This window comes from Schistocerca americana, chromosome 9 (genome assembly GCF_021461395.2).
Source record: "Schistocerca americana isolate TAMUIC-IGC-003095 chromosome 9, iqSchAmer2.1, whole genome shotgun sequence".
NCBI classification, from domain to species: Eukaryota; Metazoa; Arthropoda; class Insecta; order Orthoptera; family Acrididae; genus Schistocerca; species Schistocerca americana.
In genome coordinates, this window is record NC_060127.1 from 62,740,130 (window position 1) to 62,884,308 (window position 144,179).

The following is a 144,179-nucleotide window of genomic DNA, read 5'->3' on the forward strand; positions in this document are numbered from 1 at the left end:
ACAGCTCATCCCTGCCCGCTAAAGAGATTCAATGAAGTAGTTAGGCAATACCATTTTGTTTTTAAGGTCAGACACCATGAACTGAAAAACCTAAGTTAATACAAAAAGTGGACAGAATAAAGAAGATTATCCATCCACTCGTCCACACAGAATGATGCTATATGTCACTGTGCATGCACAGATGTTGTTCTCACACAGCCCCCTCCTCCCCTCCCCCACCACAGGTACAGTGGAGCTCCAGGAATGTAGGGGTATTTATATTTCACCTGACGCCCAACTCTCATGTGTATTGAAGGCATTGCTTGGACAGTGGCAGTACCACTTCCTTTTACAGTATCAAGACAGGATCCTCCTTGTCCAGCAGTGTGGAAGGTGATACTTGGTGTTTGGCGTGTACGTCCTCTTTGTTTGGTTTCACCCACTTGGCTCTTTCCATTTTGATCTATATGCATGGTATGTTCATACTGGGAGGACGCTCTGTAGGGTCCAGAATATGAGGGCAGCAGCAACGACTTGATAGCGTCCATCCATAGCATCTTATGTGTACATGACCGTAGACCACTGTGCGTAATCATGGTTACCACCTAATGTCTCAAGACAGCACATGGGCGAAGTCTGGCCATGTGCTCGATCACCGTTTTTGCACTACATACGGGGATTCGGTCTTTCGTGCCCCGGTTTCATCAGCGAAGAATTCTGAGGGCATTCGTAAGTGTTTACCTTAAATCAGTTCTGCTGTGGATGCTCCTAAATCCGCTTTTAATGCTGTACAAACGCCCCACAAAACCAGTGGCAAAGCTCACGATCAAGATCACGCATGACACATTAATGCGGCTTTTAAAGTCCTATTCCAGCGTTTCACCATTCTATTGTTTGTTGGGTGCGACGCCATGGTATGATGATGGTGGAAACTGCAGAGGTTGGCCAATTCTTAGAACAATGTTGATTCGAATTAACGCCCCTGGTCTGTAGTGACATATGAAGAGCAACCGAAACGTGCAATCCACGACGAAAGAAAAAGAGGTGTCACCATTTCTGTGGAAATATCCGATAATGGATTCGCCTCCGCCCGTGTTGTGAAGCAGTCCACTGCAGTGAGGAGGTAGCGGTATCCTTCTGATGGCAACAGACGTCCCGCAATGTCCAGGTGCACGTGTGCAAAATGTCGCAACGTAAGTTGGAGGTCTCCTATCGGTTTGTACACATGTCGTCCAACCTTGTCCCTCTGATGATCTAAGTACGTTTTTGTCTAACTATGGTAGTCCTTATTTATATTGGGCCACAAGAACCTGCCTGTCGTCAGTTTGACGCAGGGGGTTTATTCCCAGGTGAGCCAGCCCGTGGATGCTGTCAAATAACTGCCATCACAATCTCTCATGTGCAAAAGGTCTCTGTTTTCCTTATGATATGTCGCACAAAACTCAGAAACGTTCACCGCAGACGTAACCCAGATGTACTATTGCAACGGAATTCAGGGAGTTGTTGGTCGGTCTGTTAAGAAGCACCTAACTCCTTGTAGTCAATAACCTGAGAGAGCAGAACCAGATGGGAAAGAAAATCCGCCACATTGTTCTCAGCTCCTGTTATACGCTGCCGGTCTGTCATGAATTGGATGATGAATTCAAGTTATCCAAACTGTCACGGTAAGCAGCCGTCCTTGTTCCTACTGAAGGTAAATGCCATTACTTGTGGTCTGTGAATATTGTGAATGGTCTGTCTTCCACTTGTGGCCAGAAGTGTCTGGCATTTTCCTAAATTGCCAGCAATTCGCTATCGGAAGCGCTCCATTTAATTTGTGATGACATAAGCTTAGAAGCCCAGGGGCTCCCAGTGGCCTTTGACTTGCTGATGTAGAGCTATGCCAATGGTTTGCTGGCTAGCATAGACAACTATTGTCAGTCGCGCCTGATAATCTGGGTGTACCAACATTATTGGCAGATGTAGACACACCTTGATCTTATTGCATGCCATCAGCATCTCTGGTGTCCAATGCAAAGGTTGCTTGTCCACTGCTGACTTGTGCTTACGTCAAAGCTACCTGGATGGCCGCCACATTAAGCGGATGTTGCCTATAGAAATTAACTGTTCCAAGGAACTGGCAGAATTGTTGATAATCGACGGGCGAGCCAACTCTTCGTTAATGGTTGCTGTCACTGAGTAGCCCAAGAATGGCACCTGACATTGCGAAGTAAACACTTTGATTTATTGACTGAAATACCGTATACATTAATGTGTTGGAAAACAGCCTTTAGATGTCGTTCGCGCAATTTCTCAGACACCTAAACGACCAGGATGTCGCTGAGGTCTGTGCAGTGGTACAGTAAACCTCTAAGTACTTGCGTAGGCTTCTGCGGCCAGACTCGGTCGACATAAAAGTTTTCTGGGTTTGGTACCGCGTCATAATGTGAACGTTGGTTTTTCTCTAGCAGCAGTAGTTTTTACATTATGACGCGGTACCAAACCCAGAAAACCTTTATGTCGACTCTCAGTACTGCCAAGTTTGTGCCACATTTTTCAAACGAAATGGCATGCAGATGTGTTCGAATAGGCCAAATGATATCTTGACAGCCATCTTTGGAGCAGGTGCAGCTGGTATCTGGTAATATGCTTACTGGCAATCAATGACACTAAAAATGATTGCGCCTGCCAGTGCTGGCATAAAATTCCTAAAAACGGGTATCTGATAAAAATCACGAATGGTACTGATATTGAGTACCCAGTAGTCTCCACATGGTTTCCAGGTCCCATTTTTCTTCTTTACTACATGTAATAGTGATTGGTCTATGGACGACTCCAGAGTGCAATAGTTCTTCAAATTCTGCCTTTGCCACAGTGAAACGATCAGGAGCTAACTGGCACAGATGCTGAGGTGCTGATTGACCGGGCATAGCCCTGATGTAATTGTCCAAATTGTGCTTAACTGTCTGTAAACATGGTATGGATTCGCCGTTTGCTAAGTGTGGCTTCACCCCCTGTATGTCATCGAATGTAGGCAGAGAACCTAGTCCTAGGGTACTTTTAGTGCACTGGGTGCCCTGGCGGATGGTCGACAAACCAATAGCTACTTCCACTACATAATGGTTCAAATGGCTCTGAGCACTATAGGACTGAACATCTGAGGTCATCAGTCCCCTAGAACTTAGAACTACTTAAACCTAACTAACCTAAGGACATAACACACATCCATGCCCAAGGCAGGATTCGAACCTGCGCCCATAGCAGTCACGCGGTTCCAGGCTGAAGCGCCTAGAACCGCTCGGCCACAGCGGCCGGCTCAACTGTATAATGAAATACGAAATCCGCACCCAATTTTGCATCTGAGAACAGCAATCACGGAAGTCCATGATAAACGTTCTTGGAAACCGAGGTCTACATGTATCTGGCATTTTTCATGAGTCATTATTGAAGTCTGATTTGCGACTGTGAGATTTGATTGGGTTGGAGGAAGCTTCACATCGCAACTTCCAACAGGCAGTGCACTGACATCCAAACCTGAGTGTATTAGATAAGCATGGCCGGATATAACGTCTGCGGCAAAAAGTCGACGGGACAGCGAGGGTAAAGAAGAAAAATTACAGACCTCTAGTTGCTCGTCATGCCTCTCATCTGGCAGTGGTAGCTGGTGATACTCGAACTCGAGATACTCCGCACCAATCGCCGGCTTCTGTCGCCTTCTTGGGTGGGTGCAGGGTGATGTGCATCACATCGCCTTATTTCTGAAGCGATGGTGGAAAAAGCAGTTATGCTCCTTGGGCGCCTTTCCGTCTTCCCTGCTCTTCCTGTATGTATCTGCATTGCCTCTGCGCAACGTTGATGTCTGCTGTGGCCGCAAGCAGTCAAAGAGATTCAGGCTCATTCAGTTGTTGAGCAACGTTCGGTTATTGAAGTCGTCATGTCGCTACTGGGGGTACGTACTGCTGAAACGTCACAGATAATTTATGCCCTGCATCTAACGAGGCATAGACCTTGTCGGCTACTGAGAGCTGTGATGAAATATTGCATGCTTTTGAAAGCACCATAGCTGTTATAACTACCTCTGAGAACTGTGCACCCCGTAGACGTTGCAAGGTCGATCTGACAAGTCGGTGTCATCGACTAAGATTAGCAGGTGCTGCTGTAATTCCGAGGGTGACTCCGCTGTGTAGTGGTAGGTGGATATGTTGTTCCACCAGCCAGTCAAAGAGTCACAGTTTAAAATGCGTATACTTCTGGATGTTGGGAGGGCGACGGAGTATTACATCTGAGCTGATCGTTACTGTTTTATTGTCGAGCACACTAACGGCGATCATAAATTTGGTATCTTCGTTTACAATGCCGTGGTGCTGGTAGGTCAGATCGAGCGTTGCAAGCCATAATTCAGGTATATCAACAATGAACTGCGGTGGGCGCGTTTTCATTTTGCTATCCACCAAAGGGTCGTTCCTTGATTCAACAGAAAAGCTTAACGCAACGTTTTCCTGGTTTTCAATGTCGCACCGTAAATCTTCGAAGTGTTTCAACAAAGTGTCGCGCCGATCCTTAGTACCCTGTTTCTTGCACGAATGCGCCGACTCTGCTGCGGATGATTCTGGACGTTGCTGCATTTTTTCGTTTACTACGGAATTCAATATACTGGATCACCACTGTAGACAGCTACAGCTTATCTCTGCACGCTAAAGAGATTCAACGAAGTAGTTAGGCAATAACTTTTTATGTTTAAGTTCAAACACGATGGACTGAAAAATCTACGTGAATATAAAGAATAGTAATAAAAATCAAAGAGTAAAGATTGTCCATGTGCTCATCGCCACAGAATAATAACGCACTTCACTGTGCATTCACAGAGGTCCTTCTTGGGGCTCCCACACCTACACTGACATAAATAAAAACATAAATGCATGAAACAATTTGCATTATACAATCTTTTTTTAAATAGTGAAAGAATCAGCTCTACTGGAGTATAATAATATGTTTTGAAATTATTAGGTGGTCAAGAAGAAAGAATACAATGGATGTGCTAAAAAGGTTGTATGCATTACCTATTAAATTCAGTGTAGTGTATTTTTTTTCTATTTGTTTTCTGTGTCAAATAAATTTCAGTATTCCCAGAATGAAATTTTCACTCTGTAGCAGAGTGTGCACTGATATGAAACTTCCTGGCAGATTAAAACTTTCTGCCAGACCGAGACTCGAGTTCCAGAACACAGTTTGAAAAGTCTGGATAACACTTTTTCGATTGTTTCGCTTTTCAACAGTTTACCATTAGAAGTTTCTCAACTAGATCTATTGGAAATTTTGCTTTAGCCATTAATAATCTCGATCATTGCTAGTTTCTTAATTCTAATACTATTTTCCAACAGTTCATATCATTCACTATTTGGTGCTGTGCTAAGTGATCTGCTGTTGTGTTGACATTCCATCTAATGGGAACGCACCTCCACATCACGGTTACATAGCTTTCTATTCCGTCCTGTCTACGTTCAGTGCAGTGTGAATCGATCTATATTAATGCATTTCTGACAAAATTGTATTCTTCACAATAGAGTTAATTAATACCTACCATATTCTTGCAAGATTGTTTGAAGTAGAATCAGTATGAAAGATAGGCATAACAGATAATTCCATTCTTCTGCCAAACCCACAATGCACGTCAATATGCATGAAAAATTCTGAGAAAACCTCTACTCGGTAATCCATGTTTCCCCTTGTCAGTGTCATCTTTGAAGGATAGCTTAATGATCCAACACTCGATTGCAGTAATCACAGTTTTGTAATTGGAGGGTATCAGAAGATATTCTGTTAAACAATACAGAATACTTCTTCTGCAAACGAGACTTAGAAGCCTGTTCACGAGAGAAATATATTACATTAGATAGCAACAAATAAACTTGACCTCTCTGAGGTACCAGTGACCTTTAGGCAGTTGTAGCGACAATGACTATCAAAACACAAAGAGCAACTGAACTAAGTAGAAAGATTTTTACGTTTCCAGTGAAATATGTCTCAAGTTTAAAAAGATAGTTCATGAAAGATATGTATCTAGCGGAATGCTTTGTGATGGGAAAAACTCACCTTGGTGTAGTTTTTCTGCGAAAAAACAAACTACTACACAAGAGCTGCAAAACAAAATGAATGGCTATAGATAGAGAGACGCTGAAATGCATCGAGTTCAGCTATCAAAGCGACAATGCAGCAAGTTTTGAACAACGACTATAGCAGAATGTTATTAAAAGATCTCTCACAAACTGTAGGAAATTCTGGTTATATGTAAAGGCTGTCGATGGCACCAAAGGTAGTATTCAAAGAGCCATGAATGTCAGAAGAAGTAAAACTGATGGTAGCAAAGCAAAAACAGAAATAAGAATGACTACAATGTGCAGCAGTAACCAACGACAATACGGTATTGGTTTGCTATTTTGAGAAAGAACAGTCACTGTTTTCGAATTTACACAGTCATCATCAAGTGGCTTGTATATTTTTATTAAAATAGGTGGTACACGGATTTATAGGTGATTTGCCATCAACTGACCACCTGAAACATTTGTTTTCGCTGTCTGCCACCAAAAAATAATATTCACATTGTTCTTGATGTTTTTAAACTCATTCTTAGTGATAATTATTGATGCACATTCACGGGCAACAAGACAAATAATAGAGATGCACCACTTGCTCTGTCTGACCAATATTAGATAAAAATAAATACAAAATGCTTAATTTGGTTTCCAAATATTCCTTCACAAAAGAGAATCAAATAATACCGCTACAGTTTAATTCTCACATCACTTCAAATATAAGTAATACACATATTAATGTCAACAGTTTGGAGAGACAGCTAAACTCGCTGAAATTGGACAGAATAAGATGACGAGATCAGATCCTTATCGGATTCCACAAAGTTTGCAGCTATGCTAGCCTCTAAAACCACAGTACACTATAGATACCACAAACAAAGACTGTAATTACTAGTGAGAAGAAAGCAAAAGAAGGATAACAAAAGTAATCCACGAAATTACCGTCCAGTATTCCTTATACTATTGGAGAAGCTTAGAAAATCTTCTGATCTCAAAAGCAATAAGATATCTCAAATGGAATTACTTCCGCAATGTCGACCAACATGGAGTATGTAAACATTGCTCATGTAAAACTCGACTCGCGCTTTTGATGCACGACATCGCTGTAATCATGAATCAAAACATTACACAAATGCATCATCTCTTGCCTTCGAAAAAGGTTTTGGCTCAGAACAACATCCTGTGGGATATCAAATGAAATTTGTTATTAGATTGAGGATTTCTTGCTAGGGAGGGCATAGCACATTATTTTGGGTGTAGTAACTTCAGGTGTGCCTAGGGAAACGTGTTAGGAGCCTGGATGTTCATGTTATATATTAATAATCCGGTGGGCAATATTAGCAGTTACCTCAGATAGTGGAAGATCGTGCAGTTATCCATAACGAAGTATTATTTACAAAAGTGACTTAAATCTTCAGACATGTCTTGATAAGATTTCATAGAGGTGCAGTTATTGACAATTTGACACTGTCCAATAATGTAAACTTGTGCACTTCACAAAACACAGCCTATTGGGGGAGGTGCAGTAAATTATTAATTGTTTTGTGTTCATTTATTTAAATGTTTAGTCTAGCTATCTCTGTTACGGTTTATTGAGGCATGTGCAATTCAAATTGAGAAACAGTAATACAAAGGGACAACTTTTATTGTGTCTCAATTACAAAGCAAAGTGTATTGAATGGCAGACACACCACAAAAAAACAAAAGGGGGCTAAGCCCAAGGAACATCAAAAGAAATATGACTGTGATACCACCAGTATGATAGGCAGGGAGACTTTAAAAGCGAAAATAATGTTTCAGTTTTAACACTCCCAATGTTTGAGCATCTTAAAATCTATTTCTGATAATGTTGAAGTTTGTGCACAACATTACAAGCCTCTCTTTGCTCAATGGCTTACTGAAAACCCGTACTGCTTTTCCCTCAGATACTTGGTAATGATTGCTCCATCTTCAGCCGCGCTGTTTAGCGCCCGAAAACCTCAAACCACACACACACACACTCCATCTTCATATTTTCTGTTATGAAATGATATCCGATAACAGTATGTTCCGATATTTTAAGATATTCGGGATTTTTTACGAGTTTTATCTTGCCTTCACTATTTCTATACAGTATACCAAAGTTTTTCATGACTTGCATGTATTTGAAAATGCGTATGACGGTTTGGTCGTGACTATCATTGCAATTGTTCAAGTATTTGCTCTCTGTATTCACTGCGAAAGCCAGGTCTAGTCAACTAGCTGTCACAAGAAACAAAAGTGAACCAGCTGCATCCCTGAACGGAAATTTCGCTATAACTGACACATACTCCTCCGTTGAGCGCAATTTCATATTTGAATCCGCTGGAATGGATAAAGGATTCGAAGTTTTCATATCAAAACGATATAGGATTTGCGTCGTATTCGCTTTTCGGTACACAAACAACTTTTTTTCTTGTCTGTTTCACTCAGTTTCCATTCGACAAAAGATTTTCACTTAGGAAACAGTTATCACAAGCGTTTTCGTCATTCGTCTACAATGTTCTTGAGAGATTGTTTGCTTTTCCAACCAATAGTCCATCATCTGCAAACAAAGTCAAGATGACCAGATCATTTCCAACTTCCCCAGTGACAATACATTGATTTGCGTCTCTCTCTTTGAAACTTAACTTCTTCGAGAACTTACAAAACGGTTTATTCCAACGACAGGAAGCCAACCTTTTTAAGCTTCCATTTATATTCGTTCTTATCTAGCATCACAGCTTGCAGCATCAAATATAAATTTTCTTGTTTAGTGTCCTATATAAAAACGCTGTTTTTACGTCGAATTGTAACATTTAAAAATCTTTTCGGCCTAAATCGCATCCAAAATAATAAAATTCGCAATCTGTTTGACATTATGCGATCTAATCTGTCGAAACCTTTCGCCATACAAACACCAACACAACATAATTTTTTCCTGATTTTGTGGATGTACAGCATATACTCAATTCTATGGTCTTCACAATGCTCATTTACGAATTTCTTTATTTTAATTGATCTGAATCCCTTTGATGGACAATTAACGTTATCTCCAAGTGAAATTGCAACCTTTTGCATTTGTGAATTTCACTGAACTATTCCCGCAGAATATTTGCCATAAGGCTTCACCCTCGGTAATCCAGATATCACTGACATCAGCATTCAGCTTACTCTCACAAATCGCTTTATCATTTTCGGTTGGCCCCCCATTGTTAACAATGAGCGCATGTACTACATTACCGTTCTTTTGCTCACTACTTTGCTTCATCTCAAAACGACAATTTCTTGACACATGGTCTTCCTTCTGTAGGTACAGCAAGAAAATTTTCCTTTTGAATTTGCCTGATTCAGGTTCTTCTTCGTGCCCATATAATCTTTCTTCCAGTGTTGACATAAAATCACTGGCAGAAAGTTGGATGACTTCTCCATGTCGTTCAGTGGTTTTATTCGTGTTCATTCAGTACTAACAGAAGTTTTTCATGAGTGAGACCTTGGTTCACTTCGGATACTTGTTCCTGAAGCATACCCAAGTCCTCCCACATTTCGTGTCCAGTAGTGCATGTTATCAAAATTTCGAGTAATGTATACTCAAACACAGTCGAAATGCAAATGAGCATTTTCATTTCCCCAAAGTTTTCCAGCAGGTGCCGTCAAATCACTGGGTATTTCTCTCTGGCCGTCCATAGGTGTTGAACAAAGCCCAAATTGAAATTTCCATAGATGGGAATCAGATCCGCCGAATTTCACTATGATTCTCGTGTTTCCTTCATTTGACACGGTACAGGAAACGACACACTAGCCGACTCAGATCACATAGCGAACATAAGATGTAATAAACTGTGCAGAGATTTTGCGACTATACTGGGCTCATAACCTTTTAACAGTCATTTAATTCAAATTCAGACACGGGAATAGAAAGGAACTACTTTCACACTGAAGAGCCAAGGAAACTGGTGCACCTATCTAATATCGCGTAGGGCCCCCACAACTATGCAGAAGTGCCGCATCACGACGTCGCATGGACTCAACAAATGTCTGAAGTAGTGCTGGAGGGGACTGACACCATGAATCCTGCACGGCTGTCCATAAATTCGTAACAGTACAAGGACTGGAGATCTATTCTGAACAGCAAGTTGCAAGGCAACCCAGATGTGCTTAACAATATCTGGGGAGTCTGGTGGCCAGCAGACGTGTTTAAACTCAGAAGAGTGTAGCAATTGTGGATGTGTGTCTTGTCGCATTGTCCTGCTGGAATTGCCCCTGTCAGATGCAAGTGATCAGACAGGATGTTTACATACATGTCGCCTGTCTGAGACGTATTAGCGGTCCCATATCACTCCAGCTGCACACGCCCCACAGCATTACAAAGTGTCCATCAGCATAAACAGTCCCCTGCTGCCTTGCGGGGTCTATGGATTCATAAGGTTGTCTCCATACCCGTACACGTCCATCCGCTCGATACAATTTGAAACGAGACTATCCTAACCAGGCAACATGTTTCTAGTCATCAACAGTCCAATGTCGGTGCTGATGTGCCCAGGCGAGGCATAAAGATTCATGTCATCCAGTCAACAAGAGTACACGAGTTTGCCTTCTGCTCCAAAACCCCATATTGAAGATGTTTTGTTGAATAGTTCATATGCTGACACTTGCTGATGGCCCAGCATTGAACTCTGCAGCAATTTGTGGAAGGTTTGGACTTCCGTCACATTGAATGACTCTTTTCAGTTGTAGTTAGTCCCATTCTTGCAGGATGTTTTTCCAGCCACAGCGATGTCAGATATTTGGTGTTTTACTGGATTCCTGATGTATGCAGTACACTCGTGAAATAGTTGCTACCTCGGACATTCTGGATCCCATCGCTCGTTCGCCGACTATAACACTACGTTCAAACTCACTTAAATCTTGATCATCTGCCATTGTAGCAGCAGTAATCAATCCAACAGCTACGCCAGACAGTTGTTGTCTCATATAGGCGTTGACGACCGCAGCGCCATATTCTGCCTCTCTACATATTTCTGTATTTGAATACGCATGTCTATATCAGTTTCTGTGGCGCTTCACTATATTACATTGTAATGAGTCCTTCGTCAGGCAGCAGTGAGCAAATATGAAAATGATAAAGTTAGGTGAGTCTGCTGAATAGTATGAAGTGCATGAACTAAAGGCTTGCAATCGAATGAGAACATAACATAAGCTATAGCATGATGTACTGCATGGGGATTCAATAACTGAAAATATTAATTACCTCATTGGGTATTAATGTGAATTTCTGTAAGAAAAGGAAAATGCAATCACTGTTGCTTAGTGATTGGTGATTGTATCAGGTTGCGGGTGCTGATGGTTGTATCATTATTCGATAAGCTAATTGATCATGCAAAGTATAACTTAAATTTCTACCATAAATAGTAGTACCAAAACTGAACTGGACTTCATATTTAAAGATTGTAAGTAGGCTGTTTATGTTTTCTTATTGGCAACGTTACATAGCGCTCTGTATGAAAATCACTGGCTGTGCTGTGTGCAGTCGGTGGCTAGTTTACATTGTTGTCTGCCATTGTAGTGTTGGGCAGCTGGATGTGAACAGCGCATAGTGCTGCGCAGTTGGAGGTGAGCCGCCAGCAGTGGTGGATGTGGGGAGAGAAATGGCGGAGTTTTGAAATTTGTAAGACTGAATGTCATGAACTGCTATATGTATTATGACTATTAAGGTAAATATATTGTTTGTTCTCTATTAAAATCTTTCATTTGCTAACTATGCCTATCAGTAGTTAGTGCCTTCCATAGTTTGAATCTTTTATTTAGCTGGCAATAGTGGTGCTCGCTGTATTGCAGTAGTTCGAGTAACGAAGATTTTTGTGAGGTAAGTGATTTGTGAAAGGTATAGGTTAATGTTAGTCAGGGCCATTCTTTTATAGGGATTATTGGAAGTCAGATTGCGTTGCGCTAAAAAATATTGTGTGGCAGTTTAAGCAAAGTCATGTACAATTGTTCAAAGGGGACGTTTCAAGATGCAATTTCTGTTTGGAGTATAATACTCTTTCTTGACACACCATCTCTAAACCAGGAAATACACCACCCAAAAACATATATGAGGGTTCCATAGGTGACCACATTAACGGTAGACCCTTTTGATAAATGCGAAAAGTTATTATTGAGATCTATATAAAGTACAAGATTTGCCAGTTACTCGTACCAACGTTTATTTGGAGAGGATGGACAAATGAGAGTGAGTGACAGGGTGGAGCTTCTTCCCTCAACAAACTTCTACTGTTTGACAACTGATAGTTTTCTTTGTATATCGATATCTTGCCTTTTTACTATTATTGAATCGTCTATTCTCTGTTAATTTCACACATGGATGAGTGTACATTTTATAATGACAGCGTGAATAAATAAAATGGAATCCACAGGAATTTACTTCTTACACTTGAATGTCTTAACACAAAGCAAAGTGTATTGAATGACAGACACACAACGAATAAGCAGAAGGAGCATGAAAAGAAATCCAATTGTGGTGTCATGAGAAAGGGCATAGGAAGAAATGGTGGAACGCTATACCTAGTATACACTCATGCCAGAATTTATTGAACAGCATACTGATTCTGAAGCAGGGTTGAAATGGAAAATACAGCTCATGTGCATGATTAAATAGCTGATTAGATTAGATTAGATTAGATTAATACTAGTTCCATGGATCATGAATACGATATTTCGTAATGATGTGGAACGAGTCGAATTTTCCAATACATGACATAATTAGGTTAATTTGACAACATACTTAAGTTAATATAACAACTTTTTTTTCCTTAATTTATTTCTAAAAATTCCTTGTAGTAAAAGCACCAGTTCTCACTTGGAATAACCCAAAACAACATGTATATTATCATTAATCCGTTGAAGAATGAATAATAGTAAATATTCATAAAATGTTTGATGACATTAAAACACCATTGCCCTCAAATGTCTGAAATCTGTTAGTGGTGACATGCGATTTATATTCCACAGAATGGAATGCATATAAAATTGTCCTAGATTCCTCACTTTATTACATTTATCAAAATTATTTAGTTCTGGCTCGATGTAACTGCTTAAAAGAAAAGTTCAACACTACTGCGATAGTTAAAGATTGCACCACAGAATTACTCAAAATGTCCACACAGTACAGCACACCTCAAAGAAATTGTGAAACCTGCCAGAATATTTTAAAAGCACTTGTTCAACATGTCACTACTTGCCCAAAAATATTCTAAGTCTGTAACTTTTTCACTTCCCGGAAGTCAGAAAATGGAGAGGCATGGACTCGATCTTGCTTCACTGCTGACTAAAACTCTGCTGCTCTGCCCACCACAACTCATATAACTTTATATTATACAAATGAGGTGGACCACATACAAAACGTTTCTTGCTTTTTAGGCTTGCACAGACCTTGTAATGGTCAAGCATTTGCATGATGAAGCACACACTACCCAATCCGATCATAGCTAACTCACTGAATTTCTGCTTAAAAAGAGATCACTTGCTTTCCCCTTAAGACAAAGCGTATCTGCCTATAAATATAAAACAATGTCCACAGGAAATGAAAATAACTCAAAAAGTATTATTCCAAAACGAAAATCATTATGAAACAAAGTCCCTTCTTGGCATGTTTAGATATCCTGAACATAGACCTGCAATAAAAACAAAAGTCATTGTGAAAAACATTTTCAATAATCACAAAATATTTTATAAATGGTGGGGTCATTAGTAACTGGTCATTATTTGCCTATAAAAGCCAGACACTTATATCAATGGTCAAATGGACCTTGTAATCCCACAATATCACTACCATATCAGCGAGTCACAATTGGAATCCATGAGCTGTGATCAATACCTGAGTGTATGTGAGATCAAGGAGAGTAATGGTCAAATAGGCCCAGTCGGACTCTACAAAGATGGTAGCTTGCAAGATATTCGTATGATCCATCCTCTAGTATTTCTCAGCTGTGTAGACTAACAGGGAGTATTGAACTTATACAAAGAAGGCAGCACACTTGTTAACAGTTATGTAGAGCACTGGTAACCTCAGTGTTAAGCCCCTATGGGCTCCAAAACACCACCCTCCCCCAATACCCCCTGCCCCCATGCACACAGCTATGTTTGACAAATGGGAGTATGTCCGCTGAATGGGCAGGTGCTTGAAAGTAGATGGCACTATCCAGTGAAAGCCTACTATAAAATTTCCAAAAACTAGTATTAAATGAGGACCTTGAAATACAGTACAGTCATCTACATATCACTCCAACATGACCGCAAGAACAAGATTCGACTAATTACAGCACTCACGAAGGCAATTAACCAGTCACTCTTTGCACGTGCTGTATGTGAATGTAATAGGAAGGTAACCTTATTCATACACTTCACATTGGTTGCAGACTATGGTTGTAGATGTACAGTTTCTCCTACTGATATGATAACTTATCCATGAAATTTAACTTTTTCTTCTTTGATGCACTTCAATTTACTTCCATAATAGCAATAATTATTAGAAATAAAAATATACAAAAATGGACAAATGTGAGTAATGTCTAAGTTGTGGTTTTAACAAATAATGTAAATAAACTTTGTTATGTCAAAATAATTTCACAATCATGGTTTGAAGCTGATGTGTGCATGGTACACTACACTCAGTCCACAGGGATACCTACTTTATGGAGAAGCTTCTAATACAGCGAATAAATAGATAATACCTAAACGAAGCATAACAAAATTATTTCTGTTCTTCTGAATTAATTTTACTTCTGTTGTTCATCTGTGCTAAGCTCGCAATTTCTTGGCAAGGTTTCAATTAATGAAGTGATCTGGCTTCTCTGACTTTAAAACCAAAGTACCAAACAGACAAAATCTATGCCAGATTAGCTTATGTTAAATGTAAGAATGTCTATAAAAAGCCATTGTGGAAGCCCAAAAAGCACACAATCTCAATAGCATCGAGAAATCCACCATTAAGTGTAAAGCTGTATGGCAACTAATAAACAGTGGTGATAAAGATATAAAACAACAAAATTAATATCTCCTCCCCCCCCCCCCCCCCCCGCTCCAAGAATTGAATTTTGAAGCAATTCAGGAAGTAGAAAGTTCAGTTATCATGGTTCATCCAGTGTATCAGGTTTATTTTCACAAAAATGTTTGTATATTCTGAGCAAACACAAATACTCTGCTTGACAAAAAAGTGAAGCACCAAAAAGATGTGGTTGTATATCATAAGCAGGTATGACTAGGTTTGCAGTTCTCTGTGACAGATAGAGCGGCCACAAGAGTGTGTTGGTGTTGTTCATGTTCAAGGTTGTTAACAGGCCTGTAGAGTATATAAGGGCAGTGAATGATGTCAGATGTTGACGATCAGTATGAAGGGCATAGAGACTCTTAGTTCTCATTAAGTTAGCGGTATCAGCATTTTACAGAGTCTGAAAGAGGCCTCAGACGATCTAAGTCACTATCGAATTTCTCTTTAACTGTTTTGGTATACTCTTCATCAGTTTCAAAATCATGTGGACTGGTTCCTAATTTTATTTTCATAATATCTTTTACATAATTTTCAAACAATATGGTGCTTTTGTTTCTAAAATCCCATACTTCGTAGAAATCTAAAATTTTATATCTCATTTCCACAGCCAACTTTATTTCATAAGTAACCCAAGTACCAATAAAACTTCTTTATTCATCATTGTGATTGCATTTGCTTACCTTCTCCTCTGCACATTTGACACAAAGGATCATGCAATATCCAGAGTTCTGGGACATTTAAATATGATAGTGGCTTGATGTTGGACTGTGTAGTAATGCAAGGGCAAGTAATTCTTCATCAATTTTCCAGTGGACCATGTCTGACAACCACAAAGCAGGAGAGGCATATTATGCACCAAGCACATCATAAGCCCTTCTCATCTGTACCTGCCATCTGAGAACAAGTAATGGACTCCCTCCAACATTCTGTGCCATACTGCACTGGGATCGGCGACTAGCTACAGCCAGGTTAGTGAATTAACATTCATTGTGTACGCTATTACCAACACTACAGGAATGTGCCATAAATGGGAAGCATAGATTGCTGATGAATGGCGTCACATCGTCTTCATTGAGCAATTGTGATTTCACACTACCTTGGATGGCGATAATTGGCAAGTAAGGCGACGATCTGGGGAAAGGTCATGTTTTTCCAATGTTTGTGGAGCCACAGTGGTGTTCATCCTAGCAGCATGATGTGGGGAGCCATTGAGTATAATTTCAGGTCATGGCTAGTAGTGAGTAAAGGAATTCTGCCAAAGAAATGGTATGTCACAGACGTCTTGAATCCACATGTGTCACCTCCCATGCGACATCATCGTGATGCTGCTTTTCAACAGGACAATGCTCACCCACACATGGCACATGTCTCTATGAACTGTCTTCGTGACATTGAGATACGCCCAGGGCCGGCAATACTTGGATCTGTCTCTGATAGACTATGTGTAGGACCAGCTTGCATGTAAACTAAACTCTTTAGTTGTTAATATAACCAAGGACATTGTCTGAACCTAAACATGTTCCCTCTGGTTTTCCTTTGAAGCTTTTTGTAGAATTTCTATGTGAAGTTGAAGAATGTGGGGACATTCTGAAAAATGTCAGTGTATTAGCAGCTATATGAACCCATTTGAACAGATGTATTGGATTTTACATCTGTTATACGCTTTATAATCAATATTATCTTAATAATGTTTGGTATAAAATATTTTTCACTTATTGATGACTCTGGGATGGAAATTTCATGCACACTATATTGCATGATTGAAACTAAACTATTTCAGTAAACATTCGTAAAAATTATCATCATATTAATGTATTTTCACTTGCAATAATTCCATTTTTTGTATTTTTTTCGAGATGTTGTAATCCACCGACTCTGACGAAGGACATGAGGTTTTGCTTGGTTGTCAAGCGAATACCCATACAAAATAGGACAAGCAGGGGGTGTCGAATGGATACAAAAAAAGGGCAGCACAAATGGTCACAGGTTTTCTTGAACTGTGGGAGAGGGTCACGAAGATGCTGAAAGAGCTGAGTGCTAGGTATTTGAAGACAGATGCGAACTATCACAGGAAAATCCACTTACAGGTTTGTAGAACCACCTTTGAGTGGTAAATATAGGAATGTATTACAACCCCTACATTTGGTTCATTTAGGGGTCGCGAAGACAAGATTAGACAAATTACAGAGCGCAATGAGACATCTAAGCTGTCATTGTTCCTGCGCTCTGTAAGTTGATGGAACGGGGAAAAGCCCTAATAAGTGGTGCAATAGGTCGTCCTCTGTATCAATCATTTTACAGTGGTTTCCAGATCATAGATGCAGAGCGCTGGAACTGTAAACCTTCTTCCAAATATTCCCAATTGGGATTCCATCTGTCCCACTTCCGGTCTGCTTGGATGTTCGACTGAAAATTACCGCGACTCCGTATTAGGATGGATATCAAACATTCCGATCTGTCCCTAGTAGCGGAATGTGAGAAGTGTGGAAATAGCGTCCACGGCTGGAACTGCACAAGAACTTGTGAAGACGAACACTGAAATTCGTTGTCCGCAACGTGGGTAAGATAGTAGGGCAGCACATTGATCTGAAGATGGCAGTTTTTCATAAAAAGTGAAACATTTTCAGGGATATAGAATCTACTAAATTACTTGCTACTCGTGTTCGTGGGCTACACTTGAAACTAGGTGGCAGTCAGATGATAACAATTTTAAATTTGTGGCTGATTACTCTTTTTGTAAAAAAAAAAAAGTCTCACATGCAGCGATGACATTGCAATTTTTATCGCAGATGCTATTGTTCTTCATTTTACCTTCATACATGGGAAAACTATGGTAAAGAGAGTATGGTTAGGTCATGTCGATGAGAAGTGTGTAACCACATACAGCTGGAACACGTAGCTGCTCATTTGAGGCAACACGCTGTCGTATCTCTTTCTGTAACCAATCACAAAGCAACACACCGGCAACGTGGTCTTTAGTCTTTGGTTGGCGTAATAGAAACGCTCCGCATAATGGTACAGAAGCGTGTGTAAAGCAAAGTGAAATGTGTTTCGATTAATAGTACTTGCGAAAATTAGTTTTAGTGTCTTTCGTCGCAGTGGTTCTTCGTTTGCTTGAGTAATTAAAGATCTAGGTATGTTATGTTCACCATGCGGCTGCAGACCATGCAGATGTCAAGTGTGTCGTCTGTTTAGAATTTAAACGCCTTATGTTTAAGAATTTTGTAGTAAATTAGACTGAAATTGTGCTGTAATTTGTACAACTAATGAGTACTGAATGTGAATCCTAACTGCTTTTCATGTAACTGGTTATTTTGAGAAATTCATTTGAAATGTCATGTTCTTACAACGTCCTACTGTTTGAGTGACAGGTACTAACAGAACCCTTTTCATATTGAACTAAGGCGATTGTTGGGAGTCGTGTATTGTGGTTGTCGTGTTGCGCCCTCCAGAAATGAAGTCTCTATACTGATTGAAATAGATTTTTGAAAGATGAACTATTTTGTTTACAGAAATACTGCTTTCAAATTTTCGTATCGGGAGGGAAACTTATTGTCATAAAATATTTGCAGCTAAAATATTTTTTTATTTTAGAACTGCTGTAAATGTTGAGTACTGTGCTTCCAATAAGACATCAAAAGTCTGAAGGTTCTTTACTAGGAACGGGTAATCGCATATTTAAAATTTCATTACACAATAACAATAAGAACAGAACTGACAGTGTTTCTGTGACAATGGCCAGGGTTACTTTCATGAACAGCAAATTCAGGCTTTTATCCGTATTTGAAAAATTCAGTTTGTCAAGCGTGTCAATAAAACATTTGTATAACTTTAAATTTATGAATGTCATGCAAGTGCTAATCGTCTTGTATTATAGAGGAGTGTTTTTGACAGTTTTGATATGACTGTCAGTGGGAGATATTTATTCTCCTCCAAGTACGTATTCTGCTGTGTTTTTCCAGAATTTTGTGTGTACATGACTGATAACGGAGACTCCCGAAATTTTGAAATATTTCAAATTGTTAAGGCACCATAGGTCGTTATTTAGCCCTCTTAGTAATTTCGAAGTGTGCACTTTAGTTGTACAATGAGTGCACAGCTGCACTATAAGATGTTGCTCCTGCTGATGTAAGATATTAGTGCAGGTGTAATTCATTCAGCCAGTGACAGTGAAGTAATTGTACTTATTTTGTTTAATGCTTTCTTGAATTTAGTTTGTTTAACATAAACTACACAGCTTCTGATTAAACTACTAAGGGAGCTATTGGTATAGGTGCACACTAGAATAAGATGATTATCTGTGCTATTATGTTTAGAGGCAATATGTTAAATGGAATCATTGGCCAGGTATGGATCTGATAGCATGTTGAATGTTTTATTGTAAATTTATACTTTTTCCACATTTTGCAGTTGCAGCATCTTCAGTAAAGTTAATGTGTGATGTGTAAAATTTTTTTATAGTGTTGAAAGCAAAGTTTGCTATGAAGTTTGTGCTCTTATATAAAAGGTCCATTATGGCTGCATAACTGATAACTGCATAGTTGCTTAAAAATATTCTGTTAAATACATTCCTGCTGTTGGGTTGACGGTAACCATCATGAAATGAAAATTCTTGTATTTGTCATTTGCTACAAAAATCTATGCCAGTCATAAAAAAAAAAATGTTTTATACTTGTCGTTAGACCAGAAATGGATGACCAGTCCCACTCACTTCTTAAAGTACACTCTACCTTTGCCAAAAATCTTGGTTTACCATGTAGTGTTTTGCAAGAGGTGGCACCTGCTACATGTCCTCACTAAAATGCCCTTAGAGCTGGTGTGCAACATTTTCGCATGGGTTTCATGAGCCAATCACAACTCCTATTGTAAAGTTTTTGTCTTGAGGTTAAAAGAGCCATACTTCACAGTAATTTTCATGTAAAATATTTCTGTAGGTTTCCTTGGTTCGAGTACTAATTTTATATTGAAGCCTTCAATATCAGTTTTCCAACTTGCAAACAGTCACCTAGACCTTGGGTTATGCTAAAGATCAGTTTGGTGGCACAATCTACATTCTAAAATTTAACATAGGCTTTTCACTGTTCAGTTCTGTTTGTTTGCTTATGTATGACATCACATGCCACAGTACTATTGCATCATGGATCTAAGTTGGCATCCAGTGTCAGTAGTTCCAGTTGACATTTCTGTACTACTCTTCTCAGCTCTTCCACTTAATGTCATTTCTGAACACTGCCATTTTATATTTAATTACCGCTGCTTAAAACGTTTTTGGTGCTATCAGTTCCTTGCGCAGGGTAAGTAATACATTATATTTATTAATGTCTTCTCTTGCAACATAGTTGCATTAATCTACATCATATGGACAAGCCACCTTTTAGTGTGACAGAGCATATATTTTGTACCATACAACATTCTACCTTCCAATTCCTTTTGCATGTAATATGTGGGCAGAATGACTGTCAACAGACCTCTGTGCAACAAAATTTTTTTCTCCAATGTTTGGAAAGAGTTTTGACTCTTATTGGGTTATACAGTCATGTAAACACTAAGCCTGTATGTGACACACAACCATGTACCTATACAATCATTGCCTCAAAAATTTTCAATGTTTTTGTGACACTCTTCAGTTGACTAAACAAATCTGTGACAAATTATCTCTTGGAATTCTTTGTAGGGGCTTTCTTTATGTTAATTTAAATTAAGAACTATGAAACGGTACCCAAGATACTGACTGACACAATATGAAAGTGTGAAGACTGATGTTTCTAACCTATATTTTATTTGCAAAACTTCAGGATGCTAGGATGCTGTGAGTTTTGATCCATTGTTAGAGTTTAAATTTCTGTGAAGCCATATAGACAAGTCTGTGTGACAAAGAAAATGTCTAGTTATTTACAATCACCTCCATTTGCCGTAGTTTGCAGGTGCCTGTAATTCTGAAGTTGGTCAATCGTGAAACCTCTCTTGGGTAAGAGTCAGGGTCAGGATGGAGCCATTATTCACTTGTTTGGCAGAGCAATGTTGCCAACTTTCATTGTCATTTGTGATCGGAAGGTAATGCAGTGTACCAGTAGTGTGTTGCAAGTGCCTTCTGAGAGGGTTCCACAGTGGAGTTGAATTGTTTCAAATCATACTGTAAATATTACCACAGAATCCATAATGTATTCAGAAGTGCAGTGCCAAAACCTCTGAATGTTCAGTGTTCGGTATAACCATTAAAATAATTTCCTAATTCTGCGGACACTACTACTTGGACTCTTAATTATAGTAGCAGGGGTAATTTTGGGATAACTAAAAATAGAACTTTTTCTCATTGCATCACATTCAGTAGCATTGCTAAATCACAATGGAACTAGCTCATTCCAAACTAACGTAGCTCTCATGCTCAGACTGTCACCACGACACGTTTCAAGAAAGTGGGTGGGAGGGGAGTGTGTATGTGGGGGTTGTATGGAAGCTGTGGTGGCATCTATAAGGCAGACTTTTATGATCTAGTGTAAATAATCTGCAATGAACATCAAATGATTCAAATTCTGGTTGTCAGGACAACCTCTTTTCTTATCCATCTTTAAGGATACAGGGTACTTTTCCAGCTCAATGTTATGTAAAAATCAACACCTATTTCTTTCAGGCACTGTTAATTTCTGTATATGTTTTACAGATTTTTTGGTTGATATCTGGTAATGCAGCACACTTTCTAAACAAATTAGAAGTATTTTGAATATTTTTTAACCTGCTTAGGTTTATTAAAAAAATTACAAAGAAATTGATGCAATTTTTTTTCCAAAATGCTTCCTCAAATTGAGGTAACATTTAATCAAATGTTATACATTTGAAGGAGACCAAATTTTTACCAGATATGCATGGCATGGTGGCTGAAGTAACAGACCTATTTAATTCCATCTTTTATGTATATTACAAGGATAAAAAAATATCACATCTTACATTTTAATTTTTATAATTTTTTTTTATAATAAAATGTTATTTTTCTATAATATAGTTGATTCTGCAATAAAGGTTAGGTCTACTACTTGAGTATGGACTATTGCAAGTTATAGAAAAAATTAGAGCAATGCTTTATAATCTTTAGGAAACATTTCTACGTGAATTCTGAAAAATACAACTTGTGGGAAATTGTGAATGAAGATAATACGTGAATTCTGAAAAATGCAACTTGTGGGAAGTTGTGAATGAAGATAAGAGTCTGATTAAACTGTGCCTCAGAACATTCCTGAAGATAGTCTTCATCCTGCAGCATTTCTTAATCGTCAAGCTTCCTCTTGGCATTCCTTTTAGCACTTCTTGCTCCTTTGTAACTTGAAGAGCAAATCTTCCAGCTTCATGCACCTGTTGTCTCACACGCAAGCAATTGATCTTCCATAAGAGAGCCACATTTTATGCCTAAATTTCTCAGAACTTCCAACCTTCCTATCACTCCATCATTGAAACATATCACTCCATCTAGTACGCAGACTTTTAATGTATTTAGTCCTACAAAAACATTCTTGAGTAATCTTTTCCATATGCAATGGTTGAAAATTTCATTTGTATTCTGAGTGCTCTCATGCAGACATTTACTAAGCACAACAGGGTCACTCAGGTCTCTAAAAATTGGTTTTATTTCATTCATAACAGGCTCAGGAAGAGAATGATGAGAGTGATGACCACTTTCTTTTGCTTTTTGGTAACCATACCAAGAATCTGCTCCTTTAGTGCAAAGTCTGTGAACAGGGTTTTCATCTGTGGACAACTTATGAAAGTAGGTGGCCCATACAGCTTTTCTCATTGCTGTAACATCATTCAGAGGTGCAGTTCATCTAATGGCCAGTCCATAATAACTCTGAAGGAGGTCTAATTCAGTTTCTGTCAGTCTGCTTAGGCCAGACAGAGATTTTCCATCAGATAGCAACTTTCCTTTCATTTCTATTTGTAGCTTCCTCAGTCTAGCACCCCATCCTCTTTTGCACATGTCCACAACACTCCAGTTTTGTTAGCAAGGTATCATCATAAACATTGAACTCATTTATTTTATTGAAAGGTACTTCATATATCTAATGTTATAAATGGGCACTGACCTCTGAAATATTTGTAGAGTTCCATCGCACTCCATACATCCACTGTAACAATCATAATTCTTAGAACACTGATGTTCAATATGTCCTTCAGTGTTACCATGGCAGGTGTGTAAGTACTTAGATAATCACTCAACGTCAACAACTTTTCCATTCACCAGAGAAGCAGCACTCACAACACCATTCAAGGAGTGATGTCCTTGACATTGCCATGTCCAATCAAGTGCAACAGCAATGTCCCTGGTTCCACTAATATTTGCAGTCCTTTAATTTACCAGCTGCTCTTCCTTTAATTCTAGGTGACGATGCCTCTATAGTTGACTCAGTTTTACGTTTTATCAGTACAGCTGGGTTTTATCACTCACTCTAGTGTGGGCGCTCTCGCACGATTTCTCAGGGTACACCCACTCCAGCGACTTTTAATTGTGACGCGGATACCAAAATAGTGTCTTTTATGGTAAAAAGTTGTGTTGGTACCTCTCTCAACGCTTTCCAGCTGGAGGTTCTTCGTCTGTAGTTGGGTGGTTGACCTTTTACCTGATCCATCAACCACTGTTGTCTGTTTTACTCTAGTCAACTATTTGCTCTGCTCCTTTTAAGTGTCCTCTATTTTGTGTTATTGCAGTGTTCATTTTAGCTCTGTACCCCTTAGTGTTCCCTCCCTCTGGGTGCAGAAGTTACGCTTTTACTGTATAGGCCTTTTACAAGTATGTCTGTTTGGAACAGGGGGCTGATTACCTTGATGTTTGGCCCCCATCAAACCCCAAAACCAACCAACCGCTAATATTTACAGTTGCTTCTACTGCATGTTTCATAGATGCTTTAGACATAACCATCAAGGCGTGTAAAAGTATTTTTATGTACTTGCCGAACCTACTGGGGGGAGGAGGAGGAAGGAGGAAGGTCCATCAAACCACAAAATGTTTGAGCAGCCTTTTTTCCTTTTCCTGTTGCATACATTGCATACACTAACTTCAAATTCACATCATATGAATTATGGCCAATGTTCGCAGTAATTTACGAGGTAATTTATAGGTCATATTCATTTGAAACCCTATAATGTATATATCAGTGTAATCAGGAAAGACTATAGAATTTAATAGTCATAAAATTTTTTGATTTTTCCACCATTTATAAGTACCCTGTATCCTTAACTATAATTATCCTTCCATTGGCTGCACGAGGTATGTTGTGAGGTTAGAGGGAAAATGTTCCGGTTGGCACACCCTGTCATAGACCTCTGTCCCTAAGTGCTTAAAAAGTAAATATGATTATGAGTGGTCAACTTGGTTTTGTGGTGTCAGGAATAGACTTGTGTAGCCAATCATGTGCCAATGAATTTCAGTGAAGCTGAACAGACAAAAGCAATGGCTTGATGAAAATAATTTTGAATGACAGTGGAATTATTGTCATAAAGACTTCATTTTTGTGTTTATGATGTAAGAGACTTAGAACAGTAATTTCCAAGAATGTTTGCCTGTCAAAGCTGGGGTCCCAAAACAATAGATATTGAATGTGCAATTCTAAATTGATCGTGTCGCTGCAACTGGTGGCACGTGTTATAAGCAGTGTTTACATTGGTCACTACGGCAATGACAAAGAAGAACGTTGGCAGAGATACTTTTAATTATGAAGGAAATTACTTGTCTCATTCATCAACAACATTATCATCATGAAAAAGTCTAATTGATGTGTATGCTACAGGAAGCATTCCCGTTTTGCCATATTGTGGGTACCCGCTGCTTAAGTCGTGCAAAAAGATGGATAAACTGTCATATGCATGAACTTCTCCTTGCAACTGCAAGTTATGGAAATATAGATAGTGAAACAAATAGAGTTGGTCTTATTCTCCTGGATGTTCTGTTAGTTCTGTATGACCCAAAATGGTTATAAATTTCGTTTCTTATTATTTAAATATCAAAATAATTTTATGAAATTTGGTGGCTTTGCCTTAAAATGCAAGGGCAGTAAGTGGTTAAAAAAGTTTTAAAATATTTTAAGTCATCTAGTCATAAACCTTAAGAGTTACATACGTTATGTTCGGGTCAATGTGACCCAACCACGATTATTCTAAAGTCAAATACTTACTGGTTGTCTCATATTTTATAGTAGTAATAATTTTCATTGTTCACACATACTATCAACATTCAAAAATCAACAAAGGTGCTGTGTTTACAAGAATGGACTTGTCATTACGACTTGTCCACTGTTTGAGTTGTTCATTGTTTCTGTTCAGTTTGTGTTCTCTATTGTTTGTGGTCAGTCTGAATTGTGACATCATGGTGATTACATCATTGACTGAAACTGAGTTGGAAAAATTCGCATCTAGATAAACAGTCTAAGGCTCACTTTCAAAGTTTGAAGATCATGTCAATAATGCATATGAAAGAGAGTGTTCTGATGACATTGACGACAGTTCACAGCCTGTTCAAACTAGTGTGCAGACTTCTATTTCTAAAAACGGGAACATAGCATGGAAATTGCAACCACCAGCACAACAAGACTGCCTACCTGCTCCGAACGTCTTCAGTAGTACTCCAGAAGTTACCAGGTATGCAAGCAGCAGAATAAGTGATGCATAAAAAGTTCATTTGAAGTATTATTTTCTACAGCACTTCAGAGTGAAATAATAGAGAAGTCAAATATTGAGGGGCAATGAGTTAATGGTAAACAATGGAAAAGCATTGATGATTCTCTTTTTCACGCATACTTAGGACTTCTATTCCTTGTGGATGTTTATCGCTCACATGAGGAATTTACAAAAAGTTTGTAGGATAAGGGTACTGGGCGGAACATATTTTGAGCAACTATGTCGCTAGAAACATTCTGTAAAAATCACACGTCTTGAGATTTGATAAGAAATCCACTAGAGAGGAAAGACGACCTACCGATCAACTCGCCACAATTCACAGTATCTGGGAGAAGTTGAAAGAAGGCCTTCTTAAACTCTATAATCCAGGGGAAAATTTGACTGTCAACAAACATCTGGTAACATTTAGAGGCCGCTGTTCATTCAAGCAGTACATCCCAAGCAAACTGGAGAAATATAGGATCAAGATATGGACTGTGTTTCACAGCAAATTTTCATATGTACTGAAAGCCCAAATTTATACAGGAAAAGAGTGGAGGAGTTCCAGAAAATTATGGAATGATAGTAGTTTCTGATCTTACCTGTGATTTGCTAGGTTGGAATGTAACGTGACAATTTCTTTGTCATACAATTTGGGCAGCTGCTCCTGAAAAGGAAACTGACAATGTTAAGAATCTTATGTAAAAATTAACCATAGGTTCCACAAAATATGACCAACAGGGAGTGTCTAGCTCTTTCATTTACTTAACAAATGACACTACAGTGCTCAGTCATATTCCTAAGAGAAATAAGAGTGTTGTACTAATGAGCACTCTCCAAAAGTGATTTTAGATTATAATTGAATCAAAGAGGCTGTAGACACTCTTGATCCTCCAATAGGTACACATATATACAAACGAAAAACCAGTAGATGGCCCATGATAGTTTTCTACAGTAGTCTTGATGTTGCTGCTTATAATGCATATTTCTTATGGACTTCGATTGAGCCTAACTGGAATGCAAGAAAATTGACTAGAAGGAGAGTATTTTGAGAGCAACTTGGAAAGTCACTGGTTGCGGAGCACATTACATCAAGGAAGCATTTTCCAAGAATGGAAGATTCTTTGAGAATGGTCAGGAGCTTCCAAGACCCTAAGGGGAGTGGCAGGTTGGGCTAAATCAGGATCAACAAGAAACTCTACTAAATGTGCATGCTGTAAGTTCTGTCCTTCAAGCAATGGCAATGAATCAAATATGTTGTGTAGAAAGTGTAATAAACATGTATTCAAAAGGCACATCACTTCCTTATGTAAACTGCAGTGAGTAAGAAGGAAAGAAAGTAACGTGGGCAGACAGACAGATGGTTGCTGAGAATGGCTTTTTGATGGAAATGTCTGTTGTTCCTGATACATGCTGCATGAATATTAAGATAATACATTTTCTTTAGTGAGGTTCCATATATCATTACCATCACTATGATCATTAACAACATACTGTAATATAACAACAATGTCGATGGCTTGCAACTGTACGAAAAATGTGTGAGTAGAAGTTTTTTCAGCATCTTATTATGTCGGGCCTTATTGGCCCAGACAGTATATTTGTGTGGTAAAAGTGAACAGGACAGCAGAGTTAATAGATATGTTCACTGATTTCCACAGTTTTGATGTTTCGCGTGTGGTCACTGCAATCGTCAGAACACGTGGACTCTACACAATGGTTCATGAACTCGTGGTTGAATCCTTCTGGTCTTAGTGTCTTGTAGGATTGGGACCCATCGTAATCACTTTGCTACTGGGCAGTATAAAGTACTTTTTCAAACCAACTAAAGTTACCTTGTCTCTGACTGAGTGAGGTGGCACAGTGGTTAGCACACTGGACTCTTGATTCAGGAGGATGATAGTTCAAACCCATCTATGGCCATCCTGATTTAGGTTTTCTGTGATTTCCCTAAATCATTTCAAGCAAATGCCAGGATGGTTCCTTTGAAAGGGCATGGCCGATTTCCTTCTCCATCCTTGTGCTCCATCTCTAATGACCTCATTGTCAGTGGAACGTTAAACACTAAACTACTACTACTACTACTACTACTCCTACTCCTCCTCCTCCTCCTCCTCCTCCTCCTCCTCCTCTCTGGAGAACACTCTTACCACAAAGCACTTCTGGGACTCAGGTTGTATACCACTGAATACCCAAATATGTTACATTTCATTTTTTAAAGGTCGTCCTCTCTGGGTTTTCCTTCTTGCTTTGTGTGTCTCATCTGCTTCAACAACTTTATTTGGTCCACCGCTCAGTACACTGTTGTTCGTCACTATTACATAACAGACTTCTAAGAAAAACCAGAAATAGTTGCACATGGTATTGGTAGGTAACTCACTTTCTGATGCTGTTGCTTACAGGGCGTACTCTCTAATCCAGCGAGCTACAAGAACTGTGGTACGGACTGATAATTTTGAATGGTCAAACCATGTATTTTTCCTGATAGTCATTCTTGTATCACAGTTTTGACAGTGAAATTGTAAAGGTATTTCACTATTTCAGCTGTTCTTATGAACTTTTATAGACTTCGCCCCATCGCATACCTACACGCTCTCTCCTTTAGTCATCAGTTAGTTGTCCATATTTCCATCAGAAGTTCAAACTATTCTCTATATTACATAAGCATGGAATTAGATTCTTCTCCTTCAGGCGAGTGGTGGAAGAAACTTCCTAACATCCAAACCTCCAGATGTTAAGACATTCAGATCGGTACCGAACACTGTGTTTTGATACAGTATCAACCGGAACACCGATTTAATTCGTGTTGTGTGCTGTCATTCAGTAGAAGGTGCGTAGATGATTATTAAAAGTAACACTAGAACTACAGAGTATAGCTAAACTGTATCTGTGAGCTATGAATGTGAAGATCCGCTGTGAGTGAATTGGTAGTGTCAGATCGTTGTACTAAAGTTTGAGATTTCGAAACCCACTGGGGGCGGTCTTTTATCAGTTTACATGTGAAAGTGTTATGTGGGAGATCATTTTTCTGACATGTAAAAGAATGTTTTGGAGTTTTTAGCACTGTTCTTTTGGCAGTCTGCTTTAGATTGACTAGTTGAAAGTAAAAAACCTGTAGCGTACATTTGTATAGGTAGGTCTGGTGTTGTGTATACAAATGTATGCTATAGGTTTGCTTCTTCCAACTAATGAATCGAAAGCATACTGCTAAAAGAACAGTGCTAAAAACTCTGAATCATTCTTGTACATGTCGGGGAAAATGTTCTCCCACACAACAATTTCACATGTAAACTGTTAAAAAAAGCCATAATTGAGCTTCGAACTAAAAATCTCTAGTATGATGATCTGGAGCTCTATCAACTCACCTGCCGGTGATAATGACAGATGCAGTTCACAGATACTCTTTTTCCTGCATTCCACAGTTCTGGTGTTACCTTTTAATTACCATTGACACGTGTTCTGCTGGGCAACAGCACAAACTGAATTGGTGTTCTGGTTGGTACTCTATTGGCACACAATGTTTCGCACCAATCTTAGTGTCTGACATCTGGAGGTTTGGGTGTAAGACACCAGACGTCCCAACTCACTGCCGTCGTGAATCATATAGTTTTTCGTGGCAACTCTCAAATAATGTATCATACTTCCCCTCCCTCCCACCACCACCACCACCACCACCACATTCATGTGAGAATTAAGTTTGATATCACATCAGTTCGCAGATTTAACTTGGTGCTATAGCTACATTTTGGCCATTACATTTAGGCCTAAATGATGACTATGCAGTTCCCAGTCAAATGCTTGGCAGAGAGGCTAAAACCGCTTCGGCTATTTCTCTACCCTCTCAAATAACTTGTGGAAAAACTGAGCAACAGATTTTTTTTTTTTTTTTTTTTTTTTTTTTTTTTTTTTTTTTTTTTTTTTTTTTTTTTTTTTTGAGAGATCAAATTCCTATTTTATTAATACAGTCATTTCTCTCTGTGTAGGTGGGAGTTAGCAAAATATTTTAGCATTTGGAGGAGAATGTTGGTGATTGAAATTTCACGAGCATCTCTCACTGCAGTGAAAAATATCTTTGTTTGAATGACTGCCACCCCAACTTGTGTAACATCTCTGTGACTCACTCTCATGTGTTCCACAATAATACAAAATGACTCGCCCTCGATTCAACTTGAGTGCTCTTCGCCAATTGTATCTGGTTAGAATATTGTACTATGCAGAAATCCTCCAGATGACAGTCAAAGACAGTATAAGCAAGCTCATTAGTATATTTGTTACATTTTCTAAATTCTGCCGGTAGTATTTCGTGTCCGGAATGAAATTTTCACTCTGCAGCGGAGTGTGCACTGACATGAAACTTCCTGGTAGGTTAAAACTGTGTGCCAGACCGAGACTCAAGCTCGGGACTTTTGCCTTTCGCGGGCAAGTGCTCTACCATCTGGGCTACCCCAAGCATGACTCACGCCCTGTCCTCACAGCTCCAGTTCAGCCAGTACCTCGTCTCCTACCGTCCAAACTTCACAGAAGCTCTCTTGCAAAACTCCCAGGAAGTTTCATATAGCACACTCCGTTGCTGAGTGAAAGTCTCATTCTGGAAACCTCCCCCAGGCTGTGGCTAAGCCATATTATCTCCACATTATCCTCTCTTCGAGGAGTGCTGGTTCTGCTTGGTTCGCAGGAGAGCTTCTGTGAAGTTTGTAAGGTAGGAGATGTACTGGCAGAACTGGAGCTGTAAGGACGGGATGTGAGTCGTGCTTGGGTAGCTCAGCTGGTAGAGCACTTGCCGCGAAAGGCAAAGGTCCCGAGTTCGAGTTTTGGTCCAGTGTGCAGTTTTAATCTGCCAGGAAGTTTCAGTATTTTGTGTGTTGATGTACTGTTGTTGTTCCCGATATTTAACTTTTTTTTGCGTGTTTATGGTTGCAGGTTTTGTGTGAGTGTGGTTCTTCTCTCTCTCTCTCTCTCTCTCTCTCTCTCTCTCTCTCTCTCTCTCTCTCTCTCTGCGTGTGTTCTGCAGCAGCAGCAGTTGTGGGTCATTACATGGAAATTAAAGGTTTTGTTATATTCGTAACACTTCCTGTCCCTTTGTTTAGTTTCAGATTGACACAGCGCTTGTATTCAGATCTGTTTTTAATTTCATGTTAATGCTTGAAACTAAATGGTGCAAATGTTACATCCTTCATAATCATGGCTCTTAGTGATTGTTCAAAAAATGGTTCAAATGACTCTGAGCACTATGGGACTCAACTGCTGAGGTCATCAGTCCCCTAGAACTTAGAACTACTTAAACCTAACTAACCTAAGGATCACACACACATCCATGCCCGAGCAGGATTCGAACCTGCGACCGCAGCGGTCGCGCGGCAGTGATTGTTGGAGGGAACATTAAAAACATTTAAAAATTGAACTAGACTGCCCATCTGATAACTAATACCTTTCAGTTCCAGTGATGCGGCTGCTGGTGGCCATTTCCGTTGTGCTGTCACTTCTGCACACAGTGCAACATGCAGACGGCATAGCTGTGATGAGTGTGGATTTGGGCTCCGAATGGATGAAGATTGCTATTGTATCGGTAAGTTTCCTGACACTTGTCATGTGCTATTGGTTTCTTTTGTGTAGTTACTCTCCCAAAGTAAGTAAAGTAACCCCCTTTTTACGCTTTTCAGCAGATTAATTTAGAAAAGTGTAAAATTCAGGAAAGGTAGGAAACAAGGCAAGCAAAAATTATTGTATTGCTATTACTGTTGTTCTCTTTATATTGTTCAACATATCTAATTTAAAAAAAAATTTAAATTTTGCTTATTTAAAAATCCGAAATAAATGTTTTTGCTTCTTTCTAAAGGCAATTAGCTCTACTCTTTCGTGAAACTATATGAAAAAGATGTATGTGTTGTACTCAGAGACTTATTAGTGATAATCGTTATAAAATTACAGTAAATAAAACTTGCGACACAATACTGGTTAAAACACTAAAGTTGTCAGTCTTTGTGAACAGAGAATGGGCACACAATCTACAGCTTGTTGCCTTCATGGAGGTATCTCTGTTCGGGACATCCTGAGAGAGAGAGAGAGAGAGAGAGAGAGAGAGAGAGAGAGAGAGGGAGAGCGCGCAAAGAGAGAGAGAGAGGGAGAGCGCGCAAAGAGAGAGAGAGAGAGAGAGGGAGAGCGCGCAAAGAGAGAGAGAGAGGGAGAGAGAGAGAGAGAGAGCGCAAAAATTCCCATCGTGTTAAGAAGCATCCTGAGGAAGAATGTTAACATCTGATATCAGGTCATACCAACCTAGGAGTGCACACATAATACGAAAGTAACAATTCGTGAAAGTTCATTATAGAGATGGCTGTCTTCAAAAGCGGAGTTTATTTGTATAAATGATTGTGAAAATAAATTAAAGGTGTTATAACTCAATGTATTGAGCAGAAGATATAACGCAATAATCAGAAGGAAAATTGTTACTAGAGTCACTATTGTAAGATCATGATTACCATTAAGGCAGTGATGCAGCATACGTTCCTACCCTTCCAAAAACCGTGAACCTGTAATATAGGCAGTCGTGTCCCAACTCACTGACAGTGAAAATCTTGCTTGTCGTACTATTGCTATGTTACATGATCAATATCTTTGTGTATGTGTAGTCTGCATTTTGTGCTTTATGCCAAGGCTGACTTTGAGAAGGAAGACGATACTTTTTGCAGAAACCTGTAGAAAATAAATGTTAAAGGTAATGGTAATAATGTCCAAGAAAACTTAAAATGTGAAAAATGTTGTAACACTGAATTGTTAATGATGGGGAAGCATTGTTTTGGACTAACAAGACTTCTGCTTGGACCAAAAAAAATGAACTTAAATAGCAGGAACATATAAAATATGGGAATGTAAAAACTTGGTTTTACTGTACTTGGAAACTGATCATCTTTTTGTATTTTCACACATTAATGAACGCTACAAAATAAAGGGTGCAACTGTGCTAGTGTCCTTTATTGGTTGCTGCTTCCTCTCGACAGATCCTGTCATACTTGCAAATTTCCTGTTAGAGGGGGCATTCTAAAATTTCTCAGCCCAGTGCAAGACTAACACAAGAATGATCAGAACACTATGATGTGCGAGATGCACAACTAATGCTGTTATGTTGTGCAATAAAACTGCAGCAATAAAACATAAACCAGAGAATAACACCAAAATAAAACACTGTTCCAAAGGAAACACGCCATTTACATCATCAAAACACGTTGTGTGCCCAAGTGTCTGCAGACAGCAAAATGATGAAGACTATGCAGTAGTTCGTAGCTAAAAACTGCTTTCCATGAGTGTGATGTCACAATTGTCTACATTTCTAACAGGTTGTGGGAAATATTGCGAATGGGTTTTGAAAAATGTTAATTTTAAAGTAAGTTTCCTTTTACGCAAGGCGAATTCTATTATGTGTGAGAATGTGTGATGAATTCCTTGAATCATGGAGCATTTACTTTCATTCAAAACTTAACACTGGGGACCAGCCACTTAGAAAAATTGAGGGCCCAGAAGACCAACCATTTATGTCATTAATTAAAATTTTACTGGCACATTTGTGTTTGATATGTCCTAAACAGCAGCACATGCTAAATAGACCCACACTTCATTGTTATTTTCTTATATTTATTTTAGTTCCTTCTTATTTTCTCATATTTATTTTAGTTCCTTCATAGATTACAAACTATGAAATAATGATGGCAAAGGATGTAATTGTCATAAAAAAGTGCTTGATGGAATATTTATTCACCCAGATACACTATATGCACTATGAAATGTTGGGTACAAAGCAGTGAAATTTGATTTTGCTTGGTAGAAATATTCAGCTGCTGCAGTTTAAGCTATGCTCATAGGAATCTGCCTAATGACACCCTTGCAAAAAAGCAAAAAAATTTTGATGAGCAATATTATATGTGAAAGCTTAGCTTTTCTTGTAGCTATACTGCATGTATATTAATTTAAACCATTAACTTTCCCTATGCTACTTACCAGTGGTGCTGCTGCTGGCTGACTTATCACAGGCCCTGTGTTCTGAATGTCTGCTGGCTGGCGAAATCATGTAACATGAGTTATGATTGGCGGACAAAAGCACATTGTAGTCTCGACTTCAGTGCTTCAGAAGCTACAGAGATATATTTGTGGAATTTGTATTTATACGTCCATAATATGTTAATATGCAGTGTACATGTTGCTGCGCATCGAAGATCTTTCCAGAATGCATTACTTTTTTTTGTTGCATCGTTTAGTTTCCTTAAGTGCCGGGTTGTTCCGCATAGCTGTGTAAAACCTTTACCATTCTGAGGATTTGTATGTTCTACAGCTGCAATGGGAAGCATATTGTCACTTAACACGGAAAAAAATGTTGTTTCATTTGAGGAAAAGTGTATTTTTAACCGGGAAATCCAGGAACTTTTTTCTTGTCTGCATATATACCTTGTGGGAGGATTGGAATGGGCTACATTAAGCCTCGTGAGACTAGTTGAGTGGCAACAGACTGGGAAAACTGACAGCGGACGGGAGAGCTATGTGCTGACTGCCCCTCCATACTGCATCCAGTGAAAATGTTAGTGAAGGATGACATGACAGTCAGTATAGAGGGGGCCTGCCAGGTCCTGTGCATGGAGTTTACATTTATGTTATGCCAAGTGGATAATGTGGTCTTTCAACCAATGTGGAGGATGTCAGGAAGCCAATTCACCTGACTTTACAATGGAGAAATTTCACATTATTGGATTCAATTATCATTGATAAAAGGTGTGAAAGATCATAGATGTTGCAAAGGTATCTGTAGGCTGTGCCCATCGCAGTTTACATTCAGTTTTGTGTACAGTATCAGTTTAAGCTGATCTTCACAGAGGTCGGCTTCTACCAGTTTTTCCATTTGTCTGTAAAGAATTCGCGTTAGTATTTTGCAGCTGTGACTTATTAAACTGATAGTTTGGTAATTTTCACATCTGTCAACACTTGCTTTCTTTGGGATTGGAACTATTATATTCTTCTTGAAGTCTGAGGGTATTTTGCCTGTCTCATACATCTTGCTCACCAGATGGTAGTGTGTTGTCAGGACTGGCTCTCCCAAGGCCGTCAGTAGTTCTAATGGAATGTTGTCTACTCCCGGGGCCTTGTTTCGACTCAGGTCTTTCAGTGCTCTGTCAAACTCTTCACGCAGTATCTTATCTCCCATTTCATCTTCATCTACATCCTCTTCCATTTCCATAGTATTGCCTTCAAGTACATCGCTCTTGTATATACACTCTATATACTCCTTCCACCTTTCTGCTTTCCCTTCTTTGCTTAGAACTGGGTTTCCATCTGAGCTCTTGATATTCATACAAGTGGCTCTCTTTTCTCCAAAGGTCTCTTTAATTTTCCTGTAGACAGTAGCTATCCTACCCCTCGTGAGATAAGCCTCTACATCCTTACATTTGTCCTCTAGCCATCCCTGCTTAGCCATTTTGCCCTTCCTGTTGATCTCATATTTGAGACGTTTGTATTCCTTTCTGCCTGCTTCGTTTACTGCATATTTATATTTTATCCTTTCATCAATTAAATTCAATATTTCTCCTGTTACCCAAGGATTTCTACTAGCCCTCGTCTTTTTACCTACTTGATCCTCTGCTGCCTTCACTACTTCATCACTCAGAGCTATCCATTCTTCTTCTACTGTATTTATTTCCCCCATTCCTGTCAATTGTTTCCTTATGCTCTCCCTGAAACTCTGTATGACCTCTGGTTTAATCAGTTTATCCAGGTCCCATCTCCTTAAATTCCCACCTTTTTGCAGTTTCTTTCGTTTTAATCTACAGTTCATAACCAATAGATTGTGGTCAGAGTCCACATCTGCCCCTGGAAATGTCTTACAATTTAAAACCTGGTTCCTAAATCTGTCTTACCATTATATAATCTATCTGAAACCTGTCAGTATCTCCAGACTTCTTCCATGTATACAACCTTCTTTCATGATTCTTGAACCAAGTGTTAGCTATGATTAAGTTGTGCTCTGTGCAAAATTCTACCAGGCAGCTTCCTCTTTCATTTCTTCCCCCCAATCCTACTACTATTCCTTCTCTCCCTTTTCCTACTACTGAATTCCAATCACCCATGACTATTAAATTTTCGTCTCCCTTCACTATCTGAATAAATTATTTTATTTCATCATACATTTCTTCAATCGTCATCTGCAGAGCTAGTTGGCATATAAACTTGTACTACTGTGGTAGGCATGGGCTTCGTGTCTATCTTGGCCCAGTAATGTGTTCACTAATGCTGTTTGTAGTAGCTTACCCGCACTCCTATTTTTTATTCATTATTAAACCTACTCCTGCATTACCCCTATTTGATTTTGTATTTATAATCCTGTATTCGCCTGACCAAAAGTATTGTTCCTCCTGCCACCAAACTTCACTAATTCCCACTATATCTAACGTTAACCTATCCATTTCCGTTTTTAAATTTTCTAATCTACCTGCCCGATTAAGGGATCTGACATTCCATGCTCCGATGCATAGAACGCCAGTTTTCTTTCTCCTGATTATGACGTCCTCTTGAGTAGTCCCCGCCCGGAGATCCAAATGGGGGACTATAATACCTCTGGAATATTTTACCCAAGAGGAGACCATCATCATTTAACCTTAGAGTAAAACTGCATGCCCTCGGGAAAAATTACGGCTGTAGTTTCCCCTTGCTTTCAGCCGTTCGCAGTACCACAACAGCAAGGCCGTTTTGGTTAGTGTTACAGGGCCAGATCCGTCAATCATCCAGACTGTTGCCCCTGCAGCTACTGAAAAGGCTGCTGCCCCTCTTCAGGAACCACATGTTTGTCTGGCCTCTCAACAGATACCCATCAGTTGTGGTTGCACCTACTGCATGACCATCTGTATTGCTGAGGCATGCAAGCCTCCCCACCAACGGCAAGGTCCATGATTCATTGGAGGGGGAGGGGGGTGTTCTGAGTTATAGTTACAGATTTTAAAAATAAACATTTACTAAGGCAGATGTTGCAACAATGATAAGATATTGTTGAAGTTACACTGTACTTTTCAAAAGATGACACTTCCTAGTCCTAACTTTAAAACTCACAGTGATGGATAATTGAAGCTACGTAGTGAATGAAATTAAATTAATTAAAATAATGACTTGTGATCTAAAAAATAATCCTCAACAGATTGTAACTACATTGTGTCGGAAGATATCAAAAGAGAATTTTAGTAGGTTCATACACACCTTTAGTTTATTTTGTAAGGCTCAGAGGCACTGCTGCCGACTTTCTGTTGTTTTCATTCTACAACAGTACAGTGAGTACTGACATGTTTAAATTGGCCAATTGCTACGAAACTGCATACTTTCAAAACATTGTTCGCACTTTGCAGTGGGGTCATTTTGTTTGCACTTTGCAATGGCGTCATTCATTTTAGTAAAATGAACCATGTCAGATTTTTGCAGTGCCATAACAGAATAAAAACTAACAGACTTTTGACAGTAAGTATGCACTGCAGGATTGCAGACCACAACAAACAGTATGGCCAGTGAAACAGGTGAACAGGCCTGATAGACGAAGAGTTGCACAAGTGGCAGAGGACATTACCATAGACTCTAGCAGTCAGTCAGTATTCAGAATTGCTTAAAATTGATTCAATACAAGTGCTTTTCTTTCATATTAACTTCTTCTGGAACATCCCTGCATGTGGGTGAGCCATTGGCTTAAAATGCATGAAATGACACATTTTGTGCAAGTGGTGGAGCTGTTGAAACAAAGGGTGTCATACTGTGAAAGTGCCCTGGGGCGAGTGAAAATAGTTTCATCTGGTAATGACAGTAATGACTACTGTTTTTGTATTGTGGCACTTGGACTACATCTAGAATAGATCCCTCACTGGCTGTAGTTTGGCTTACACGTATCTTTTTCTATTTGGGCTAAATGTGCACATCTTGGATAGAGTTTAAGTTCTTTCCTATGACAGTAATGCACAGTCAGGTTTATCTTGATTTCTTGCATAGAACTGTGTGACCTTCACATGGCACTGTTTGCTTTAACCTCCTCAATATTTATGAATATGGTTTCCAGTTACTACTGTGTTCTCACATTTGAAGTGACTGTGTGGATGAATATTTGTGTTAAATTATGAGACTGAAAGTGAGAAAAATGTTTGTATTGTGTTGTTGGAGAAGCCCTATTTTGATGAGGATGTTAAAAGCTGTGAAGTGTTTGGACTAAATGCATTGACTTTATAATGTTACTGTTGGGGGGGAAAATAAAGAATTTTTATTTCATTCTCACACTGTCACGTTAAACTGATTGGGAAATTAAATAAATTAACTGCTGCCAGACACCATTATTGAGGGTGTATATGTTTTGAATTAAGTTTTGTAATTTTGACTCATAAGAACTGGTACTCTAACAAAGAATTTTGCTTTAGCCCACTACAGCAATAAACATAAATGAGAGACTAACACCAAAATAAAACTTCAGTTGCAAAGAAAATTTGCCATTTAGAACAACAAAACACAGTGCACTCACAAGCATATGCTGACAGCAAAGTGTGCAATAGTCGGGAAAGCTTGAAGAGTCACATGTGCAGTAGTCGTTAGAATGAATGTGCACGCATATTTTGTTCTGACACATGTAAATCCACTGTATGATGGAGGTTTAACCATTCGTTAAACATTATGGATGTAAATAAACAGTGACTGGTAACAATAGTTTCATTCAATTACAGGTCACTTGCAATTCTCACATTTAAAATTAAATAAATTGAGAAATCTAATACTTTTTCATCAGTAATTTGAAATGTTTCAGAATTTGTACTTGCCTTTCTTCCAGCCTGGTGTACCGATGGAAATTGTGCTGAACAAAGAATCGAAGAGGAAAACACCTGCAACTATCGCTTTCCGGGACGGAGAGCGATCGTTTGGTGAGGATGCACTCGTGGTTGGAGTGCGGTTCCCCCAGAACAGTTACAGCTACCTGCTCGACTTGCTGGGGAAGAGTGCGGACAATCCTTTGGTACAACTCTTCCAGAAGAGGTTCCCCTATTACAAAATAGAAGCGGACCCTAACAGGGGCACGGTAGTCTTCAGGCATGACAGGTAATTGTGTGGGAAGTAGTGTTCTGTTTCTGCCTCTGTAAAGAAATACTTATGTAAATTTAACAGATGAAAGAGAATTTGGAAACACTCTACAGGACCACAGTTGTTTCACCCAGTGTAACATAGGGTAACCATTGGAATAGGGGGAAAAATGTATTTGCCTGACAGAATAAAAATTAGGAATAATTTGAGTATTGCAGTTATCTTTAAATTTGCCACACATTGATATGGTTGTACAAATCTGACACCTCCAGTCTGAGTCTACATGTGAATTTGATTAGTTCATGGACAATCCCATGTCAAATTAACACCCAATTTACCTCATCATTTTAGATTTTGCTAAATGTGGTGCGCTCATAGTGGGTGTTGAGACTAAGAAAATTATCAAATTCCAATTTATCTCAAACTATTTTCTGAGGTATGGCTAAGGAAAGCTTTCAAACATTGGCAAAAAAGCATGACCAGATTAGGTTTAAATTGCTCTAGGAGTTGTTCTAATTGAGCTAGAGAATTGGGGAATGGTTGATTTTGCATAGTTTATAATTCTATTTCTGGTGATGTACAACAGATCATGGGTTCTAATTAAGAAATTTTTATCCTAAAATGCCTATTGCAATTTTGATTTAATTTTTTTGTTGAGAATACATAATTTACTATTTTCAAAGTAGTTAGATAGATACTAAGTACTTTTGTAAATAGAAGTATGGGATGATGATGGGTTCCTTGTTTAAAAAATTGTTCATATCTCTTTTTTCACTAGTAGCTCTGCTTTGACCAAACTTACCTTTATCAAACACGCATTTAATTAAAATACACAAGGGCAACTACAAAATCAGTAATATCAAAATATCGTAATCCTAAAGAAAAACCAATCGGCATATTCTATAATTAAATTAAGTTAATCGCTTTCTTTTATTTTAATACAATTTTAACTACTAACCAACACTACTGGCCATTAAATTTGCTACACCATGAGGATGACATGATACAGACGCAAAATTTAACTGACAGGAAGAAGATGCTGTGATAAGCAAATGATTAGCTTTTCAGAGCATTCACACAAGGTTGGTGCTGGTGGTGACCCCTACGACATGCTGACATGAGGAAAGTTTCCAAATGATTTCTCATACACAAACAGCAGTTGACCGGCATTGCCTCGTGAAACGTTGTTGTGATGTCTCATGTAAGGAGGAGAAATGCGTACCATCACGTTTCCGACTTTGATAAAGGTGAGATTGTAGCCTGTCGCGATTGCAGTTTATCGTATCGTGACATTGCTGCTCGCGTTGATAGAGATCCAATGACTGTTAGCAGAACATGGAATCGCTGGGTTCAGGAGGTTAATACGGAACGCCGTGCTGGATCCCAACGGCCTCGCATCAGTAGCAGTCGAGATGACAGGCATCTTATCCGCATGGCTGTAACGGATTGTGCAGCCACGTCTCGATCTTGTCTGCCTCAATACTGGTGCCCCGACTTTCCTCTCGGACTCTACTCATATCTACTCCCACTTGGACCTCTCAATCTGTTCTACCACTCTTGCCCATCGGTTCGAGTGGTATGTCCTTTCTGACACCTATTCGAGTGACCATTTCCCCTGTGTCGTTCGTCTCCTGGATCCCGAACGCATTTTACTAAGAGCCTCAATATCTCCGAAGATATCCTCGATATGCTGTACAAAGAACATGGGCTTGGAGGTGGCGAATGTCCCCCATCGGTCCGAGAACAGACTAAATAGCGGGGGAAGTATTTTGCCCCTAGCCGGCGGGCCTGTCTTTCCTCCCAGGGAGTGGCCAAGGGGGGAAAGGCAGAAGTACCAGAACCAGAGACAGAACACCCCCTGCGGGTCCGGGGGTTAGAATAGGCCCGAGGTCTTCCTGCCTGTCGTAAGAGGCGACTAAAAGGAGTCCATCCCCCTCAAGGGGGTAGTTAGCGCCTGCGTCCGGAGGCGGACGGTCCCACGACCTATATTTGTGGTCTTTTTGGTTTTTCACTTCTCGTTTCTTCCTTCTTTGGTTGGTTCCTTTCTTTGTTCTTCTCCATCTCACTGTCTTCCTTACTCTTTCCCTTGCCTTCTTTCCCTTGCCTTCTTTCCCTTGCCTTCTTCTCCTTGCCTTCTTCTCCTTGCCTTCTTCTCCTTGCCTTCTTCTCCTTGCCTTCTTCTCCTTGCCTTCTTCTCCTTGCCTTCTTCTCCTTGCCTTCTTCTCCTTGCCTTCTTCTCCTTGCCTTCTTCTCCTTGCCTTCTTCTCCTTGCCTTCTTCTCCTTGCCTTCTTCTCCTTGCCTTCTTCTCCTTGCCTTCTTCTCCTTGCCTTCTCTGGTCTCCGCTTCGGCGTTTGAGTCAGTCTGTCCTCCCTCTCTTCCTTTTCCTCTTCTTCCTTCCTCTCTGTGCGCGCCTGAAGGCTGACCCACACGTTCGCACGCGTAGCCGGTGACGGGGTAACGCGTAATTCCCCGCCCTGGGTAGACAAGTAAGGCACGCACGTACCCCCTGGTAAAGGCCAGGCCCAGGGAGGGGTGATTGCCCGAGCTGTGACCTGAGGTGTAAACATTCACCTAAGGCGGGAGTGCTCTCTGAGAGGGTCCCCACAAGGAAGGAGCGCGCCATCGGAGACGCTGGCAATCATGGGGGATTCCTCCGCAATGGATTTCTCTTCTTCTCTCTCGACTTCTGCCCACAAACAGAAACATGACCAGCCCCCAGTGACAAAAGTACTACCGCCTACCCCACAGTTCCTCGTCATTTCTCGATCTGAGGACGGAAAGGATTTTTCCTCTGTCAACCCTTTCGTTATCCAGAAGGGCGTAGATGCCATAGCCGGTACTGTTAAGTCTTGTACAAGGTTGCGTAATGGTACCTTGTTACTAGAAACTGAGAGCACCTTTCAGGCACAGAAACTGCTTCGAGCCACACTCCTGTACACGTTCCCTGTCCGGGTGGAGGCTCACCGAACTTTGAATTGGTCTCGTAGTGTGTTCTATACTAGATCCCTCGACGGATTGACTGACGAGGAGATTCAGTGTTTCCTCGCTGAGCAGGGCGTTACGGCTGTCCATAGGGTCATGAAAAAGGTCAACAATGACCATGTACCGACCCGGACACTTTTCTTGACCTTTGATAGTGTTAAGCTGCCATTGCACATCAAAGCAGGCTACGAGGTTATTTCTGTTCGCCCTATGTCCCGACACCTACGCGCTGCTACCAGTGTCAGCGTTTCAATCACACTCGCCAGTCTTGTTCCAATGCGGCTAAATGTGTCACTTGTGGCAGGGATGCCCATGAGGGTGACTGTCCACCTCCGTCTCCTCGTTGTGTGAACTGTCAGGGTGACCATGCAGCATCCTCCCGCGACTGTCCCGTCTATAAGGAAGAACGCTGTATCCAAGAAATTCGGGTCAAAGAGAAAGTGTCCACGTCGGCTGCTCGCAAGCTATTGGCTAGTAGGAAGCCCACGCTGCTCCCAGCGGGGAAATACAGCACTGTCCTCGCCTCTCCTCGGACTACCAGGGAGGTGGCAACCCAGACATGCGATCTGACCTTCAGCACCACGGTCGTCCGTTCGGCCAGTGCTAAGATCGCGCTGTCGACGTCTCCTCTTCCTCCCATCATCCCACAGACACCAGCCCCTTCATCAGCTTCTGCTAAGACGAAGACCCAGAAGTCAGATGCACGGGCCTTCAAGAAGGAACCGTCCCGTGCAGACTTCCTACGTACCTCGACCTCCCAGCCATCGACCGGTAATTCCACTAAACGACTTTCCAAGAAGGCTCAAAGGAAGCACAGTTCTCCTTCTCCGCCACGGCGCATTTCTTCTCCTGCGCCACCCAGCGGTTGCCGCCCCAGGCCGTCATCCGTTTCGCCTGGCCGCACTGCTGGTAGCCGAACATCTGGCCGTTCACCGGCGGAGGAAGCTCCCCCTCCTGGCCATCTTACCAAGATGGTTGATGAACCTATAGAACCAATGGACGATGACTGTCCGCCTACTGATAGCGGCGGCAGTGCTTGTTCGAAGCCAGGCCGCTTCTTTCATCTTCCTTTTCTTCTTACGATGGCACTTATTCACTGGAATATTCGCAGCATTCGCTCCAACCGAGAGGACTTGAAGTTGCTGCTCTGCTTGCATCGTCCGCTCGTCGTAGCCCTCCAGGAAATGAAGCTACGCCCATGCGATCAAATTGCCTTGGCACACTACACCTCTGTGCGTTTTGACCTACCCCCTGTGGTAGGTATCCCGGCTCATGGAGGGGTTATGTTGCTGGTCCGGGATGATATTTACTACGATCCCATCACGTTGTACACCGGCCTGCAGGCAGTTGCCATCCGCATTACTCTCCCCACTTTTACATTTTCCATTTGTACCATTTACACTCCATCGTAGTCTGCCGTTACCAGGGCAGACGTGATGCAAATTATTGCTCAGCTACCTGCACCATTTTTGTTAACTGGAGACTTCAATGCCCACCATCCCCTTTGGGGCTCTCCAGCATCCTGCCTGAGGGGCTCCCTGTTAGCAGACCTTTTCAACCAGCTCAATCTTGTCTGCCTCAATACTGGCGCCCCTACTTTTCTTTCGGACACATCTCACACCTATTCCCATTTAGACCTCTCTATATGTACTACCCAACTTGCACGCCGGTTTGAGTGGTATGCACTTTCTGATACAAATTCGAGCGACCACTTCCTGTGTGTTATCCATCTCCTGCAGCATACCCCCTCTCCGTGCTCATTAGTTGGACCATCTCCAAAGCAGACTGGGGGCTCTTCTCTTCCAGGGCGACCTTTCAGGATCAAACCTTCACAAGCTGCGATCGTCAGGTTGCACACCTCACGGAAGTCATTCTCACTGCTGCTGAATATTCCATCCCTCACCCTACTTTCTTCTCCACGTCGCGTACCGGTCCCCTGGTGGACCGCAGCATGTATAGACGCTTTACGTGCTCGTCGACGTGCTTTACGCACCTTTAAACGCCACCCTGCAGTGGCGAATTGTATCAATTATAAACGATTACGTGCACAGTGTCGTCGTATTATTAAAGAAAGCAAGAAAGCCAGCTGGGCTGCTTTCACAAGCACCTTCAACAGTTTTACTCCTTCTGTTGTCTGGGGTAGCCTGCGGCGGCTATCTGGCACTAAGGTCCACTCACCAGTTTCTGGCTTGACGGTCGCGAATGACGCCCTTGTGGCCCCTGAGGATGTCTCCAATGCCTTCGGCCGCTTTTTCGCAGAGGTTTCAAGCTCCGCTCATTACCACCGTGCCTTCCTCCCCCACAAACAGGCAGAGGAGAATAGGCCACCTAACTCCCGCTCCTCGAATCGTGAAAGTTATAATCCCCCATTCACCATGCGGCAACTCGAAACCGCACTTGGCCGGTCACGGTCCTCCGCTCCAGGGCCTGATTCTATTCATATTCAGATGCTGAAGAACCTTCCTCCTGCGGGTAAAGGTTTTCTTCTTTGTACTTACAACCGCATCTGGATTGAGGGACATGTTCCCACATGCTGGCGCGAGTCTATTGTTCTATTGTTGTCCCGATCCCTAAGCCGGGGAAGGACAAGCACTTGCCTTCCAGTTATCGACCCATCTCACTTACCAGCTGTGTCTGTAAAGTGATGGAGCGAATGGTTAACTCTCGTTTGGTTTGGCTGCTCGAGTCTCGACACCTACTTACCAATGTACAATGTGGATTTCGTAGTCGTCGCTCTGCTGTTGACCATCTGGTTACCTTGTCGACCTTCATTATGAATAACTTCTTGCGGAAGCGCCCGACCGTGGCTGTGTTCTTTGATTTGGAGAAGGCTTACGACACCTGTTGGAGGGCGGGCATTCTCCGCAACATGCATACATGGGGCCTTCGCGGTCGCCTCCCTCTTTTTATTCGTTCCTTTTTAATGGATAGACAGTTCAGGGTACGTGTGGGTTCTGTCCTGTCACACCTTTCGCCAGGAGAATGGGGTGCCACAGGGCTCAGTTTTCAGCGTCGCTCTCTTCGCCATAGCGATCAATCCAATAATGGATTGCCTCCCAGCAGATGTATCAGGCTCCCTTTTCGTGGACGATTTTACCATCTATTGCAGCGCGCAGCGTACATGTTTCCTGGAGCGCTGTCTTCAGCGTTCTCTTGACCGTCTTTACTCCTGGAGTGTCGCCAATGGCTTCCATTTTTCTGCTGAGAAGACTGTCTGTATTAACTTCTGGCGATACAAAGAGTTTCTCCCACCGTCCTTAAGACTCGGTCCCGTTGCTCTCCCATTCGTGGAGACAACAAAATTTTTAGGTCTTACATTTGACAGGAAACTTAGCTGGTCTCCACATGTCATATTTGGCTGCCCGTTGTACCCGTTCTCTAAATGTCCTCCGTGTTCTCAGTGGTATGTCGTGGGGAGCGGATCGAACCGTCCTACTTCGCCTATATCGGTTGATCGTCCGCTCCAAGCTGGATTATGGGAGCTTCGTATGCTCCTCTGCACGGCCATCCATCTTACGCCGCCTCAACTCCATACAACATCGTGGTTTACGACTTGCGATCGGAGCGTTTTATACTAGTCCCGTCTAGAGTCTTCATGCTGACGCTGGTGAATTGCCACTCACCTACCGGCGCGATATACTGCTTTGTCGGTATGCCTGTCGGCTACTGGCAATGCCCGACCAACCGTCTTATCGTTCCTTTTTTGACGACTCTCTCGACCGTCAATACAGGTTGTATGTCTCTGCCCTGCTACCCCCTGGAGTTCGCTTTTGCCGCCTCCTTTAACACCTTAATTTTTCACTCCCTGCAACCTTTCGAGTGGGCGGGAGCCACACGCCACCTTGGCTCCAGGCTCAGGTTGGCGTTCACCTTGACCTCAGCTCGCTCCCAAAGGAGGTTACCCCCGGTTCGGTCTACCACTCCCGTTTTGTCGAACTTCGCTTGAAATTCATTAATATGACCTTCATTTATGCAGATGGCTCTAAGGCCAATGACGGGGTCGGGTGTTCTTTTATTGTCGGGGCACAAATTTTCAAATACCGGCTCCATGGCCATTGTTCGGTCTTCACAGCTGAGCTCTTTGCCCTCTACCAGGCTGTCCTTTACATCTGCCGCCACCGACATTCTGCTTATGTCATCTGCTCCAATTCCCTGAGCGCCATCCAGAGCCTCCGTGATCCGTACCCGGTTCACCCTTTCGTGCACCGGATCCAATGCTCTCTTCAGCAGCTGGTGGACGTCGGTTCTCCGGTTAGCTTTATGTGGGTTCCTGACCATGTCGGTATCCCTGGGAACGAAGCTGCAGATGCCGCGGCCAAGGCTGCGGTCCTCCAGCCTCGGACAGCTTCTTGTTGTGTCCCTTCGTCAGATTGTAGCAGGGTCATTTGTCGGCGCATTTTATCGCTGTGGCATGCCGATTGGGCTGCACTTACAGACAACAAGCTTCAGGCCTTGAAACCTCTTCCCGCGGCTTGGACGTCGTCTTCACGCCCTTCTCGGCGGGAGGAGGTAGTTTTGGCCCGGTTACGAATTGGACACTGCCGGTTCAGCCATCGCCATCTGCTGACAGCTGCGCTGGCGCCATTCTGCCCATGTGGGCAATTGCTGACGGTCCGCCACATTTTAACATCCTGTCCGGATTTTAACACACTGCGTCTTGATCTTGGCCTGCCATGAACTCTAGATGCTATTTTAGCGGATGACCCACGAGCAGCTGCTCGCGTTCTTCATTTTATCAACTTGACAACCCTCTCTAAGGACATTTGATTATGCTGTTTTTTTAATCGTATGCCTGTCAGTCTGTCTTTTATCGTGTTTTCCGTTTTGTTGCTGTTTTAAACTTGTGACTCGCGGTGCATTCCTAACGTAGTCTGGGTGCTAATGACCGTTGATGTTGTGCGCCCTAAAACCACAAAAAAAGAGAGAGAGAGAGAGAGAGAGAGAGAGAGAGAGAGAGAGAGAGAGAGAGAGAGAGAGAGAGAGCCTTTCCTCTTAGAAGACATGGCTGGAGAGCGACCTGATGCATGTTGACGTTTCATCTGCGAAACATCCGCCCCGATGCCACGCATTCCGACCAGGGGCTCTCCCCACAGGTGCCACCCAGCCTCAGCAAGGGCCACCTGGCACGATGACCGTTGCCGGGAGTCCTGATGCCCCAGGTAGATGGGCATCTACTCCTTGGCTTATGTGGGGAGGGTGCAGCTCAGGTATCGGCAGTACGATCCATGTGTTGTCAGGGGGCTACAATCTAGAGGGTACATGACAACCCCACCACAATGGGCTGGCTACCGCGCTGGATTTCGGGTGCCATGGAAAGTCCATCATGATCGTAGGTGCAGATGGGGACGCACTATGGGCATAATTTGTGCAACCCATCAGGTGTTTAGGCCCAAATTGATGAACAGTGGGTGCAGTTACGACGCCATGACAATGATGAGTGCCAAGGTCTTAGTGCACTGAGGACCGATGATACACCACATAAGGTGTCCTTCCCCAAAAGCCTTGTACTTCTGTGGAATTTTGAAAAATGGAGGTCAAACCTCAATGGGGACCACACATTGAAGTCCGAAATTGTTGAAACTCCTTTTAGTCACCTCTTATGATGGCAGGAATACCTCGGGCCTATTCTTACCCCAGACCCGCAGGGGGTGGCAGCTCTGTGTTGAAGTACCCATGAACTTAACGATGAAAATGGGTTGGAGCCCTATCCTGCTGAAAGATGAACTGAGGGTCCGATTGCATTTGAGGCATCAGCCATTGCTGAAACTTGTCGAAGTAGAAATATCCGGTGACAGTGCTCTCGGCGAAGAAGGGCCCGTACAATTTTCGACGTGACAAGGCACAGAAAACATTTATCTTTGAGGAATCATCCTCAAATTCAATGCATTCGTGTGGGTGCTTTGTACCCCAGATTTGACAATTGTGCCTGTTCACTTTCTCATTAGTGTGAAAAGTGGTTTTGCCGTTATAAGTTAAACGATCAACAATGCCATCCCCATCCCCATCCTCATCCTCATTCAATAGTTGCAACTGCAAACAAAACTCAAAACGCTTGTCTCTATCATCATCATTGAGCTTCTGCACTAGCTCCACTTTGAATCGTTTAATAGATAGCTACTGTCTCATCCACACTGTCAATGGAGCCATTTCAAGTTCACGGGATACATGATGCACTGACTTCTTTGGACTCCTTATGAATGTCTCTCGTAAATGCTCCACATTCACTTAACTCACACTGGGACGTCCGCTTCTCTTTGCCACAAACAAGCATCCCATCTTAACGAATTTGTTGTGCCAATGGTAAATGGCCTTCCTTTTTGTTCTAAACATCCCGGTGAAGAGCTGTAGCACACTTGTTTTTGTCAAACTCCAAGTCACTGAAAGCCTGAAATCAACATGTTTGCGACTGGCGCTGACTATCAGCAACTCGCCAAACAATGCTGTGGCAGTATACATGAAAACCCTGTATTTAATAGTTCTGATCCTAGCATCATGGGCCAAAACTGTTAGATGAATACTTACACTTCTTTCAAACCTTACTTAAATTTATAGTCATAAGACACCGTGCTCAATATTTTTGTTTTCCCAATTAATACACTACTGCCAATTAAAATTGCTACACCAAGAAGAAGTGCAAATGATAAACGGGTATTCATTGGACAGATATATTATACTAGAACTGACATGTGATTACATTTTCACGCAATTTGCGTGCATAGATCCTGAGAAATCAGCACTCAGAACATCCACCTCTGGCCGTAATAATGGCCTTGATAAGCCTGGGCATTGAGTCAAACAGAGCTTGGATGGCTTGTACAGGTACAGCTGCCTATGCAGCTGTACACGATACCACAGTTCATCAAGAGTAGTGACTGGCGTATTGTGACGAGCCAGTTGCTCGGCCACCATTGACCAGACGTTTACAATTGGTGAGAGATCTGGAGAATGTGCTGGCCAGGGCAGCAGTCGAACATTATCTGTATCCAGAAAGACCTGTACAGGACCACCAAAGAAGACGAAGTAAATATCCCTGAAATCCAATCAAGAACAACTGTCAAGAGGGAAAACGTAGAAGTACAGATCTTCGGTGTTGCAAAGCAGCTTAAATCACTTAATAAAGACAAGGTTTCTGGTCCAGGGTGTATACCAGTCAGGTTCCTCTCAGGGTATGCTGATACAGTAGCTCTATATTTAGCAATTATATACAACTGCTCGCTCACAGAAAGATCCGTACTGGAAAATTTCTTAAGTCTCACCAATATCCAAAAAGGGAAGTAGGAGTAACCCGTTGCATTACAGGTCCATATCACTAACGTTGATTTGTAGTAAGCTTTTGGAACATATTCTGTAATTGAATGTTACGAAGAACCTTGAAGAAAATGATTTATTGAAACACTGTCACCACGGATTCAGAAAATATTGTTCTTGTGAAACACAGCTAGCTCTTTATACTCTTGAAGTAATGAGTGCTATTGACAGGGGATATCAAATTGATTCCATATTTTTAGATTTCCAGAAGGCTTTAGACACTGTTCTTCACAAGCATCTTCTAACGAAACTACGTGCCTATGGAATATCGCCTCAGTTGTGCGACTGGATTCGTGGTTCGTGTCAGGAAGGTCACAGTTCGTTGTAATAGTCAGAAAGTCATTGAGTAAAACAGAAGTAATATCCGGCATTCCCCAAGGAAGTGCTACAGGCCCTCTATTGTTCCTGATGTATATTCACGATATAGGAGACAATCTTAGTAACCGTCTTATATTGTTTGCAGATGATGCTGTCATTTACCATCTTGTAAAGTCATCAGATGATCAAAATGACTTGCAAAATGATTTAGATAAGATATCTATATGGTACAAAAAGTGGCAATTTACCCTGAATAAGGAAAAGTGTGAAGTTATTCACACGAGTACTAAAAGAAATCAGCTAAATTTCGATTACGCAATAAGTCACACAAATCTGAAGGCTGTAAATTCAACTAAATACTTAGGGATTACAATTACGAATAACCTAAATTGGAATGATCACATAGACAATATTGTGGGTAGAGCAATCCAAAGACTGCGATTCGTTGGCAGGACACTTAGAAGGTGCAACAGGTCTACTAAAGAGTCTGCTTACACCACACTTGTCCACCCTATTCTGGAGTATTGCTGTGCGGTGTGGGATCCGCATCAGGTGGGACTGACTGATGATATCGAAAAAGTACAACGAAGGGCAGCTAGTTTTGTGTTATCGCAAAATAGGGGAGGTAGTGCCACAGACATGATACGTGAATTGGAGTGGCAATCGTTAAAACAAAGGCATTTTTCGTTGCGATGGGATCTTCTCATGAAATTTCAATCACCTGTTTTCTCTTCTGATTGCGAAAACATTCTTTTGGTACCCACACGTAGGGGTAAATAATCATCACAATAAAATAAGAGAAATCAGGGCTCACACAGAAAAATTTAAGTACTTGTTTTTCCTTGTGTGCCGTTCGAGAGTGGAATGATAGACAGCTTGAAGGTTGTTCATTGAACCCTCTGCCAGGCATTTTATTGTGAATAGCAGAGTAATCACGTAGATGTAGACCCAAGCCTTACTGCATTTTTTGTTAATAGGGTCATGGTTATATTCACTTGACCGGTATATGTTGGGCTCTAATTGTGCCATCTGTGTGTGTAGTGGAGCTATTTTTATTTAAACAAGTGGCTCATTAAGTGGACGCAAACTACAAAGCATGCATTAAAAAAAAAGGGGAAGCAGTTTGTATTTTACAAATACAAAATATGTATATTTTAAGTATTTAAAATAAAAATGCATTTCAAGTGGAGTATAAAAATATATATAAAAACAAAGATGAGGTGACTTACCGAACAAAAGCGCTGGCAGGTCGATAGACACACAAACAAACACAAACATACACACAAAATTCAAGCTTTCGCAACAAACTGTTGCCTCATCAGGAAAGAGGGAAGGAGAGGGGAAGACGAAAGGAAGTGGGTTTTAAGGGAGAGGGTAAGGAGTCATTCCAATCCCGGGAGCGGAAAGACTTACCTTAGGGGGAAAAAAGGACAGGTATACACTCGCACACACGCACATATCCACATAGGATATGTGCGTGTGTGCTTGTGTGCGAGTGTATACCTGTCCTTTTTTCCCCCTAAGGTAAGTCTTTCCGCTCCCGGGATTGGAATGACTCCTTACCCTCTCCCTTAAAACCCACTTCCTTTCGTCTTCCCCTCTCCTTCCCTCTTTCCTGATGAGGCAACAGTTTGTTGCGAAAGCTTGAATTTCATGTGTATGTTTGTGTTTGTTTGTGTGTCTATCGACCTGCCAGCGCTTTTGTTCGGTAAGTCACCTCATCTTTGTTTTTATATATAATTTTTCCCACGTGGAATGTTTCCTTCCATTATATTGGAGTATAAAAATAGATATTTTGCATTTTGTATGTGGATTTCAGATATATGTATTTCGTATCTCCGTTCATTCTTTTTTGATGTTTTACATGTCTGTGTAATTTGTAGGTGTGAAGAATAATATCAAATATATAATTAAATAATAAGTAAATCTAAAAACACAGATGATGTGACTTACCGAACGAAAGTGCTGGCAGGTCGATAGACACACAAACACACACATACACATGAAATTCAAGCTTTCGCAAGAAACTGTTGCCTCAGCAGGAAAGAGGGAAGGAGAGGGAAAGACGAAAGGATGTGGGTTTAAACGGAGAGGGTAAGGAGTCATTCCAATCCTGGGAGCGGAAAGACTTACCTTAGGGGGAAAAAAGGGGTATACACTCGCGCGCTCGCGCGCGCGCGCTCGCGCATATCCATCCGCACATACACAGACACTATGTATGTGCGGATGGATGTGTGTGTGTGTGTGTGTGTGTGTGTGTGTGTGTGTGTGTGTGTGTATACCCCTTTTTTTCCCCCTAAGATAAGTCTTTCCACTCTCGGGATTGGAATGACTCCTTACCCTCTCCCTTTAAACCCACATCCTTTCGTCTTTCCCTCTCCTTCCTTCTTTCCTGATGAGGCAACAGTTTGTTGCGAAAGCTTGAATTTCATGTGTATGTGTGTGTTTGTTTGTGTGTCTATCGACCTGCCACCACTTTCGTTCGGTAAGTCACATCATCTGTGTTTTTAGGTATATTTTTCCCACGTGGAATGTTTCCCTCTATTATATAAACAATAAGTAATCTATACAGCAATCGGGAAACATTTTAAGTTTCCACTTTCTCAGTGATGCGAGTTAAGTGCACATGGTCTTGCACATCTCTCATTTTTGTACCAAATAGGTAAAGGAAGTAACTGAAAATGAGCATCTTTGTCAAAAGTAATACTGAGAACTAGTTTTATTTGTTAGAGGAATCCTAATACAGCGTGCTCCTTGGATAGTTTTTTGATTTATTTAAATCAAAATCAAAACCTGGTTGTTACTGTCATTATACGATGAAATATTTTCATTTAGAATACAAATTCCTGTGCTTCTAAAGATAGAGATGATGAAAACGTTTGGGAGTGGTTTAATACTGATGTCTGTAAACTGGAATTGCAGAATTTCTGTGATGCCGATATAGTACAAACAGTGTGTTCAGTAGAGGAAGAGACTGAAGATGAAACAATGAAGGAACATGTTATCACACGTGCTGAGGCACTGAAACGTGTAGATTTGTTTTTAGAGTATGGGGTCAGAATTCATTTTACTACACTGATGTTTTGGATTTCTGAAAAATGAGATCTGTTGGGAAAAAAAGATTAAAAATTCGAAAAGCAGAAAATGGAAAATAATTTCCTGAAAATTAACTGAAAGAAAGTGAGAAGGAAATAGATTGTGTTTTTAAGTTTAATTTTACAAACAAGTTGTCACTTTCTGGGAAATAAGGCATAAGTTGTGCAGTGGGCTTCGAAATGTGACCTGTGGCTTTTTTTTACATACAGCAGATACCAGAGTCCAGTAAAGAAAAAGATACATTGAAAATTGTATGTGTTTCTCGTCTTACCTGTGCAGTATTGGGTAGCCATTAATCTGAATAATTTGGAGCTCGCTGTAATTTGGTTTACTGTTTTGCTTTTATTCTTAAAGTCAGTTTGCGCAGAACATAATTTTTGGGCAGCGAACTGAAATTACTCATGTGACGTGTCTGCAGCGAGTCGGTGTACAGCGTCGAAGAGCTGCTGGCGCAGATGTTGCAGTCGGCGCGGCAGATGGCGCAGGCATCGGCGGGGCAGCCGGTGAAGGAGGCGGTGCTGACAGTGCCCGGCTTCTTCAACCAGGCAGAGCGCCGGGCGCTGCTGCAGGCAGCTGAGATGGCTGGCCTCAAGGTGCTGCAGCTTATCAATGACTATACCGCTGGTCCGTGCCCCTCTCTACTCTACATGTATCCTACTACTAGTGTGCATGCTACTGTTTGTGAAAATCTGCACTCCTACCAGGCACTCGGGGTGTCTGCCGAGGGAATGTTACGTTCGGAACTCCCCCCTCGTTAACATCTGCTGACAAACGCGAGCCAAAATTTTGAGTTGTGAGTTCACTTGTAGACAACTTTGGTGTAGTATGGGCTGTGAAATGTACCTTCAGAACAAGACAGCCACCGAATGCCTCCACAGTTCGTGAGCAGCTGCCAGACAATGTATGGTTTGTATGTTCCCAGGCTGGCCATCTTTTTTAGCCTTGCTAGTGAACCCAATCTTTTGAGAGCTGTCTGATGTAGTTTGAACTCCTTTGGAAGGGGCAGGGGGGGGGGGGGGGGGGGGAGGTTAGAGGTTGGGTCTTGTTTATAAAGTTTTCCATCCATGTCACCAAGAATAGCTGCAAGGTCTCCCACATCACTACTAACACACCACCACACAGATTAGACCTTAGGCCTGTTCCAGCTGGCGAATGGTTGCCCATGAGGCAATACGAGGCGTGATCTGTGATGGTGGGACATGTGATCTGCATGTTGCCAGCCCCTTGGGTTATTGACCAAGCGAGGTGGCGCAGTGGTTAGACACTGGACTCGCATTCGGGAGGACGACGGTTCAATCCCGCGTCCGGCCATCCTGATTTAGGTTTTCCGTGATTTCCCTAAATCACTCCAGGCAAATGCCGGGATGGTTCCTCTGACAGGGCACGGCAGACTTCCTTCCCTAATCCGATGAGACCGATGACCACGCTGTCTGGTCTCCTTCCCCAACCAACCAACCAACCAACCAACCAACCAACCAACCAACCAACCCACCCACCTTGGGTCATTGTTGGCAGTAGAAGAATCCTGACAGTGACGCTACACTGCAATTCTTACGGAAAAACTAAATTCTCACGGAACTAGATTTTATCTGGAAAAATCAGGGAATTTCATAAAATATCTGGGAATTTTGCATTTTAAACGTAGCATTGAAATGGAATATTATTGAGTATAAAAATCACAAACTTTAAAATACTTAATATGACGAAGTCTGTTAATTACATGAATATTATTCCATATAAATTACCAGTTTAAAAACAGTGTTGAAACTGATGCTTATGGCTGGTGTATAGCTCAACTAAGTGGAAAGAAGTGTCAATCGTTATGGCATGCTCCTCCCCTCCCCCTCCCCCACACATATCACCATTAATTTATCAGGAGCTTCTTGACGCTTCCTCCTGACATCTGGGATTCTCAGGGATATCCGCCTCCTCCCAACTTTGAGTGGCTACCCTGCATCTGTATCGATTGCCTGTGACAGTCAATTGTGACATATCATTCCAGTTTGGATCATTATGAGCATATTGGAGGGAGTCACACCTGACGTTCCACGGAGGGAATGGGCCTTGGGTCTTGTGAGTACGGGATGTGATATGCTGTGATGGAGTCTGTGGATAATGCGGCAGACATGGACTGCTCCAGTCAAAAGTACTTCATATGTCGAACAATATGTGGAAACTTTTGCGGAGAGTGAAGTAGGAACTTTTCTGTAGAATGTTTTTGAAGCTGTGGCAAAGTGGGACACTGCTCACCAAAGTATTGTTAATCTACGCAGACGAGGGAGACCTGCATATAGTGCAGTGCTGCGAGATGTGGAGGCTGCTATATCTTTGTTGTAGCTTTTCAGATACTGACTTTATGTTCGTATTATTTTTCTAGTGTATACGACATTCTAGAGACTAAATTTCGGTAATTAATTGGAACTCCTAAGGTGTTAACATTTTCAGAAACAGTAGCATTTCTTTGTTTTAAAAGTGCTATTAACTTTATAGAAGGCAACTTAGCAACAGTATTAATAAAACATACTTAGTTACTCTGACATAAACATAATGAAAAATAAAATCGAACAATGGAAACTCCAGGTAGGAATATCAACAGTGTAGGAAAAGACAGATTGCTACTTACTGTAAAGAAGACAACACAGGTTGCAGACAGGTGCAGTTAAGACACTCACTTATAGCTTTCAGTTATAGCCTGTGTGTATGTGTGTGTGTGTGTGTGTGTGTGTGTGTGTGTGCATGAGAGAGAGAGAGAGAGAGAGAGAGAGAGAGAGTGAGTGTACATACAGTATTTAAAAGGACAAATTGAGGTAGGAAAAACTGCATTTGCACAAAATGACTTCTACTTCTCAAAATCCGTACAAATATTCACATACTTTTCCATAGGTGAACTAGTTTTTTTATACCTTATGAAAAGAAGTTTTGGTACACATTCCCACAAATACTTTGGCCTCCATGTTACTTCAAATGAAAATCTGAGAGAGCCAAATCTGGAGTGTAGGGAGGATTAGGAAGTACCTCCAACCCCTGTTTTTGAATGGTTCCTTGGGTAAGTTGGGCGATATGAGAGTGAGCATTTTCATGTAGCGATAAGGTGTCTTTTTCTTGTAAATCTGCAGTGTCTTCGTCTCAGTGCTGACTTAATATTATTTGTCAGTATATCTGAGAAGTAGGCAGCATTTATTGTGCACTAATCTTCTAATTAATCACAAGACAACACCTTGGGCATCACAAAAGATGGCCTATATGACTTTTTCCATCTATGTGCGCATTCTAAATTTCTGTTGGACAGTGAGCTGGTGTGCTTGAATTCCATTCTTTGTCTTGTGGACTGTTTCATCATACGTTAGTCTTTTTTAGAAAAAGTTCACTCCCTTTCATAGTGTTCTTTAAAAGTCTGTACACACTCTTGAGTATCGTCGCTGTGTTAACCCTTTCGGGACCCACATAGTAACTGTTTTGTTGTACTTGAGGTTGTTACTGATGAATTAGGAACTGTGCTAACTCTTACTGCAGCTGTTTTTGCTATATGTTTAACTGTAATGTGTCTGTTTTCACAAATAATGTCACCAATGTGGATAACGAGTGAAAGAGTTGATGCGTGTCCGTGGCTCGTGGTCTTGCGGTAGCGTTCTCGCTTCCCACGCATGGGGTCCTGGGTTCGATTCCCGGCGGGGTCAGGGGTTTTCTCTGCCTCGAGATGACTGGGTGTTGTGTGTCTATCATCATCATTTCATCCTCATTCACTCGCAAGTCGCCATAGTGGCGTTAAAGAACTTCTGGAGCGGCGGCCGAACCGCCCCACGAGGGGTCTCCCGACCACCAATGCCATACGCTCATTATTATTATTAGTTGATGCGTCAGCTGCCTGGCCAGGACTCTGCTTGTCAGTGTCTCAGGTTTGATTGTTTTGACTGTTCTGCCCACTTATAAAAATTTCAATGGACCATAAAACTTTCACCTTACAGTAAAAACATTTGGTAAAAGATTTTAGGTGGTTTTTAACTTTCAGAAAGCAAAAAATGGATCACTGAACATTGTTCAACAGACAAGGAAACTTGAAGTGGTGACACTATCATTAAATGCAGTATTGAGGCTATAAACAAAAAAATGTTATCTGTCAGCTGTTCTCAGCTCATCCCAGTGATGCCAACCTAAAGTAATGAAAGTACAAAACTTGTTCATTTCTACATCAGTAGTTCTATTGAAGTATTGAATGTCCTTCATAACACATTCACACGATGTTCTTGTAACCCTAGAGCAAACGCACCTGTGTGTTAAGTGTGCCAATCACAAATATTATCTTTCACTGTTCCATTGTTTTAGAACTGCAGGGCAGCGTCTAGGCCTTCATTATTGCCTCAGTTAACACAGTGATAAGTTGTGCTGTCATATATCAAAGTGATCAACAGTAATATAAAATTGACAGTGATGTAGGTGAGAGGAAATTCACAATTTGTGCTAGAAAATTACCCAGATATCTAGTTAATAGCAGATCCCACAATGAGGCAGTTGTGTAAGAGATAATTAGCAATTGAGTAAGTGGTTGGCTGGAATCTGATGCCGCTAGAGCGGCTCATTACTCCGAGGTAACACTTGCTTACAGCAACAGAGTGATGGTGTAATGAATGTTGCTATTGTTTAATGAAATAGTGACAATGTAAGTTTATTTTATTGTTGTTGAATTAAACTTAGATTAAACTATGATTTTGCTCGTACATACTTAACTTGATAACATAATGATGGGTAATATTTACATGGGTACATAGTATGCCACATGCCCAGTAGTGTTATAAAAATCAGATTGCTTGCTCTAGGGTTAAATGAGCAAGTCTGCACTTCAGCACATCTCATATGTGATGCGTAGTAATGTATCCTACTTCATAAAATATTCCTTCCCAGATTTTCCATTTTGTAAGTATAAACAGTGATGTATGTAGGGGCTGAGGAAGATTTGTCCATTCCCCTGTGAAATAGGACTATTTTTTTCTGTGTGTTCCGATCTGTTTCAGAACTAAGTTTGTTTCGAAGTTATGTTTTTATAGATCTTAGAACCAACGGTTGCTAATGCATTGATGTTGTGAATCTTCGCTCGGTGCAGTAAAGTGATTTTAAAGTCAAGTGGAACAATCTGTTTGCAGTTGCATTGAATTACGGCATATTCAGGCGGAAAGACTTCAACGAGACAGCTCAGTACATAATGTTCTACGACATGGGAGCCAGCAGCACCACAGCAACAGTTGTCAGCTACCAGATAGTCAAGACTAAGGACCGCGGCTTCGTCGAGACTAACCCGCAGCTCGCCGTACTGGGAGTTGGGTGAGACAGAGCTTCTTTTAGTTATTTTAAGTAACACAGTTGTCCATCAAGGTAACTCGCATATTGTAAATTAGTTCTGAAAGGTATTAGAGTTAAATAGTTTGAATAGTTATAACCTTATGCACCTGCCTCGTTAAATATTCTTACGCCGGCCGTGGTGGCCAAGCGGTTAAAGGCGCTACAGTCTGGAACTGCACGGCCGCTACGGTCGCAGGTTCGAATCCTGCCTCGGGCATGGATGTGTGTGATGTCCTTAGGTTAGTTAGGTTTAAGTAGTTCTAAGTTCTAGGGGACTGATGACCTTAGAAGTCAAGTCCCATAGTGCTCAGAGCCAAATATTCTTGCGGACCAGAACATTACGTCCACTGCCACCATGTTGTTGAAGGCAACCCAGTGATGTGGAAGAGTGATATCGTAAGGAACGTACAGTAAACCCCATTTTTACATTCCCACATTTTAAGTTTTCTGCTTTCTAGTTCATTTTTGTGGTCCCAACAGGTATCCTATTCTCTCAGTACAGTGCTTTCCTGCGCCATTAGCGATTCTGTGTGAAAACATTTCTCCTATTTTAAGTTTTCTTTGACATTATCATGACCTTTAACATCGGTTTGCATACAGATTTCTGCGAAAAGTGCACCATACTCCTGCTCAGCCACCCTTTGAACAAAGCAGAAAATGCGTAATATACACAAAGATATTGATCATGCAATGTACCGGTAGTGTGGTAAGCAAGACTTTTATTGTCAGCATTTTGGGTCACAGCCTGCCTTAATGATAATCACAGTTTGACGATATTGACTCTATAGTGCGTTTAAAATTAGTTGCAACTTTTGACAGTTCATTACGGAGCAAGTGGAGGAGAGCATAGTCGCCAGCGTGTGCTGAAAGACTCAGCAGGCGACGATAATGCCAGGCTTGCTTGGCGCATAGCCTGCCAGCTACCCAAGCTGACTGAATTGCAGTCTTTCTCAAATGGTTTTATAGAAGCTAAACGGTAATAAACTCTGAGTCTCGCATGTCTTACAGCTTCATTCGTCAGCTTCACGATGAATTATCTGTTGTTTCGTTAATGGCCGTAGTTACGATATTTCAGCATTAGCTAAACTACTGTAAGAAATTCTCAAAGTTTGCAGTGAAAAATAGGGGTTGCTATGAATTTGCATTTGGTGCGTGTTTGGTCATATGTTGCTCCATGAATTTTAGATAACATATTAAATTACTCTGTAAACCTTGAATGATATTGCTATCTGTCTCCCATGTTGGGAAAATGGAATGTATGTAAAGGGCTTAATCACAAAAGAACTCACCAGTGAGTAAGCCAGAATGAAATATTCGTAAATCCCTCGTATCTAATAAACTGTCAGAGATATCGAAACAAGATATTGGCAAATTATAGCACACAGAGTATGTTGCCATATGATTAATATGCGAAACTTCCATATCTGCCACAATATCCAAGCAGTTACAGATTCATTTAAAAAGAAATGATGAGATTCTGAAGGATCATCAGTAGCCTGTGAAACAAGGATTGCTGTGGGTTTTGCAACAATATAATTTATTTTTATTCTGAGAATGGGCTTTATCATAACTATAGATGTGTGTTGCCCTTAGCTGCTAGCATAATAATATGCTGTTTTAGGATTCTGCCGTAATTTCAACTGCATTAGAATGTTAGTGATATGTATACCTGTAAACTGTGCTGTGTTTAGGCAAAAGAAGCAGCAACAAGAGATGTAACATATTACTCAAAATTTGACACAGTCCTCCTTGAATCTCTCCCCCCTCCACTACATTCCTTGGTATGGTTGACAACTTGAGACCACTCCTGTCATGCAACATTTGCAATGACTTCTTTTGTCAGCATTTCAGCCTCACTGAGTGCAGATTTTCTGTTGTTTTTGCCACATTACTTTTCACCTAGGCCCATATTTCCTCTGTCGGATTTAAATGAGCATGATGTCGAAGGAATCCAGATTAAACCATGCTTTTTAGTGTTAGTCTTTTCGGCGACATGGTAGCATGGAGATTTTAGCTTGTACAGTACCACAAGTTCCATTAACTTCGCTTTACAAAAGCTAGGTTCTACTTTATCCCGTCGAACATTTCTTTGTACCTAGGAAAAAATAGCCACTTCCTTCCGCTGCATTATTGGACCTTAATCCATCACAACCGAGAAGTATTGCACATTGTCCATTACTGTTATTGTGGAATTTGGAGGAATATTTTGCAACAGAACATAGCCTTCACAGCTGGTGAAAAAGTTCTTGCACGACAACTTTTATTCAGAATTTCGTGTTCGTAAGTGCTGTGCTGTTATTATTAATGCAAAGCCAACACAAAACACTCGTTCACAATGCCTGACGACTGTAGAACACTTCACGCCAGAAAATACCACTTCACAACAAGAGCTAATGAACGTAGGTGCCTCTAATGCGTGATAACATGTGGTACAAATCAAACTGTGGAAAACCAGGGATGGAGTGTAACAATATTGGAGAAGGAAAGTTGCTACTCACCATATAGCGGAGATGCTGAGTCGTGATAGGCAAAACAAAAAGATTCACACAATAGCTTTTGGCCATTAAGGCCTTTGTTAGCATTAGTCACACATGCACATGCACACGCACACATGCTCAAACGCATCTTGCACACACATCTACAGTCTCAGACTGAGGAGGAAAGCAGCTAAGGTAAACTTACTCCAGAAGACAACTTCTCATAAGAATTCCTGTAGTGTCATACCAGATCCACAACTGATTTAGTGGTCTGAAATTGTGCAAGCCGTGTGGGGTCGAGTCAGAAAGTATTGGCTCGTTATACGTAAAGATCGAGGAATTTGAACTACAAGGACAAACCTGTTTGAAGTTGAAATGCACTGGGACTGTTAGAGGGAGGTGTGATTACCTCTTGAAGTGCAGTTTCTGTGCATCTGCTGACTTTGGAGTGGGGAGCAGGCGAAATAACCCATTCTTATGGAGTGCCCACTGGCAGTGCTTGGGTGGTGATCTGAGGACTCTACACAAAGTGACTGAGACTGCTGTGGACAGGTTGTTAAATGTGAACAATTCTGGTTGATTGTAGATCATTTTGTATACTTCTACAACCATACTAATTTGTGTGTTTTTATCCATTGTTTTGTATGAAAATAATCTGGGACACATCTTAGAAAGAAATGCTTTGGTCTTAACTTTAGAGTGGCTGAAATGGCACTAGTACTTGTAGGATGTGTAATGTTTGAATCTGAAAAAATTATTAACCTTATATGAGCTGATTGGAGACAAGTGTGACAATGTAGGTGATAAGGACAACACAGTACCCTTCACATAGCAGACATACTGCCGGAGTATTTATAAAGCAATTTAGCAATGTATTTGGGCCCACCATCACACCAGTATCCTGTTATTCGTTAATGGAAGTAGAGCCTTCTCGTCAGCCCGGAATGGGAACTGGAACTAAAGTTTTGCTTATGGTAGCTTCAAATTTTCCAGATTTCTGTGCTGCCTCCTGTAAACAAATATACCCTATGTGATCAAAAGTATCTGGACACCCCCACAAACATACGTATTTCATATTAGGTGCATTGCACTGCCAGTTACTCCATATCAGCCACCTCAGTAGTCACTAGACATTGTGAGAGAGCAGAATGGGGCACTCTGCAGAACTCACGGACTTAAAACGTGGTCAGGTGATTGGGTGGCACTTGGGTCGTACGTCTTTATGTGAGGTTTCCGCTCCTAAACGTCCCTAGGTCCACTGTTTCTGATGTGATAGTGAAGTGGAAACATGAAGGGACGCGTACTGCACAAAAGTGTACAGGCCGACCTCATCTGTTAACTGACAGAGACTGCCAACAATTTAAGAGGGTTGTCATGTTTAACCGGCAGACATCTATCCATACCATCACACAGGAATACCAACTGCATCAGGATCTACTGCAAGTACTATGACAGTTAGATGGGAGGTGATAAAACCTGAATTTCATGGTTGAGCAGCTGCTCATAAGTCACACATCATGCAGGTAAATGCCAAACAACACCTTGCTTGGTGTAAGGAGCGTAAACATTTGACGATTGAACGGTGGAAAAATGTTGTGTGGAGTGACAGATCACAGTACACAATGTGGCGATCCAATGGCAGGGTGTGGGTATGGATAATCCCCGGTGAACATCATCTGCCAGTGTGTGTAGTGCCAACAGTAAAATTCAGAGGTGGTAATGGTGTGGTGTGGTTGTGTTTTTCATGGAGGGGGCTTGCACCCCTTGTTGTTTCGCGTGACACTATCACAGCACAGGCTTACATTGATGTTTTAAGCACCTTAATGCTTCCCATTGTTGAAGAGCAATTCGGGGATGGCGATTGCATCTTTCAACACGATTGAGCACCTGTTCATAATGCACAGCCTGTGACAAAGGGGTTACACGACAATAACATCCCTGTAATGGACTTGCCTGCACAAAGTCCTGATCTGAATCCTATAGGACACCTTTGGGATGTTTTGGAATGCCGACTTCATTCCAGGCCTTACCGATGGACATGGATATCTCTCGTCAGGGCAGCACTCTGTGAATAATCGGCTGCCATTCCCCAACAAACCTGCCAGCACCTGATTCAATGTATGCTTGCGAGAGTGGAAGCTGTCATCAAGGCTAAGGGTGGGCCAACACCATATTGAATTCAAACATTACTGATGGAGGGCGTCATGAACTTGTAAGTCATTTTCAGACAGTTGTCCGGCTACTTTTGATCACATAGTGTGTATTTTCTATTATAAACAATACAAGTGAGACTGCAAATACAAAACAGGCTAAGCTCTTACTTTGAGCTCCATTTGTAATATGGTGACACTAATTTGACTCCTTCCACTGTTGATACATGATCAAATGTCAAGAGAGGATTTATTGTTGGTCAAAATTAGTGTGTCATTCAGTGTGAGGATTGTGTAAACTGTATTTTTCACATTTTTTGCTATTAAAGAAAAATTCAGTGACTTGCATATCAGTAATGTCAGGCGATAAAAGTTGCCCAGCTGTACTGTTAAATGTGAACACACAACGTGGTTTTACTGCACATGTGACTCCGCATCATATTCCCCATTCCAGATACGACCGAACATTGGGCGGCTTGGAGATGCAGCTCCGCTTACGCGACTACTTGGCGAAAAAGTTCAACGAGCAGGGAAAGACGAAGAGCGACGTGTTTGGCAGCCCCCGTGCCCTGGCGAAGCTTTTCAAGGAGGCCGGTCGATTGAAGAATGTGCTGAGTGCCAACGCCGAGCACTATGCACAGGTGAGCTCACCAGCTGTTAGGGCTCTCCGGTTCCTCGCATTTCAGTGTTTCAGAACCTTTATCTGTCCGTTGGCCGGATTTATGGCACCTTCTAGCTAGTCAGGTGGGGGGTATTTGTTCAGAATGGGTGATACTTAAAAGAACTACCAAAATATCACTGCTTCTGAATTGTATCTATTCAAATTAAAATATGTTCCGTACTAGACTGTTAAACATTTAGTAGGGTGGCAGTCACTGATAGTTTTACCTGTTCACCTTGATTTTGCAGAGCATTGAAAAAACTGTTCATTTTTATTAGAGGGCTTCCTGCCTCTGGTTTGAAAGTTCACTAATTTTAACCAGACCTATACCAATTGCGCCTCATCAGAGTAATAGGTGGCCTCAGAGTTCAGTCTCGCTACACGGGCACGGGGAGCGCTGTGTATGTTCAGAGTGTTTCTAGCAGTTTCAGAACTTTTAATTGCAGTCATCACACATCAAAAGCCATGGTTCTATCTGACCTGTGTGCTGTTAATGGTCAGAATGTATTCGTTCCTGCGGTAGTGTCAATAAGAGTGCCAACTGCCTAAGTTAAGCCCACATCATACGATGCACTTACACTGTACATCCCTGCAGCAGCGCCCCAAGCATGTGTGTGTGGAACTGCAGAAAATTCATGGCACGAATCCGTGCACTCGCACTAGACGGCAGTAACGTGTGAAACTGAAAGGGAAATGTCTGATTTCTTGTAAAGTCATTACTTTGAATTAAACATTTGAGCACTTCAGGTTCATATTTATTAAGGTACTTTTGTTGTCTTAACTTGGATATCACAGAGTTATATTGCTACCGTTCTGAATTATGGGCTCAACTGTTAGTTTTATATTATGCCTTTTGCTTCTACAGTGATATATCTAAAGTGACAGTTCTTTGCTCTGTCGATCACCCTTAGAATTACAGCAAAATGACAATGAGAAGCCAAACATCGCATTCATGTCTGGCAAAGGGAAGATGGCGAGGGGACATATTTTGTGAGAGAATTGAAGCAAGATGATGTGAAAGAATTTTGGAATTCTGAGAGATTGGACATTGCATTTTTTATGACAAGCTCCTGTGAGTGATACACGGAGGAATTTGCAGTAGTGCAAGAGGCAGTTTCATGTGTCCAGAAATAAGAATTCAACCATTTATTCATTAATTTTGTGAGCAGACTTTCTTGCTAACTATACCAAACTTCTCCTTAACTTGCTGAAATAAAGCAAAAGATGTAATTATATCAAATGTGAACTCTTATTGATGAAGGTGCTGTGTATACTAATTAAAAATAACACATGTAAAGCTACTTGCCTCTTTGCTCAGAAATAAGGCCACAAGGATTATGAAGACAGTATTTTGAATGCTACTCACCATATACCATAGATGCTGAATTGCAGATAGTCACAACAAAATATGGTAAAACAAGTAAGGTTTCGGACAAAAGTCTTCTCCCTGATTAAACCAAACACACACACACACACACACTCACACACACACACACACACACACACACACTCACACTCCTCTCTCCCACTGTCTCTGACTGCCAAGGCCAGACTGCGAGCAGCTGATTATGATGGGAGAAGCAATCAATCTGGGTGGGGGGGGGGGGGGGCAAGGAGGAGGCTGGGAGAGGGGAAGGTTAGGGGTGGGGGATGGGAAAGTGCTGCTTATGGGAGCATACAGGGGTGAGATGAAGAGAGGGTAGGGCAGCTACATGCTTTCGGTAGGTTGGAGGGGGGGGGGGGGGTGCAGAGGCAAACGAAAAGGAGAAAAGTAAAAGACTGTGAGGTGTGTTGGTGGAACAGAGGGCTTTGGAGTGCTGGAGTGGGAACAAGGAAGGGGACATGTGGGTAAAGAACAATGACTAACAAATGTTGAGGCCAGGAGGGCTATGGAAACGGAGGATATATTGCAGGGAGAGTTTGCACCTACACCTATTACTAATATAGTCATTATCCCATGCTGGATATTCTGTTGTTGGCTTGTAAAGACACCTTTACTCACTGTACACATTGGTTAGGATGCTTAATGCTTGTTTGGTCCACTCTTTTTCTATAATAAAAAGCATGCGGTACAGAGAATGCTTTTCCAAACAGCTTGCATAAGAAAAGTCTGCTGGCTGTATGAAAATTTACTCACTAGAAGTCGTGCAAGTGTCTCTAGTATAAAAACTTGAAGTTAGCTGCTGCCCACAGATGTCAACTATGATGGTACTCACTAAACAATAATGAGCACAAAGCATGCTCAGACTTCTCCCTTCTGCACACGTGTGTGTCATCTACATCTATACTCTGCAAACCACTGTGAAGTGCATGGCAGAATCTACATCCCATTGTACCAGTTGTTAGGATTTCTTCCTGTCCGTTCACGAACAGAGCGTATACAATAATTAGAATATTCTTATTCTCAAGATAGCTCTGTGAGTGATATGTAGGGTATTGTTGTATATTCCTAGTCGTCATTTAAAGACTGTTCCTGAAAATTTCTTAGTAGACTTCTGTTGGATGGTTAATGTCAGTCTTCAAGAGTCTGGTAGCTCTCTCTCTTCAGTATCTCTGTGACATTCACCCACGGGTCATAGACCTGTGACTGTTCATGCTGCACTTCTCTGTATACTTTCAATATCCCTTCTTAGTCCCATTTGGTACAGGTTCCACACACTTGAGCAGTATTCGAGAACTAGTTGCACGAGTGATTTGTAAGCAATCTCCTATGTAGATTGGTTGCACTTCCCCAGTATTCTACCATTAAATTAAAGTCGACGACTTGCTTTACCCACGACTGAGCCTATGTGATCATTAAATTTCATTTCTGTACAAAGTGTTGCACCCAGGTATTTGTGTGAGTTGGCAGATTCCAGCAGTGATTCACTGACGTTATATTCATAGGATACTATGTTTTTTCATTTTGTGAAGTTTACAATTTTACATTTCTGAACATTTAAAAAAGCTGCCAGTCTTTGCATAACTTTGAAATCTTAGCAATATCTGACTGAATATTTATGCAGCTTCTTTCAGGTAGTAGTCCATTATAGATAACTGCATCATCTTCAAAAAAATTGAGGTTCCAATTAATACTGTCTGCAAGGCTGTTAATACACAACATGAACAGCAAGGGTCCCAACACACTTCCCTGGGGCACACAAAAAGTTACTTCTACATCTGATGATGTCTTCCCAGCCAAGATAACATGTTGCGTCCTCCCTACCAAGAAGTCCTCAATTCAGTCACAAATTTCACTTGATACCTCATATGATTGTACTTTCTACAATAAGTGTGGGTGTGGTACCGAGTCAGATGCTTTTTGGAAATGAATAAGTACTTTATCTACCTGCCTGCCTTGATTGAAGGCTTTCAATGTCAGCTTTGAGTGTTATTGCTGTCTACTGCATGTGTGTGGATTTGCAGGGTTTTAGAACTGGTATCTATTTCTGAGAATGGATAATGTGTCTGCTAATTTCTTCATTCCATGTGCGCTATCGCCAGATGGCTGTTGCGCTATATCTGTACCGTTTGTGGCTGACTGTCGTCTGACCTGCCCATTAGCCCATTATGATGCCACAGCAATATGTGCAGGACCTGCCGTCTTCCCGTCAGGTCGCTTGCAGAGCTTACTCAGGATGGATTGCCTACGTGCTGTGTGGCCTTTTGCTCATATTCAGTGTGTGCACTTAGCGTATTCTATGGCCCGGCTGCCTGACTGCTCGCACGAGCTGTTTGCCCACTGTCGCCCAACTTTACCTGCAGGCAGGTGTTTTAGAGCTGGAAAAACCTAGCCTGTGCGCAGAGTCATTCCGCTGTGAGAGTCATTTCGCCATTCCTGTGTGAACCGGAGATGTGTTCACAGCTCCCAGTGTTGTGGAGCTATGTTGTGAACAGCACTCATGTATCCTGCAAGTTTGGTATACTGTAAGACAGTGAAGAGTCGAAATCATTCAGCTTTTTGTGTAGTTGCTTGTGGTTGTCAAAAACAAATAAGAGAGTAATCTTCTTAGTTGTGGTGTAATTTTCTGTTAGATATGAAAGTAACAAAAAGTTCTCATGATGTTGAGTAACAGTTGTGCAGCTTCAGGGCTGACTCTACACTACATGACATGGTAGTGGTATAAGAACTTGTAGTGTTTTACTCGATAATGGTGTGAAAGCTGAAATCCAGGTACTGCAAAGAAAAATACAGTAATATTTTATTCTTTCCTTAAAAAAGCTTGCAGCATAGTGGAATATGTTTAGTTAAACATTGTTTCAAAGCAATTACATGTAACCTGAGAAAATGTTTGGAGAAAAAGCAACCAGAAGTAGATTTATTGATACACGTACAAAGTGCTACAGTAATGTGAACAATTTCGCAAGCTTTGGCACACTTGTGGCCTGCACGGAACGTATTTATAATTTAATAGGCATGTGGAACCTGTTATTTGATCTTAACTTGAGTGTTGTAACTAATCACTTGTAATTAAAAGTTGAGCTAGTTTCTAGTATGGTAACTCTGTATTTTGAACCGAGAGCAACTACTTGCTGGTATATGTGTCGTATGCTAAACATCATTTGGCTAAGTGCTGTGTGTTCCACTCGGGTATAGAACAGATTCTTTTTAAGTGTTATACACGCAGCTGTGACAATGCCGCAATCCCAGTGAGTAGCAGCTCTCGGTGCAGAAAATGGTATTCGTGTAAATGCCTATCTTCAGTGGCTCGAAAACTGGCTAACGGTTCAAATAAAGAGTGAAAAAAAAATTATGAAGAGAAGTAAATAATGCAAATGTAAAAAAGGGAAGAACCATTTTGTGTTGTGGCTTGAGAGGGGTCGGAGTTTGCTCCTTTTGCTTTTCAACCTACACAGACCTGCCACTGTCTCCTGTCCAATTAAGTGGAGAGGGAGCAGTAGTGTCTTAGTGCAGTACTGGAACTTCACCTCCAGAAAGTATCGCGTAGCCATTCAGTCTCCTGTATAATTTTAGTTTTCTCAATTGAATTACTTATTTGCTAAAAGTAATTGTAAGGCTCAGGTGAAATATTTAAGGTAAATGAAACACTTTGTGAATACTTTTCATGCTGGCAATTAGTTTTTTGTCAAATGCCTTATTAGCTTGAATGTATAGTTCCTCGTAATTATTTCATATACTGTGTTTTAAAGCACACAACGTTTTTATAATCTTATGACATGAAAAAAGCTCTTTTAAGTAGTCAGATTTTTTGACACAATTTCCTACTACACTGTGTATTTGTTAACATTCGCAGGTGGAGGGTCTTTTGGACGACGTGGATTTCAAACTGCTGGTGACGCGCGACATTTTCGAAGAGCTGTGTGCGGATCTGTTTGATAGGATACAAAAGCCAGTAGAACAAGCTCTCAAGGCATCTGGGCTCGACATGAATGTCATCAGTCAGGTTTGTAGACTTGCAGAATTTTTATTACCATACTACACTAATTAATTAGTTAATTAATATACTGTATTTACTCGAATCTAAGCTGCACTTTTTTTCCGGTTTTTGTGATTAAAAAAACTGCCTGCGGCTTAGAATTGAGTGCAAAGTAAGCGGAAGTTCTGAAAAATGTTGGTAGGTGCCGTCACAACTAACTTCTGCCGTCAAATATATGTAGCGCTACACAGGGATGCTTTGCAGGCACAAAGATAAATACTGGCACTAAAACCACTGTGTCATTAAATAAATTAAAATAAAAAAAGGTGGAAGATGAGCTTTTTTCTCCACCCTGACTTTCGACCACTGCATTTTCATACATTATGCAACGAAGTAAATACAAATTTCGTATTGTTCATCTTTGAATGTAGCAGCATTTCAATGTACTACGAAAATCAGACTGGCAAGATTGCTGGGGATGTTTGTCAATATGGCCAACTCTACGTTCTCAGTTTTTATTACCTGTGAGAAGAGATGGGTGCTAATAGGAACTATTATGAATTGTGAATCACATGCAGTATTCACTTCACCACAAGAATAATATGAATATAAACATTTTGCCATGTATTCTTTCGTGTTTGCTGCTGTCTCATTTAAATCCTGTTTGCCTAATAAACTACGAAACTAGAGTGAGACAACAGCAAACATGGAAGAATATACATATCATATCATGTCATGTTTATATTCGTATTATTCTTATGCGTAATAGTGATAGTCAGAAATGAAGCACGGCAATTGACTAGATTTTTAAATCTAAGATGACTCTAATTTCTGTGCAGAATGTAATGTACTAAAGAGGCGTCTGCAAAGATTTTCAAACGGAGAAAAATTTTCGCTAAACTCTCGTTCAGAACATCTTCTATCATACACAGTCTATTATTTGGTTCTTGTTGATCATTATCAAATAAAGCAGCAGTGTAAGTAATAACAAATAGCAGTCTCTTGCCATTGTTTCTCTAATGAGACAATTCCTCGCTTTTTTTAAAATTGTAAGCGGCGGTAGCGTGCACAAAAGCAAGATATGCTGTGAACGCAACAGACCGTAAACACTCATTATCAGAATGTGACAAACAATGCATGACACAGTACAGTAATGCATTTTTGGCTTAGAGTGACGTAAACACCTATAACAGAGAGAACGGCACTTATCAGATCAAAGAAAAATAAGCAATCGATTCAAACCAGACGAAACACGTGAAAAAGGAAGGGTACCCGTATAAATACGGATGGAGCGCCTGACACATAGCAATGGCTACCTGGTAAAGCTTAACTGCTAAGCTTACGATTAGAACCAAACTACTGTAACTGTGTTGTCATTTATTCGACCTAATTGTCTCATTACAATGGACCATCTTTGTTTAGATTTGGAGGTGCGGCCTAAAACTTTTCTCCCCCCTTGAATTTCGGTTCTCAAATTTCAGGTGCGGCTTAGATTCGAGTGCGGCTAAGATTCGAGTAAATACAGTAAATAACAGAAAATATAGGAATGGAGCAGACCTTCATGTGTTGTCCTCTCGCTCTGCCTCTGCCTCTCACTTTTTAATACTGATGGGTAGATAGGTGTTGGTGGGTGGAAGGGGGGGGGGGGGGGTGGATTATCAGAAGGACATACATTTGTGCATCTGCATGCATTAATCAGTAACAGGTTGAGCATGTGTCATCCTTAACTTTTGTTTAAATTGACTGTGTTTGCAGTAACATAATGACGGTAAAGATGACATGGATTTGCAGACCGGCACAGTGAGAAAATTGTAACATATAAATTTTTGGCCATAGCCTTCTTCAGAAGAGAAATGCGCACATATGTTAGACAAGCAAGCACATCACACACGACTGCTGCCTCGGCCTCTCTCTTCTTTGTACCTGAACAGCTGCGTGGATGAGGGCGAGAGTTGTGGGCCAGGATACAGTGAATCATTTCTCATAATTTGTCAGAGACTAGCATCAGCCAAACGTCTGATTCGCTTTCATCTGCATAGGTTAGTATTAATAATGCAATGGAGTGTTTGGACTGCTGCCATATACAGTGTGTAGTAGTTTTGTACCGTCGAGAAAGGTCTTATTACAGTAATGTATTTAACGACGTGACACACGAGGAAGCACTGTGCCTGTGACATCAGGATTCACATCTCGGTACTCACTTCCCACACTGTAGTGCTACAAGTAACTCCTTTGTTCCTTTCCTCGACATCAACTTGCAGACAACGGTCATACGATGTAGTGCCGATGCGAGATTTGTTTAAATCTATAGGGACATTTTTGCACGATCGAACCTTCCTGGCACTTCTCGTGGTACCAACATTTCCTGACATGATGACACTCCATACGGCCGAGAGTAGACACCTCGGCTCGGGCGAAGTGGTACCCCAGGAGGAGATGTATGATCGGTTTTGTAATTGCAGGTAATCCTTGTGGGGGCTGGGACACGCGTGCCGAAGGTGCAGGAGCGGCTGGCAGCAGCGGTGGGCCTCGAGCTGGGGAAAAGCATCAACACGGACGAAGCGGCAGCTCTAGGAGCCGTCTACAAGGCAGCTGACCTCAGCACTGGCTTCAAGGTCAAGAAGTTCCTCACTAAGGATGCCGTCCTCTTCCCCATCCAGGTGAGCTTGGCTCAGATACTATAGTCCAATTAAAATTACGTGACAGTTTGTCTCTCGCTTATCGCTACTGTGTGTGTAATTGTGGACCAATGTTGAAGGGGGCCACTGCGAGCTATGACAGAAATGGAAGGTGCTCTGTTGACAGACAATTTTTAAGTGACCAATGGCTGAACTGAGGTAGACGATGGGTTTTGTAGCCCTAAACTAACCACAATCTTGTGGTGTGCAGTTTAACTGAGAAAACTGCGATCAACAATCTGTGGCCGAATCGATTGCTTTGTTCACGACACTTGACTACCCTGTATGAGTAAACTCGAGACAGAAAAATTTATTCTGCAGTAGGATTTCAGTTCTAACGGTGAAAGCAAAACACAGTAAGAAAGAAAGCCAGACATGGAATTGGAAGTGAATTAATTGTTGTGGTAATTCGGCAACAGCGAATGGTACGGGCATGATGTTAACTACTTTCATTGGTGGAAACTAACTACAACGTATGAAGTGTCAGCTATCACGTAATTTTTACCAGATTATAGTCTGAAAGAGAAGACAGCAAGCTTCCATTTATCTTCTGAGACTGCACGAAGAACCAAAGAAAACTATAGTAGCTCGCACTTTTCCCGTCGGCGACACAGTTTCCTTTACTACTACTACTACTACTACTACTACTACTACTACTACTTACCCTATTTTTACCTTGCTTTTCATTATTGTTCAGATAACTACCACGTTTTATGGACTATAAGATGCAGTTTTTTCATACAAAATTTGCCTTCGAAATTAAAATGCATCTTATACTTGAAATTAATATTAAAATGTCCAGCGTTCGGTTTAAAATTCCCACAAGTCTTAAAAATGGCCATATATTTGATGCTGTGGGAAACCTATCCCTATCTGGCAACATTGGAATCAGCAAGCAGCAGCCGTACACTGAAGTGATACGCATGGATTGTGGCAATTCACAAGCTTGCTAATGCTGTCTACCTCCTGCTGTGCCATCAGAAACCCAGAACACTGTCTAGTCTATGATGTGTTATTGCAGTCTGCTAGTGAACTTGATTTGAAAGTGATTTGGGTTATTGGCAACAGTAAAATATTTTGTTAGTAGCTAGTTTTATAATGCAAAAAATAAAAGGTATTCATATGATGCAGGCTATAAATTGAAAGTAATAGCACATGCAGAGCATGGAAACAGCAGTCAAGTGGCGTTTTAGTCCTACACCAACAGGAAAAACCATTTGTGATTGGTGGACTAGTAAAGGAGAACTGGTGGGGGGGGGGGGGGGGAGGAATGGCAGGACTAAATGTGTAAATAGATGACTGAATGCAAAATGGCCAAAACTAGAAGATAACGTATTGAAATGGATTAAAGGACACTTTCAAAATGGCACTAGAATTAATGCAGAAATGATTCAAATACGCACTTTTCAAGTTAGCACTACAGTGGAACTTAAGACTGTAACGGTGGAGCTGGTTGATGCTACACATTTATAAAGTGTCATGGACATAGCATGTGAACCAAAACCTAAATGTGTCAGAAAATGCCACAAGAGGATGAAGAGAAAATATCTTTCCATCACTTTATTTGCCAACTTCAAAAGAAAGCCAGTGTGGAACTAAGCCAAGTAGCGAATGTGAACAAAACTCTTCTGACATTTTATGTTCTGCATAACAGAACTGTTGCTTTGAAAGGTGCTAAAACTCAAACTATAAAAACTGTTGGACATGAAAAAATGCACTACAATGCTGTCCTTTGATGTTCTGATGGTGCTAGACTTAACCCTGTGATCATTTTGAAGTGAAAAACAATGGGAGAACCTTCTGAAATACCACCAGGTGGTGGTGGTGGTGGTGGTGGTGGTGGTGGTGTACATGACATGGGTTGAACAGATGAGGCTGGTATGAAATTACGTATTAACAGAGTGTGGGAAAGAAGGAAAAGGTGTTTAATTGAAGAAGTGTTCTCGTGCTAGATCAGTTTGGTAGTCACTTGAAAAATTCTGTTAAAGAGAAATTGAGACAGGGAAATACAGAGCTTGCTGTTATTCTGGACTTACTTCACAATTCCAACTTTGACCTTTAAAATGACCTACAACGAAACAAGTGTGTCAGGAGATAAAACAGGCATGGTCTAGAGTGAGATAACATTATTATTATTATTATATAGGGGCATTCCAATCGAACAAACCATATACTTGGCCCCAACCAATAACAAGGAAGTCAAAAACATAGTAATGTCATTAAAAAAATACAAAATCAGCAGGCTATGATGGATTGTCTATCAGTACACTGAAAAGATGCATAGACAACATATCTGATGCCATGGCCACAGCAGTAAATGATGTAATTGCATCAGGTTGTTTCCCAGATAGTCTAAAGACAGCACAAGTAACCCCGATTCACAAGAATGGTGATAAATCTAAAATTGAAAACTACCGCCCCATCTCAATCTTACCTGCATTTTCTAAGGTAGTTGAGAAAGTTATTTATACTAGACTAATGACATTCCTGAGTCAACACAATTTAATATTTCAAAATCAGAATGGCTTTATGAAAAACAAGTCAACATCAGTAGCAGCAGCACAATTAATAGACAAAATAATAGTGGCCATAGAGAACAAAGAGTATGTAACTGGAGTGTTCCTTGATCTAGAAAAAGCTTTTGATTGTGTCAACATCACCATATTACTTGACAAGCTGTGGAACCTGGGTATCAGAGGAACTGGCTATGAGCTAATAAAATCGTATATGAGCAATAGAAAACAATTTGTCATGCTTAAAAGAAACAGTGGGTCTTACAAATCTAAAATTACTGATATCAAATATGGAGTGCCTCAAGGTTCTGTCTTGGGACCCCTCCTTTTCTTGATTTATGTTAATGATATACAGTATTGTTCTCCTAACTGTACAAAAATATTGTATGCAGATGACACATCAATAGTGTGTAAACACAGACTATGAGAGTCTGGAGGTACAGTGCAACAGTGTAACTAATCAAATAGTCAAGTATTTTAATGAAAGCCATCTAAATGTAAGTGCTTCAAAGACTGCAATGATGGAATTTAACACAAGGAAACAAATAGAATTTGACATGAAATTATCCATAGGAAATGACATTGTAAAAAAGGAAAAATGGACAAAGTTCTTGGGAATTACAATCCAGGACAGCCTCAAATGGGACATGCATATTGATTCCTTAGCATGTAAGCTGTCGAAGAATGTGTTTGCTATAAATATGATTAGCAAATATTGTAAGGACATGTGTGTACTAAAAACTGCTTATCATGCCCTATCCTCATCAAACTTAAACTATGCTGTAGAAATATGGGGTGCAACAACTCAAGCCAACCTAAGTACATAATTAATACTACAGAAAAAAGTTATCAGAATTATTTGTGGTGCCAAACCTCGAGAATCATGTCGGAATCTGTTCCCAAAATTAGGTGTGCTTACCATTATAGGTGTATACATATTGAAAGTTATATTGCGTGTGAAAACAATAAATCCAAATTTCAACTGTGACCTGCACCAGTATGATACAAGGCAAAAGTTCAGATACTATGTAAATAGCCACAGAACAGCTTTATATGAAAAAAATGCACTTCATGCTGGGCTGAAGCTAGCCAATGCCCTACCAAAAAGTCTCACAGCCCTTCCCACTAACAAATTAAAAGATCAGCTAAAAAGAATTCTAATTGAAAACCCTTTTTATTCCCTAGACGAGTATTATATCCATATGAAAAGTGCTTCATAAGTATGCCAAGCTCATAGTTTTAAGTAACCTACAACTAATATAATGTTGATAAAAACAGTATTTGTAATATCGTGATTGTCTACTACCAAATGTAAAATCCATCAAAATGTAAAATTTATTAATACAAATAGATCTTTAGTTTGTAATTTATAAACTGACGTATTCAGAAGAATAATCTGTATGATGTCCTGAAACTGTATTATTTCTAGGGATTGTATTTGATTATTCGATGTTGAATAAATATTATTATTATTATTATTTTTATTATTATTAAATCTTTCAAAAAGTGTGGCATAAGTAACGCCTTCGATTGCAATGAAGACCATCGTATATATGAATAGGACAGTGATGATGAAGAAGAAGAAGAAGAAGAAGAAGAAGAAGAAAGTTCATATGACAATTTTTAGGGACTTTTAAAGGTCAGTTTGGTATTATAAACTAAGGGATTTTTAGTGTGGCTTTGCAATCTAATAATGAAAAAGGTAAAAATGTTGTTTTTGAAAAATAATTGCAGAAAAACTAAGGTGCATCTTACAATCTGTGATACACAGTATTCGAAAATGGCCTTGGTGTCTGAAACTGGCCATGGTGTTTGAAAATAAAATGCAAATGGTGCCACTATGTTTTTCCAAATATTGTAGTCAAGTTAGTATTGTAGTTGTAAGGCAGTGTTTGCTTTGTTATTTTTGCATTCATCCCATTGATATAGAGCAGGTGGCAATTTTTTCCAGTGCTCACAAATTTTTATTTGAGACCTATAGGAGGAAAAACATTTGTTAGTATTGTTGTTGTGGTACCAATTGCTTCCATTGTGTACCTGACTTTTCTCAGTATGGTAGTGAGATGATAAAAAAATGGTGTTGCCTATCATGTAAAACATGGTGCTGTTACATTTAAAGAAAATTATCAGCAACCAGAAAGCAGAAGCCAAGCTTGGAGAGCATATTGCAGATCTGGAAGGATGGAAGATAAGGAAAGATTTTTAAAATTACATTATAAAAAGGATAATCCAGAATATATGCTTTTAAGGGAAACTACTGTTTACTGAATTTACAAAACATGTTGCATGTCACATTTCAAAGAGCACTGCACTACTTTGCACAATACTTGTCAGAAACTGAAATTACTTACAAAATTACACGTAAGACGCTGTGCTCCTTATCATTGGCTTTCCGGTCAGTACTGGGAAGTAATTTTCAAATTTATCTTTTTCGTCACTCACTTTTTTCTTGACAATGTTTCGCATTTTCCTGAGAGTCAAAACAGTTTTAAATGAATAGAGCTTATGAGACTAGATTATAGGAAGAGGGCAAAGCAAAAAATATAGACAGAAAATTGGCTGTGAATGCATTACAAGGATAGAGTCTTCGCTTGTACCCAGAAGTGAATAGACAGTAAGTATTTCTGGGATGATAAACAGTAGGATTTGGGACACAATATAGCCTTCTGGTGGTAAAAAATGAGATATTTGTACTAATGTATTCTAGAGAAAAATATTCATTAGAATTGTTGCAATATACTTAAGGTTTTGTACCCTTGCTTTTTTTTTTTTTTTTTTTTTTTTTTTTTTTTTTTTTTTTTTTTTTTTTTTTTTTTTTTTTAAAGTGTACGTGGATAATTACACACACACACACACACACACACACACACACACACACACAAATTCCTTATGTAAGTGTTGTGTAATTGCTCTTCTTTCAGGTGGTGTTTGAACGAGAATTAGAAAATAGTGCTGGAACAAAACAGATTCGTCGAACCCTCTTTGGCCCGATGAATCCCTATCCGCAGAAGAAAGTGCTCACATTCAATAAGCATATGAATGACTTTTCGTTCTATGTAGGCTATGGGGACCTTGATAGTCTTCCTGAACACGAGATACGGTAAGTAGTCCACACATTATTTGTGAATTTTACAGTAATAGAAATGCAGGAGGGAAACAATTAATGAGGATGAGGTAATGTAACTAGTTTTTGCAAATGAATGACGTACGATAATTATATCTAAAAACAAAGATGATGTAACTTACCAAACAAAAGCGTTCGTATGTTGATAGAGACACTCACACTCACACACACACACACACACACACACACACACACACACACACACACACACACAAATTCCTTATGTAAATGTTGATATGTCTGCTTGTGTGCCCATATGTGCCGATGGATATGTGCGTGTGTGCGAGTGTATTCCTGTCCCTTTTTCCCCCTAAGTAAGTCTTTCTGCTCCCGGGATTCTTCCTTACCCTCTCCCTTAAAGCCCACATCCTTTCGTCTTTCCCTCTCTTTCCTGATGAAGCAACCGTGGGTTGCGAAAGCTCGAATTGTGTGTGTGTGTGTGTGTGTGTGTGTGTGTGTGTGTGTGTGTAACATACCTACACTTTAGTTTGGTAAGTTACATCATCTTTGTTTTTAGATATATTTTTCCCACGAGGAATGTTTCCCTCTATTATATACATACGATAATTACTGAGATTCAGAAAATCCGACCAGCTTACCATTCCCCCCAACTCTCACTCCAACCCCCCAACTTCCACATGGCAGTTCTACTTTGGCCAGTTCCTGTACAGTGGCAGTTAAGTGTTTAATTACCTACTTGTTGGGCTGTTACCAGGGGATTAGCAGCTCTTATGATGGTATTGTATCCTGTTTCTCATGTGTCCTGGCAGTGTCTAAGTATCTACTGTCTGTCACCTCACTAGGGCAGTGATACTAGAGCTAAAGCTTCTCCAGCTGCAAAGATGTTGCCTGACAGGTTTGTGTCACTGACTTAGGTCTGTATCGTCATCGTCAATTTTGCTCCATTTGGATTTGGCTGTTGCTACCAGTGTATCATTGGGGCAGGGCTGGGCGCTATCCCATCCAGAACTTCAGTCTTCTCGATTGGAGTCTAAAGTGAGAATCCTGTCACCTGGTGGCATCAAGAAACATCTCAAGTGTGGTGAGATTAGTATCACACGGGGCGAGCATACTCTCTTCCTGAGTAACAACAGGCTAAAGTCAGCTACCGGAACCTGAGACGCCTCGCTCGTCAACTCGCAACGTCGAGTTTTCGTAAGATATTGTTTTGTACCGAGACGTTAGTCACGTTGCTCCTCAAATGCCAGATTCTTATAGAGAATAACTCTGAGGTACTTAGGAATAGAGTAATAAGATTCACTTATTACGGCTGATCTGTTATTGAGGAAGCTCAGTGTTGAGAAATGCTCTTAACTGCAGTTACCAAGGTGGTGCTCCGTTTTGCTGAAAAATGATATTTTTGGCACACTTTCGCGTTCGTGGGGAAAAACTGGGTAATGAACGAACAAGTGATGCCTCTACTGGTAACTAAACTGGCTGTGTAAAAGTGCCACCAAGGTCAACTTTTAGTTAGTGTTAAGTTAGAACTGACGCCAAGTTTCTAGCTTTATTCATGTGTAGGATATAGCCTTTGAATGTGGCTGAACTTTTTGCTGTGGCAGTGGAAGTGCTACTGCCCAAACACAGTACTTTCGTACAGTTCAGATGCTAGAGTAACAATATTCACAAAGAGCATTAATGTTTATCTGTGTGTGGGTAGTTAGATAACCGTACTTCACATTCATTGTCGTCATTATTTCAGAGCCCTCGGTTCGCTCAACCTGAGTCGTGTGGACCTTACTGGGGTGAGCGAGGCACTGTCCAAGCACAAGGACTCGCACGGAGTGGAATCGAAGGGTATAAAGGCGCACTTCTCGATGGACGAGAGCGGCGTGCTGCAGCTGTCTGGAGTGGAGCTCGCCCTGGAGAAGACAGTCTCCCCTGAGGAGCAGGAGGCTGAGGCTGCCGACGCCGAGGGGACACTATCGAAGATTGGCAGCACCATCAGCAAGCTCTTCACCTGTAAGTAGCCCTGCTGCAGCTGGCAAGCTTTTTTATATGTCGAACAGGTACTGTGCAAGTCAGCCAGTAAAAGTACGGATGTGGGTTTAAGGAGTTGTAAAAATGTCAGTAATTAACGCTTTTATCACAGTAGTGTCCACGCTCATACATTGCTCAATATCGGTTGTTTACATGGCTGGCCAGTGCGGTAATGCAGTTTTTCAGTTAAATTGCTCTTTTGTGGGAGTTGTTTCTCAAACATTAACATCATCTTCAGCAATTGTTAACAGTGGACATTTATTACATGTAAAACCTTACTTTGAAATGGTTGTTGTACACTGCGGTCTCTCTTTGTTTTCAGGTATTCTGCTGAGAGAGAGAGTCTGAAGTGTGTGTGTGTGTGTGTGTGTGTGTGTGTGTGTGTGTGTGTGTGTGTGTGTGTGTCCTTTTCCTCTCTCTCTCTCTCTCTCTCTCTCTCTCTCTCTCTCTCTTTCATAGCTGGATAAGCTTAGTAGTCTTGTAAATATCTCCATGTGCATAAGAACCTCATTTATCTGTCCTTTGCTGATCTGGACTCCCCCCCCCCCCTCCCCCCCATCTCCCGCCAAGCTTGCACAAATGTGCAGTATAAGATTGGTACGGTACAGTATACACACAGTTATGTCGGCATTGAAGGTAGCACAGAGATCACTGGTCCAATGTGTTCAACTACTATTATTACTGTCGCTGTGGATATGTTCGTTATAAGAAGCTGTACCTGTAATGTTATTTTATCCCTATGTTTTGTGTGTGTGTGTGTGTGTGTGTGTGTGTGTGTGTGTGTGTGTGTGTGTGTGTATGTGTGACAGAGAGAGAGAGAGAGAGAGAGAGAGAGAGAGAGAGAGAGAGAGAGATGGCTTCAGAGTGAAAGAAAGGAAAGCACTAAACAGGATAGACAAATGAGAAATGCTGAAGAGCTTAGCAGCAATATATTGTATAGCAACATAACTTCTCAGACTACAAGGAGAACTGAAAATAAATTAAAGATTTCTGCTTCAAACAGATCATTCAACAGTTTGCAGAACTGGGGTGTGGTAAAAAAAAAAATCATGATGATGCATAATTTATTTGTTGGGTTCAGTGTGGAGAGTGTGCTGTTCAGATATCCGATCATGTAGGAAAAGGCGCTAAACTCGAACGGCAAACTACTCGATGGTGATCCTAACTTCACAGCCAGCTGAGGTTGGTTGGAATGGTGGAAAACTTGCCTTCCTACAACTGCAGCTGTTTTAATTATAACAAATAATCAGTCTCGCTATAGCTGTGGGAGTATATGTTTTGGTGTCTGTGCAATTGCGTGTGTTAATGCGTGTCCTTTTCCTAAAAGAAGAGGAGCAGCTCAAAAGCCTGTAGGAATACTGTTTTCTTTTACATGTTTCTGTGCTTCACGCATCAGTAGATGAGGGGTGGGCTTTCCCTTATTTTACGTACAGAACAGTATACATTTACACATTCATTGCTTAGTCATATTTACCTAAATAGAAGTCATCATTTTGTCATATGTCCTTCCCTTACTGGCCTTGAAATGCAAATTTGGAGTTTTGGTGTAGTGATTAAAACACAGAAGAATGGAAGGGGCAGCATGTAGACTGCTACATTGTTTTCGGTGTATCCACACTTCAGTGCCCACAGCAATTGCATTATGTGACCCTTGTTGTTCCATTCCAGTACTGCATAAAGCTATTGCACATTACTCATTCTTTTGTGTAGAATTTTATCAGTAAACACAGAAAGTCCAAGAAGTTATGTAAGTGGAAAATAAAAAGTTTAACTGCTTTGACTGCCTTGGTTCTCTAAGTATTTATTGTGAAGATAAGGAATGCAAAGTACCAAAGGGTAATATTTCTGAAAATTAGTGTTACATAAAATTCTGCAGTTGTCGTATCTAAATTGTAACATAATTTGAAAAACTTTTTTCCTTTGAATAGCTTCTGATGAGAAGAAAGATGAGCAAAAGCAAGAAAAGGATGAGAAAGCAGAAGAGAAGCAAAGTGAAGACAGTTCGGGAAAGGAAGGTCAAGGGGGAGGAGACGCTGCCAGACAAGAAGGTGAAGGGAAAGAGCAAAAGTCTGACGACGAGAAATCGGCTGGAGAGAAATCCGAAACGGAGGAGAAAAATGCTAAAGAGGGTGCTGAAAAGGCAGATGCGAAAAATGTAACGAAGCCGACGGAAAAGAAGCCTAAAATAATTTTGCTGAAAGAGCCAATCAATGCAGCAGAAGAAAAGAGCGGTGTGCCAGCTCTTAATAGCGAGCAGTTCGAGTCATCGATCAAGAAGTAAGTAATGCTGGTGCTATGTGTAACGAGATGGAATAGGAGAGTGCTCTGTATCTCGCCTGTCTCACCTTGGTATTGTTACTCCTCTACATGTTCTCGTTGTCTGTATGTCTCGTCCAGTGCTGGGTTTCTGGGGTGGTGTAAAAATGTGGCTGTGGATTTTCTGGAAGATATAGGTTAGTATGAGTGATGACACAATTCACATTTGTAACTGGATATCTTACGTGGTCATTGGAATTGTCTTGTAAATTTCTACCCCTGCAGGCAAAGTCACATGACTGAAAATAAGCATAAGTAAAGTAAGTTTGATTGTAGGTGCTTCTTTTTACTTTGATTTTTGAAGTTATTTTTTTGTATTACTAGCTCAGCACCCGCTGCTTTCTAGTGTAAACTGTATAGCCTGCAGATATTTTTTTGTTTTTATTTAATCAAGTTTTTATGTTCACAAGTTGCAACATCTTCTAAGCTTTCCATGCTAATGAAGGCCATAAAAGCTTGGTCTTTCCCAAATGTAATTCTGACTGAAAAGCGATTCTGCTAGCTGGAGTCAAAAGTTTTTGTTAATCGTGCCTTTAGCATTCTAGTGGAGATATTTCCATAACAGCTTTCACCACATAACAAACATTTCTTGATCTCTAACCTAGAAGTGAAAAAAATTTTCATAAATTTAGCTTTAAATTTTTTTTCAATGTAACGAAATATTTTCTTAAAAATTTTCATCTTCTATTGCTCTCCTGTAGGGCTTGAATTTCCAGAAACATTGAAACATGGATATTTTAAAAATTTGTAACCAAGAAGTAAAGCACCAATTGTCATAGATGTAGCCTTAAAAAATCTTTTAGTAGTTCTTTAGTAATTATTTTAAAAAACTTTCACCCACTATTTTATACCCCCTTAGTGGTTGAATTTCCAAAAATGCTGAAACACACATTTTTGTTTTCTTATAGAGAAACCAAATACCAGTTTTCATAGTTCTAGCATCAAAATTCCTTTAATAGTGACATACTTTCAAAAAGCCTATCACCCTCTTAGAAGTGGAATTTTGGACAATATCTTCCTTTACCATGCTTTTAGTATAGGACCCACATCCTCTGCAAATTTAAAGTTTCTATCCTCTGTGGCTTGGTGATGAGTCAGTGAATCAGTCTGGCCCCATTTCACCCCCTTTAGGTGTTGAATTTCCAAAAACAGTGAAACAAATATATAATTTTTTCTCTGAGAAACCAGATTTAACTTTTCATAGGTTTAGCTTTAAAAATGCTTTCATAATAAAATATTTTCATAAGTCTCATCCTCTAACCCCCATAGGCGTTCAATTTCCAGAAACACTGAAACACTTTTTTTAACTAAGAAGTGTAATACCAGTGTCCACAAATACAGCTTTCAATATACTTTAGTAGCTCTTTAATAATGATATATTTTCCAAAAAAGCTTTCCCCCACTATTTCATCCCCAAGGGTTAAATTTCCAAAAATGCTGAAACATGTATTTCTTTATTTGTGACCAAGAAACCAAATACCAGTTTTTATAGGTCTAGCTTCCAAATTGCCTTAATAGTAATATATTAAAAAAAAAAAATCTTCAGTCCCAATTTCACCCCCTTAGGGCTGCAATTTCAAAAAATTCCATCTTGAATGATGCCTACAGTAAAAGATCCACACATTCTCCAAATTTAAAGTTTCTATCTGTAGCAGTTTGGATTGGATGATGTGGTGCCGATTAACGTGAACAGAAATGAGTAAAATACTAGGAAACTAAATTACAAAATTAAATTATCCCTCTGTTTCTGTCTTGAAACCCAAACTTATTGTGATATCAATTGTGTGACCACAGGCTGAATAGTAGTAGTAGTAGTAGTTTAAAAGATAAGTCTCTATTCCTCTAAGGCAGCATACCTAGTCTGTTTAAATACTAATTTATTAACAATACAAGGAGAAGGATGGAATGCTGCACTCCCTAAAGATGACACATTGAGTTACAGACAGGCACAATGAAAAGACTGTTCGCATTCTGATCTGAGCTGCCAGATATGTCGGTCATGTGTGCGTGAGGTGTGCTTGCTTGTGTGAATGAATGTGTGTGTGCATTTCAGTTTCTGAAGAAAGCTTAATATATGACAGTCTTTTCACTGTGCCTGTCTGCAACCAAACATGCATCTTTAGAGTAGCGATCTATCCTTTCATTTATATTGTTGGTTTTCCAACCTGGAGTCCTAATTTATGTATGTACATTGAAAGTTGTGGTGATTTGTAGAGTAGTCAGAGGTGTAGAAAGGGGCAAGTGTGTCATGACACTGCTGCTTCCCACTCCCCAGTTCTAAATTACGTAATCTGTAATTATATTTACACCCCCAAATGAAAACCCCTATTTTTCACTGTAGTGTGATATTTTCACCCACCAAAAAGAGTCCTGAAATTTAATGGTTGAAATATGTGATTGTATGACATGAGTCACTGTAGTAGTTGATAGCATCACTGGTGAAAGCTTTTCAGTATGTCTACACCTTACAGAGAATGTGAGCTAAAAATATACCATAGTGTTAATGTTTTGAAGCTGACTGTTTCTATTTCATAATGTCAAAATATTAGATGGATGCCGTCTTCAGCTTTCCTCTTCTCTCACATGTCATGTTTCAGTGGTATTGCAACTTGTATTTTTCCTTAACTCTGTTTTCTGGATTTCAGATAGTAGCTAAATAGGTGTAGGTGTAGTTCTCGAAAATTATTATCTGGACTAAAAGAAGGAATTGCTGCATAAGACATATTCTGATGCATGAGGAAATAATAAATTTAATGGAGGGAAGGGACAACAAAAACATGATTGTTAAAGATTTGTCATGTTTTGTATTAACAAATTGACACTAATTTAATGCATCACCATTATAGTGAATAATTGCAGACATTTTGTGTGGGGGGAATAGTTGAATTGCACCAGTGGCATTCATCTGAACAGTCAAATTTGGAGCTAACAATAGTAAATGGATAGATTGCTACTCACCTCATAGAGGAGGCATTTAGTGACACAGGCACATCGAAAAAAAATCCATCTTGAGTTTTCCTTTGTTTAAATTTGGAGGTATCTATTCAAAGATACTGGGTAAGGACAACAGTACTGACAAATGTCTGAGTCAGTGATACGGAAATGAGGCGGTGTCCCCTCAGTAGATCATTAGGTGTATTCTTCATTTTGCTTATGTACCAAGGGGTTGACACATGTCCTTTATAGGAGGATTTTCTTTCAGTCTCTTGTATTAGAGTGCTGCAGCATCATTGTTGAACTGCATATTTCTGGTTTTGTGCCAAAATCTTTGTTATTGTGCCTTTCATACACAGATTGGAGTCCCTGAACGAATTTGACGAACAGAGAAAGCGCCGTGAGAGTGCCCTCAATGCCCTGGAGAGTTTTGTTTTTGATGCACAAAATAAGTTGTATGCAGATGAGTACCAAGCAGCTGCAACGGAGGAGGAGCTGGAGAAAATCAAGCAAACCTGTGCAGAGGTACGTACCACAGGTTTTAAACAATTTAAAAAATTTATTTGAATGTGGTATTTTGTCTCTGGTCATATAAATTTTTTATTTAACATTTGTATTCAGTCTCTTAACACATTAACATTGTATTCAGTCTCCGAACACAGTGAGATGATCACCAGGCTTTAAATAGTGTAACTGAGTCGTGACATAATCTTGTTGTGTTACACTGAATGAACTCTTATTTTAGCTGAGAGTTATTAATTCTGAGGTGGGTGGGGGGGGGGGGGGGGGGGGGGCAGGAGGTTCGATGACATGAGTCAAGTAGAAGGACTAACCTGGAGACTTCCGGGCTATGTGACAAGCTAGGCTGCAACATCCTGGACTTATGCTGTAGGGCTGACAACTTTAGGGCCCCCTGTACTACACATTGGTGGCAACCATCCAGGTAGCTGACTGTGTGAGGATTGTACACGAGCATTTTTTTGATTAGGTGACTCTCCATCCAGTTCAAATAACGGCAGCTATAGTAGACCTGGAAATGTGCGTGAGGTCCAAAAGAATGCCTCCTCCTTCCCAAAGCGAGAGTTTAAAATTCTAGTAGTTAACTGGCAAAACATTTACGATAAAGTGCCAGAGTTTGAAGCATTCCTGAAAAGCAGTGAGCCTAGCATAATAAAAGGCGCCCCACAAACCAAACCAAATCAAACATCATTGATTAGTGTGTAATTAATATCTCTAACTACTATTGCTTTATGGAATAATGAGATGATGATGTAGACATACTGCTTCAGATTTTAAAGCTGCTGTTTGTGCATCTGTTCAGTAACTTAAGCCCACTGTGTTCTTACTCACTTGAAATAGGCAGCCTTTCAGCAGCTAATTTAGAATGATGCGTTCCATACTTCATGAATTTTTTTCCATGTTCCCCTTTGTGTTTCTTTCCTGTTGTTGTTATGTTATTATTGTTATTATTATTATTATTAGTAGTAGTAGTAGTAGTATACAAAGTGTGAATGTATAGGTTTGGAACAGTATTAAAGTTGCAGTATTACCACAGCCAAAACAATAAATATAAAGACAGAAGCACTTTCTTAAGTACTCGTTATGGCAGCGGCAACTTCATACATCCATAGGTGGTGAATTTTGAACTCATTTTTTTCCACTCAGGTGTCGGACTGGTTGTACGAAGATGGCTCGGATGCAGATGCGCAGGCTTACGAGGACAAATTGTCGGAGCTAAAGCAGTTGACACGGCCCTTGTTCCGCCGTGTCTGGGAACATCAAGAGCGACCGACTGCACTCAGTTCTCTTGGTGAAATAATAGAAATGAGCTCAAAGTTCCTAGATGGTGCAAAGAACGGTTCAGAAATATTTACATCTGTGGAACTCGAAACACTGGAGAAGGTCATAAAGGAAACAAAGGTAAGCCATGCGGTGCATCTATGTACCAGAAGGCTTGAGTGATTTGTTGTTTGTTACACATTGCAGAAAGAATGGAAAGGTATTAAAGATGATATTCAAAATGAGTTTTTTTTTAATTTATTTTTGAAACCTCTGTAAAATGGAAATCACAGGATTAAAAGTATGTTAAACAGAATAGGTACTATTTATTGCAGCAGCTCAGGCGACCTTAGTTTTTACATAATGGAGCATTCAGACTCCCTACACCGTGTTACAAAATGGGCACTACAAATGAAAAACATGGCTAAACATGGGGCAGGGCAGGCCAGTCTATTGAGCGAATATCCTCTCGTTCGTAGTGTTCTACACCTGCACTGTTAGATTCAGTCGCGCATTGTCATTCATAAAAACAGTCAGGGCCAAATGCAACCCTGAAAAGACACACACGGGGAAAGAGTACAGTGTCACAGTAACGTTGACTGGTCTGTGTACACTATATTCAGTCATGTGCATCTTTTCAAGGTTGCGTTCGGCAGCGACTTCATTTTTATGGGTGATACTGCACAACCACATAAAACAGTGCCAGTGGGGCAGCTCTCGGAATGAGAGGGTATTAGGCAAATGGACTGGTCTGCCCGTTTCCCCAACAACTTGTAATGCCATCAAGCCTCTGTGGGAGGCATTGGGGATACGTATTTCAACACATCTACATCCACCAAAACCACCCAGCAGTTGTCAACTGCATTGGTGGTAACACCCTACCACAAGAATGCTCAGCAACCTTCTGCCAATATGTGAGCATTCTGCACTGTATGTATTACCATCTGTGATGACAAGTCATCCTATTAAGAACCATTTCCTACCTTTGATAATCTCCTAGAGATCATCATAAATTGCAGTGTCTTCAGTGTAATTATTTTTTACAAATAAGTGTCATTCTTGTTCATCTTAATGCGTATTTCTGTCAGTTAACCTCTGTGCTACTTCAGCAGCTCTCTGTACGGTCGAAGTTTCATTGAGCTGTGTTACTTAGCACTGACACGTAATGTGATCATTACTGTTGTCTCAATGTTGTATACACCTTTGTAATAAATAGTGTTTGTGGATTTTATCGAATTTGCAGTCACAGTAAACGCTGGAGCCTACTGTGAGACATTAAGAAAACTGAGAAAATTTGATCAAAGAGAGTTCTCTCAAGTACTGGTGTAGTTGTTTTGCATGACAGTGCTCACCCACAGAGAAACGTGACTCTGTATGCAGTTTACTTACTTCCTTATGCTTTGTATGTTACATTTTGTGAATACCTTTGGTGTTAGCTCTAGGTACATAGCGAGCGAGGTGGCAGAGTGGTCAGCACAGTGGGCTCACTGTGTTCAAATTAGTGTCCAACCATCCTGGTTTAGATCTTCTGTCATTCCCCTAAATTGCCGGACCCTGATCTACTTTGCAGTCCCGGTGAATGAAATCGCTGATAGCATAGGCAAACTGGCTACCAGTAAGATGGCTCTTGAGATCTGTATTCTGGAAACAGACGTCCACTTGGTGTTGGCAAAACACTTGCCTCCTCTGCCCAGATTGGGCTTAGGGTCCACCTCGGACCTCACCCTACCTACTCTTTTACTCTTCCTCCCTCCTCTCATATGGTCTGTTAGAATTGTTCATGTTTTGTCTCTCTGTGCTCATCTTGCCCTGTCCATGCTGCTAGCCTTTCCTAGCCAGTTTCTGTGTGCGGTACCTCTGGTAAGTGGTGGGGGGGCGGGGAGGGGGATGCTTCAGGCTGCTCCCTAGATAGGGCACCTCACCTTCCTTTCTTCCTATGTCTCCCCCCCCCCCTCCCTCCCTTTGCCCTTGCTACTTTATCCCTTATCTAGTCTTTGGTGACCTTTGGTAGACTTTCGGATTTTCTTCCCCTGGGTTTGGCGTGGTAGGCCATCTCTGATTTCCTCATGTAGACCTGTCTGAGGAAAGAGGCCTGATGACCTAGTAGTTTGGCCCTTTCATTCATCCATGCCTCCGTTCAACAAACCAACCAACCAAGCAGTTTGCTCCAAGCAAATGTCTGGATGGTTCCATTGAAAGGGCAAAGCCATTTTCCTTCCCCATCCTCGAAGCTATCAGAGCTTGTGCTTGCTGTCTGATCACCTCGATGTCAATGGGATGTTAAACCCTAATTTTCCTTCTTTCTAGGTACATCTCATGCAGTGTCAGTAATGCAGGTCTTGTTTACCATTTGAAATATAATGTGCTCTTGGTATGTGATTTCAGGAGTGGAAGCAAAAGATGGAGGAGGACCAAGCTCAGCTTAAGTTGTCTGATACGCCTAAGCTTACAGTCAAATCCATAACGGACAAAATCTCTCTCCTGGACCGGGAGGTTGGTACAGATAATTTTGTGCATTGAAAATCCAGATGCTGGCTAGTATAATGAAACACTGAATGGTCTTTGTCTTTTTGTGATCTAGCTATGTTCCATTTTATTTTCAGGTCAAATACTTGATTAATAAAGCAAAGATATGGAAGCCTAAGAAGAAAGAAGACACCAAAGAGAAAGGTAAGTAGAACTGTGTGTTAATTGTCGCTAAGCTAGTGTGCTTTGTTTCTATGTGGAGGATGCAGAAAAATGCAATTGTAAGCCATGTGTAACTAGTTTAAAAGATATCTGGACATTCCATTGTTTCAGCTCCCTTTATGCTATGTAATATCAATTTAAGTCATTCTAACTAATGTCTTCAATTGTGCCTTTTGACTATATCTTTCAGAAGATAATTTAGAACACAAAATATGAATTTATAAGTATTTCTAATGATCTTCATTGAAAAGTGGCCAGGATTCATAATTCTTGCACACTTATATTTACATAACCACTTATATTTACATAACAATCACTTGGGCTAACATCAGGTTGGTGTATCAACAATATGAGGAAAAGGATAGATTGCTATTACCCGTAAATATGACACATTGAGTTACAAACAGTTACAGCGAAAAGACAGTTACATAAAAGTGTAAACGGTGAATGTTACAGTTGCATTCCACTCCGAGCTGCTGGAGATAGGTCCTGTGTGCATGCGTGCATGTGCGCGCGTTTCCAGATTATGTGGCCTTCTGAACTTCCTCAAGGGGATCTGCTGAGGCCTTTTGCCAGTAAAATTGCTTGGAGCTATTTTGTACAAAGCACTTAAATCTCCATTTAGTCTGTGTCTGTGTGTGTGTGTGTGTGTGTGTGTGTGTGTGTGTGTGTGTGTGTGTGTGTGTCACATTAAGAACTAGGCAGATTTCTTACACTTCGGTTAAAGGGATTACGTTTCAACAATTCCACAGTTTTTGTGTGGTTTCTCCCTTCACTCGCATGCCTGTGTCTGATTCATTAATTGAGATTAGTTTTGGTGTTGATTTTACTAACCTGTTTCAACATGTCAACTTCCACTTTTTATTCAGTGGTCAGATCAGTGAACACACGGGTGGAGTTGTGATGGGAGTCCCTTCATGACCTGTTATTGCCAATCTGTTTATAAAAAGTTTTGAGGAATGTGTTGTTGAGTCAGTGATGTAGAAACGTATATGCTATTTTAAATATGTGTATGGTACTTTTGTTGTTTGACTAGAAATGAGTGTGTATATACAGTTTTAGAGCCAGATTCATCCACCCGAATACCTACTTCACCAAGGAGATGGAAAATGGTGGCTGCCTTCCTTACTTTGAAGTATTGGTTGGGAGGAAGGTTGATGGTATTTTAGGACATGTAGTTTGTGGGAAGCCAACTTACTCCGATTTGTATCTTCAGGCTGATAGTGACACCATCCAGCTCACTTTGAAGGGGTACTTCGTATCTTGCTTCGTAGACCATGAAAGTTTGAGAGTCGGGTTAGCCCACCTCAGTCACCTAGTGTGAGAACAGTTATAGTGAAAGACAGATCAGATGTGTGTTAAGGTGCCGACTGAGTGGTGAAAATAAGAGGATGGCACCCAAGTGTCGCCTTTTCACCTTACACAGGTAACATTTCTGGCGATTGTATTCTGCGGAAACACGGCGTGAAGTGTGTTTCTGTACCACCATCTGAAAGCATGGTCTGTAAAGGATGATCTCAGTTTGCATTAGGTGGAAGTCTGTTGTATCTTGTGCAGTTGTTGCATGATTCATTGGTCAGACTGCGAAGGACCACTTTATTGAGCATAATCATCACACTCGTGTATGAGAACTGAGCAAATCTACTTTAGCAGAACGTTTCCTTGGTACTGGTAATCTTGTGGAATATATCAACATAGAAGTTCTGGTGTGAACTTAGTCAGCTATTGGGATAGGGTTATCGAGGAAGCAATCGAGATTAAATTAGCATGTGACGTTTTTGATTACTTTCTGCTTGGGATCTCTCTCTCTCTCTCTCTCTCTCTCTCTGGTCAAAATGCAGCAGTACATAATTAATTGTGCCTCAAAACTGAAGGGTTGAGCACCTGTATAAAAATGGTCTGTTCAAGATGGAACCCGGCTGAATTCCTGCGAGTTCTTAGAACATTTTATATGCTGGGAGAAACTAGTTTCGCCCTGTATGCATTGCATAAAATGGGAGCGCTGTTTCGAGCTGTTACACACACCACTGTCAGCTGACGAGATTTAACCTTCTCTGACGCCTTGTTGTGAGTAGCACCAGGTGGCAATAGGTGCCTACTTCCATGCGTAATCGAATGCTGTGCAGTCACGCTTCACTCAGCCTCTTTTTTTTTTTTTTCATAGAGATGCAATCCAATGTGATGCATACCATAGTGTAAATTCATTTTACTGGTAGAGTGGTCATATGTTGGATCTGCATTTGATAGGTTGGTGGTTGAAATTCCCCTGCAGAGACAGTCTGATTTAGGTTTTCCATGGTTTCTTGAAATTGCTTAAGGCAAATGCTAGGATGGTTCCTTTGTAAAGAGCATGGCCACTTTCCAGCCTTACCTCCCCCAGTCTGAGTTGGTCTGTAATGACCTTGCTGTCCACGGGATGATAAGCCTCGGTCCCACCTTTTCTCGAGCTGTGTTCTCATGGGGCGTGGATACAGAAGCTTACCACACTTTGGCACTGGCATTCGCGTGTGACTCGACCAGTTGTGGAAAGCTCACGTGGACTGACATATGTACGAAGACCTGGCAGAGTTATCACTAAAGACAGACGATGAATGTGTGCCTCATATAAATTAGAGCTGATGTCACTTGTGTTTTTGCTGGCAGTTTTGCACACAGGAAAGAACATCTGAAGAAAAGACCCTGATGGCTTCTAAGTAGAGTATCAGGACCAAATGTTTCAGCTGATATTTAAGCTCAGTAATAGACATCCAGCTGGTTTCAAAAGCGTAGTGTGTCTAAAGATCAATTGGATTACCTTCTGGAATGCATTTCCATGCTGATTTCTAAATTGGACACTCTTAGGAGACAGGTAGTATCTGTAAAAACAAAACTTCAAATGGAGTTACACAATTTAGCCTGAAGAAATTCTTTGAACAGTCTGGTTTTATTTCGTGTTACAAAAGATAGTCGGTAAATTCGTGCTTGATACCTACAAAGAGGTCTTAAAAGCTACTCAACCCATTAGTATTTGCATGTGATTTTTTTTTTTTTCCACTTACCAAACTAGATTGCACTGGCCATTGCTGAATGAACTGGCGAATGAAAGGATTCATTGGAGCAACTGCAAGACTTTCGGTATGTTAATGTCGTCAGTGAAGGAGCCAGATTGCTTGCTGTCGGATACCTTCTCCAACTCCTTGCAATAAGGATTAAAGTTTTTAAATTTTGAAATCAACTGTATTGGTGATAATGTTTGCCACTGCCTTTCTTATGCCTATGGAAAGTCTCTTTCTTGCAACGACCAAAATGAGTTTCCTGTGTACTCTCTTGTAATTTTATCACCCGAGCTATCCTTCACATGGCAAAGGCAAACTTGTGACTGAAAATCAAATTGGTTTGATACAAGGTGAGAGTCCTCATGCTCACCTCTAACATAATAGGACCTGAGCCAAGGGGCTTAATTCACGTGGGTCACAGTCCACACGACACTCTGCATGGAAACACGGTTTCATACGAAGGTCATGTCATGGCAATGTTTTTTATCTTGAAAATGCTAGCAAATTAAATTCTGAAATATGCAGATGGAGAGTTAGTTCATATGCAAACATTGTGTGTAGGGGATGGGTGAAAACGAATACCACCATAAAGGTATGGCACAAGAAAAAGAAAGAAAAATTTTGTCGTTACAAATGTGTTTTACCATCAGTTGCAAGAGTACACAATAGTACATTACAATCTGCATGCATTCCATGGCATCAGGAGTCTCCCCAGGAGTCCACAGTAATGTGACATATGCTAGATGGCAGTCCTTTCCAGGAAAATGAAGCACGAAGGGAGACCGCATTGTGAATTGAGCGGCAGTTCAGGGTTGATGTTACCGAACTTGAACAGTGCTCTCAGATTGCAGTTGACAGTGGAAGGAATGTGTTACAGTGCCATGAGGAGCTTGGTGGAAGAGGTATGAAATGCTGCTCTACCATACTGAATGGCTGCTCAGCGAGAAGATGCATTCAGGTGCTGCAGAGCTGTAATGGCAGACACGTGCTGATCTGGGCAGCCTGTCGGTGTGTGGGGCGGACTGTGCTCATATCTAGATTTTCCCACTGCTAGGAGAATGACAGAAGATGGGCACTAAAGGGATTACAGCGCCACATTGGTATTGAGAAGACAATAATCTGTAGTATTATACATGAGCTACCATATTTACTCAAATCTAAGCCGCACCTGAAAAATGAGATTCGAAATCAAGGAAAAAAAATTTTCCCGAATCTAAGCCGCACCTGAAATTTGAGACTCGAAATTCAAGGGGAGAGAAAAGTTTTAGGCCGCACCTCCAAATCGAAACAAAGTTGGTCCATTGTAATATGAGACACAATTTAGGTCGAATGAATGACGATACATCTGCAGTAGGTTGGTTCGAGACGTAGGCTTAGCAGTTAAGCTTTACCAGGTAGCCATTGCTATGTGTCAGGCGCTCCGTCCGTATTGATACGGGTACCCTTCAGTTTTCAAGTGCTTCGTCTGGTTTGAATTGATTGCTTATTTTTCTTTGATCTGATAAGTGCCGTTCTCTTTGTTATAGGTGTTTACGTCACTCTAAGCTGAAGATGCATTGCTGTACTGTGTCATGCATTGTTTGTCGCATTCTGATAATGAGTGTTTACGGCCTGCCGCCGCTCGCGGCATGGCTTGCTTTTGTGCGTGCTACCGCCGCTTCAGTCTCATTTGCGAAACAATGGCAAGAGACTGCTATTTGTTGTTACTTATACTGTTGCTTTCTTTGATAACGATAAACAATAACGATAAACAAGAACCAAATAACAGACTGCTTATGATAGAAGATATTCTGAACGAGGGTTTAGCGAAAATTTTTCTCTGTTTGAAAATCTTTGCAGACGCCTCTTTAGTTCATTACATTCTGCACAGAAATTAGTCATCTTAGATTTGATAATCTAGTCAATTGCCGCGTTTAATTTCTGACTGTATCGCTATTACGCGTAAGAATAATACAAATATAAACATGACATGATATGTATATTCTTCCGCGTTTGCTGTTGTCTCACTCTAGTTTCGTAGTTTATTAGGCAGACTGAATTTAAATGAGATAGCAGCAATCACGAAAGAATACGTGGCAAAATGTTTGTATTCGTATTATTCTTATGGCTGAGAGAATACTGCATGTGATTCACAATTCATAAAAGTTCCTGTTAACAACCATCTCTTCTCACAGGTAGGAAAAAATTCAGAACGTAGAGTTGGCCATATTGACAAACAGCCCTAACAGTCTTGCCAGTCGGATTTTCATAGTACATTGAAACGCTGCAACATTTGAAGATGAACAATACAGAATTTGTATTTACTTCGATGGATAATGTATGAAAATGCAGTGGTCGAAACTCGGGGCGGAGGAAAAAAAAGCTAGTCTTCCACCTTTTTTTAAAATTTATTTACTGACGCAGAGGTTTTGGCGCCAGTATTTGTCTTTGTGCCTGCAAAGAATGCCTGTGTAGCGCTACGTATATTCGACAGCAGAAGTTAGTTGTGGCAGCACCTACCAACATTTTTCAGAACTTCCGCTTACTTTGCACTCGATTCTAAGCCGCAGGTGGTTTTTTGGATTACAAAAACTGGAAAAAAAGTGCGGCTTAGATTCGAGTAATGCACACGTAAAGTTATTGCAAAGTGTGTGCGTCATGCACTAAATTTTGTGGAAAAGTGGACACACTGTGAAACTTTCATCTGCAGTGTAGGGAGGCAATATGCTTCTGAGAATCGTTGCCATACGTGAATTTTGGGCCAGGGCCTATGAGCCAGAACTAAAACACCAGTCCACGGAATGGCGTCTTGTAGGTTCACCACAAAGGTAGCAATTTCATTAAAATCCATGCCCTATGAAGTTAATGGCCATCAGAGCCTATGAAATTAGAGGAGTGATTGTGCCATTTTGTCTCACATGGCCCAACTGTTAATGCACTGCTCTACGGTTGCACTTCCTGCAATGGCACCTATGACAGGCCGTTTGGGAGAAACATCCTGAATATCTACACGATTCATTTATTCCTCAGGGCAACGTGAGAGCACATGCGGCAGAATGTGTGTGGAATCTGCTCGTGCGATGGGGGTGGGAAGTACTGGAGCACCCACCATATTCGCCAGACATATCACCTTGCGATTAGGACCTCATACGAAAACTGAAAGAGCTATTGCATGGAACACACTTTTGAACAGATGAAGACATTCCCAAAACAGTGAAACAAGATCAGACAATTAACTCTTGGTGAGGCAACTTGTATTTTGCATTTTCAACGTTGTTGGCAGAGTGTGATGGATTTGTTGGGAAACTACTTTGAGGAGCTCTAACATGTCAGTTCCTGCCCTTTACTATTGTGCACTATTGCAAATGACAGTAAAACAAATTTTAAACAACATGATTTGTTTCATCTTTTTTTCTCGTGCTATATCTTTTATGGCAGTGTGTTCATCTGTCACACTACACCTAATGTTTGCATATGAAATAACCTTCCATTTGCATATTTCAGAATCTTTTAATTCGATGGCATTCTCAAGACAAAAAATAATTGTCATGACTCATGCAGTGACCCTCATAATATTTGTTTAGTCCAATATTCAGGAACATACAATTTCCAGTAAATTGCCAGCAACCATTAAAAACTTAGTTTCTGATAAAGCAGGGTTTAAACAGAGTTCGAAAGACATTTTGGTAGGCAACTCCTTCTACTCTGTAGATGAATATCTTAACAATGGAAATGTAAATATCAGCACTGCCAGTGTACTGTAAATATATTCACCTATTTTGACAATCTCCTGAAAAATGTTAGAGGTAGTAAGCATTATATTCAGATGTTATATGTTTTTTTACCTTATACTTTCTGACATGGTCTGCACACATGAGTCCTCTCATTTTTTGGGTCTATGGAACGAATACTGCTTCTGATCTAATGTAATCAGTGTAAGTCAGTCCTATTATTGACACATGCTACAAGAAAACTTGGGTCAACTGTTAATGTCTGTCAATGTTGTTGCTATGTAGTAACATTGCTAATAATGCCCACAAGACTACCAAGCACTGTAAGAGATGAAGATATTTCACAGATTACATTTTTCAGCTTGCAAATAGTCTGAGGCAATGGATTTTTAATGTAGTAGCAAAGAGATAGAGGGGCTGGCCAGTACTTACCTCAGCTCAGTACAGCCGATAGATCCACAAAAAACAGAACCAAAAATTTACGTTCCTAGCTTTCGGAACAAATGTTCCTTCATCAGGGAGGAGAGAGGGGAAAGAAAGGGAAGAAGGGAAAGTAGATTCAGTTACTCACAACCCAGGTTATGAAGCAACAGGGAAAGGAAAACAGGGGAGGTAGCAAGAATGGAGGCATGGTTGTCAGAGGGAAGCCAAAGATATTCTACTGTAAGTACTGTGCCAGCTTCAAACCAAAGAGGATGCACACAGAAGTTAAGAGGTATATAGTATAAAGATAAACACAACTATTTAGCATGAAAAGATGCGTGAATGGCTAAAGCATGCACGGACACAGACGAACTGTCCGCCTAGGAGATGTCCAATACCCAGTAGCGAAGCATGCCCTCCAGCATAATTCTAGGGGCCTAGGAACCTGCTACACTGTATGTGCCATTTGGCTTCTCCCACCCAACACCAGTCCCTCTGAACTGCGGAGATGGGAACTTGCACTCCAACACGTCCTTTCATCCCGCCATCCCCCTGGACTGAACCTACGTTAAACCACCTCACTCCCATTTACTCTTCAGTCTTCTCCTCTTTCCCTTTCCTCTTTAGCCATTCATGCATCTTTTCATCCTACTTAGTTGTTTATCTTTATACTATATACCTCTTTACTTCTGTATGCATCCTCTTTGGTTTGAAGCTGGCACAGTGCTTACAGTAGAATATCTTTGGCTTCCCTCTGACAACCATGCCTCCATCCTTGCTACAACCCCCCCCCCCCCCCCCCCCCTTGTTTTCCTTTCCGAAAGCTAGGAACGTAAATTTTTGGTTCTGTTTTTTGTGTATCTATCGCCTGTACTGAGCTGAGGTAAGTACTGGCCAGCCCCTCTATCTCTTTGTTAGTATTTGTTTCACATCTTTATATGAGATTTTCCATTAATCATTTAGATTTTTAATGTAGGGCATGTTTGAAGGTGGAGCTGGTTTTCTTAACAAAACTGTTCAGAAAGGCAGACAGCTGTACTCGAGATAAGTTTCCGTCTAACTTTTGTTTTTCAGCAGAAGACACGTCATCTTCAGGAAGCAAAGACAAAAATGAAACTACCACAGACGAAAAAACTGAATCAGATCAACCAGTCCCCGACTCCACCTCTGATGACGGAGAAGAGAGGAGTCCCGACATGGACCCCGAGGCCGTTCCGCTCCCGGAGGACGTGACGGGTGGTGCTGAGGAGGGCGGACCGGCGGTGCCCGAGCCGGATTTGCCGGCTTCAGCAGACCCTCTGTCCAGCGACAAGAAAGCGGATGTCGTGAAAGGTTAGTTTGTCTAGGGAGCGTGGCAGGGGAAAAGAGTGGTCATCATTTGCCACATTACAGATGAGCACAGATTTGTTACGTAATACACACTTGTCACCTCCTTCTCTCCTCCACACACACACACACACACACACACACACACACACACACACACGCTTATATACAGCTTTCCATTGTGGCAACTCCTTTCTTAAAATGAAGATTGAATTTGTTTAAGTGTTGTTAGGGATTGCTTCCAATCTGGAACACTATAGTTCAGTAATGTAGTTATTGTAATTTGACTTGAAACATCACAGTAAGGGGCATGAGTAAAAAAAGTCTTTGGAAAAAAGACAGTTACCATGTTGAAATCATAACTGAGCCTCTGGATTTAGTGTCTGGCGATTTAAAAATGTTAATCGAAAAGAATAAATGTCACAGCTTCACAAAAATCTGCTGAGTCACCACTTCTACATGCGTTCATTTGAAAAACAAACTATTGATCAGTGAATTTAAATGCAAGATATTCTTGAATGACACTAAAGGGACTGTGCCTCATAGCCCAAAGTCTTTACAGAAGTATTCGTGGTAACAATAGCTCTGGTGCGTTTATAAACTGGCCAGTCCATAATGAATACAATATGACTACTGACAATATCACAATGTCATATTTATCTTGATGCTTGAGGCAGCAAATGCCAGTTGTGAATATCATGCTTTTTAGATCTACATTCAGCATCTTCACCTTATTGAGATCAGAAAAGACTCATTTATTCTTTAGTCTCAGTTGCACATTTTCTACTTAAAGGATGCTCATAATTAAAGTTACGTTCAAAACAATGTAGAAATAGAACCGCACATCAGAATGATGTTAAATTTGAACAACATATTATTGAATCAGTGGAAAATGTCATGGAACAAAGAAATCAAACAATGGAAAATCCAGGCTAGAATGTAATAATATTGTGAAAAGGAAAGTTGCTACTCACCATATAGGGGAGATGCTGAGTCGCAGGTAGGCACAACAAAGATTCACAAATATAGCTTTCAGCCAGTAAGGCCTTCGTCAAAATTGGATGACATGCATTTACATGCACGACTGCAGGGGCTTACTGGCTGAAAGCTATATTTATGACAGTCTCTTTGTTGTGCGTACCTGTGACTTGGCATCTCCACTGCATGGTGAGTAGCAACTTTCATTTTCACAATAATGGAACAAAGAAAATTCAATGTGAATTTTAGCAATAAATTGCACTGTAAGCATCTTAAGACAAATGGGGTTGGCTACAAATGAGAAACAGTCGCAATACAGTGGCTATGGTTTTAGTTGTACATTACACCCTCCAATCGGTTGAATGTGCACAACTGCTTAAGTTCGGCAGTTAACTGTTGTATTGTTAGATAAGCGCACCCGTAATGGTAAGGTCGTACCACACTGGATGCGAAAAATCAGATTTTAATTGCCCTAGGGCCAAAAACCGTATAAAAAGCAAAGAGAAATTGGTTTTAGTTTTTTTGTTTATGAAGACTGCGTAAAAAAAGCGAGCTCTGTTCCTAATTGTCGTGAGACTGGCACAAGACATGTTCAGTAACCTGTTCATAATTTTTTGCCGTAAGTTGAAATAAAGAAACTACATGTTCTGCAACAGATTGAAGTGTTTCAGGGATCACGTTCAGTATGTGTTGTGCCGTGTATGTCTTCAATTCAGCTATGTTCATAATTGGGGCATTTAACATAACTCATGCTGATAACCTGAGAGCCAGAAGTAACATGGTGAGTCACAAATGATCTGCATGGCCAGGTTGTAGGGAAGTAATGGCCGATAATTCTAGCGTTTCTGAAATGCCTGTGCAGTAGTGCTTCACTGGCTGTGCAGTGTGCGAACAAGCACAGTGTAATCATAAAAATGATGCTGCCCACACAGCCCACTGTTGAAGGGCCATGACGGTGGTATGTCGTAGCATTTACCAGTGACAGTACAGGCACAGGACTTGCAGGAGGCATTTCTTCACCTGTATTCTGCAATTCTGCATATTGATATGTTCTTGGTGGTGGAAATTGGCTTTCTGTCCACAGTATGTTCTGTGACTATTCACTGCTCAGTTTCGTGCGAGCAAGAAATTCCAGAATGAGTGTTTGTCTTATAGGCATGACCTGCAGAAAGCAACTCCTGAATGTGGGTGATTTTGTATGGATAGTAATGCAGGATTTTATGCACCGTGCTCACAGGAATGTCCAGTGTTCAGGCAGTTTCCGGGGCACTGAATGTTTGCCCACCACCACTTGACCCCTACTGCAATGCTGTGGCCACATCTTCGACAGAAGTCGGAGTAATTGCTTTCCTCCTCCTGCCACATTGCATTTCAGAAGTGACTTGGACCAATATCTTTTTTCATATCCTCAAGTGACCCGAACTTCTGTAGGGCTAGCGGCATAACAGGCACCAGTCTCGTAAAGCCTGTTTTACACTATTGACTTTCTCGTCAATATTGAATACTCAGTGTGTGTACGTTTTGTGCCAGCATGTAAATTGGCAACCGATAACTGTGCGAGAGTGTCTTGTGACGGTGGTGACTTGTAGATTGTGCCGAATGTGGAGTTCTGAATTTCAGAGTATGATGCGCACTGTGCATGTGCAGAAATGGCGGACTTTGATGGCATCTCGTGAAATAGAATATTAACCTATTCTGGCTGAGCACACTCTTTTTATAGAAATAGATTTTGTGCTTTCATGTCTCCTTAATCTTTTTGTATGTTCTTTGCTTTGCTTTGCTTTTGTGACACATTGAAAAGTTATGCTAGATATATTGTTTTATCCTACTAGTGGTCTCTTAAAAGATAGATGAAAAGATATTTACATATTACTGAGAAAAAGTCTACACTATGGAGAAATAAGAACATGAATAGATCGAATGTCTTAATTAAAATTATTTCAACCATGAAAAGGTCAGTTTTTGATGAGAAAAATGATTTTCAATGTTATTTGGCTCTTAGCAAGAAAATAAGATTTAAAGGACAGCAAAAAGATGTTACCGCATTCTGGATATTGTTTGGTGTATTGACACTTTGCAAGTATATATTTTCCCAAGCAAATAAATGTATAACTGTATGTTCTGAAATTTTGGATGAGATTTTCCATACTCATACCACATGACCTGAATTCTGCACTGTAGATTGATAAACTCTGTTATCATTGCTGGTTCAGATATTTTGCTGCAATGATGTTGATGTTGTTGTTGTTGTTGTTGTTGTTGTTTCTTTGTGAAAAGGATAGTCCCTCAATAACTCACTATCACTATTACGATACCAAACTGCACAGCATACAGCTCTCACAACACAAGCAACTTTGGTGCCGATGTGTAAACAGAAGCGACCACTCGAAACACGCAAAACTCGATATAGGAATAAAACACCAGGGCGCTGCAGTAGTAGACCCATTTGTCTCGAGTAGCCAACTGTGCCAAGAAAATCTTATCACATAAAAGCTTAGAGCTTTACTAGCAGTGCACAGTCCTTCATAGACAAAGTAATGTTGAGTGTCTTGGACACAAAACAGGTACAGCTCTGTGCTGCGCATCTGTTGGTGTGCATGGTCTGACACTTACAGTACTATCTGTTGGTAAAATTATGTTAATTCCAGCTCCCCACCCCCAGTGACGTTTCCCCCTACATCAATAACAAGCTATTCAAATTTGATGTCATCATGAGAAGTGATATTGGAACTTTGTGACTTCCTGTACATGACAAGTTTATTCTCCAATCATCTTTAGGTCTAACACTAAAATGTACCACTTAATATTTTCCAATAAGTAGAAAAGAATTTTATGTGAATGTAGAATTTACCTCAGTAGTTGCATCAGCAACACGTTTTGTGCATTCAGAACCTCATATCAAATACTGTGTTGGGGGCGGGGGGGGGGGGGGGGGGCGCAAGGGGGAAAATGGGGTAAGGGTGACAGGGAGAGGGAAAAGCAAGCAAGCAGGAAGGGGAGGGTAGGGACGTGAGTTCAACAAGAGTGGTCTTGCTAGTTATTTTAAGATACTTACATCTTTTACTTTTTATGCACCCATTGTCTTGTACTTTCATCATTTCTTTCTTCGCACGCAATCTCCTTTGCTCCATTTTATAATTTTACTGTTTTGTGCCATTCAGTTTAAGCACCCATTGTGCTATACTATAAAGATTTTAACAAGAATTTTTATGTAACTATATTTTTCATAACCCCTCTACCACTCCCCCTCTCTGCTTCCTTTCCCTCCTCCCAATCACCCTAACGTCATTTTTTTCCCTTCCCCACCCCCTCTCCTCTCCTCTCCCTTATACCTATTTAAAACTCTGATAACAGTTGCAAAACACAGTTCTCTAATTAGAGTTTCTAAACAAACAAGATGGTTTGCTGATGAAATTACTTAGGTAAGTTCCACATTCGTGTAAATTTTTTTCTGCTTATTGTAAAATAGTTTTACTTCATTTTAGAATGAGGATGTCTTGGAATTAGAAATGTGCAACTGAGACTACAGAATAAAGAGAACTGTTTTAAATATCTATACAGTTGCCGATTCTCTCGGGTCAAATGTATATGCTACAGTGAAAAATTGATACCATTTTCCTGGGCACTACATTCTTCAGACTGGGCGGCAATTCGTACATTCTTTGCAGTATACATGCAACACTTTTAAAAAAAATTAATAACAAAAAGGATTTATTCACACTTACCACCCTTCTCCTGTCACTCAGCAACAGTTTAAGATTAATTATCCTCTTTTTCCATTTGAAATCAGTATTGTGGAGAATTAAAAAGTAGGTAATTGGTCTGTTACACTGATTATTTATTTTGATAATCGAATATTGGAGCACAATGTTTGAAAATATAATATGTATGCATAAAAAAAAAATACGAAATGGCAGCAGGAGAAAACGTACAAAAGATACGGAAAGGTGGGCTTTCAGAACCGTTGGCTCTTCCTCCTGGCAGATGGGTTAAAGGAAAAGGAAGAGAGATGAAAGAAAGGACTTATGATATTCAGGAAATAGGAAAAGTTACGGAAAATTACCCAGAACCCTGGACCATGGGCCACTTACTGGAAGGGATAAGAAGGAATAGTATCTCCTTCTCATCCCGTTGGTAAACCTTTGCAGACCTGGCATTCTGGGTGACTTTTCTGTAACTCTTCCCATTTTCTGAATCCCCCCAGTCCTTGTCTTTCATTCCTCTTCCTTTACCTTCAACCTTTCTGCCAGGTTGAGGATGAGGAGAAACAAGCTCCAAAAAGCTCACATGTTTCCACATCTTTTGTGTGTTTCCTCCTGTCATTCTTTGGTGAGTAAAGTTTTTTGTCTACACTAATGAGCTGATCTTAATGTGTTTGCTAATGCTTTCACCATTTTACTCCAAAAGGAAACAAAATTTAAATGGCAAAAGCTTTGTTACTACACACACACACACACCACACCACACACACACACACACACACACACACACACACACACACACACACACACCAACACAAACACTCTCTCTCTCTCTCTCTCTCTCTTTCTTCACACGGCTGTGACATATGCTGGTGTTTGAAATATAACAAACCTTACTAGTAAGTGTGGTGAAAATGCTACACAGAAAATCTGGAATGAATTTGGTGGAGATACAGTAAATTCAGTTGATGCACTAAAACTACATAGCATTTGTTATTAGGGCAATTGGGTCCATTAATCTGTTCAGAAATGCAAATAAACTAAAATTCTTTCAAATTTTTGCTGCTCATAGATAATTTTCTCTTGCCAAGAAAAGACACGAAGGATACCCAGTGCTAATGGTGTGGCCTTGCAGGAATGAAGCCACTTCACTGGTACTTGACTCATAAAATTATTGCTGAAACAATGAGTTTCCTGTTCTTCTACTTCCCATTTTCCCCAAGTTTACTTCTTTTTGTTGTGCTTAAAATAAGTCAACATTTGTATACATATATTTATCAAAAAACAAAGATGATGTGACTTACCAAACGAAAGCGCTGGCAGGTCGAAAGACACACAAACAAACACAAACATACACACACAATTCAAGCTTTCGCAACAAACTGTTGCCTCATCAGGAAAGAGGGAAGGAGAGAGAAAGACGAAAGGATGTGGGTTTTAAGGGAGAGGGTAAGGAGTCATTCCAATCCCGGGAGCGGAAAGACTTACCTTAGGGGGAAAAAAGGACGGCCCACACACACACACACACACACACACACATACATACATACAGACACAAGCAGACATATACGTATTTAAAAGGCAAACCTATTTAAAGTTAATAATTACTGTCATGTATGGGGAGCCAGCAGTGATAAATAACTTTACATTTAAAAAAAATATAGTCAATGTATATCAAGTTATCTTTCTATGTTTAGGTTCCCCAAAAGTTTATAATATAGTATTTCATAAAATCTCCCACATTTCAAGTTAAGTGTTCTGTTTCCTGAAGCAGTAATGACACAACAAATTTCTTTAAAAAAAAAATTGTTGAGGAATTTCAGACCTGCATTTATGGAATATTTATCTTGTTTATGGTAGCACTGTATTTTTTAACCTTCAGTATCCTTCTATTCAATTGAGAATAAGTGAAGTGGCTTATGGTTGTGGATCTTCATGGCTGAATAATGAACATCTTTACAGACCTCTCTCAGGAGCAGCCTTCCTGGTTTGCCTCGGCTGTTGTTGTGTGTGCTATCCATGCCTTGTTTGCAATCATCGCTGCGTGAGATTACACGCACACGCGCACACACACAAACACAAAATGTATGTCTGCCGTTTCCTTATGTCTCATTTCTTGAGGGATTTACTAGCATGACCTATGTCCGTCACTAACATTGTAATGGTATATTGTTATTTTCATCTGTAAATACTACTGCTGGGATTGTAGAACTTCACTTTGGATCTCTTTTTTTGTAATGTAAAACTTTAATTTAAATTTTACACACAAATTCTAAAAAAACGACATTAAGGAAATCTGGCATGAAAACTATTGTACAAAAGGTTTTTTAAAAAATGGGGATATATATAGGGGAAATGTTTGGCATAAAAATAATTCAATTTGAGTTATTTATGGATCTATATGTACAATTTTTCTCCTGTATTATTGAATCAGTTCAAACTATGAATTGCCAAAGCTTAGAAAATGAAAATGTTGGGCATCTGAACAGATTGCTTATTAGTAGTTAATGTTACACTTCATTAATACCAGAAGAACAGTGTAGCAGTAATTCATCCTCTCCAGGTGTGTGAGGTGTTGCCATAGTGAAGGAAAAATTGATTGTAGCTCTCCTCCTTCCAGTTATGTTACATCATTCTGGATTGGAAAATTTTGTTGTGCTTGCAAGTCAGAGTACTGGGCAGTTCAAAATAATGATTACAAATGTTAGTTGGTTTGAGGAAGGAGACCAGACAGCGAGGTCATCGGTCTCATTGGATTGGGGAAGGAAGTCGGCTGTGCCCTTTGAAAGGAACCATCCCGGCATTTGCCTGGAGCGATTTAGGGAAATCACGGAAAACGTAAATCAGGATGGCCGGACGCAGGATTGAACCGTCGTCCTCCCGAATGCGAGTCCAGTGTCTAACCACTGCGCCACCTCGCTCGGTGATTACAAATGTCCGTAACTATTTAATGCATAGTGATACATCGATGATAAATACAGAGAATGTAAAGGTTCAAAATATTGATCATTGCACAAATTCAGTGATTCGGTAGTTGGTGATGCATAATTGAAAAGTACCAGGTCATGAATGAAAATGGTAGATTCCATGTAGAAGGCATCCTGGATGTTAGAATTCATCAATTGTCATAGTCCATGGATATCCACATGTGAAGCTAGCAGGGAACCACAAACAATAATTTGGCAAGTTCTCCTGATAGAACTGAATGTAACTTAAATTTTACAGTAATTGAAACAAGAACACTACTTCATACATGCGAATTTGCTATGGCACTGCTGGAAGTCGGAGGAAGAAACGTTTACTACGTGCCTCATTTTTGTGATGATGCAGTCTTCCACATAAGTGAAGAGATTAACTAGCACCATATTTGAATATGGAGTACACAAAGGCCTGTAATTGACTTGGCTGCAGTGTCTTGTTGCAAAAAGTGTAGAATCTATTGTCTCTTCAGTGAGCTAAGTGCTTCTACATTTACTTGGACATGCTCAAGTAAAGGCTGATGCCACAGCTCAATACAGATTCCATGGATTAAGTCTTCCAGCAAGATTTTTGTCTGTGTAAAAAATGGTTCCAGAACTCAAAAATGTGGTTTCTAGTGCAGTCTCATCATTGACTCCATCTATGCTTTAGAATGTATGGTGGTCAGATGTGTTGTCCATGTGACTGAGGGTAGTCGTATAGTATACCTGTAAAGTGTGAGAAAAAATATTTTATTTTCTTCTCCATTCTCTGTAATTCTTAGTGATGCATCACCATGCATTAAAATAGTTACAGCTGTGCTAAATGAGTTTTGAATTGCTCTTTTAAGTTAAGAACCAAATGTGAATGCTTTCTTTAAATTTACAGATGATTTAGAGGTGTGGATTTGCCTTTCTTAAGATATCTTGTAATGCACGTTCCTAGATTTCCTGAAATCTAAACTAATTTTGTCAGTCAGTTTGGCTTCTGCAAGCCTTTCTGTTATTCTGTAAATTATTTTCATTACTCTTTTCCAACTGTGACGTATTAAACATACGGTTTGGTAATATTCACACCTGTCAGCACCTGCTTTCTTTACCATCGATTTTATTACATTCTCCTTGATGTCTGAGGGTATTTCGGCTGTCTCTCATATCTTGGCAGCAGGTGGAATATTTCTGTCATGGCATACTCGCTCAAAATTCTCAGTAATTTTGAGTGAATGTGGTGTCAAGGAAATACTTTAATGCATCCCCTCTTATATTCCACCATTTCCTCTTCCCTTAGCATAAAATTGTCTTCCAGTTTCATTCCTTTTACATTCTTCTGTCTGTGGTAATTCTGTAATACTTCTTTAAATTTTTTGTAGAAGGTTTTTGATGTTATTACTTGTGATCTCTTCATCAGTTTTAGTCAATCTGACAGGCTCGTATTTGTCAGTCTGTAATGGTACGCTGATGAACAGTATAGTCACTTTCCTTACTCAGTAGTGGATGGGTCCGTTAATATCGGAAGTGCGTCTACCCTACATATGGTACAAGATCAGGATATGTAAGAAAAGAAGGAAATTAGAAGTATTTGATTTGTAAATGATTTTTAGGAATGGTCGTCTGTTGGCATATGTCATAATATTTTGGCGCCACTATTGAACTGTCACTGACAAAACCTTAAAAGTTTGTAATTTCACAGCCATTTTGGTTAATTAACCTCTTAAGTGGATTGGGGTATTAACAAAAGAATGCAACAGACCTGGGCTATTTTCATTTTTACTGGTTGGCTATTCTTGGCTATAGTCCATTAAAAATTACTTGATAGTTGATAGCTATCACTTGTCGCTGCAGTGTTGCCCCATCTGCTGCCAGCTATCGCTCAGTAGTAGGTAACACAAACACAAGAAGACACTTCACAAATGCTGTTAATTGGTAATGCAGAGCAATTTTGGAAGTGGCAAGAAAGAATGCCGGGCAGGGAACTGGAAGTGAGCGGACTAATTATTGTGGCTTTCTGGCAATGGCGAGTGGTTGGTGTGTGACTTTAGCACGCTGATTGGAGGAAATCAGCTCCAATGCGTGAAGTGTCATCTATCAAGTAATTTTAATCAGACTATAGTCTGGGTTTTCCACAATTTTTTCTTGAGCTTATCTTCCATACTTGCAAAGAAGGAACCTTTCTTTCTTTCTTTAAAAAAAATCATTGTAATATTGTGTTTGCTGTTGCTTCCTGCTAACATACTGGTTTACATGTAATCCTTTGTAATATGCTTGATAAAGACACTCTTTTACAGTTTGTATTACCAAATGTTAATTTCACTAAATCAGAGCCTAAATGTGTGTTTTCATGAGCCAGTTCAAAGCTGTTTTTGTTGTCTTGGTTTCCTGTGGGAATGGAGGGTTTTTTGGGGGGGCGGGGGGCAGAATATTCACGTCTGGCTTAATGGCATGTTACGATGGTAATGAGCAGTTGTCTGCAGATCCCATTGGTACCAACTTTTTGCCACAAAGAGTGTGTGTCATAACGATACTGGAGCAGTATTCATGCTTGAAGTATTAAGATGATGAAAGATCTCACTACTGCCATTTGTAGTGGAATGGGATGAAAGAGGAATCCAATAGAAACAAATGGCGAAGTAAAAGGCAAAGATAGCAGACAGCTGTATTGGTGTAGGAACATTGTAGTGCTCTAAACTGGATAGTCAGTAAGAAAATACACCACTTACCCATGTGATTGTGAACGTAGAACATTTGCTCATGCATTTGAGACATCTGCAACTTCCAGAGGTGGCATAAGTGTTTGGAATCCATTACAAAACCCATCCCCTGTCTGGTGATAGAGGGAAGATCCACGTATTGTAATAGTTGTAGCCCAGTCATCTGATGCTACATTAGTGCACAAATTGTGCTGGAGTTGTATCAGCACGAATACAGCCACGTGGCTGGAGTTTGAATGAGAACTACTATTTTATAGTTTCATGCCAGTTAAGAAATAAGGTGAAAATAAAGTGGTGAGTTGTGGTGAAACTGAGAGACTGTTAAATGAGAGCAGTACACAAATTTTGTGTTCATTGTTCTAATGGCATGCTGGAAGGGAAGGAATTGAGGGATCTGCGCAATTTAAAGAAAAATGTTGCTCTCGGCCAGGCTGGAAAATTAATTGCAGTTGAGGCAGAAATGAGCAAGTGCAGCAGTGAATGTTTTGTTTTGGAGACCAAATTCCCATTTCATTTTTTGGAAATAGGTTGTATGCAAAGAAGTGTGAACTGGTAGTCAAGCTAAGGAAAAAGGCTAGACTTACTGTAAACATAATATCAGGTGGTGAGAAGCTGAAAGCTGGGGAGTGTAATACAGGAGGTTTCAAGAAATGACCAAGATATGAGAGAATGAGCAAGGTGATCTGATAGCTTAATGGGAAGTTTGGTAAGAATGGAATAAGAGACTCTTTCATAATTAAAAACATATTATATACAAATTCTGTTGTATGCTCCATATTATATACAAATTTCATTGTATGCTGTAGAAAGTTAGGTCAAAAAAAGTGAGGAGTAAAAGTAAGGTACGAGCAAGTGAGATGAAGTTTTTGAGAAGTCTGATAGCAATAACAAGACTCCAAAAGATGAAATATGAAAGTGTTAGGAAGATGACAAGTGAGGAACCCGCACAAGAGAAGAGTGAGGAAGAAGACTAAAATGAAATTGGTTAGGGCATTTAAAGGAAACGGAGGAGACAATGATGCCGAGGAAGGTGCACAAAGATGAAGATAGAGGCTAGCAGAGTGAGGTGAAGGCCAAGCGACACTGACTGATTAGGAAAGGAAGAGAAGGCTAAGCCAGAGAGCGGGTAGGAAGACTTGAAAAGATGGACGGGCTCGCTTCGTATGCACCCCTTGCCATTGGTAGGGAAACTCTTGGAGAAGATTGAGAAGGTGATGGTGGTGGCAGTGAAGATGGTATTTTTATTTATGAACAAATCCCAGAAAATAAACCATATAGATACAAAAGCAGCTGTTTGGGGAAAAATCATTACTCGTGTAAAAGTTAGTAAAGCAAAGGAGTACCTCTTACTCTGAAGCAAATGACTTGATTATTTTCTGCAAGACTGATCATCCTTTCACACTACATAATTAAGAGTAAACAAAAAATTGTGGCTTATAAAATGATGTGTATGTGCATAAACTATGATGATGCACAAACTGAAGGCAGGAGCACTTGGGCACAGAAATGATGTGCCGTACGGATACTTTCCGGTGTACTGTAGAATGATTTGTATAAGTGTTTTAGGTACCGTCTTCTTCAGCAGTGAGAAATGATATTCATTATCAGCAACTATACAGGTGAATTCCAAATAGAATGGGAGCTGGAGGAGGAGGGGAAATATATTTGTGATGATGATATAATCGGAAGAGAAGTGTCCACTTGCTAAATTATGGAAGAGCAATGGAAAGGCAAATAATTTAACAATAGTGGCTGAACATTGAGTGTTTAGAACTTTGAGCAATAATGTTTCTCCCACTACCAAAATAAAAACTAGTTTCATAATGTAATGTCTCAGTTAACAGTGGAAAGTCCAGGGTGCAATGACAATAATCTCTTGAGGAGGATAGATTGTCACTCACCACACACAGGTGGTGTCGAGTCACATACAGGGACAAAGAAAATACTAAAAGTATCAGCTTTTGGCCAAAGCATCTTCGAACATAGAAAATGCGCACACACACATTCACACAAGCGTAATTTGCACACACATGGCCACTGCCTCCAGCCACTGAATCTGACTACGATGGCTGGAGACAGTGGCCACATGAATGCGAGTTGTACTTGTGTGAATCGTGTGTGCATTTTCTGTGTCTGAATGTATAGTAGTTTTTTCTTTGTGACTGTCAGAGATTAAACGCAACTTCTGTGGTGAGTAGCAATCTGTTCTTTCCATAATATTAATTTCTTGTCTAATATAGCACCACCAGATGTCAGATAATGGGCAGTAGAGCGAGAATGGAGAATTGAGACAGCCGAGTTCGTAGAAACGCCACTCAACTGAATCCTTTTCCACCGTCCACATGCCAGGCTGACACGTAGAGAACCCACGTGGGATCTCATTGGCTTCCACTGATGCCTTTCCCTTAAATGACACTCTGTGTCAGATGGTGCCTGGAGAATCAGACTGACTTGACTGCACCATCTGCAGTTGCTCAGCTGCTGAGAAAAATCTAGAGGCCATCGGATGTAAGAAGTGAGAAGCATCTCCTTACAAATGTGGTATATACAGTCGAGAAAACGAATATGGTGTGATGGAGCTAAAGCTCTGATGGGATTGTGTTAGTAATAACCTCTATGAATCCTCACTTGATATCATTTTATAATGTTCATTGTATATTGTGTTGTCCTGTTATATATAGAGATCACAAAAAAGACACTTTAAGTAATGAAAGCTATTTATTATGCATTTGTTTTACATTTGAATACTGATGATGCATGCACTACAGTGTTACATTTAGTACACGGTTAAGTTAGATGTTAACAAGTGCACTGCTGGCAGCCAGACAGTAGAACGCTGAGTTGTCACCGTGGCTACATCAGCCAGTGTTTCACTGCAAATGCTGCTGTGATCTCCTGTCGAAGGTCCTCCGACGTATGCAGCTTAAGTCTATAGACTTGATCTTTCACAGTTCCCCCACAAGTAAAAGTGCATAGCTGTTAAATTTTGTGCCGGGGAGGGGGACCTCGCCAAGTCCAGTGTCCCTGCAGATGGTCATCTACGTAAGCTCATAGGGCTAGGTGGTGATGTGGTAGTACCCTGTCCTATTGGTAGAAGACATCAGCTCCACGAACCATGTGTACTCCAGATTAAATTAATTTGTGTAATATATCCATACACTCTTCTCCAGTCACACATCATCAAAGAAAAAGGATCTTGGATTATATTCCACACCACAGATGAACCCTGGTACATTTACCACCGCATCCACATGAACATGCAGGTTTTCCGGGGCCCAGTAGATGCATTTACGCCGATTCACTGTTGTGTTAACTTTAATCCTCTGCTTACCAGAAAATCTGTGTAGTGTTCCCTACCATCGGACCTCTCAGGCCCATCTTATTTAAATTCACATAAATTAGCACTAATTTGACTACTTATGACTTGAACAAGTTTTGAAATATAAATACTTTTAAAATAATTTTTTTATTTAAAGTTTACATTTTAAAGAACAATTTTTATACTTTTTCTAGTGACTTTTATTCTTATTGCAAATTTGTTTGGGTTCCACAGACAAAAACAGAATGTGTAGAGCATTCAGGTTTGGTGCACTTATATGTAATTTGACATTTCCTGTCTTTCTTCCGTACACAATACGCACATCTTCTACTCTTATTAGCTGGTGGTTTCACTGCTCTTCCTGGAACTGGTGCTACAAATAAATTCATTGACTCCTTTACCCCTCCTTGCTGCTTTCCCAAATTGACACTGGAAGTCCAATGTCCCTTCTTTTATTGTGAGCCAGGATCATCCAAATTCATTGTACTTACATAGATCATATTGAAGAAAACCATGAATGGCCAGCACCTTGTTTCTCTCTCCACACTATAGCATCGCATCTTCTGATTCATGGTGCCGACCCACCCTTTGTGGCATTGTATGTCCTTATAACTTCAGTCTTCTTTAATTGTGATGGGCACTTACGGTTGATCAGGAAGAGAGCTGAAGTTGATCAGGAAGAGAGCTGAAGCCAGTAACAGTTGTAGTTTTCTTAGGAAGAGAAGAAGCTATTACCAAAAATAATGTAGAGTATACTTCATGTGCATTGTGCGTTATGAAATCGACAGGCAGTTCACTTTTGTTTTTTCGGATAGTACTGACTAGTGCCAGATCTTTTGACAACAAATAATGAGCTAAATCAAGAGATGTAAAATTATCACAGGTGATATTGTGTTCAGACTTTTAAAGTTCAACCTCAAAGTCAATCGACTCTGATTACTTCCTCCTTCCTCAAATAGACTTTCATTTTCAATAGTAGCTTGTTGCACTGTCACAAATTGCCTACAACTTTATTCTGAATCCACCACATGTTGCTGGGATGTACTGTCGAAATGGACAGCGACCTTGAAATGTGTTCATCCATGGTCATGCACAATTCTGGAATGTGGGCATTGCTAAGGGTAATTTCAACATCTCGAAAACTTGTCTGATGTGTTCAAATTGTATCATTCTGCCTTTGTTCATGTTGGGCAGCTGCACTGTCAAAGCACAACACCCTCAGAATAGCATGGAATTGGTTGTGAGACATAATGTCACTGAACAGTGTTTGGCCATTCTCAACACTCCGAAGCTGATTGATGTCTTCATTTCTTGATATGTAAACTCCAAGAACACCAAGAAACACTTTCGTTTCATGCATATCTATATCCACCCAGTCATTGTAAACAATTTGACCTTCCTTGTTGGTCCACATACACATTTTGTAATGAGGGGTGCACAAAAGAAGAAGATGATAAAAGATTCTTCATTATCACAGTTACTAATCGAATAATTTGTAGGTCCCTGGTTGTCTTTCAATACATCCTTTTTGCTCCACCTACGAGAAATTCCACCTTGAGGAGGTGTAGCCAATATTTCATTCCCATTACAAGAAAACCAGTCAAACTCAACGGAATTTTGACTAAATTGTTCTTTCCATCTTCATAAGGGGTTTTTTCACAATCATCATCTTCATGTAGTTCTAAGTTTTCAGAGACATCTACCTCATTATCATCATCACTGGAAGGTTCACATTCTCTAGATGGGTTTCAGAATCGGAAGACTGCTCCAACAATTCGCTTATCTGCTCATCCGATCCTCCTTTTCTCCGGAAGATTTTCGGTTTGTAGGACAGGCAACTGTTAAGAAATAATGCACCAAAATAAACATACTTATCACAAGGAGGACTGCTGAACACTGAAAGAATAACAGCATGAGTCAACAATGGCAAATGACATAACAGACGCTGTGCGGACATACATTTGGTTATGGCAAAATTGCGTCTAACTGCAGGGGCCTGCAAGGCCCTTATGGGAGGAAACATGCACAAACACTTGAACACAAAGCAATAGGTAAATTTTTATTAGCAAACGTCATAAAATTTCATGAAAATAGTTAATAACAGAGAAGAATATTAAACATCACAGGTGGGCCTCTGAAGCCCGATAGTAGGTACGGGTTTAAGCTATGCCTCATCAGACTGCCTAATCTTAGTCACAAATTGTTCATTATCAGTATCATCAGCATTAGTCATATGCAGTAATTGTAGGATGTAGACTTTCCACTTAGCAATCCTTACTTCACGTGCAAATTGAATAGCATACACTTTTTCGAAAAATAACAAACTTTACCACCACAAGAGCTAACGAAGCAGGACACATTGCTGTTGGTTGACTTCAGGGTTTTCCTTCATGAATATCGCAAATCTTTCCATCTGCTTCAATCAATAATTTGATTGTTATGTGGGGTGGGGATACTATTTCAGACACCAGCCTCCAGTGATACTGCACTTAATGGGCATCATAAAATTTGATAAACCACTTCAGAATGCATATACACTGATCAAACGTTGAGCGTGCTCCTGCCATTTGCAGATAAACGGCAATATTGGATTCAAGTCAGCTGACAATATCACTTTGTGCCCCCCTATTATTTAATTTAGTGTACAGCAAAGCGGACATCGTTTTCTCTATTAAGAGCTTGAGGTGAATTAGCAGTACTCAGTTGAATCAATAGAATTTTGGAAGTTATCCTCATTCATTGACGAATTACCTGTGCGTATGATTCAGCCAGTGTGGCATCTGCCTTTCCCACAACTAGTGTCATCATTGCCCCCACCTAAAGGTGTCCAGTCCACATATTTCTAGATATTTTACAAATGTTGCTATTGTCATAGTATGCACTGGTTTTTGTGTGAAATTTCATGAGGGAGGCAGATTTTACTTCAAACCACTTAATTATATCGCTGTGGGTATTGAAAACTTTCTGCTCAGCATTCTCAAAGTTTGTTACTGTTTGGTGAGAGATTATTGTGGTTGTCATGTACTAGTCTGTTTCATTGTAAATTATGTAAAAACTAAAATTTATGAAAGCATTATTCCATGCAAATGTAGCACCCACTAATTTCTCTCCTGCCAATTAAAACTGTGGCGTACTGGGAGGACTGCCCGTGTACGTTTCATTCTACTACAGAACGCACAAATTAGCATTTTAATCCACAGAATGCTTTTTATTTTTCAGGAAACTTAATTTACTGCAGAAAGGCATACTTGGTCAATTATTGCATTATAACTTACTATGTGGTCCATGTTATTTGCACCCAAAGTGATGCCAGTAAAAGACAGATAATCCGTGTTTGGTATTGCTAGTTTTCATTCACAAACAAAAAATCTCACTATCAAAAAATTTACAGAAATAAAACGAAACAAAAATGACTCAGTAGGGCCTCAGTGTTCTCTTTGAGGCATGTAGTTCATTGTGTTTGCGCCTTACAGTTTGGTGATAGCAGTTCTGCTTGCCAGAGTACATCCACCTGAGATCGGGCTTGCTCAAATTATATAGATCAAAAAATTCAATGAATGATGCTTCCCCATATACAATAATGTAGCTTACTCATTTATAAAGATGGCTACTTCTTCGCCTAATATGGGTAAATGTTCTTCTCTCATCTCAACCAGTGTCATGCAATGAATTCTTCCATATTTATCATCAAATTGAAATGGCGATTATCAAATACTGTGTCACAATTTTCTAATGCAAGTAACACTTTTCAATTACTGGTTGCACGAAAGTGGCCGTGGTGGTCCAGCAAGCAGAGAACCACACTGCAGGCTCGGAAGTCCTACAATTTTTTTCCCTTCATTCCAGGTGGCCCAAAGTCAACCAGAAGAGTGCGTTAATCGAAAACAAATAAGTGTTACTGATTATAATTAGGAAAAAACTGTTGTTCATCTACTTACTCAGGTGAGCACTTTTCAGCAGTCAATTGAGAAAGAGAGTAAAACAGTATCGAAAGTTAGCATACAATCTTTTTGAATGTGTTATACATATTCCAAGGTATGACAGGATGGAAAGAGTCACTCACAATATTTTGGAAACAGTTGGCAGTTGTTCTCACACGGCATTCGCGTGAAGGAACTCCATTCATTATCAATATGTGAAGAAGCAAACACTGGCTGCACAAAAAGGAAGGAAACATACATAAAGTGCATAGGTATTGTTTTGAATGACAAACATAAACATGTGGGAGCAATGCAGCTAGAAATTTAATTAAAATATCTTTTATAGTGCTTGCAAATCTGATTACATTCGTGTACTGTATGTTTTAAAAAACTCCATTAAAATTATAACATTTGTTACTGCTGTTTCTGTCCACTGATCATCAAAGTGAAAAATACACTATCAGGCCCAGGGGATTGATATTGCCCAAACAGCGTGTCGACTGTCAGCCCCATAAGAGTGAGTGTGCACTTTACATGTTAAGAGTGCTTAGATCATAAAATCTTCTAAATTGAACCCTTTCTACCTCCCCCTTCTCCCAATTGTTTTTGAGAAATGCATCAAACAGCTTTAGAAAACTGACGTCTGGGCCGTGACCTTCAAATCCTAAAAGTATGACAAAAATTGAAGAGGTCCAAAATTGCTCAGCCCTTCGTAGTGTGCAGAATAATAATTTTACAACACTTGTTAGTTTTATTGTACCAAGAGGTAATTTGCGTTTCCTTAACAATTACATTTGCCAGACAATCACATCATATTGTTGTGCTTAGTGACCACACATACTATTGGCTACTCACTGGATGTCACCTGGTGACACCAGTGGAGCTCTCTACCAGTTTTCCTGCAATGCTTACTTTTCTGTGCCAGTTGTGTTGATCTCTCTTGCACCAAGATCTCTTCTGCATTCAGTGCTCCTTCCCTTATAGCAAAAGTGCCAACTGTTCAGCAGGAAATACTTCTGCTTGTGCAATTAACCTTGACCAATCTCTGCAATTGACTTATTTCATGTATGTCTGTGCTTCATTGCGTTAATTATAATCTATTGACATTTCTCTAGTAACAGTAGTGTGCACTTATCATAAGGTCTACTTCGTTTTATTGTAGTATGCAAAATATTTAAATGTTGTGTGACAGGGAGGATAAATTCCTTACTTGTTAACATGCAAAGATGTTTCTCAACACACCTCACTTACATACACTCTTTTCTCTGCATGAAGCTTAGTAGTTGTGGGGAAAATCTGATGTTAAATTTCTTAGTTTCTTGAGTTTTGCCAGTTTTTAGTTTTTTATGAAATGTAAATACAAACAGCCATCCCTGTAAAACAGTAAAGTGACATAAGTAATACAAATATAACAATGCAGTAATTGTGAGAATATTTGACTGTCTTTAGTAATGTTGTTGGGCCACCATATTTTTCTGATGGCTCTTGCTGTTTCATTGTAAAAAATCTTATGTTTTCTTTTTTTGTCTTTCAGAAAAGGACGGGGAAAGCCACACAGAACTGTAACGTTTGAAGACTGTAGAGTTCCTTACCTCCACTGATTTGTGGAAGGTGTGATTTAATTCCGGAAGATTAAAACACTTCGTTGTCGCATTTAGTGGCCCCGGTGTGGGGAGAGAATAAAGGGACCTAAACTGTACAGACTTAATTGTAAGGTGCGAGTGAGTGCGTGTGTGAGATCTATTTGTTGCACAAACCGTGTGTTTGTTTTTCTTTGGAGTCCTCCCCTGCTGTTGTTCTCACCCCTATTTTTATTCTGTATAAACATTTGTCACAATTATTTATATTATTTATAAAAGACATTTTTGTCAGCATCCAGTTGTTTAAAATTGGGTCATGTAGTTATACAATGATGTTTAAACATTGTCACATTAGAAGTGTGTGGAATGGCTGCAAGTTTTTTGTTTGTGTAATCTTGAGCACATCTCACATAACTGTGGGAGAGATCCAGTGTCACAGGCTCACTCGCCTGTGCATTTATGATAAATTTTTCATGTTGTTTGTCTTGTTGAGAAGTAGCATCCTGTAAATATTCATCTTGTGTGATGTTAGTTGTCATTGGCGTGAAACAAGTTATCACTTGTAGAATCTGTTGAACAAAAATTATGCATACAACCAATTTTGGCAGTGCACACTGCACCTCGTGTGTTTCCTTACCTGTTTTTGCGAAAGTATTCGACCACCTAATTAAAGAGCAAGAAAATTGTTTGCATACCAGTTATGTGGCAAGGAAAATGTGTAACCGAAAATTGTGCGTTGTGGTTTATTTTGAGAATTGCAGACAAAACAGATGTAATTGTTATATTTATTCAGATAAAGTGTCAACATTTTTTTGTATTGCCCTTAATTTGAGTAAGTGTTTAACTGTTTGAATATCTGTAAGATCTTTGCCGTGAATACCTTATTTGTACATATTTTGATTTAAATTCCTGTGTGTGTTGTACTTTTCCTTCAGAAAATATAAATGTGGGATCTCAATGATTACAGTTTGTTTTTCATTGAAATATTTTCTTTTAGTGATGAGTATTCAGATTTTACAGTTGCAAGGAGGCAGTCTAAAGTATAACTATGTTTGGCGTGCAAGGAGGGGGGAAAAATTGTCATGGCCACCAAGTAGAACCTTTTGAGGGATGTGGCAATCTATTATTTCTACGAAAATGTTTTAGTTTGTTGTAGGATTCACATACCTACAACGTGTATGTTTGCAAACCAGTCTGTGACAATTCCTGCTGTGAATGTGCTTACACAACTTCCCCACTCGGGCGTATGTTGTCTCATTTTCACTTTCAGTCCTGACATGACCATTGAGTACTGTCATTGTAGGGATGTAATCCATTAAATACAAACTAAACCTGTGTCATTTATTTAACTGCGACTTCCTTCACTATTTAAAGAACATTACTCAGCCACACTGAGTCTTCCTTCAGCTGCACCAACGAATGCCTGTTTCATACCATCAAGTCTTACAGACTTACTGTGTCAGGCACACGATGACTTTTAAAATTCTATATGCAGGAGTGTTTTGTGACCGATAATGGTAGTGTGTACTCAAAATATTCATAAGTGTTTTTCTGCAAAACAGTTCCCAACATTTTGTCTTAAATTTATTTCATTTGGCTCAACAAAAATGGCATCCAACAACTTCCCAGTTGTCTGTGTGATTTTTGAGGGAAAAACAAAGCCTGAAGTTTGCTGCTGCAATCAGAATATGTTTCCATAAACTCTTATCTAGTGACTTCTGTTTTATTGCCAGAAGTTGATGGAAAATCCAATCCTACTGGCAAATACAAGGTGCGTTCAATAAGTAATGTGACCAAATTCATAAAATAGCATTTATTGAATATATTCGTACAAATAATCAAAAAATTTCAAAACAGCGACCTCTTGCTTCGATACACTTCTGGAGGCGGTGTTTCCATGCCTGGAAGGCATCTTGGAATGCGTTGTCTGGAATGTCCTTTAGAGCTGATGTAACGTGCACCTGGATGCTTTTAATCGTGTCCCAACGTTTTCCTTTCATGACTTTTTTTAACCGAGGAATCTAAAAAAAGGCTGCGGGAACCAGGTCAGGACTGTAGGGAGGCTGGGGAACCAATGGAGTTTTGGTCCTGGCCAGGAAGTCGTTCACAATGAAGGCGCTGTGACTCGGTGTGTTGTCGTGGTGAACTTTCCACGTGTCTTTGATGTTGCTTGGGCAGTGCGAGACTCTCCTTTGAAGTCCTTTGAACACTTCAAAGTAGAAAGCTGAGTTCACTGTAGACCTGGTAGGTATGAATTCATGGTGGACAGTGCACTCGGAATTCTGCCTTTTTTTCTCAGGGTAATACTCAAAAATCCACGACTCACCACCAGTGATAACTGGATTTAAAAAATGAGGATCATTTTCACAAATTTCCAACATTTCTCGGCACTGAGGCACTCGCATGTGCTTGTGTTCGTCAGTCAACACTTTTGGGACAAGTTTGGCACACGCATTTCTCTTGTTCAAATCTTCGGTCACAATGCAGAAAACGGTTGTTTTTGACGTGTTTAGAGTTTGTGCTATCAAATGGAGGTTCAGCTGTCTGTCAGAGTTCAAAGAATCGCGCACATTAGTCACATTTTTGTTGGCTCGTGTGGTTGATAGCCGTCCACTGCTAGGTTCGTCGGTGACCTTCTGTCGGCCCTCCATGAACGACTTGTGCCATCGGAAAACTTGTGATTTGGACAAGCAATCAGTCCTAAAGGGCATGCTGAACTAATGGAAACGTTTCGGTGGGGGACTTCCCAAGTTTAACACAAAATTTGATAGCGTACCATTGCTCTACGGAATGATCCATTGTGCCGTGTTACATCAACTCAAAATGGGGTTGACGGAAACGCACGTCCTGACTCTCTGGCAGCTCGCAATCAAATGAGACAGAGTGTTTTGAAGCTAACAGCCCCCTCCACTTAGCCCAGCCAGTTACAACACGCTGTTGTGTACCGTTGCGTGAGAAAAAAATTGGTCGCATTACTTGTGGAACGCACTCTGTTTCTTTCAGGTGTGCACTCGGTACGTAATTATTTCTTCTTCTGAGATTTAGGCTGCTAATTGTAAAGACATCTTAAAGGCGAGTCGGTGACTGAATTAAAACCACTTGACACAAATATTTGTGGAACAGATAAGATGATTGGAACAAGAGCATTATTTGTTGATAAAACTTCATTTCTAAGAATGAATAAAAATGTCTAGTCAGCATATCCATAGTGGCGGAAAAGAATTTGGTTCATTGTTAAAATGGACAGCAGGTAGTAGAGATGCAGAACAATAATGCCCCTGAGACAACAGAAGTGGTCCTATTCCATATTCCATGCCTTTTTCCTTGATGGTGACCTAATCCTCAAAGAGGGTAAGCTGTACACTTCTGTTCACATTACATGTAAAAACAAACAACAGTACTTGCATTTTGAGAGTTGCCATCCTGTCCATGTCAAACATTCCCCTCCCGTACAGTCTTGGCAATCGAGACAAATATAATTTTCTTTATTATGGAACCTGCAGCAAATATTATGTCACAGTAGGATATTATGCAGAGAATTAGTAGACAAAATGCTGCCGACATACAATTTTTGTATTATTTTGGATTTATTACCTTCATCAGTACACATCCTGATGTAGGCAGACATACGTGAATTTTGAGTTAACTACGAGGGTCACTCCGAAAGAAATGCACACTATTTTTGTAAAAATACAGTTTTCATTCTGCATGTGTGAAAGTTATACACTGTGTAGATACATCCTTCCCACTCGTTTTCAAACTTAGTTAAACCTGTCCTGTGAGTGGCACCGTCACAGAATGTCTTCAAGATGGCTGCTACACTCGACATTTGTCAGAAGCAACGTGCTGTCATAGAATTCCTGTGCTGTGAAAACAAGACAGTTGGAAACATTTACAAGAGGTTGAAAAAGCCGTATGGAGATGCTGCTGTCGATCGCAGTACAGTTAGTCTGTGGGCAAGCAGGTTATGTGATGAAAGCGGGCACGGCTATATTGAGAATTGTCCTCGCAGCAGCAGGCCTCGTACTGCACATACTCCAGACAACGTGCAGGGAGTTAATGAATTGGTGACTGCTGACAGACGCATCACAGTGAACCAATTGTGACTCTACGTTGGGATAGGAAAAGGAAGTGTTTGCAGAATACTGAAAGTGTTGGCTTTAAAAAAAGGTTTGTCAGGTGGGTTCCCAGGATGTTGACAGTGGCTCATAAAGAAACAAGAAAACGGTATGCAGCGAACTTTTGGAACGGCACGAAAATGGTGGAGATGAATTTCTTGGAAGAATTTGACACGTGATGAAACATGGCTCCATCATTTTTCACCAGAGACGAAGAGGCAGTCAATGGAGTGGCATCAGGCAAATTCACCCTAGGAAAAAAAATTCAAAACCACACCTTCTGCTGGAAAAGTTATGGCTACGGTGTTTTTAGATTCTGAAGGACTCTTGCTTGTGGACATCATGCCAAGTGGAACCACCATAAATTCTGATGCATATGTGACGACACTGAAGAAACTTCAAGCTCGACTGAGTCGTGTTCGATCACATCGGCAAAAGCAGGATGTTTTGCTGTTGCATGACAATGTACAGGTACATGTCAGTCAAAAAACTGTGGAAGCGATCACAAAACTCGGATGTACAACACTGAAACACCCACCTTGCAGTCCTGACCTGGCTCCATGTGACTATTATCTCTTTGGGAAACTGAAAGACTCTCCTCGTCGAACAAGGTTTGAAGGTGATGACTCCCTTACGCTCGCTGCCAAACAGTGGCTCCAACAGGTTGGTCCAGAATTTTACCGTGCGGGTATACAAGTGCTGGTTCCAAGATGGTGTGAGGCAGTTGAGAGGGCTGGAAATTATGTGGAGAAATGAAATTATTGTTCCTAAAGGATGTATCTACACACTGTAAAACTTTCAAACATGTAGAATAAAAGATGGATTTCAAAAGAAATAGTGTGCATTTCCTTTGGAGTGATCCTGGTATTACTTCTGTCTGTACGTGTTGGATGTATATTCATTCAGTGACATTTTAAAGTTAATTGATGATTTGATGCTGCATGTGTATTATAATACCTTTTTATTATTCTGGCAGTCATAAAATTAGCTACTTATCAAACTATAAATCCTATGACTGTCAAAATAATGAAAAATGTATTATAATTTACATGCATCATCAAATTGTCAAATAACTTCATAATGTTACTGGAAAAACATTGCATCTAACAACTACGGACAGCAGTAATAGTTTACTCAGAGCTAACATATGTTTGTCTAACAATGTAAATATCTGTACTGACGAAGGCACTAAAGGCGAAATAAGCTTAATTACAAAAATAAAATATCAAGCATCATACTGTCTAATACTAATTCTCGGTAGATGTATTTGTTCAGATTTGTAACCTTTACAATAATACAGCACCATCTTCACCTCATCCTTCACTGGACATAACTACACCATTAGCCTAGTTCAAAAGCAATTTCCCGGGCCATCACATCCAACCTTGGAGCTGCTGATCACTCCAAACTACTACTAAGGAGCACAGCTCTTGTCACCCTATACTATTCTGGTCTTGAATGTGTTAAACAGGTACTCCTAAACACATGCCCTGACCCAATGTCCATTCTGTCTCCCATTTTGCCCTTCTGTATTGGCTGTCAGTTAGGGTGATGTTCATTGGCAGAGAGTGTATACTGGCAACACATGGTGTCCTGTTGCAAAGCAAAGCTCCACAACACACAACATGACAGTTGTGATCTCGGTGCCTGTTTCATCGCATGAACCATCTGGATCTGCACATCCCCCCCCCTCCACCCCACCCCCAAGGGACACCAGTTTCTCAGGACTCTGCAGGTGATTAGACCATGCTCTTGATTCTCACCACCCACCTGGTCTAAATTTATGTTAATTTCTGTGGTCTCAGTATTTCTTTTCATCAGCTGTTTCTTTCCTTCACTCCATTTTTATTTTTCTATATATATATTTTTTTATCTCATTATTTTTGCACCCACTGCCATCCATCCACAACCTGTCTACTATGTATAATGAATTTAGTTCTCTGCTCTTATTGACTCTTACATGATGTTTTTCCAGTAATCTGTGTCTTCCCAGTTACTCTATCTTCCACCTTTAAGCTCTCAGGTTTTCAAATCTCATCCAGTGCAGTCCCCAAGAATCGGTCTTCCTTTCTCATCCCGTCCAGTAAGTCTCACACGACCTGGGGTTCTGGGGACTTTCCCATAACTCTCCCCATTTCTTAAACCTCGCTAATTATTTTCCTTCACTCCTCTTCATTATCCTCTAACCCTTCTGACATGTGAGGAACCAAATATACCGGTACCATGGTTGCTGGAAAAGTTAAGAGCAAGGCTTTGTTGTTACAGGAATCTCACTGGATTGTGTTTCACGTGAGGTGGAAGCCAGCTATCTCGAGTGTCAAATACAATAATACAGATAAATTTTATGCTGAGTGTTACGTACACGTCGACTGGTTTTTAGATACAGTGGGGGACAAACAGTGTTATGGAGTGACGAATCCCCTAACTTGGATCCAGATCAGTTTTATTGGTTTCAGATTGCAGCAGTATGGTAGCAACTGTAAAAATGCAGCATTTCTATGGTGTGCTCGGTGCTGTGAGAACTATTTTCCATATTTCTACAACACTTAACACTTAGGCTCATATGAGACCACATTTGTGCAATAAAACAATGGACGCAGTTGAAATAAAAAGTATTGTCATTTAATTTTTGTCACAAAAATTTGTTTTCTTCATTTAAATGATCTTTATTAATAATCTTTTATAAAATTTTGGTAACTTCAAATTTATATCTACAATGAAAACAGGAATTCGTGGAGTGGTACATAATTAGAAACAAGGAGATGCATTATTCAGAAAAATGATAGATAAATAGCATCATATAGTTAATCCTTTTTATATATAAATTGTGCAGGTATTCAAATAGAACGAAAAAAAAAAGTAAAATAAAATGCCAGAGATGATTCCAACCAATAAGGCACAGAATAAACGTTAAGCATTCAGTTATGCTGCCGATTGAGCCATGCATTTCTGAAAAGTCTTAAAATTGATTGCATTGGTACTAGATTTCCTCAGAAAACTTAAAAACCGATTTCTCTGTAAACGTGTGAAAAAATTTTTAATAACCTGCATCCCACTGTTTTTAACTGTGTTCCATGCTTATGTTTCACTAGGAAGCAGCATCAGTCATTTTCATAGTACGTATTAACAGCGCGACAATCGGACCACAATTACACTAAAGAGCCAAAGAAACTGGTTCATCTGCCTAATATTGTGTAGGGCCTCCGCAAGCGTGCAGAAGTTCCTCAACACGATGTGGTATGGACTTGACTAATGTCTGAAGTGTTTCTGAAGGGAATTGACACTGTTTCTGCAGGGCTGTCCATAAATACAAGAGTGTACGAGAGGGTGGAGATCTTGGGAGACGCGTTGCAAGGCATCCCAGATATGCTTGATAATGTTCGTGTCTGGGGAGTTTGGTAGCCAGTGGAAGTGTTAAAACTCTGAAGAGTGTTACTGGTGCCACACTGTACCAATTCTGGACCTGTGCTGTGTCTCATTGTCCTGCTGGAATTGCCAAAGTCCGTCAGGGTGCACAATGGACACGAATGGATGCAGGCGATCAGACAGGATGCTTACGTGTCACCTCTGAGATGTATCAGGTCCTATATCACTCCAGCTGCACACTCCACACTGTTAGAGCCTCCATCAGCTTGAACAGTTCCCTGCTGACATGCAGGATCCATGGATTCAAGAGGTTGTCTCCATACCCGTACATGTCCATCCACTCGATACAATTTTAAACTAGATTTGTCCAACCAGGCAACATGTTTCCAGTCATCAACATTCCAATGCCAGTGCCAGCAGGCCCGGGTGAGGTATAAAGATTTGTGTTGTGCAGTCAAGGGTACACGTGTGGGCCTTCAGCTCCATAAGCCCATATTGATGATGTTTCATTGAATGGTTCGCAAGCTGACACTTGTTGATGGCCCGGTATTGAAATCTGCAGCACTTTGCGGAAGGGTTGCACTTTTGTCACATGTAACGATTCTGTTACGTCGTTGTCGGTTACGTTCTTGCAGGATCTCTTTCCGGGCGCAGCAATCTTGATTTTTTTTTAACCAGATTCTTGATATTCATGGTACACTTCATCAGTACCTTGGAGATGCTATGTCCCATCAGTCATGTACTGACTATAAAGCACTTTAGAATATTGTAAAGTTCCATTTACTGTAACATAGTAATAAGGTATACACTCGTAGGACCTACTTCCAAGAGCGTCAACACAACCAGTGTACGTGTGCTACAGCTGCTGACCAGTCATTGGGTTTGGCTTTGTGTACATAAAGTTTATTTTTATGATGAATAAAGTATGGTGCTAATCTACTCAAACTGAAATTACTTCCAGTTTACTTCATGTATGTTTGTAAGGGAAATGGCGCCTTCCAAAAAAGAAATTGCTTCCCCTTCTATACTGCTCAGTTGCTATTATCTAATCATTCAAACAAAATTAACTTCGCACAGACAAGACCCGGATTTACGATATTTCCCAACCGGGGCAAATGCACGATAGTGGGCTCCTCTCCAACTCGAGCGTTTGAGACAGGACGTCCAAAATTAAAAAAAAAAAAATCAATGTTAATTTTGTAGCTTCAGAAGTTTCAGAAGTAGTTGATAAATAAAACATATGTTCGAGGTAATGTAAGACAGTTTTTGTTTTAAGTGTGCCAAAGTGCAGTACCATGCCTCTTCACACCAGCATTCTTCTCTTGCACGTCACTGTATTTCGCTCTGTGGAATTCAAAGTTGTATGGAAACCATTAAACTTACGAGGGTGGTTTGAAAAATTCTCGGAATCACTACCAGAGGTCAGTGTTAGCACAATGAATTGTTCACGTGATATTCATAGTTGCCTCGAAACACGTGACACGTCAGTGCTGTTGGAAGAGAGCTATGGCGGTGACGTGGCTCTGTTGTTGTTCCCGCATAGTGATTTGCGAAGATGGAAAGAATGTATATTCGAGGAGTGATTAAGTACTTCGTAAAGAAAGGTATGAAAGCAAAAGACATTAATGCCGATTTCCAGAATACACTGGGGGACTCTGCTCCTTCATATTCAAGTGGACAAATGAATCTAAATTTTGTCAAGAGAGCTTAGATGATGATCTTTGCAGTGGTTGGCCATGTGTCACTACTCCAGAAATCACTGCAAAAGTGCACAAAATGGTCACAGAGGATCACCGATCGAAAGTGGGTGAAATTGCCAGATGTTATCTGAAACGGTATACCACATTTTAACCGAAGAATTAGAAAGGAAAAAAATTATCTGCAAGATGGGCGCCGCGACACTTGACGCTGGATCAAAACATATGCCGTCGCCATACAAAATTACACGAACCAAGGTATGAATTGTTGCCACACCCGCCATATTCACCTGATATGGCTCCATCAGACTGCCATCTCTTCCCAAAACTGAAAATTTTTCTTGGTGGACGAGGATTCACTTCAAACAAAGAATTGATAGCCGGAGTTGACAACTATTTTGCAGGCCTGGAGGAAACTCATTTTTGAAATGGGATCAAGGCAATGGAAAATCTTTGGACCAAGTGCATTAATCCAAAAGATGCATAGATTGAAAAATAAAACAAAAAGTTTGTGATGTAAGTACTTTTTTTATTATTCCATTCCGAGAACTTTTCAAACCACCGACATACGAGTGGAAATTAAGGTTCTGTGGTGCCTCTCCTGCTCCCAGTCAACTGGTTTGACGACCTACCCCCCTTACAAAAGCTCACAATTAATACTGGGTGAGATTGTGACCAGGAGAACAAGAGCTCTTAAGAAAACTTGCACACTTTATTACCTATTAGCTAATAACTTTCTCTTGTGTGACATAAAATTAGATGTAGGTATCATAAAACCAGTAAACAAGAGACAAGCAAGCCAGTATCACATTTCGTCAATCCTTAGGTCCCAGTATTTGGTCTCTGATCTTGCTACAACTTTACTCGGTGTGATTTCCTTTCTGCGAAAGAATCTATTATTTCATCAAAGTTCGTCAAACGTTTTGTTACATGAAAAATCAAAATATTGAGAAAAGCTGTTAATATGAATAGCACCCAAGACTAATATGGTTTCTCGATTTGATTAAGTCTATTTTGCCACTGTCTGGTATATAAAACAAATTAAGTCTTTCTAAATATTGCAGCAATTGCAACACACGTGAAACAAACGAGACTGTTTTTTGTGTACCACATTTACATAAATATCACGACAGAATATAATTCACCAAGTATCAATGTCAAATGCCTTTTAGGCCCACTACAAGCAAAAAGTTTGTTAGGAAGTAGTTTCATATTTCATTCATGCACTCCAGCTTCTCAAGCATGAGATCAAAAATTATTAGTACAAAATTTTTGTGTAAATTTGGAATCGTCATATTCTTCTATATAATTTGATTGGTATCCCACTTTCTTCTTCTCCCTCATACTAACAATGTTTCATCACTAATTCTGTAACTGTTGATGCCATTCTCCGCTTAACTTCACTAACCCTGCCGGAATCCTGCGTTTATTCTTCGGTTAGGCGTTGTTACGTGCTCATACAACGCGTTTTCCGCGCTATTCCGAAAACAGAACTTGCGTGGGTGCTAACCGAGATCTGGGCCTAACTAGTGTAGCGATCTGGCAAAAATTTCCCGCCCAAATTTTATTTTCTTCGATACACCGAGTAGACAATATGTATTCTTTCTTGCTTGTTATTCCTGTTAGTCGTTTATTTACACTGTGGCAGACCGAATCTATGGATTTCGCAAATAATTATAACAACGCATATCTGATCAACCACATAGTTAAACAGTGGTTGGCATTCACCCGTTCGGGTTTATTCGGCTCAGTTAGTATAGCCCCGCCACCTTTTGTGTGCGGGAAAGTTTATTGATACGATGGGATTTCCCCTTCCAGAGACATCATGTACACTATGCACGCATTCAAAGATCGACCTATGATTCGTTCAGAAGTCAACTTTGAATGTGTCAAAAATGTTGAAAAAACAACAGGGAAGCGTTTCAAAACCGTACAAATAATTGATACACCTATGTGTGCTGGATGCTATTCACTTTGTGAAAGGAGGTTTTTTTTCCTCCAAAAATATGAACTTGGCGCCCCCCACCTCTGAAATTGCCGTCCAGGGCAGATATCCCTGTTTGACCGCCCTACCCCACCCCCGTCCCTTGAGCCAGGCCTCTATGAGCTCTACATACTGGTGAGATCAGGATCTGTCTAATATCTAATCTAATTGTGGCTCACAATTGGTTCACCTCTTACTTTAGCAACAGGCAGCAAAAGGTCATTATTCACAATGTTGACAATGGCTGTGACGTGGGATATGAGTCGGGGTCCTGTCAAGTGGGGCGTGCCCCAGGGATCAGTGTTGGGCCCACTTCTGTTCCTTATTTATATAAATGACGTACTCTCTAGTATTACGGGTAAGTCTAAAATATTTCTGTTTGCTGATGACACTACCTTGATAGTAAAGGATGTTGTGTGCAACATTGGCTCGATTTCAAATAGTGCAGTACATGACCTCAGTTCATGGCTTGTAGAAAATAAACTAACGCTAAATCACAATAAGACGCAGTTTTTACTGTTTCTAACAATTCAACAAAACCTGACGTTTTATTTTCACAAAATGGGCATATGATTAGTGAAACGGAACAGTTCAAATTTCTAGGTGTTCAGATAGATAGTAAGCTGTCGTGGAAAGCCCACGTTCAGGACCTTGTTCAAAGACTTAATACTGCCATTTTTAATATTCGAATGGTATCAGAAGTGAGTGATCGTTCTACACGAAAATTAGTCTACTTTGCTTATTTTCATTCGCTGTTGTCGTATGGTATTATATTTTGGGGTAACTCTTCTCATTCTAGAAGGATATTTTTGGCTCATAAGTGGGCGGTTCAGGCAGTAAATGGTGTTAACCTCTTGTCGACCTCTGTTCACGAGTCTGGGTATTTTGACATTGGCCTCTCAACACGTATATTCCTTATTGTCGTTTCTTGTTACCAGTATTAGTTTATTCCCAAGAATAAGCAGCTTTCACTCGGTTAATACTCGGCAGAAATCAAACCTGTATTTGGATCGGACTTCCTTAACTCTTGTGCAAAAAGATGTGCAGTATACTGCTGCATCCATTTTCAATAAGCTGCCACTCGAATTCAAAAATCTTAGCAGTAACCCACGCGCTTTCAGATCGAAACTGAAGAGTTTCCTCATGTGTCACTCCTTCTATTCTGTCGAGTAGTTCCTTGAAAAATTAAGCTGATTTTTGTTGTGTTTGCTGATAGCGATTACTTGAACTTATGGACTGACTTTTTTAAGGTTCATGAACATTTATTTTTATCTGTTATTACGTTTATGTTGTAATTTCATGTATTGACACATTCCATGACCTTGGAGATTTGCTCCTCAATTTGGTCCTACGGAACTCGACGAGTAAATAAAATAAAATAAATAAGAATTCGGCAGAATTTATATTCCTCAGTCCAACTATTCAGATAAACAGTGACCCATACAAGAAATGGTAAGTATTCAGAGATATGACAGAACAATCACTTGAAGCAAAAAGTGTCTAGTAAACACGGGCTTTGAAAATCATACTGAAAGAGATACTAGTACCTCTTCAGTAGAAGAGATGTTTCACAATAACAAAGATGAACAAGGAGCCGATGTTTCCTATAAGTTTTTTTGTGTCGAATGAGCTTTGTGTCATAACCCTGAATATTGATGATTGCTCTTGGCTCAAATGGCTCTGAGCACTATGGGACTTGACATCTGTGGTCATCAGTCCCCTAGAACTTAGAACTACTTAAACCTAACTAACCTAAGGACAACACACACATCCATGCCCGAGGCAGGATTCGAACCTGCGACCGTAGCAGTTGCGCGGTTCCGGACTGAGCGCTTAGAACCGCTAGACCACCGCGGCCGGCAATTGCTCTTGTGACACACTGATGAGAGATATGGCTAAGGAGTAGTCTTTTTCTTTGTGTTAAAGTATTTGGTGATTCTGAATTTCCTGCATCATGTACACTGGCAAACCAGACTTTTGCACCAGAATATAAAACCTGGTTCTGAATGCCAGTGGGGGATGTATAGCCTATATGGAAGTTATTTATTCTGATAGTATTGTGGTTGTGAATTGCTGAGTTTATTGACTCGTTATTAACCACAAATATCAGTAGCGAGTACAGTGGAACCTCACTTGATGAGTACCCCCCTTAACAAGTAAAACAAATTGCAGAAAAAATTACTCGCTTAGCGAGAGATGTTTCACGTACTCAGTGACGACAGTTTAGTGTGACGTCACCAGCCGTTCGCGTGCGGCTGGGGAAACGTTCAACAATATGAACACCTTTCATTGTCGGCAGCAGCATATGAACAATGTCTTAAGCACGAACTGCAGTCTGGGTTTAGCGCTCTTTCTGCTACCATCTTAGCGTAGCTTGTGGTCAAGGTTTTTTTTTTTTAAGCTTGTGTTCACACGGTTTTTTTTGTGAGCAAGTTTTATTAACCTTCGTATAAATGTCCCCAAAGAAAAAGCCGCAAGAAGACGACCATCTTAGAAATGAAACGTAAAATCATTGAAAAACGCGAACGTGGAGTGAGTGTTGCTGATGTAGCAGGCACACACAATTGCTGTACATCAGCTGTTTGCATTGTCCTCAAGAACAAGGAAGGAGACAGGTGCTTCAAAGGGAGTGACAAGAGTATCTAAACAACTGTTTCATATTCTGGACAATATCGAAAGATTGCTCCTTATACGGATAAATGGAAATCAATTGCAAGGCGACACTATTAACGGGAACCTCATTTGTGGGACAACGAGAATGATTTTCACCGACCTCTTTAAGATCATCAGCGGCTGAAGAAGTGTTTAAGGGAAGCCGTGGGTGTTTCGAGAAGCTTTAAGAGAAGAACTGGCATCCACAGTGTTGCGAGGCACAACGAAGCAGCCAGCTATGACACAAAGGCAGCACAGAACTCCATCAGCAACTTCAAGATGCTCGTAAATTCTGAGAAGGTTATCTGCTACAACAGGTTTTCTAATTGTGGCGAGACGGGTCTATTCTGGAAAGAGATGCTGAAGTGTATCTTTATAACAGCAGAGGAGAATGCACTGTCCAGTCACAAGCCAAGGAAAGGCCGTCTCACACTGCTATTCTGTGCCAATGCAAGCGGCGATTTGAAAATTAAACTGCTGCTAATTTACCTTTCAGAAACTCCACGAGCCTTCAAAGTGTAAAGCCCAGAAGAACAGGTTAAATGTGATGTGGAGGTCGAACAACAAGGCTTGGGTGACACATTATTTTTTTTTGTGTTTGGATCAATGAAGTGTTCGGTCGTTTGGTGAAAAAATATTGGCTTGAGATGAATCTGCCATTCCATGTCTTGCTTATTATGGACAACGCTCCTGCCCATTCTGAAGGCCTACAAGACCACCTCCTTGAAGGATTTCAATTCACCAAGACCCAGTTTCTGCCTCCCAACACCACTCTGTTACTCAAGCCTATGGACTGGCAGGTTATTTCTAACTTTAAGAAGCTCTGCAATAAAGCACTCTTCGAGCATTTGCTTTGAGATGGCTGAAGCTAGCAATCTCACACTCTGAGAATTTTGGAAATATCATTTCAGCATCGTTGCCTGTGTCAAGATGACCGAAAAGGCGTGGAAAGGGGTTACCAAGAAAACTCTTGACTTCTGCTTGGAAAAACCTTTGGCTGAAGTGCGTTGTAAAATGTGACTCTGAGGCATTTGCGTCAGTACCTGTGGAGCCTGTAGTCAACGAGATTGTGTCTTCGGCCAATAACATGGGACTAGACGTGGATAACAGTGATATCGATGAGCTTATGGAAAATTACAGCCCATAAATGACCACGAAAGAGCTAATGGAGCTGCAGTGTATGTCACAGCAGGAAGTTGTAGAGAGGAGTTCTTCAGAGGAGGAGGCGGAGGCGGAGGAAACAGCAGAGCAGCAATCTTCTGGCGCAATAAGAGAAATGCTGAAAGCATGGGAATTTGTTGCACCTTAGATTGAAAATCATCACCGCAATAAAGCAGTAGCTACACGTGCTACAAATTTATTTGACGATAATTCTGTGTCGCATTTTCGCCGAGAGTTGAAGTGTTGGCAGAAACGAATTACTATAGATAGCTTCCTAGTAAAAAAGAATTTGTTATGTATCGTGAACAAAAAAGTACATAATACTGTATGTATAATTTTCTTTAAATAAATGGCGTGAATAAGATAAAACTTTTATTACTTTTTCTACATGTTATCCATTATTGCATTCTTCATTAATTTATATGGGATAAATTGTTCGCTTACAGTAACGATAGTTTCGCACTACCAGTAAGATTCTGGAACGAATTATGGGAGATTCCACTGTACACGAATTATCAGGTAAGTGTATTAATCTCTAGGTCACTAAAGAGGCTTCTCCAAGAAGTTTGCTTATCCTAATGTAGAATAAAAACGTTTTTCACCGTGCTTGTGTTCTTGTGACGTAAGATTATGTCACAGGGAAGTTTTGAGGAAAGAATGCAAAGTTTGTACAATTCGAATCTGCAAGTTAGCACAGTGAGGGAGATTCTGAATGCAAAGCAGGCAGATCTGAGCTTTTTGGTAAACTTATCCACATGCTAGCGCCATCCCACTTTATTATCCAGTTGGATACCCAGGAACTTCACACATGGAACGTCATACACTGTATTTATATTGACCTCTGCTTCGGGTACCTTGAAGTCAGTTTTGATTGGCATTGCATAACATGCCAATTGGCAAGATTTAGGTTTACGGTGATGTTGGTGAAACAGCTGTAAAAGTGTTCCGCTCTTCTGGCTGTATCTGATAGATGAAAAATGATTGTGAAGTCCGGTGAAAATTGGACGAATCTAAGATTCAGTCTCAGTTGTAGAGTAAGGCACACACATTATTATGGGTGTAGCAGTAATACTAAGCGGAAAACATCGTTGTCCTCAAACATTCACCTTGCTCCTCCACATTGACAGCTAACAATTATTTTGCACTGCTCAAATTATTGCGGCATTCTGTTTTTAATTAACTGCCGAAGGCATATACACTTTTGAGCAGAAATATTATCGCCAGTGCCTGTCAGACTACAGTGTGTCTGCTGGAACACTGTAGTCTCCTGACGGTGTAAGGAAAGTATGTGAGTGGAGCAGACACATACGGGGAGTCAGTCTATCGATGATGCAGAGAGGAACTGTGGGAAACCCACATAGGTGAGCGGCTTTGACAAATGGCAGATTATCACGAACCAGTGCCTAGGAATGAATATATCGGGAACAGCAAAGCTGGTCAGCTGTCGCTGTGCTGCTGTCATGAACATATGTGGTGTAAGGTCGCATGGTCTCCTGACCATTTCTTACATATTCCGACCTCACCATCATATTCTGTGTATCAAGATGTTACATCCGAGCCCAAACTCGATAAGGTAGAGTCAATTTTACATATTTCCATTTAATAAATATGCAAATCTAATAAATAAATCACAAGTGTGCAACGAGATAAAAAAGCCGAGGCTGGCATACACAAACAACCAAGACACGATGGCCACAGGAATTTTTGTTCGGTGGAGGCAACCAGCCCACTGGAAAGTCCGTAGGAGGGTGAGTTAGCATGCAGCAGCACTGGCCGGCTGACCACCCAGGGACCAAAACAGTTTTTTGCCAGAGAAAGGGGATAATGGCCTGCGTATTCACCTTAAAAGCAAAACCCACTGTATTTTTTGGGTGAGCCACAGCATACGCATTTTTGACAGACCTAGTGGGCAGTTTCAGAGTTCTCACAGGTGGGCAGTAAATGCCTAATGCAGATGCTATATATTTCCGGACTGGTTGGCTTAAACAGAGCGCCATTCTCCCGTTTGTTAGAATAACACTGATTGGCGGACTATTTCTGAAGCAGTGAGCCGGAGGAATGAGGGAAAGACAGCGGATGATATACCCTTTCGCTTTTTGCCTAGAGAGGGGTCGTTCCGGTGATGCTCTTGAAGTGGGAACACGTAGCAGGAGCGAGTGCGCTCATGGGTGTACGCAGAGAGTGAGGAACAAAGTCTCTACTCAGTACTGCACTGAGAGAGCACCTCCGTCGCTAGCGAATCGGAGTGATACTCTATATTGAGTCACTCACGATTAAGTGTTTGTTCACTGTGTTGGCCACGACACTTAATGTGCGGTGTGAACACAGACAGAGTATTAGTTAGTGCCTGCGAGCGAACATTGAGTAGCATCATGGTGGACTGGTTATCTGTCCGGTGTACCACACCAACTGACTTCATCAAGGCGTAGTGAGAGTTCAATTGGCGAAGGTCAACCCAGATAGAAAGAGATAGTTTTGTTATTTTTCAGCGGCAAATGACGCAGGCAGCAGTCATCGCAGATCACGGTATTATGCGCTACAATGTAGGCGAGCCCCATCTTTCCTCCATTAGATATAACATACTTCATTCCCATCACTCCATAACATTTCTCATGCGACAGCCTCGACTGTACTTAGAAAAATTCAATCGGATAATTATTCAAGTTGAGTAGGTGTGGCTCAGCCATTCTGCCAATTAAATAACATTCTTAAAGAAAAGGGATAAAAGGGCTTTCCCACATTATGTATATAAATTTCATTAACAGGATTCCTATCCATAAGAGGTAACCTCCTATTCCGAAAATAACCCGGAAATTTGTGTATCTGTTTATAAATAAAAGTTTCACTTGATTTTCTCAGATTTTGCAATAAATAATATTTTCTATTCGTTTAATGGTTCTCTTAGACTAACTAGCAATACTCCAGTACCCAAGTATCCCACCAGTTACACGAGAAAATAGAATATTTTTGTGTCTTTTCCTTACAGTGGACGACTCCAGAAGATATTTATTGCTGAAAGTTTTTCAGGCATTTCTTTTTGGTACGTTAGGAGTGTCTGTCAAGTCGCGTGGGGTGGAAATTGCTTCTTGCAGGAGTCAAAGGGTACTTGTCAGATCAATCTGTTGCGCAACTCGTCAGCATAACACCCACATAATGACAGTGGGAAGTGGTTAAACGACAGTAAAATCGTGACTAGGTGACAGTGTCTTATGTACACACCACATTGTAGAAAGTGGAGATCAGAATCTCACTTTCTGTATAAAGAAGAATAGGTGGCAGTCTGTGGTGGACATGATGATAGCGTACAGTGCTTGAGCAGGCCAAACATTTCGGAGGACGCCATTTGGAATACACTACTGAACATGCTCCGTATGTTGGTGTCGTAAATTGAGATTACAGTGGGTATGGGAGCTTCGAGATTAGACCATGTAGCAATGGAGATGTGTCGCCGGGTTGGACGAATTCTGTTTCTTTTTCTAGTACACTGATAGGTATCCAGATGAACAGGTGCTCGAAACGGGCATCATGCGACAGACGCAGGGCAGTAGGCGCAGTATTATGCTACTGGGGGCATTTCACATGGGTTTCCGTTGGACCTGTGGCAGTCGACTGCTGTAAATCACGTGAACATTATTGCGGACCACCCACTTCATCCACAAATTCTTGACAGCGTCAGCATCTTCCTGCAGGGTAACAGGCAGTGCTGTGTCCATAAATTTCCTCACCATGTTATAGTCTTAGGCGGAGATTTCAATTTACCAGATATAGACTGGGACACTCAGATGTTTAGGACGGGTAGTAGGAACAGAGCATCGAGTGACATTATACTGAGTGCACTATCCGAAAATTACCTCGAGCCATTAAACAGAGAACCGACTCGTGGAGATAACATCTTGGACCTACTGATAACAAACAGACCCGAACTTTTCGACTCTGTAAGGGCAGAACAGGGAATCACTGATCATAAGGCCGTTGTAGCATCCCTGAATATGGAAGCAAATAGAAATATAAAAAAGGGAGGAAGGTTTATCTGATTAGCAAAAGTAATAGGAGGCAGATTTCAGACTACCTAACAGATCAAAACGAAAATTTCTGCTCCGACACTGAGAATGTTGAGTGTTTATGGAAAAAGTTCAAGGCAATCCTAAAATGCGTTTTAGACAGGTACGTGCGAGTAAAACTGTGAAGGACGGGAAAAACCCACCGTGGTTCAACAACAAAGTTAGGAAACTACTGCGAAAGCAAAGAGAGCTTCACTGCAAGTTTAAATGCAGCCAAAATCTCTCAGACAAACAGAAGCTAAACGACGTCAAAGTTAGCGTAAGGAGGGCTATGCGTAGGGGTTCAGTGAATTCGAAAGTAAAATTCTATGTACCGACTTGACAGAAAATTCTAGGAAGTTCTGGACTTACGTTAAATCAGTAAGTGGATCGAAACAATACATCCAGACACTCTGAGATGATGATGGCACTGAAACAGAGGATGACACGCGTAAAGCTGAAATACTAAACACCTTTTTCCAAAGCTGTTTTACAGAGTAAGACCGCACTGCAGTTCCTTCTCTAAAACCTCGCACGAACGAAAAAATGGCAGATATCGAAATAAGTGTCCAAGGAATAGAAAATCAACTGGAATCACTCAACAGAGGAAAGTCCACTGGACCTGACGGGATACCAATTCGTTTCTACACAGAGTACGCGAAAGAACTTGCCCCCCTTCTAACAGCCGTGTACCGCGAGTCTCTAGAGGAACGGAAGGTTCCAAATGATTGGAAAAGAGCACAGGTAGTCCCAGTCTTCAAGAAGGGTCGTCGAGCAGATGCGCAAAACTATAGACCTATATCTCTGACGTCGATCTGTTGTAGAATTTTAGAACATATTTTTTGCTCGAGTATCATGTCGTTTTTGGAAACCCAGAATCTACTCTGTAGGAATGAACATGGATTCCGGAAACAGCGATCGTGTGAGACCCAACTCGCTTTATTTGTTCATGAGACCCAGAAAATATTAGATACAGGCTCCCAGGTAGATGCTATTTTCCTTGACTTCCGGAAGGCGTTCGATACAGTTCCGCACTGTCGCCTGATAAACAATGTAAGGAGCCTACGGAATATCAGACCTGCTGTGTAGCTGGATTGAAGAGTTTTTAGCAAACAGAACACAGCATGTTGTTCTCAATGGACAGACGTCTACAGACGTTAAAATAACCTCTGTCGTACCACAGGGGAGTGTTATGGGACCATTGCTTTTCACAATATATATAAATGACCTAGTAGATAGTGTCGGAAGTTCCATGCGGCTTTTCGCGGATGATGCTGTAGTACACAGAGAAGTTGCAGCATTAGAAAATTGCAGCGAAATGCAGGAAGATCTGCAGCGGATAGGCACTTGGTGCAGGGAGTGGCAACTGACCCTGAACATAGGCAAATGTAATGTATTGCGAATACATAGAAATAAGGATCCTTTATTGTATGATTATATGATAGCGGAACAAACACTGGTAGCAGTTACTTCTGTAACATATGTGGGAGTATGCGTACGGAACGATTTGAAGTGGAATGATCATATAAAATTAATTGTTGGTAAGGCGGGTGCCAGGTTGAGATTCATTGGGAGAGTCCTTAGAAAATGTAGTCCATCAACAAAGGAGGTGGCTTACCGTTTCGTCACAGGGTTATTTGGTAAGCATGATAGCGTTACGGAGATGTTTAGCAAACTCGAGTGGCAGACTCTGCGAGAGAGGCGCTCTGCATCGCGGTGTAGCTTGCTGTCCAGGTTTCGAGAGGGTGCGTTTCTGGATGAGGTATCGAATATATTGCTTCCCCCTACTTATACCTCCCGAGAAGATCACGAATGTAAAATTAGAGAGATTCGAGCGCGCACGGAGGCTTTACGGCAGTCGTTCTTCCCGCGAGCCATGCGTGAGTGGAACAGAAAAGGGAGGTAATGACAGTGGCACGTAAAGTGCCCTCCGCCACACACCGTTGGGTGGCTTGCGGAGTATAAATGTAGATGTAGATAAATATGCTGCAGTAGTTTCTGTCTCGGCCATCAAATTCACCTTGTTGGAACACGTTTGGAACGTTATTGGGTACCTTCTTTGTGCCCATAAGCCACCAGCCCGTAATTTCCGGGAATTGCGTGACCTGTGCATAGACATCTGGTGCTACATACTTGTCGAAGCCGTGCCATATGAATCACTGCTGTACTGTGTCCCAAAACTGCACCAACATGCTGATAGGCATTGACTGCGTGCAAAAGTATTGCTGCTTCTGAGGCTTCTCAATGGTTGAATCGAAGCTCATTTAGCATAAACATAACAACCCTTAATTAAACCAGTCTACTTGGAATAGCTTTCTATCGTTTTAAACAGCTATGGGCGATTACTGTATCAAAATGTAAAATGCTTTGTCAGTGCAAAGATCTCAAATTACAGTGAAACAAACTGACAGCTTCTTTATGAGATGTGACCTGTACATTTTATTTTGAGTATACATTATTTCTCGACGTCGCCTATTTGTGAGGGACCCCTTGGGTGGTGCTGGAAGCTGCATGACGTAATTGTTGTGAAGTAAAGGCGTCTGCTGGCGAACTCCAATTGCTGCAACCCCCCCCCCCCCCTCCCCCCCCCCCCGTCCAAAGGAGTACCTCAAATAAGTGTCAGTACAACAGAGACAAAATTTGTACTAACATGCAGTACCATAAACAAAAACGCAGGTCTGTGTGTGTTTATATTCAACGAGGGTGCAGAAAACTTTGCACCTCCGACTTAAGGAGACTGAAACCCAATCTCGTGGCCAGGTCTCACGCAATCAACTCTTGCACTCTTGCGTTCAATGTTCAGGGTTGCCACATGTTCAAATGGTTCAAATGGCTGTTAATGGGACTTAACATCTGAGGTCATCAGTCTCCTAGTACTTAGAACTGCTTAAACCTAACTAACCCAAGGACATCACACACATTCATGCCTGAGGCAGGATTCGAACCTGCGACCGTAGTGGTCGCGCGGTTCCAGACTGAAGCGCCTAGAACCGCTTGGCTACTAAGTCCGGCTTGCCACATGTTCATCTTTTCTAAGGCTTTTTTTAGCGATAAAATAGGCAATGCGAAACCTAACGCTCATTCAGAGCTAATGGCATAAAGCCAAGTTTCCACAGGCATGAATTTTTTCCGTGTGCATCCCCACGTGTGCATCCCCACCACCACCCTTACATGTTAATTAGAGTTTCCACACGCCAAAGTTGGAAATGCTACTTACCCGACTTTGTAGATTTCAACAAATGAAATTATTCATATGGGAGTTGCGCAGCTTTCAGCCGAAGGACTTATAGCGACGTTGATTAAGTGAAAACGGACCTACGAGTTCAGTTGTTGGGTATGGAAATTGGCATCTCGTAAGAATTGTTGGCGAACATTCAACAAGGGAGCTATCTGTCGAGGACGCCGTTCCGTCCGGAAATCATTTTCGAATGGGTAAAACCAATTTTGAAATACCTGTGGCTTTGTACGAAAGTCTAATATACGTAGGCAAGATTCTGTGCCAGCTCCCATTAAATTACAAGTAACACTGAAATATATGACAGCTGCAATCACTTCAATATGCGTATTGCGCTCTGAGAAGCACTATTTTTAAGTTTTTACTTTATCTAAAATGCACTGAAGGTACACCAGAAAATGTTTTTGTCCCAACAGTTCACCTTTTTTCCCACATTTCAGAGGTGCTCAAGGCTCTAATAGGGCACGTGCTGTAAATACGAGGGAAGAGAAAGTAATGTACAATTTTACTACCAAAACGTTTAATACATACACTACTGGCCATTAAAATTGCTACACCACGAAGATGACGTGCTACAGACGCGAAATTTAACCGACAGGAGGAAGATGCTGTGATATGCAAATGATTAGCTTTTCAGAGCGTTCACACAAGGTGTACCTGACGACGAACCTGGGTGCACGAATGGCAAAACGTCATTTTTCCGGATGAATCCAGGTTCTGTCTGCAGCATCATGATGGTCGCATCCGTGTTTGGCGACATAGCGGTGAACGCACGTCGGAAGTATGTATTCGGCATCGCCATACTGGCGTATCACCCGGCGTGATGGTACGGGGTGCCATTGGTTACACGTCTCGGGCACCTCTTGTTCACATTGACGACACTTTGAACAGTCGACGTTACATTTCAGATGTGTTACGACCCGTGACTCTACCCTTCATTCGATCCCTGTGAAACCCTACATTTCAGCAGGATAATGCACGACCGCATGTTGCAGGTCCTGTATGGGCCTTTTTGTATACAGAAAATGTTCAACTGCTGCCCTGGCCAGCACATTCTCCAGATCTCTCACCAACTGAAAACGTCTGGTCAATGGTGGCCGAGCAACTGGCTCATCACAATACGCCAGTCACTACTCTTGCTGAACTGTGGTATCGTGTTGAAGCTGCATGGGCAGCTGTACCTGTACACGCCATCCAAGCACAGTTTGACTCAATGCCCAGGCGTATCAAAGCCGTTATTACGGTCAGAGGTGGTTGCTCTGGGTACTGATTTCTCAGGATCGATGCACCCAAATTGCGTGAAAATGTAATCACATGTCAGTTGCAGTATAATATCTTTGTCCAATGAATACCCGTTTATCATCTGTAATTAGTGACTGGCGTATTGTGACGAGCCAGTTGCTCGGCCACCATTGACCAGACGTTTTCAGTTGGTGAGAGATCTGCAGAATGTACTGGCCAGGGCAGCAGTCGAACATTTTCTGTATCCAGAAAGGCCCGTACAGGACCTGCAACATGCGGTCGTGCATTATCCTGCTGAAATGTAGGGTTTCGCAGGGATCGAATGAAGGGTAGAGCCACGGGTCGTAACACATCTGAAATGTAACGTCCACTGTTCAAAGTGCCGTCAATGCGAACAAGAGGTGACCGAGACGTGCAACCAATGGCATCCCATACCATCACACCCGGTGATACGCCAGTATGGCGATGACGAATACACGCTTCCAATGTGCGTTCCTGCAATGTCGCCAAACACGGATGAGGCCATCATGATGCTGTAAATAGAACCTGGAATCATCCGAAAAAGTGACGTTTTGCCATTCGTGCACCCAGGTTCGTAGGCGAGTACACCATGGCAGGCACTCCTGTCTGTGATGCAGCGTCAAGGATAACCGCAGCCACCGTCTCTGAGCTGATAGTCCATGCAGCTGCAAACGTCGTCGAACTGTTCGTGCAGATGGTTGTTGTCTTGCTAACCTCCCCATCTGTTGACTCAGGAATCGAGACGTGGCTGCACGATCCGTTACAGCCAATGCGGATAAGATGCGTGTCATCTCGACTGCTAGTGATACGAGGCCGTTGGGATCCAGCACGGCGTTCCGTATTACCCTCCTGAACCCACCGATTCTATATTCTGCTAACAGTCATTGGATCTGGACCAACCCGAGCAGCAAAGTGGCGATACGATAAACCGCAATCGCGATAGGCTACAATCCGACCTTTATAAAAGTCGGAAACGTGATGGTACGCATTTCTCCTCCTTACACGAGGCATCACAACAACGATTCACCAGGCAACGCCGGTCAACTGCTGTTTGTGTATGAGAAACCGGTTGGAAACTTTCCTGATGTCAGCACGTTGTAGGTGTCGCCGCCAGCGCCAATCTTGTGTGAATGCTCTGAAAAGCTAATCATTTGCATATCACATCATCTTCTTCCTGTCGGTTAAATTTCAAGTCTGTAGCACGTCATCTTCGTGATGTAGCGATTTTAATGGCCAGTAGTGTATTAGACGTGGAAATTCGGGCATTTATTATCCAAACCAGATAATACGTGGGACATTTCATAAATAATGCACTCAATTCTTTTTACTTACAGGTTTACTAATTTTTTTCAGTATCTCTTAACAGTCCTTCAATATAGTTTCCCTGCTTCTCTACAATTGAATCAAAAATGGTTAGCCGGCCGGAGTGGCCGAGCGGTTCTAGGCGCTACAGTGTGGAACCGCGCGACCGCTACGGTCGCAGGTTAGAATCCTGCCTCGGGTATGGATGTGTGTGATGTCCTTAGGTTAGTTAGGTTTAAGTAGTTCTAATTTCTAGGGGACTGATGACCTCATAATGCTCAGAGCCATTTGAACCAAAAATGGTTAGTTCAAATGGCTCTAAGCACTATGGGACTTAACATCTGAGGTCATCAGTCCCCTAGACGTAGAACTACTTAAACCTAACTAACCTAAAGACACCACACACACCCATGTCCGAGGCGGGATTCGAACCTGCGATCGTAGCAGCAGCGCGGTTCCGGACTCGAGCGCCTAGAACCGCTCGGCCACAGCGGCCGGCACAATTGAATCACAACGTCTCGGAAGCTCTATTATTCCATCCAGGACACCACTTCCGTTCATCTGTCCAATGGCTCGAGTAACGGTGATGGAAAGCTCTTCCAGAGAAAGATAACGTCCACGCATTGGTTATTCAGCTTCAGGAACAAGTCGGTGGACTCATGTCCGGGCTGTAGGACGATGCAGCAACACTTCCCACTCGTACATGTGCAGTTTTTTGGCATCAACAATGTCGATATGCGAGCGAGCATTTTCGTGGAGAATGAATGGCCCAGCTTCTAGCAGCTGAGGTCGTGTTTGTGGATTTTTCTGCGCAGGTTTCCTTGAAGCCACGGTGATCCAGTCCTGTGACACTTGTTCCACATGGGACTCTATTTGTCCCGATGATACCTTGGTGATCATTAGCAAAAGTCATCATTTGCCTGAGCTTTGATTGAGCACGTCGATATTTTTTTGCATGTGGAGAATCTGAAGCTCTCCACTCATTGGACTGTGATTTCAACTCCGGTTCAAAGTCTCTAATCCACGTTTCATCAATAGCGACGATTCGACACAAGACTCCTTGACCTTCACGGTCGAATCGTTGTTTGAGCGAGGTTGCAATGTCCAGCCGTTTCTGCATCTCTTCAGCAGTCAAATAGTGTGGGAACCATCTCGAAGAAATTTTTTTCTTCTTCAAATCATTTGTCAGAATGCGGAATGCTGATGTGTGAATTACTGTGGCTTCAGAGTTCCTCGCAAGTCGTACTGCGATCTTCTTCAACAACGTCTGCCACAAGTTTCACACTTCGTTTATCTGTTGACTTTTTGGCTTTCTAGTTCTTACGAGGGTTGCCCAGAAAGTAATGCACCGCATTTTTTTCTTCAACGATTCTTTATTGAACGTAATGAGAATAACACACGTGAAAGAATGGTGTTTTACCTACTGTAACACCTACAACGCCTCTCGGTGTTAATAAACCAAATTAGCTCCCATGCCCTCGAAATATAAATTCAGAAAATGTCCCAAGCCCCTCCACAAGTAGTAATTTACGAAATAGAAATAAGAGACAAATAGAGGAAAATCTATAGTAGAAAAATAATAGAAAAAGAAAAGAATTTTAATCATACATTTTGGAAGCATGGGAGGGGGGAAACGAAAGAAATGGTTAAATTATTAGTTATTCTTATAGATGAGAAAATCAATATTATAGTCACAGAACGTAGGTCTTGAACACCAAAGAGAGCGTTTGCTAAAGCATAAATAGACATACAGTGCAATTATGATACTCCAGTCTATATCCTCTAGTCTGTTCGAAGTCAATTAAGACGTACGGCTTTAGGAAGCAACAATAGGAGCTTTATTAAACCAGGGCGCAAGAATAAATCGCGACGAGATTGTTTTTTGGGAAGCATTAATTTCAGATCAGAATTAGAACTTTTGTCATATTAGAGGAACGGGGAGGTGATCAATAATCTCTCTGACTTTAACGTCACTTCGTGTGAAGATTTAAATATTTTACGGAATTAACGATTTTTGGACAGATTCGGGCTTTATATTTTGATAGTGGAAAAGCTTTACTTCACGCGACTAGTAATCATAGTTCGTGACAGTTTATGGATATTAAATTGGAACAATCTTTTTATCGAAAGTGACAGAACATTGTTTAGTATTTCTGATATTGGCGGGATTCCAGATTAGATACTTATTCAAAGAACCCCTTGAATGCGATCGTGTGAATGAACTGATTTTATTAATAATTATTGTTAAATAAAATAACGTGTTAATTTGAAACTGACTATTCGTCTTGAACTTTACTTCGATTTAGGTTCATAAATAATTAGGTTACGTGATTTTCACCAAGAATAAACTGCAGACTAGTAACTGAAACAAGTGAACGAGAATCTATTGAAAACACTAGTATTAATTTACTTATGGCTTTTTCCTTCAGAACTGGGAAGACAATACGTGTAGTGACTCACTGGGGTTAATTTAAGAATTAGCCGGGATAAAACAAAACCCCCAATACCAGTCAATGTATAGATAAATAAACATTCCTACTTTCATGCAAGATACGGAAGTCGGGATAGAAAAAAGGGTCGCTACACTACACACCTTATTTTTCCACGTGATCTCCATCCCGTTCTATGGCCTTCCTCTAATGCGAAACAATGGCGTGTATGCCCTATCGGTACCAATCCTTGTCCTGGCGGCGGAGCCAGTGTTTCGCTGTGTGAATCACCACCTCATCATCCTCAAAACGTCTTCCACGAATGGCATCCTTTAATGGCCCAGACAAGTGGAAGTCCGAGGGGGCTGGGTCAGTGTGTCAGGTGAGACAGTCGTGGATGGTCTCCACGACCGCTGCATATCGTGGAGCTCCGCCGAACCGACTTCTGATGACCTCACCCTCCGTGCCCAACGGCTAACACTACTTCTGTCGACATTAGACGCTCCATAGACTTTGCACAAGCGTCTCTGAATATTCCCAACAGTTTGTTTCTCTGCAGCCATAAATTAAATGACGGCACATTGCTTGTAACGCACATCACCTTCAGACGCCATTTTGAAACTATCCTGCAGCTACGCTACCTGTCGAAAATGACAGAAACTTGACGCGCTCACTCAGGAGATTTCAAATAATACACATGTAACGTTTCGCATTCGTAGCATTGTTTACGGCTGAGAAGAAAATGCGGTGTAATACTTTCCGCGCAACCCTCGT

At 40.7% G+C, this 144,179-nt stretch overlaps 1 protein-coding gene across 3 annotated transcripts; it reads left to right on the forward strand.

Moving 5' to 3' along the window:
* The first annotated feature begins 17,945 nt into the window (after positions 1-17,945).
* LOC124550935 (hypoxia up-regulated protein 1) lies at positions 17,946-117,122 on the forward strand. 3 transcript variants are annotated; one of them, XM_047125742.1, is made up of 18 exons: positions 17,946-18,230; positions 31,173-31,303; positions 38,558-38,823; positions 52,929-53,134; positions 57,649-57,826; positions 62,926-63,112; positions 68,367-68,516; positions 70,952-71,149; positions 76,602-76,780; positions 78,507-78,766; positions 80,713-81,061; positions 84,394-84,559; positions 85,700-85,954; positions 88,199-88,306; positions 88,417-88,483; positions 96,747-97,001; positions 103,637-103,759; positions 116,113-117,122. In XM_047125742.1, the coding sequence occupies exons 2-17, from the start codon at positions 31,181-31,183 to the stop codon at positions 103,720-103,722; spliced, it is 3,033 nt and encodes a 1,010-aa protein (XP_046981698.1). In that variant the 5' UTR covers positions 17,946-18,230; positions 31,173-31,180; the 3' UTR covers positions 103,723-103,759; positions 116,113-117,122. The 3 variants fall into 3 exon arrangements, with proteins under 3 accessions (XP_046981698.1, XP_046981697.1, XP_046981699.1); XM_047125741.1 differs by having other exon boundaries at positions 17,947-18,230; positions 96,744-97,001; XM_047125743.1 differs by lacking the exon at positions 103,637-103,759 and having other exon boundaries at positions 17,949-18,230; positions 96,744-97,001.
* Positions 117,123-144,179: the final 27,057 nt, after the last annotated feature.

Coding starts and splice junctions, on each gene's coding strand:
- LOC124550935 (XM_047125741.1), top strand. CDS start 31,181: ATGCGGCTGCTGGTGGCCATTTCCGTTGTGCTGTCACTTCTGCACACA. Junction 57,827..62,925: donor CTCGCCGTACTGGGAGTTGG/GTGAGACAGAGC, acceptor TCCCCATTCCAG/ATACGACCGAACATTGGGCG. Junction 63,113..68,366: donor ACGCCGAGCACTATGCACAG/GTGAGCTCACCA, acceptor TAACATTCGCAG/GTGGAGGGTCTTTTGGACGA.